This window comes from Phyllostomus hastatus, unplaced genomic scaffold (assembly GCF_019186645.2).
Source record: "Phyllostomus hastatus isolate PE091 unplaced genomic scaffold, TTU_PhHast_1.1 phas_contig_58, whole genome shotgun sequence".
In the NCBI taxonomy this organism is placed as follows: Eukaryota; Metazoa; Chordata; class Mammalia; order Chiroptera; family Phyllostomidae; genus Phyllostomus; species Phyllostomus hastatus.
Window position 1 is genome coordinate 55,841,791 of NW_025333916.1, and position 144,179 is coordinate 55,985,969.

The window sequence follows — 144,179 nt, forward strand, 5'->3', positions numbered from 1 at the left end:
CTCGATCTAAATGAAAAGTCACACTTCAAAGAGTAATGTGTAAACGTTACCTTTCCACAGCTGCACTGGTTACATTGTTTTCTTTGGCCACAATCGTCCTAAAATAACTTTTAACTTTGAAGTAGGTGCTGTTGCTTCTTCAGCAGATGTGTCTCTGCTTTTTGCATGTTTAGGATACCACTAAAACCCTGGATGCCAACAAACATTTGTGCAAGTTTTGTACTTGCAATCAACTATCTTGAGGAAGGAAGGTTCAGGACATTATTTGTCATGAAATACGCTCTTTCAGGTCTTTGGTTCTACTTTGCTGTTGCAGCTTTTGCTTTTGAGCTTGTTCATGCTAAAAGTACTCATTGCACATTTTGAAGTGGCATTTCCTTTATGGCATTTCCTTTATGACAGGAGAGCTCGTATTATTTTCTGTATATCGATCTGTCTCAGGACTGTTCAGCCCTTATATCCAACACATATTGTGTATATGCCTAACCTGTAATTTCCTATGTTTCCCACTAACGGACAGTCTCATGGCTTCGTGAATCTCTCTGGCCCTGGCCCATGCCTGGGTGGAACTGGCTGGTTGGCCACGTGGCCAGCAGAGGCATCCACTTGTCAAAGAGCAGAAGGAGTTAGCTCAAGTGGGGACACATCTCCTTTTCACCGCTAACCCTCTGCATGCTGTTCTTGACCGGAGGTGAATTGCAACCCACCTGGAAACAGCTGGGAAAAGAGCTTTCAGTTATCCTTCAGCCTCTTTCAGACTCACCCTCATGTCATGTAAAAACTGTTTGCTACGCATGTGTCTTACAACGTGACACGGCAGAAGCTAAAAGCACAAGGCGAAGGGCTACTCTCTTTGATATCTGTGCTGCATAACACATTTTCATCATCCGTGGAATGGGAGTAATAATAGGTCTACTCATGGGAGTGTTGTAAGGAATAAAAGTTAGTACATGTAAATATGCCTGGGGCAAAGATAGTGTTTTATCAGAATTAGGTATTATTATTTTATCATTATTATTGCTTTCTAGGAAAAAGAAAAAAAAACACTACGATTCCTTCAACAATTCCTCATTGTTGAAATGGTTAGAAACCAGCACAGTTTCCAGACCCCTCACTGCCATGAATGCTCCCTTAGTGTTCTCTGGGCCAATCCCTGTCCTCTTACAGCTGTATTTCTGCAGATATTACTCCTGTTGCTGCAACCACAGGAATCAGCTTTCACGGGGAGCCCTGGTACATATTTGCTGGCTCATATGAAACCTAAATTTTTTTTTAAAGTAAGTGTATTTCACATAAACTATTGTTAGCCATGGTTTCTCCATTTCAAACTCAAACAGCTAGCTTTATGAAGGTACACTCAGGATTTTCTATCTATCCCTGAATTTTCCATTTTATCTCATCTTCTTAGTTTCGGCCCATAGCTCTTATTTCTTTCTAGATCTTTGTGATCATCCAATTATTAACTTTGGATTCTTTGTCCCCAAGAACATAGGTTTTGATCCAAATAGTTGTAGGCTTAAAAACCAGCTCTACCTTTCATTAACTAAGTGGACTTGGGACTTTCAACCTCGGTCTCAGTTTTCTCAACTGTCAAATAGGAATATTTTTGCATCACAGGATTCTTGGGATGACTAAATGTCAAAATAGCTGGTATATATCTTGATATCTTACCATAGAAATAAAGCACCACTATAAATACATTGACTACAGTAACATAACATTAAATGTTTCATTTAGTACTTACTATAATAATTAATCAAATATTACGATGGGGCTCTGTTCACCAGGCTAACAGTGATCCCTGTGATGTTCTAATAGAGACTGTCAGCCAGGGAGGCAGGTGACAGCTGAACAGCTACACGTGGACCTGTCGACCAATTTCAAAACCCTACCGGGAGGAAATAAGATCACTCTGTTGTAAGAATCAACACAAATTTTAGTTGGCGTTCATGCTCAGCTCTTCCATTTTTGATGTGTTATTTTTGCATGCCTTATTCCTATTTTATTCTTCAACTCCTTGTGTCCAAATCAGTGTATCCACCCCAGAAAGCAAGTTCCTGGACAGAAAACCTGTCTTCAGTCCAGCACCATAAATAAGAGCAGAACGGGTGTTCAGGAAGTATGTGATACGATGATTTCCCTGACAGCAGTGAACATTTATTGAACCCCGTCTAAGAACCAGATGCACAGTAATAATGTTGGCACTCACACGGTTCTCGCCCGCCCCGTGCCAGGCAGATGCCTCAGTGCTCCACATAAACCTGTCTGATCCTCTAACAGCCCTACAGCCAACACTCCTCTTATCCCATTTTACAAATGAGGAAGCTACGTTCCAGGAAAGTTAAGTTTTTGTCCGAGTGGCAGAGCTGGGTCGCAACTAGAGACTGTGGCTCCAGAGTCCATGGTTTTACGCGTCTAACTAGGCCGCCCCCCCCTGCAGGCACGGACACAGCGCCTCGCCCAGCCAGCTCGCCAGGCACGGACGATGCACTGGAGGGAGAGCACATGGGATGGAAACCTGCGGTGTGGACAGCACGCACCGTAAACACAGTGCAAGAAACACATTGCAAACGCTGCAAATACTATCCCAGTCACACACACAAAAAAAGCCCCCTATTTCAGCTGCACACACAGAGCAGGCATTCCATGCACTCGGAGAGAACACTCACTGCCCTGCTGGGCTGGCAGATTTCCTCCCCTGGTCTGGAGGCCCGTGCAAGTACCCTAGATACCACACGCGCGTTCCAACTCTCTGAGCCCACGTTCTCCCTCTCGCTACACTGTTTCCAAAGCACCCTACACAAGCGAATCGTTGCTCCCAATGTCTGGGGGGCTTTGGGAGTGGCGGGAAGGAGGGGTGGTGGGGAAGATCACACTGGATCTTGTGATCTTGTACATGATGTCTGAACGTACAAAGCACAGTGCTTCTCGGGGCATTCCTCCCTCACTGCACAGGCCAAAGCACGCACCGCAGTTGTCCTGTTCACTGCTGTCCTGGCAACCCCTGCTTGGTTTATCTTTCCCTTGCCCTACTTTTTTTTGTAATTTCCCCAAACCCTTTCAACACAGCTTCTCCCACTGCAATATAACGAGGAGGGACAGAGGTAGAGGAGAGGTGACTGCGCCTTGTCACATTCTCCATGGTGCTAGGTGACCTGCACCTCATGAGCAGCCACCCCTATCCCCAGACCCCATGCTGCCCAAGAACCCTCCCCCGCTGGCACTGGGCCTGTCAGACTGCAGTGTGGTCAGCTGACACTGTCCCCCTTCCCCTTGCTCCATTTCCCTTTCCTCTGAGTGCTCTCGCCACTGCTTCCACAGCTTTAGGCCGTGTTCCAGCAACTGCTGTGGACAGTACCCTTCTGCCAACGAGCCAGAATGCCCGGGGAATGCCAGAATCTTCCTTAAATAACCAACTGGGAAAGTCCGTTCTTTCGGATCCCAACTCATACCTCCTCCCAGCAGAACCACAGCAATGCTCTGGCAGTGCCAGTACTCCATGCTTATGACTGCATCTGCGCCCCTTCAAGGAGAAACACAGTACAGTTCAGACCTTGGAGTGTGTAACCTGAGACTGAAAGATCAGTACCTGGAGGGAGGGAGAAAGGACCATCTTCTTCAGTCTCTCACAGATACTCCAGCTCTCCCTGCGTTATCTCCCAGGTAGCGCTGCACGGTTGTTCCCTGAAGCCCACAGCTATGACCCTGGTCCCTCCAACTCCAAACCCAGCATTCCTTCCACCGAGCCAGAAAGAGCACTTTCCCAGATCTCTCAGGAAGAAAATCGATTCCTCCTCAACTCTCCCACAGCACATTGTGGAAACACTCCCACCCCCCACAGCCTCAGTTACTGTCGTAGCTGCCTTTCTGCATTGCTCTCTGGGAGGGTGAGGCCAATGTCTTGTTCATCTTTACAGACAACCCCTCTCCCCCACCCTGGAGGTCCTCAACAGTATTTGCTGTATGGGTATATAGGAAGACAGACAAGAAAGCTTCCACTAATATTCAGGACCAGGCTCAGACATAAAGGGGGTTGGGGACAGCTTGCCTTTTCCCAGGGAAGGTGATCTGGTACTAGTATGACCCACCCACCCAGCAGCACTGAAAACGTAACAGGTTTCTCCTCCATCTGTCCTACCGTGGGATTTAGTAACAGCCTCTATTATAGTACTTCTCACAATATGTCAATACATTTTTGTCCTATTTCTGTACTGGACTGTGACTTCATCAAGGATAGGAGAGCATGTGAGTCCTGTGTGATAAGTGAATAATAGTGTTGGATCAATGCTTCTTGAATGAATGAATGAATAAACTGAAGACTGCATAAATGAGATCCCCCACTTTCAATAGGAAGTAGGGCGTGTGGATATTGGAGGTTGTCAGAGACGTAGATCTGTAGAATGCTGGCGCTTAAAGGCACTTGAGAAGTGAAGTCCAGCTCCCCATTTAACTCAGGGGGAAGCCCAGGGAAATTGAGCAATTTGCCCGAAGTCACACAGTTAGTCATGAGAAAGGGACCACGGGCCTTCCCAGTTCAGTGAGTCCCTTTGAGAATTTGAGACAAAAAAGAGGGAGGACTTAGGAAGCTCCCAAAGGGACCTCCTTTCTCTAACAGCCCAGGCTTCCCTAGAAGCCAGCCCTAACCTGCGGCCCTTTCCCAGAGACCAGGCAGGGGAGGTGGCCCCAGGAGGCAGGAAGGGTCTGGGCTGAGATGGAAGACGAAAACGACCCCCATTGTTGGGGAAAAGGTCCTCTTCCTTTTCCCCAACAATTCCTTCCACTCTCAGCATTCTTCCTGCATGTGAAAGGTGGACAAAGATTTTTAGTCAAGGAAGTCTCATCACAAAATTATTTATAATAGTGAAAAATTTACCTAATATAAATGTCCAAAATAAGGGAACAGTTAAATAAATCATGATACATTGTACAATGACATATTATTTCCTTATTGAAATATCATACTTGGGTAATATAATCCTGAATTCATGCCTGACATGAAAAATATTAACATTAGCTAACATTTAATGAGTGATAAGTCTATGCCAGACACAAACTAAGATATATCTATATCCAATCTTATAGGTATATATGTTATATAGAGATATACACAATCTTATCTAGCCCTGACAGAAATCTTGTGAAGGAGACACTGTTATTATCTCCATTTTATAGATGCAAACACTGAGGTTTACTTACCCAAGCTAATATAACAAGTAAAAGCAGATTTTTTCTAAAATCTCTAAGAGCAAGTGATTTTAGAAAATGTTTTTATTATAACATTAGGTTTTTAAAATCAGATGCACAACTTTATGTATTATATTATTCCAGCCACCTATGTTATTAAAAGGAAATACCACCAAAGGTAAAATTGTCTGTGGCTAGTGGCAGTTTACGTGGCTTTTGTTTTCTAAGGGCGCTCAATGTGTTTCAAGTATTCTACAATGAATACATGTCTTCTATTACTGCTTATCTTGTTTATTTATTTAAAGACACAAAAACACTTTTGTAAAAGTATTACTCCTAGGCAAAAGGCAGGTGCACCACCAGAATTTGAGAAAGAAGAAAAAGGGGAATACCTCCAAGAAAGCACATGGGAAAGTGAGGGGCTGGGCCACTCTGGCTGCCTGTGCCCCACTCTCACCTCTGCCCCAAGATCAAGTTCAGGCCCTGCCCTCACTAGTAAGAACTATCCCAACTTGGGATCTGGAGGAGGCAGACAGAAAACCTACACAAGATAATCACTATCGTAAGTGGTAAATATGGAGATAAATATAAAAGCCATTTCTTAATATTTTAAGTCTTTAAATAATAATTGACTTCTAAAACAAACCAAAAAAAAAAGTACTCTGGGGTTTATACCATATGGAGAAGTAAAATCCATCGCAATAATAGAACAAAGAAGGACAGGGGAAAGAGGAAGTAGTATATTACTGTAAAGTTTTTAAATTTTATGGGAAGTAGTATAAAATCAGCTTCTTACCTAACCCCTCTAACCTCTGCACTTTCTTATTCCTTAAGTCCCAGCGAACTCAGTCTTTGTCTTCATTGTCACGTCCATTCCCTGGGCTTCAACTCTGCTAGAATTAATGCCAATTCACAGGACCCCGTGACCATAACATAGAACCACAGATGCCGCAGTGTGAAGAGCTGGACTTAATCCACTGCAAAACCTCACCTTATAGATACAGAAAGAGAATTCAGACCTTCAGCTCCTTTCCCTGCAATGATGCACTTCCCGTGATCCTTTGCCTCCATGACCAAGGCTCCGCTTGCCTTGCCAATCCCTGTGTGAGCGTCTCCATTCACTTTCCCCAACTTCATCTTTTTATCCTCACTGCTGCCATTACCTACTTAAGACATTCACTAAAAACACCAAGAACCTCTATTGATATTTTCTGCATCTAACCTCAGCCAAGTTTTCGAGCATTGCTTCGCATTCCTTTCGCTCACCTCTACTCAACTTCTTCGTGGAATTTGTAACTTCGGTCTCAGATGTTTACTTTTCGGTTTTCCTGTATCTTCTCTTATTCTCTTTCCTCCTGTGGCAGACTTTTGTAAAGATTTTGTTTCCTGACATTGGAATCTTCCATACACCCTTCTGTGTTGGGGGTTTTCCCATTGTGGTAGGCGGACTTCTAAAATAGCCTCCAAGATTCCTAGCCCCCGATGCGCACACACCTTCTCTCTCCCAGTTGTTCAGACACAGAAGCTGTGAGCTCCCAGTTCTTCCAACACCAATTTCAGATGTCATTAAGTCTCCACGTCAATTGACTTTAACATAGGGGCTCACCCAGGTCAGCCTGACCTAATCACAGTAACCCTTTAAACCTGGGTCTAGAGATCAGCGAGAAAGGGAAATTTAAATCACTGAGAGGGATTCAATGCTAGAGATACTCTCCACTGCTGGCCTGGATGGTGCCGGTGGCCTCTGCTCTCAGGGTGGTCACTAGCTGACAGCCAGCAAGAAAATGGAGACCTCACTATTACAGCCACAATGAACTGGACATTTTCCACAACCTTGTGACTTTGGAAGAGGACCCCAAGCTCTAGATGGGAAATCAGTCTGACCGATACCTAGGTTTGAGTCTTTAAAACCCTAAGCAGAGAACCCAAGGATTCTGACCTACAGAACTGTGTTGTTCTCAGCCACTACGTTTGTGGTAGTTGGTTACACAGCAGAAAAAAACTACACCCACCTATTTCCTTCAGGTGAAAGCAGAAACCAGTCCTCTGTAGGATGTAGGCAAGTGGTTCAGGTTCTGTTAAAAACAAAAGAAGCCCAAAGTAGAGTCCCTTATGCTAAGCCTCATGTCACCAAACTAAGACTTAATTAGTTTCGTGTCTCCCAGAAATGGAATCTTAAATCAGTCCATCAGAAATTGCCTGATCAACACTAGTTAAGGTCCCCTACCTGATAGGCCCCCACCATCCCCTAAAAAGAAAGTAAATTTGCAATAACCAACCTGCTTTTTTGCCTCATTCAACTTTCTTGTTCCCACTCTCTTCTGCCTGTCTTTTGTCCAGCCCCTCGGAGCACCTTTCTGTCTGCTAGATAGGATACTACCAGATGCAAATTGATTTTTACTCAAATAAACTCTTTAATTTTAAAATAGGCCTCCGTTTGTCTTTCAACAATTCCAGCGTCAGAAGAGGGCACTGAAGGAGACTCCCGTGGCCCCGAGGACCCATGAGCAACCAGGCAGAGATACCTGTGGAGCCGCTTCCGCTCGCTGCTTTCTCCCTCTGCATCTGCAGCCAGTGGGGAAGTCCCTCTCGGACCTTAGCTCTGTGGCTTTTGCATTAGGAAATGTCAGGCTTTATTTGAGCATTTCTTCTCTGCGCCCCTCCCACCCCCTCCCGACTGGTTCCGGAAACGGGCTGGAGTCAGATTGGGTCCGTCTTAGAAACCGGTCCGGGTAGGACTAGGTTCTATTTAGAAACCAAACTAGGTCCGGTGTGAGGCCTCAGGTGAGCAAAATTTTAAGGCTGAACAGTAGGTTAATCTTACCAAAAATAATCTGGAATTTCACAGGCCACAGTAGAGAACTTGTAACCTAGACCAGCTTATTCATTTTGCCCTAGAGAAAGGGTGCTCTCAGCCAGGCATTCCCTAGGAAGGGTAGAGGGGAAATTATTTTTACTTCTCTACAGTTTTGTTGACCAGCAGGAGACCCAGTGAGACACCCCACTCCCTCCCGATCCTGCAGACGGCAACCTGGGAAAACTGGCAGGAGCCGGCAAAGGGTGAAAATTCTCCAAGTCAGCTCTCCTGGCCATAGCCTCGCGTGCACTCACTCCTAACTGGTCAGCACGAATCTGCCAGAGGAGGCTAATTTTGAATTGTGCAATGCCTCCTGGTAATTCCTGTTTGAGTCTCTGGCTCAGGCCTGGAAAGGGGACAGCCATGGAAGTCAATTAAATGTAAGGGTCTGTAGACCTCACTACTTCAGTTACCCTTGCCTTGTGTCCCTTTCTCTGTACAGGGCCTAGATGCAAGCTTCTGCACGTTTGGATTTGTGAGGCTGTAATCAGGAATCTCTGCTGCTAAAGCAATAATAGCTGCCCAGGAAAAATCTCTAGACGCTCTGGCTGAAGTTGCACTTGATACCAGCATAGCCCTTGATTGCCTTTTACCTGGACAGGGATGTGTTCATGCTACGGCCAGCACCACTGGCTGCACTGGGATTGGCATTTCTGGGGAAACTAGGCTCAGCATTACAAGACCATTGAACAGACCACATGGCTTAAGAAAGTGACTACTTCAACTGGAGTCTTTCTTTGACATGCTGAATTCTGATTGGTTTAGGTCTTGGATGCCATGGCTCCAAAATTCATTCCAGACATTGAGAATAATCCTGCTTACAATAATCATAGTAGTCTTCCTGGTGCATTGTCAAAAGTTTAAATGCTTGTTCATGGCCACTAACCACCAAGCAAATGATCTCCCTAAGAATAGAACATCAGAAAAGCAACAAAGAAGAACCGACTTAAAGAATGCGATGACCTGTGAATATCACACAGGAATTCAGCAAAAACAGAAGAACTACAGAGCAGTAACTGAAAGTAGCATTTACTCCTTAAATGTATACATTATCTCTCAGTTATACTGAGAGTCTGTGCAAAAGCAGGTAATTGTTAAAGACAAAACCAGAGGCCCAAAATAGAGTCACGTATGCTAAGCCCCACGTCACCAAACTGAGACTTAATTAAAGTTTCTGCTCTGCATGACATGGAAACTTAAGCCGGTCAACCCGGAATCACCTGATCAACACTAGTGAGGTGACCTGCCTGACAGACCTTTGCTGTTCCTTAAAAGAAGGAAACTTTGCAATAACCAACCTGCTCTTTTTGCCTCATATAACTTCCCTGTTTCTGCTCTCTTCTGCCTCTAAAAGTTGCTTATTTTGTACAGCTCCTTGGAGCTCCTTTCCATCTGCTAGATTGGATGCTGCCCAATTCGAATCAGTGTTTGCTCAGATGAACGCTTTCAATTTTTGATATACCTCAGTTTATCTTTTCACACCTCTCGGGTCCTCTTACGCCATATTCAGGAGCCAATGGCCTGATAACAAGGGACTGTGGTGTTCTCCCTCTCCCAGGGGTGCCGGTGGCAGCTGCTGGAAGTCGAGCTCCAGGTGTAGAAGTGAGAACCATACAGGTGGTCGGCTAGTGGTAAACGGTGAGCGCCGACGTTCCCTAATCCTTATCCTGAATAATCTGTGACACTGAAACATGTTGGGTTCCCTCTCTATTCACTTGTTCTATCAGACATGTGGGTTTTTGAGATGATTCCAGTTCTACTCTTTGTCTGACTATAATTGAATGAGACATCCTGAGTGATGATCACCTCACTTAACTCAGTCAGCCCTATGACCCATGACAAATAGCAGTAATAAATGATTCTTTTGGTCTGTTTTATGCCACAAAGTTCGAGATGGCTTGTCATGCAGCAGATGAGTTTGTAGTCTAGCGGAGGAGCGCAGCCATTGAACAATTATCAAAAAAATTCAATTATAAGGGCACCAGGAAAGTCTCTCATCCCCTGGCTCACAAGACACTTCCTCATCCTGGCTCTTCTCTTCCTTTGCCAGCTTCCCTGTCCTTATTAAAGGTGCCACTGTCCTGACAAAAGCTGAGGCTGATACATTCGAGTCGTTCCTGACCCATTTTCTTCATACCCACACTCAGTCAGTTATCATATGCTGTCGATTCTGTTTCCACACCTGGCTGTCTCTTACTGACAGCACCACCACCGAGGCCCAGTTCAAGCCCTCCAAATCCCATCCTGGGTTTACTGAAAACGACTTCCCCAATTGGCCATTCACCTCCTTGCCTATTCACTGCAGTCAGACATCCCCTATTTTTCTCTCCCCTGCTAAAAAAACAAAACGACTCTTATCTCTTCACTGCCTGCAAAATACAGTGCAAATATCTCAGGCCCTTCGTGATCCGCTGCTGACCGATGCTCCGGCTTTGCTTCCTGCACAGTTCTATTGCCTGCTGCGCTCGGATCATTGGGACTTCTCGCTCTGCTGCGAGCTCACCCCTCTTTGATGCCTCCGAGCTCTCTTTCTCTCTGTGTAAGATGTCTTTTTTCCCACCCCATGCTTCCAGGAGTCTACCCCCTGTGATCTTCCAAGGCTCCTACGGCAGAGATTGCCGCTAGGCCTGTGGCTAGGTAACAAGGATGGTTATGGCTGAGGTGGCTGGTGGCCCACTGTTTCACACAACAGATGGTAGGGTTAGAGCTGAGGTCATGGCCAGCTAGACGCTACAGTTCTGACCCTTCCAGTACAGCTTGACACAAACATATGACTAACTTCTGGAAAAAGGAATATAGCCAAAAGTGGAGTGTACCCCTTAAAAGGAATAAGCATACCCTCTCCTGGCCTTTTTCCTTTTTTTTTTTTTTTTTGGCTGGGATGTGGTGAGGACTGGATCAACTATCCTGATTTTAGGGACGAAGCTACATGTTGAAAAGGAAAGAGTTACAGTCTGACCTCCTACCTCTGGACAGACGAAATAAGCTTCTACTATGCTATGCTACTGGATTTGGGGTCGCTTTGCTACAGCGGTTTAGTCTATATCCCAGCTAATACCATGGCTAATCTCTATATCGAGAGTTCGTTGTGTGGAAGACATTGTATGTCACATCCTTTAATCCTCACAACAGTATTATGAGGAAGATAATATTAGAGGTGAGGAAACTGAAGCTCAGAAAGGGTTTGCAACTTGCCTCAGGCCACACAGCTAGGAGGTAGTGAAATTAGAACTCAGGCATAGGCCAGTGGATTTTGGAAACTGTATGTTTAATAAGTACTTGTTCCTTTGCTCTGATCCACAGCCATGAAGGCATAGACAGACCTCACTGTGGTCAGCCAAGTGTCCTCATAAAGACTTAGGAACATGCATTGTATATAATGGATGCTTGATATATGTTTGTTGGATGTGTGATTGATCGGTTTTAGAGCAACGGTCTTTTTAAGAGTTTCTAACTATAATATGATACTGTTGTTTCTGGCTAGCCAGCAGCCCTGAATCCCTATGCTATACAACACTCTCAGAAAGAAAGTTTTCTCTCTGGAGAATGCCATTTTTGCATCACCTTCAGTCCATGTCTTTATCCACTCGATACACAGTTAATAGAGAACCTATGTGATTATAGCAGGCAGTCGGGGGAAGCATTCCGCCTGTTGCAGCCGTCCGTGTTTATTTACACAGCTGTTCTTCCCCTGGTTCAAGCAGAAGACTCTGGCTCAGAAATCAGAGATGGAAATAAAACTAGGGGGCTTTTTGAAGACTGCTGTGCAGGATCCTACATCCTGGGCTCTCAGCAGGGATGTGGGGGTCAGGGGCGTTCAGAGTCTTCCTTTGTGCTGTGTTAAGGGTACCAGTACAAAGTGAATAGTGCTGAGAGCTTGGGGCTGTGGGAGAGGTTATTATGAAGTACTGGTGTCCCGCTGAGAGGGCTGAATGTCTTCCCTTCTTCTGGGCTCCTATCTGGAGCCCTCCGACAGACAGAAAGGGAACGGCTGAGAATGCCTGAACTGTCCTAGCATTGCCTTCAGGCCTCTCCTGGGAAAACTTGTAGCAATAAACACAAATCAAGAGGAAAGTAAAGAACGGGTTTTTTTTTTTTAAAGGTCTTCAAACAGCCAGGCTTTATTTTTTGAAGTGGGGGCACTGAAAGAAGAATTTAGAGCCAACTTTCTTTCTAATTAAGTTCCACGGACCTCCCAAAATACAACACAGATGCCGCGATGAACGTGAACAAGGTCTTCAGTGGAGTGCGCTTGAACGCCCTAGCACTGAGAGAAGGGTTTTTAAAACTAAAAACAAAAACAAAAACAAAAAAAAAACACATAAAAACCAGCACACACTCAGAGTGAGAGGAGGACCGTAAAAGCTTGTTGTAATCACGACTTGTATTAGTTCTCTGGGAAGTTATGCAATAAAGCTGACCTGCTTTTCATCGGTACATTCAAAGATAAATTCCCTCTTCTCTTTTGATTCTAATGCTGTATATTTAAGATTATTCTTTCTTTTCTAGGAGCACCTGCTGTATTAAGATACCAGTTTGCCCTGGCTGGCGTAGCTCAGTGGATGGAGCGCGGGCTGGGAACCAAAGTGTCCCAGGTTCGATTCCCAGCCAGGGTGCATGCCTGGGTTGCAGGCCATAACCCCCAGCAACCGCACATTGATGTTTCTCTCTCTCTCTCTCTCTCTCTCTCCCTCCCTTCCCTCTCTAAAAATAAATAAATAAAATCTTTAAAAAAAAAAAGATGAATGGCAAAGACGTAAGGGGAAGAAATAATACATAGCCTTTAAAAAAAAAAGATACCAGTTTAAAAGCAAGCATTATTTTGTTTCAGAACATATGTTTGAGAATAAGGCCCCTGCCCTGGAATTCCATAGGCCGGGAGCCTCAGGGCTGAGGAGCACAGTTTGCAGGGGTAAAAGGAGGAACATGGCGCTTAGGAGGAGCTGGATGATGATTGAAGAGCCATGTTTGACCGACTGGTGGGCAGTTTTAGTGCAGCCAGATCTCATGGGCTGGGAGTAGAATGGATAGAGGGTAGATGACTGGCCCTGGCTTCAAGTTCAAAGTGTCAGAGAGGACGCTGGGTCTCTCTCCCTACCAGTGTTAGGGTCCACAGCCATAATCCCACAGATACCATCGAGGACATGAAAAACACACTGCGTAGAGGGATCCATGCATGCAAGTTGGTATCATTTGGGGGTTAATTGATCTGACCTCAGAGGGCCGGAAGAATCGAGCTGTATGATAGATGCCAAGAAAGGTAGATGCTGCTGTCTTGCAATTAGCACCGCTGGGAAGAGTTGAACTCGATATCCAAATTCTAACGGGAAGCAGCTGAAGTTTGGATTGAGGATTATTTGCCTGTGAGATTGTATTCAGGCATTTGTAAATCATTTCAAGGAAGAAAAGAAGTCAGTGGAGAAATGTATCATTATGAATTCTCTCAAGTTTACATTGGGCTGAGAGAATATACTGCCATACTCAATGCAGAAATTTGTTGAAGGCAACCACAGGCTTTGCATGTGGAATGAACTGAGGTAGAAGATGTCTCTTCTTAATATCTCTGGGCATTATGTCTCTCATCTTAAAAAATAAAATAATTTATTCCTATCAGCATTAAATTGTCAGAAGGGAAAAATTGTTTCCTTTCCTATGAAAAATAACTTTCAAGGGCTCTTTCCAACCCCTCACTCACTCCTCCTCCTCCTTCCTGGGCAAATTTGGGAAACATAAAGTAGACCTTACTGACTCCACTTTCCCTTGTTCTTGGACGTGAGTGGGCCAAGAGGAGCCCTGATTCCAGAAGTCTTCCTTGACAGCTCCCACATCAAGAGGCTGTCCCCAGGCCAAGGTTGTATGTGACTCAGGCAGGGGGCAGGGGGCTCAGGGTGTCTGCTGAAATCTGAGTGTCAGATTTAAAAATCTGGGTGTCAGCTCACAAGCCCGTTTGAAGGGCATTCTTAGCTATCCAACTCAACCTTGTCCTCTACCAAAGGTTATATTTGGATTTCTCATATGCCTAATTCTTTAGATTTTTTTTCTTCATTTGTTCAGAACCTGGACACAGAAAAGAAGTGATACACTGTATATTGGAAAAATCCCAATAAAATATCGGGATTTAATGAGATATTGTAATGTGTAAGTTGATTTGGTATAAGTACATGTGGAAAAATAGTCAAGCAAGAATAGCCAAGACAATCGAAAAAAATAAGAGTAATTAAAGAAAGTCTTTAAAAATAAAGGGTGTCATGTTCTCTGCCATTAGGTGTGGCAATCATGGTTTCATGTTGGTTTCCACTATAATTGCAAATAATCATGTCCTCATTTTTTAAAAAGATTCTATTTCTTTTTTTGGGGGGTGTGGTGGGAAGGGAGAGAGGAAGAGAAACAATTGATGAGTGAGAGAAACATCAATCAGTTACCTCTCTCATGCTCCCACCTGGGAACCTGGCCTGCAACCCAGGCATGCGTTCTGATCGGGAATTGAACCGGTGACCTTTTGGTTTAAAAACCAGCACTCAACCCACTAAGCCAAACCAGACAGGACCATGTCCTCATTTTAAATTGCTCTGTAATTGACCACTTTGATTCATTATAATAAAACTAAAAAAAAAAGGTCTTTATATTATAAAGCTGCAATAATTTAAATTATGATATTGGCATATTCAATATGTGGCTAGATCAGTAGATGAGAGTGGAAAGTCAAGAAATAGACCTAAATATATGTGGAAATTGGGTAGTTATAAAAAGTGGCATTTAAATTAAATTTAGAAAAGAAAGGTCATTTAACAAGTTTTACTGGAGCAGCTGAGGGGAAAATTTAAGCTGGGCCCTTCTTTATGGACAGATAACCCCAGATAGATTAAATGTTTAAATTCAAGGAGTAAAATAATAAAACTTCAAGAAGTCATTGTAGTTGTTTTATTATCCTGCAGCAGAAAATTTTTCTAAATACCTAGAATTTCCCAGAAAGCACAAAAATATTGCTCATTTCAATTAAATAAAAATAAAAATTTATATGTAGCAAAATCCTTCATAACCAAAACCAAAAGAGAAATGACAAAGTGGTGGAAATATTAGACATTTCAATCACAAAATAAAGGCCAAAATTCTCTAATACATCCATTCTATAAAACAGTGTGGGGGCTAAAATAATATTAGTTCTTTTCCCCCCACATTCTGAGTTCTTCTGACTGGGCGAATCATCAAATTGACAGAGACAGATTAACAAGATAAAATTAAGGTTTTAATACATGCACACGGGGAGTTCACATAAGCATGAAAATTCCAAAGACAGTGAGGCAACACTGGGTATATAAGGCATTTTGGTCAGAGGAGAAAAGGTGGGAAGGACGAGGTATTCGATTTCAGAAGTGAGAACGGGTGATTTACAGGTAGTTGAGGAAGAGGGGACCGTGCATGGCAGGAAAATTCTTGCTGGGCGACTCGGAGACAGTGGGGCTGGGGTGCCTAGCCAACAGGCCCCGGCCTGCAACCTTCTACTTACCATATGTAATTCAGGTGAGGGGAAGGCAGGCAGCGTCCTAAGTTCTCCCTCCTGAAGCAGGTTTCTTTTTTTTTTTTTATCATTTTTTAAACTAATGTTAGAATACAACTGCCTCCATTCTCCCACCACCACTTTCCCCTGCCCCACACACCCTCACCTCCCACCCTCAACCCCACCCCCCCATTGGTGAAGCAGGTTTCTCTGTCTAAACCTCTTGGGCAGGAAATGGGGGAGGGTCAAATTTTCTTCCTGAGTTTTGTGTCTTAACAAACAACTTAAAATCAATATCCCAAAAAGGCAGCTTCAGGGTGGCAAAATTTTAATTCCATTCAACATAAACAACAACAACAACAACAATAACAACAAAACCTAACAAGTCAGTAGGTAAACAATCAAATGATATGAAATACAAATGGCTCTTAACAATAGGAAAAGATGCCCAGTATCATTCATCAGAAGAAACATATAAATAACTCTACAGTGGCTTGAATTTTGTTTTGTCTATTAACTTGGCAAAAATTAAAAACCTGCATAGAACAGTGTGTGGAGGAACCAGCATTACTCACGTGCCACGGGCCGGAGCATAAATGGACACATTCTCTACGAGAATAATCGGACCATATCGGTTATAAATGTGAGTGTCCTTTGACCCAGAAACTTCTCTTCCGGATCGCATTCTACCAATGTATTTGGTTGTGTGCAAAACACATAAGGTATTCACTACAGCACTATTATAAGAGCAAAGGATTCAAAGCTATCGAAATATTCATTATTAGGGACCTGATTAAATAAATTATGATACATCTCAATAAAACATAAACTCTGTGTGGGAAGGAATTTTTGTTTGTTTTGTTCACTGATGTATCAGAGCTTAGAAAAGTGCTTCACACATGGTATTTCAATAAATATTTGTTGACTCTATCCATACAATAGAATTCTAAACAGGAATAAAAGAGAACAAGGAACCTTCTAAATACAGATATGAAATGATGTCAAAAATATATTAGGGAAGGACAGGAAGGTGAAAAACAATATGTATTATATACTACTTTGTATGTGTGTCTGTATAGTACATATATTTGCTTATATATACATAAATATTTCTATTTTTGAATACTAAACCTTTTATTTACCATATTTTAGCAGGTTTGTCTTTAAAATTATTTTTTTCCTCATCAGAGGACATGCTTATTTTTTTTAAAGATTTTATTTATTTTTATTTTTAGAGAGGGAAGGGAGGGAGATAGAGAGAGAGAGACATCAATGTGTGGTTGCTGGGGGCTGTGGCCTGCAACCCAGGCATGTGCCCTGACTGGGAATCGAACCTGTGACACTTTGGTTCACAGCCTGCGCTCAATCCACTGAGCTACGCCAGCCAGGGCTAGGACATGCTTATTGATTTTAGAGAGGGGAGGAAGGGAGAGAGAGACAAGAGAAACATCACCAGAGAGAGAAACATCCATCAGTTGCCTCTCCTACAAGCCCTGATGGGGGCTGAGCTCACAACCCAGGGGTGTGTGGCAACCAGGAATGAAACCTGCAGCCTTTTGGTTTACAAGACCATGCTTTCACCAACCAAGCCACACCATCCAGGGCTGTGCCTTTACACTGTGAACCACGTGAGCGTATTCACTATTCCAAAGATAAATACAGTTTAAGCTGTTAAAAAAATAAAAAATAGTTCACCATCTTGATTGTGGTCATGGTTCCATGGGCGTGTACACGCATCAAAACTTATCAGATTGTACGATTTCAATATGAAGTTTGTGTATCCATTATATTTCAGTAGAGCTGCTTTGAAAAGATGGTAAATGAGGAAAACATTGACCATTCAATAAGTGGTGTTGGAATACTTGGCTACCATTTTAGGAGGTCAATTAAAAGTTAGATCCTTACATCACAGCGGTCATGAAAACAAATTCCAATTGGATTAAAGTGCTGGATGAAGAACAAAAACAAAACACTCTTAAGAAATGTTGGAAGATGTCAATGTAAGAAACCTCCAAACACGTAAGAATTTTTATGGGTTTACTTGAACCCAATTGACGATTGCCGGGAAGCAAGATCTCAAAGGATTGAGAGCAGGCTCCAGAGAATGGCAGTTTTGCATCTTGTTTTATACATTGAAGTCACAGGAGGGGGTGTAAGGGGATTACATGAAGTTCATTAGTGACAATTAGGGAGGTGGGAGAATAAAAAAAAAGGAAAATTTCTGGGAGTGGGTAAAAAGTAAAACAAATAGATACATACTTCTCTTACAAAGGTGGGCACAGTACAGTTAACAGTTAACAACTAACATGATAACAATAACAATGAAGGGCTTGGTGGTCTCCTGTTCTGGTGGGAAACTGTGCTCTGAGGGGTCTGGAAAAAGGAAATTACCCTGACATTCCAAAGCTATGATATCATAGATGCAAAAAGACAATAGACAGGCTCAGTTCAAGTACAGATTGGCCTTTGTCAAGAAACTACCGGCCCAGGGCAGGACTACCCGCCATGATGTGTTGCATTATGTTGCCAGTGGACACGATGTCCTTCCACAGAGTCACAAGAAAAGCATTTCCAGAGACCTGCACATGGGAGGATGAAGGGTGGTCGCAAGGTTCACTGAAGCTGCAGCAGACACAAGGGACTGCCCTCAGGTGCCTGGGGTCTGCGTCTCAGACCTCCGCGGCCAGGTGATGCAGCGCTGTCCTGCTGTGGAGTAAGTCCAGCCTTGTCTTCCCCGCGCCCTGAAGGGCCAGGGTCCAGAGATTCTGTGCCCCCAGCTCGGTCCATGCCAAAGCTTAGTGCAGCTCAGTCTCAGCTGCGAGCACTGCTCTTCCATGCCCAGGCCCCGCTCGGAGCCCAGGCTTGGGCCCCTACTGGTGCTAGGGCCACGTGTCTGCTGCGGAGGGAGATCACGTGAATGAACGGCGAACGAACACGTGTTACCGAGAGAGGGGGCTTGGTTAAGCTTTGATTGTATTACTTCAGGCTTGCTTACCAACCGCTCTCTTTTCCAGTCCTTTGCAGGCTTGGGCTGGGCCCTCCCCCAACCAATCCAGTCTTTGCCCCAGACTAGACACCTCCCCCTTATGGCTGCCATCTTGGCTCCTACTGCACAGGCCTCGGAGTAGAAGGACCTCCAACTAAGGTGTCTTGGCTTTTACTGGGCATGTGCCTAGTAAAGGGGCCGCTTCCTCATTCCCCCCATAGTCTGGGCAGGTGAACCAGTTATGCCCCGGGGAGATTGGAAAGCTGATCCTTCTTCCCTATGGAAAGGGGGACGCCCGAGGGATGTTAATCCCCTTGGCAGGACAAGACTGCTATCCTCTGAATGGTATGAAGCCGTAGCTTCCAACCTAATTAAACTTATGCAGCGTTGTGCTCTTCTCTTCTAGTAATATGTAGCTACCTATGGTAACAGAAAGTGTTCAGACCGTCCTGTGCAGTTACATTCGGTTCCTGAGTTTGTAAGGCCTCCATTCAGCCCTCCTCTGAGCTGGTCAGGGTTAGTTTGTGGTCCTGTTCATCCACCAAGAAAGCATTGGAGAATATAGTACTTTTATACCTTTAAATAGGGGAAGGTCTTCTCAAGAAAGACTCAAAACACAGAAGCCATGGAGAAAAAGGTAACAATAGCAGACTTCACTACCTATGATTTAAACTCTCAGCTGAAAAAAGACACCACGAACAAAGACTGTGTCATTGACCAAAGCATCAAGGTACCCAGTAGAATATCGTTGCCCTGCCTGGGAGAGTTAGGTGGTGCCAAGAAGGGAAGTATATGGGAAGAAACCACGAGATGGCAGGGGTTCTCCACCTTTCTGGACCATTTTTCCTTCTGGCAGTCTAATGAGGTCTCATTTCAGAATAAAATTAAAAATGTAAGTACCTAAAAGAAAACACAGTGGATAACAAAGGGAACCAATTATATTGAAATACGATTACATATGTGCTGCTTTACTAGCACAATAAAAAGATACAGTGTCAGGTCTAATAATTACCACGATTTTACAGTAACAAGGGGCATAGATAACATGTGGAGATATCTGAAACAATTGGAAGGTGTTTTTTACTGTCTGTGTTTTTTATTGGTGGCAAGGTCCACAAACTGCAAATACTAATGTGGTTTGTGGCCTATGTTCATAATTGAAGAAATTACTGAATTTCGATTAAAAGTTAATGAAAACAGCGCTGTGATGTTTGGTCCCACCCAAGTTCACAGACCCCTGGGTGCTCTCCCCAGAAGCCCCTTTAGAGGGCTTCTCCGACCCGAGCTTCAGAATTCCGAGGAAATATCTTGACAGAACCTCAAAAGAAAAAAGTCACGCAAAGTCCAATCAAATGCTGTAGCTGCCCTGTGGTTGCTTAAGAGTCCAACCTGATTTGAATGTTAGGTTTAAAACAAACAGACAAACAACCCAACCCTGGCTGGTGTGGCTCAATGGGTTGAGCGCTGGCCTGTGAACCAGAGTGGTCGCTGGTTCGATTCCCAGGCAGGACACATGCCTGCGTTGCAGGCCAGGTCCCCAGTAGAGGGCATGTGAGAGGCAACCACATATTGATGTTTCTCTCCCTCTTTTTCTCCCTCCCTTCCCAACTCTCTAAATATAAATAAATAAAATCTTTTAAAAAAAAACACACAAAACTCAACTTCTGGAAGTCAAGTTATATGACTGCCCTGCCTTCTAGTTTTCAAATTCAAGACTCAGAGACTCTAAGGAGCATCTCAGTGTGGCAGTCGGGGGCTGAGGAGCCACGCCTCGATGTCTGTAACTTCCATGTCACATGCAGCCCAAATCTCTGGTCCATGTGCAGCACTGATTAGCCAGAAATGTAGAGCTGGAAACATGACTCCAAAATATTCCTTTGGGAAAGCATCCCCCACGTTATCTGGATGACGCATTGATTTTCTCAGTAGACAAGGATACATGGTCCTGGGGATGTTTAGAATTAAAGTCAGAGATGATATAAATTAAACCTATAGAACTTTACCTTTGTGCTAAGTCTAAAAAGAATCTGTGACGGCTTGATATTTGAAGTCCTTGCCGTGTTTAAGATAATTTGACATGCGAGGCAACACTTCCGCTTTTTCCTCCCTAACCTCGCTGCCTCCCCCCAGTTCCTTCTCATCCTCTCTGCCTGGAGGCCTTGGAGAGCTCCCAGGCCCAGTCCTAGCCGTCTGTCCATCCTTAATTATCTGCTCTCCGGCCACACTCACGCCCTGTTAAGACGACATCCCTGTCATTAATATTAAACTTTACAACAGCTTTAAACACTATCTAGATGTTGGTAACACTAAATCTGATCTCAACCCAGACCTCTATCCTGAAGGTCTTCTCTTCTGTCTAACAGGCTATTTAATAGCTTTACTTGATTATCTCAAGTCTTGACTTTCTGCCCTGACCACACCCTACGCAAATCTGTTTCTGGTCTTCCCCAATCAGTACATTACAAGTACAGTCCTACAATTTATTGGGCAAAAAGACCTTGCTGTCCTTTTTGAGCCAATAAACAGCTATAAAAATGTGGCTAAAGTATGGGGCAGAATAATAGAGATTCCACTAAATTTCATTCCAGTTTTGTAATCATGTCAGAACCCTCTGCAACAGTGTACTAGCACGTACAGTGTTCAACAAAACAACTGGTGACTCTAAATTTTAGTTGTTCCATTCCATTTCCATGATGAATCTTCTTTGTCTTTATTTTATGCACTCTCACAAAGTTCCCTCGGCGCATACATGCAAAGCTGTAGCTTTCAATTTCATGCGTGTGAAAAGTCCCAAAATATGGGGTTGCAGAGTTCTCTTGTTACAAAACAGACATGGGGGAGGGTGAATGATATATTATTACCAAAAGAACCCCCCCCTTTTTCCTCGGGGGTTCCTTCCCCCGTACTAGGTTCGTTTTGCCCACTGCCAGAGGAAAGATGTCTCTCAATGCCAGAGATTGGTGAAAAGGAAAAGAATGATTTATTTAAAAGTTATACAGATTTAGAGTAATGACTTAATGTCTTCATTAAAATACTAAAGTTCTTTAGAATACCCGCAAACACACACAGTCCTTCCTTCTCTCCTTTGCCCAGTCCGGGGTACCGTATCTCAAGAAAAGAAGTATAAGTCCGTGATTCAGGCTCCCAGCACCATCAGCTGTGTCGCCATGATCTCCAGTTAATCCAAAGCCATGTGGCACCTTCTCATGACCCACCAGCAAGAATCCTTTCACCCCTTTAATCCAAGGCCATGTCTCTCCTGCTGCCTAAGCCACATGGCAAAAGGGAGCACCCCAGAGCTGCATGGTCCCAACTTTCTCCCAAGCCGCATAGTCCTGACTGGTATGGCTGCCGTGCCTGGGTTTAAACCCCCGCGCCAATCTTCCTCTGCAGCCCCATTTCCAACTCCTCCCACAATCAGTTACACCTGCCAGCACTCCCCTATCCTTCCAGCTTTACTGGGCTGCCATCGTGAGTCTGGGCAGGTGCGGCTCTGTGGTGTGGAGCCAATCATCTCCAAGCTCTCATGCAAGCACTGTAACTAGGGGAAGTTGCTTCCCAGTTACATCTTGGGTGGAAGTCCCTTCCATCCCCCTGGCTCAAAGCTTGGCCACAGCTATTTAACATATCTATGAAACCAGTTAAAGGCTATAGATATGTTAAATGACCACGCCAGAGGTTAGCTGCAAAGCTGTTGCTATGCAAAACAGCTCTCAGTAGCCCTGCTCCATGTGTCCCATCCCCCAGCTCAGACTGGTGGGGGTGAGGACATCCAATACATATTTTCCTCTAACATTTCCTGGACACCCTGAGTTCATTACAAATCCCCTTTTGGGGGCCCCCTCTTGGCTGCACCCTGTTACACTCTCCTTGAATGCCCCTGCCACCTCCATTTGGCGACCTGAGAAGGTCCAAAACAGAACTCCTCATTCACCAACCTCTACCCTGAACCTTTGGCTCTGCACCCCATTTCAGTTAAAACCTTAATTTTATCTTTTACAACTTTCTTTCTTCCCTACTCTTTCTCCAATTTGTAATAAAATCCTGACAGTTGCCTTTCAAACTCTATCCCACCTCTTACCACTCCTCTGGTTAGTCACCTTAACCCAGGCCACTGTTGTCTTTCATTGCTGCTTTTTCAGGAACCTCCTAATCTTTCACCCTACGAACACCCTTCATGCAGCAGCCAGAGTTACCCTTTTATTTTACTTACTCATTATTATTTTGTGTTGTTGTTCCATTTATTTGTGCATTTGTTAGTTGACTCTTGCATGTGCACTGACTGGGGATCAAACCCACTCCCTCGGTGCATCAGGATGTGCTCTAACCAACTGAGCCACCCAGCCAGACCTGATCATCCAGCCGATTATCTGAGGAAAGTATTCACTCCCACCCTAGCTGGCGTGGCTCAGTGGATTGAGCACTGTCCTGCAAATCGAAAGGTTGCAGGTTTGATTCCCAGTCAGGGCACGTGCCAGGGTTGTAGGCCAAGTTCCCAGTCTGGGGTGTGCGAGAAGCAACCCGTCAATGCATCTCTCACACATTGATGTTTCCCTCCCTCTCTTTCTTCCTCCCTTCTCCTCTCTCTAAAAGTATATACATAAATGTTTTTAAAGTATTCACTCTCTCTTATACCCGGTGAAAGCTGCATTTCCTAATCTTTTCTACCTGCCACATAAACGTTGGCACTTGTTATTGTTACTGGAGCTCTGTTCTCACTGATGCAGTCAGGAATTACAGATCGACATAAAAGCGCGTAAGAATTTTACTGGCGTGTCCTCATGGGAGAGGACGGGTCGGCTGAGAATGGCAAGAAAGGCTCAGCATAGAAGAAGCAACAGGAGCGCCTAGCCCTGGCTGCCTTAGCTCCCTGGGAAGTCAGAGGAAAGGGGCCTCCGGGACAGGTTCAGAGAAGAAGCTTGGGATGAGTTGCCAGCTGCCCATGGCCTTAGAGTTTAGGAGATGTGTGCCCATGAAGAAGGGGACCATGGTGGGGGTGGGGAGGAACAGGGAGAAGAAAGGAAAGGGGGTGGTGCCGGCTGCTCCCCAGAGGGAGAGCACACTTGCAAGGTTCCTTTCTCGAGGGGCTCCTATCTCTTTCTTAGGGGCGGGAATCTTTGGAGAGGTCCCAGGGGAGGGTTTCAGGGGGACACTCTTCAGTTCTCCAGGGTGGCCCTTTCAGAGTCGTGGTCTCCACTGATTGGGCAGTGACAGGGCAGAGAGACTTTAGTTATTGCAATTGGTTCTGGGGACCCTCCCCTCCCCCCGCCCCTGCCTGGTTTTGCTGCTTTTCTGGGCCTGGAGCTGAGATACAACTGAGGCCTGGATGTTCTCTGTAGGGAAGAAAGGCCAGGGGAGGAAAGATTACCCTGGGGGTGAGGTCCTTGTTTTCCCAGTTTGGCCCCCTGCCAGGCACTGGGGGCCTTCAGCACCGGTAACAATCTGCACCTGGCTATATACTGTTCGGCCATTGTGTTCAGCTGCCTGTTGAGTTCCCCTATTCCACTTGCAAAGGAATTTCCCTAGCTTTTTATCATCCTGTCTCTCCCTCAGTGAGTCTGAAACCAGAAAAGTCTGCCTTCATGCTGCCTGTCACTACCAGAATTAACAAGCAGAGACAAGGACAGAATCTTCATGGGTGCTTTATTCAGATGCCAGCGATCTAAGAAGATGGTGGTTACGTACCTTCAAAAACCAGTGTAACATCTAATTTCACACTGAAGAAAGGGTAGGTAAGAGGTTTGGAAAAAAGTTTAATTGGATAAGAGTTGCTATCCAGGCAGTGGTATTCCTAATATTCCTAGTATTTATCTATTGACCGACAGTTCTTTATCTGTGTTGAGAAGTTCCCTTCCTGGACACAACGGCTCAGATATGGCTTTATCACTTGCAGACACCCCGGGGCACGAAGGTTGAATTTCTGGTTGACCTCCTGGAGGTGCGTGAGTCATGCACTCCAATTCCCGGAATGCAGGCTTTCTGCATACATTAATCACTTAAGCCTATCCACCGAGGCTAACAGCTTTAACTCTTGAGTTCTGCTATCCCATCTATTGCCCATGAAACAGATCTTCCTCTAGTGGAAGAGAGGGAAACTAGGTTTTTTGACCAGCGTGTGGATTGAGGTGGGGGTGGGAAGGGTAAGAAGGCATTCTGTTTGTGTCTGCTAATACAGGTGCTGGAGTGTGAAAGAATGAGGCCACCAGGGGACTGCTCCCCTGATGTCTTTGTGACATTTGGATGTATCCCTTTTGGTCCATGAAAATTGGGTAGCCCTTGGAAGGTTTCAGGGGCTGATTTTATTGTGGTCGGTGTAGTGCTTGTTCTCACCGATTCTAGAAAACAGATTGAGTGTTCCACAACAAACATTAAGACAAGGCCTCTGTTCACATTGCAAAGTCCCACCTAAAGACTTTTTCCAACCTAAGACATGCTGTTTCCAACTTCTCTGCTTGTCCCCAACATCGTATGCCGTATCCCTTTGGTCTTGTCTTCCACCTTTGCCAAGTGCTCACGGCCACCCTGGAGTCCCTGCTGGTCCCTCACACACCTCTGCGTCTGGGCTCCCGCTGGCGACTCCGCCTGCGGTGACTCTCCCTCATTTCCAAAGCTTCTTCTGAAATGCTGCCTCTTCCGTGAAACCCTACGTTTCCCCGAACAACTGCAATGAATCTTTCTCCTTCCTGTCTAGAGAGTTTCTTTTTTTAATCTCTCATCAGGTTTTATGTTGTCGTATATTTCACATATGTTCTCCCTACTGTATTGTCAGATCCTTAAAGACTGCCCCCATTTACCCCCCTCTGTGGATCCTACCTGCCCTCCGGTGCCTTCAGACCTGTGGGAGTTTGTAGAATTCTGAAGGTGGTGTTTCACCGGGCGTGTGACTCCCAGCTAAGCAGGACCATGTGGCACTCAAGTGCCTGAGCCTTCCATGCCAGTGGCCTGAAATGGAATCCTGGTCCAACCACTTAACCAGCTTGTGACCTTGGCTGGTTGCTCGGAACCTCAGTTCCTTCGCTGGTAAAGTGGGAATAATAAAACTTAGGAACGACGGGGTTGTTGTGACAAGTAAATGAGGCAAATGTAACACACTTGGCACAGTGCCCGGCATGGAGAAAAGACCTCGTAAGTGGTAGCCATTTTTATTATTATTATTGTCACTATTAGCATTCAGCCTCCAAAATATTCTCACCACATATTAATCTATTTAACTAAACCAGGAGAGAATTAGCTGGAGAGGGGATTTCCCTAGCTCTGCCAGTTCCAAGCATTCACCTAGAAAGAGCCAAGACCTCTGGAAAGAGGAATCACTATGAAGGCTATCCAATAGAAACATGAGTCACCTACATAACTTAACATTTTCTATTAGCCCCATTAAAAGAAGTAAAAAGAACAGACGGAGTCGATTTTATTATATTTTAGTAGTACATTTTATTTAACCCAATACCTGAAATATTATCATTATAACATATAATCAATATAAATAATTGTTAATGAGATGCTTTACACTTTTTTGAATTAAGTTTTCAAAATCCTGCGTACTTGACACTTACGGCACATCTTTGTTTGCACTAGCCATGTTCAGGTGCTCAATAGCTGCATGTGGCCAGCGGCTACCAGATTGGACAACACAGCTTTACGACCCTGAAACATCGGTCTCGTCAGTGAATCCAGTCATACCAGGCTTTCACTGGACATTACTGGTGTTATAGGGCTATATGTTTCTCCCAAAATGATTGGGGCTGGAGTGAACACTGGGCTCTGGTCTTGACTTTAACATTCACTTCTTTGACTTTGGGCAAACCGCTAAGTGGGCCTGTTCATGGCCCATACCTCTCATGAGGCTTAACTGGGTCACAAGGTCATATATAAAATACGACTGGTCCCTCAGTCCTGTCTCTTTTATCACCACCGCCATCCCCACACCCCAGGCCTGGGGCTGAGACCTGCAGCGCAGATGACCTGTGGTTGAATTCTCTAAAAGAAGCGACACTTCTGTAAGACTTATTGAGGCATCCCCTGTACTGTGTGGGGTTCTTAGAGTTTACTTTATGCCCTTTGTCTTTTCCTTAGAGGTTATTCTAGCTTATGAGAATGTGATCCTTAGAATCTGAGCACTTTCGAGTTATCTGATCTAGTTGTTTCCCTATCTTGCCCTGGGACCCGGCTCCAAATGGAGGTCCAGATGCGAGCAGTGGGACCGAGGGAGAGGGACAGGGAAGGGACAGGGAAGGGGCGCCAGAGGAAGGGCGAGTCTGGTGGCTCAGGCCTCCCTGGCCCGGGCTTATCCCTGATGTGCCACTGCTGCTCGTTTCATCATGAGATTTTATTTGAACAAAGGGCTAAAACCAGTTCGAAACCCAGTTTTTCTTTCACCTTTCATTTAGAGGGGAGGACCACAATATTTGCCCAAACTTGACACAACCCAGTCTCAGAGTATTTTTCTGCAATGCCCTATTACCTCCCCTACTTTCACCTGTTGATGTTAAGCGATTTTTTTTTTGAAGAACTTACCGGACTTACTAATAGAAACATCCCTTTTCACCTGAGTCCTGTTGGCAGGAAAGAACTGGCCGCCCTGAGCAGGGCGCCACTTGAGCAGGTGTGATCTGGTGCGTGCAGGCAGGTGCGTGAGGAAGGAGGCTCACCTCTGCCTCCTCTGCGGCCCAGATGCGACCTGTCTCGCCCCCTGACAGCAGCTCTTCCGCCTGGCCAAGGAAAAGGGGATCAGTAGGGTTCTGGAGGCTTTCTTCCCTGGTCTTTCTACTTACAATCAATCCATAAATACATTAGCAGAAGATAAACGGTAGCGCAGTGGCACAACACAAATCGTGAACGTATGTTTTAAAGCACAAAATAACTTCATTCTGACCTTCCCCTAGGTGACTGTAATAGCATCCAATGACCAAAACTTATTTCAGCCATGAAGGCTGATTTGTGTTCAACGCCTAGACAGCTTCTGCCATTCACCCTGTTTTCTTAACTCAAAGCTGCATTTTCTCTTGCTTAAAAATTTGCATATTTTCTCAGTGCCTGTTTCTGACTCACAATAAACAATGCCTAGACCTCCTGCCAAAAAAATGTCCAAATGTGAAATAGTTGCTATAATAGTCGTGTTTGTGATGGCAACTTTGAGCTGTGTGCTTTTAAATTATAATTACTTTTTTCCTTACAAAAGATGTGTATCTGTCTTGATTGCTGTAATTATGATTCTATACGAGCAAATGCTGACAAAAGATTCATGCCATCGCTGTGCTTCATAAAACCCGTGCCCTTCAATAAGCTTCCTCTGGCGACTGTTTATATGTTTGTGTTTAATTTGTGGCAGAGAAATTTAATGAGAAGCTGTTCATCATTGAGTGCATATAAAAATTTGCGTCTTTAACTGCATAGACCAAAGTGAATAGGGCAAGCCCATTATTGGCAGGACGTGATTTAGAATCATAGCATGTTAATAAGAAAAGCGGCTTGAGAGAAATCATCTAATCTAACCTCGTTTCACAGATACCATTCTAAATGGAGAGGGAGGGATATGTGGTTTTAGTGACAGAAAACCCAAGCTCTCAACCCTGGCCCTGGCCCTGAGGAATCAGCACAAGAGGACCTGACTTCCTCAGTCACCCTTGTTTGCAAGGACGGCGAGTTGAATCCACGAGCTGATGGAGCCCCAGGGGCCTCACCTGTGGCTGTGATCACCCCTTTCCTCCCATTGCATTAGAGCAGCCTCACTTGTATCTATTCGACATTGTAATGGTTGAAAAGGGAATCCCTTGGCTTCCTCCCCCACCTTTTAAAAGTCCCATGTTATTGAGATCCTTTCTCCAAGCCCTAGGATTGGAGAGGGATTGATGAACTCTCATAGCTGTGGCTGTGTTGTGTTCATTTATTCGTGCAGCGACTCTTTACCGAGTACTGGTCACTGAGTTTGCGCTAGTTACAAACATAGGCTCCGCTCTCAGAGACCCCACAGCCTGGGAAGGGAGCGTTTCAGAGCAGGGCGGGAGCTCTGGAAATGTAAGTCCAGGGAGCCTTGGGGGCCCACAGGAGGGGCGATCGACCTGTCACAGGTTTGAGGAGGAGGAGTTTAGAGCTGACTTCCCAGAAGAAATAACTGATGGGAGACCTTCCTTTTAATGTTCTTTTCTTTCTTTTCTATGTGTCTTCAATAAAAGCTACAGGGACTTCTTTTGGAAAATGATGAGAAACCAAAATTCCAAAAAGTGTAAAGAACGCTTGCGACTCGCTGCCTGGAATCCTGGCAAATGGCTGAATCTCCGGAAAGCTCCATGCACCTCAAAGCATGTCACAAAGTTGAAATTAGGTAATATGTGTAAAGTGGCTTATAAAACTATCAAGCCTTACAAAAATGTTGACTGTTACTGTTGCTAGCACTCTGCCGAAGGCTTTAACTCTGATTAACCTACACGATCTTTCCCAATTAACCCAAAATTCGGCTCCTTCAGAGTGTTGGCTCATGTTGAGTAACTGGGGAAAATGCCATTTCCCAATGTGGCTCGTAATTAATACCAATAACGTCTTCGTTAAAAAAGAGACCCTTTTAGTTTTAAAATAGAGAAAATGTGTTTCAATTTCTTTAACTCCCCATTAAGTCCAGCTCTTAGCTAACGTGATAAAATGGTTAGCACAACTTCTCACCGTCTGCAGATCTATTTAGGGGTTCCTCATCTTCTTCCCCTTTATGTTGGGGTTTCCCAGGTCCCTGCCCTTGCTCAGACTGCCTCTTAAATTTCACCAGCAGCCACACACTAGAAGGTGCTAGGGGAACAGACTGGTCACTACAATGAATGAGCTGGGCCGGCCAAGTGCCCTGGTGAGCACACAGTGCATGTAATGGAAGCAGTCTTGACTTCACGCCAGCCTACCCCTTGAAGGGCCTCAACATTGTGAGATTGTCTGCATTCCCCAATGGAATTCATTTTTTTTTTTTTAACAAATAAACTGTCCCAGTGTGCAAATGCTCCTCCTCTCCCTTGGCTTCCTAACTCAAGTCTTATTCACTTAAAGAGTTTGCATCAACCTACAAGTAAAATGACTTCTGTGCTTAAATCCTGTGGCTCTCTCCTGCCTAGGAACAGAGTCCAAGCTCTTCACTTTGGTGTTGGGGGTCTTCTGTGCACACAGTGCTGAGCCAGGCACAGGCCCCTCAGGAGCTCTCGGTCTCGAAGGGGACCTGGTACACAGGCCTCAGCACAGAATGCCGCAGCTTTCCGTGGGCCCTCCCACAGCACACTGCATAGCACTGTGTTCGTGGGCTCCTTGAGCAAAGGGACTGATACTCGGTACATGGAGCACAGTACTTGCTTATGGTTTGTTGAGTGAATGAATGAATAAATGAAATAAAGGTTAATTATAGTTCACTTCTATTTGGGTTTTTCAGGCCTCACACAGGCTTAAAATAAACCCAGTCAGTTAAAAATCCAACTAATCAGGGTTCACTACAGATTTTTTTTAAATATTCAAACCCAAGAAGGAAAGAATTTTAAGACAAAGTAAAAAAAACTAATTTTTCACAAGCACTACTTCTAGTCTCACTATTTCTAGTACTTCCACTGAGGTTAAACCTGGTCCCATCCTCTGTGGTAACATTCTACAATTTCCAACTTCTGGAAGGAGAATTGACATTCTTTATAATGATTCTAAAGTGCAAGATGATTCAAGAAATGACAAGAGCCCTCATGAAATTAAAAATAAAAGTGGCAACTATTCAATAAACGTTAAAAGGTGTGCTAATCCATTTACTTCCTCAAATTCCAGAATTCCTTTACTTTGAATGCTGAAGTTGGACTGTTCTGTGCTATATTACAGCACCTACTTGTTAATCACCATCCTTCACACTTCAAACTAATGAATGGGAGAGTCCATTTAAGGATAGATTGGATCTGGTTATGTGTTGTTAGAGTAACATTTTTTTCTCAAAAAAAAAATTTACCTACATCATACTTTATAATACTATTGATATAGTCAAAGAAATTTCTTGAAAGATTTTTCAAAAGGGGCAGTATTTGCCAACATATTTTTTTTTGACTCCGAAATACCAAAACTGATCCCCTGGCTCTGTCTCCTACCCAGAGTAGCTTTAAATGAAATGAAGCATACAGAGGCTTGTTCACCATTTCTTGATCTTTTACTCCTTTAGTATTTCTGTGAAGGAAAAAATGTCTCAGCGCTCAAGGATTTTATTTAAAAGTAGGGCGGAGGTAGAAACATGTGTTGAGAAAGCCCAGGTTGCCCCGAGGGCATTATTGTTAGTGCTTTCCAAAAGAGAAAGTACAACTTAAAAAAAAAAGTAATTCCCAATATTTCTCCCAGACTAAAACCTTGTAATTCAGATGAACTCTGATCGGAGACTCTTTGCATCTCATTTTCTCATTAGGTTTTATTACAGCCAACAAAACTTTCAGTGGTGAATTACTTCCCTTCTCAAGGGTACACCAGACCCCCCTAATGTCTGTGCAAACTATCATAAAGAAATGGCTTTTAACCGAACTTTAGGGATTAGAAAAAAGGAGCAAAAGGGGGTGGTGCTAGAGCCTTCTCGTCTCTGTGCTAATCAGTGTGTGCTTTTACTAGTCCCTTTTCTGCCCTATGAAAAAAAAAACGGGCTTAAAAAGCAGAAAGGCCACTTGGCTTGTAACTCCATTTAAGATCAACTAAAGATTTCTCTTTTAAGTCCCCTTGAAATACAGGTCATGTCCACAAGAAAGGTGGACAAATTAACCTGAAACCCATGGCCCAGAAGGGACTTTGTATAGTGAATAAATGCTTTAAAGTGCAGTCACTGTGTTGAGAAACAACCTCCACGCCACACACCTAGGCCAGAAGGGCTAGCGTAAAACCCAGTAGTTCCGTTTTAACACAGAAGGTTGAAAAGCGTTTTCTTTCACACCCGTATATTATGCCATCCATTTAAGAGTTACTTACTGTTTACTGTATCAGGCATAAGACTGGCTCTTGTCCTCAAAGAACTTGCAATCTAGTCGAGGAGGCAAAATTTAACAGGACTTTGTAAAGAAAGGAGCAGTAGAAGACAGTATAATTAAGCGCTGAACAACGTGGTACAGATGCTAAGTGACCTAGGATGTCAGTGGAAGAGAAAGATTGTTGAAGGCCGAGGCTATCAAGAGCATGTATTCTCAATAAACTCTTAAAATTATGCCACGTTTAAAAGTTGTTATACTTGCTGCTAATTTGTCGTTTTAAAGCACTTCTGTGATTCACCATTGCTTTCCAACCAGCAGCTGTCTTCAAAAGGGACATGGAGCAGTGGGGGCAGGCAGGAGACATATCTTTAGACTCTCCCTCGGATTTACTAAGGAAGGAAAAAGCCATACTTTCTTCTTGGGTAACAGACACAAAACTTAAGTAGATCTTGCCGGGGGAATATGGGACTTAATGAACAGGAATACAGACCTCTGGTTGTAAGTTTTGGTATGGGTTTTTATTCCCATTACACTTTTTTCTTCATGTTAAAGTTTTACAGCTGAGGCAGGATCAAAAAAAAAAGTTTCCATCTATTTTCCTTGTGAAGAAAAGTACACTAGAAGTGCAAGATATATTCTCAAGGCAATGAGAAGTTTCTAGTTCCTACACGTGATGGGAGGGGATACACCGAGCATCCTTCAAAACTGAGGCGTCCGTCTGCACAGCCACGTATCTTGAAATCACGAAGCTTCAAATGTGGATTTACACTCTTGCTCACAAAATAATTTTGACTGTAGTTTAGCAAAGACCCTGGTCTCTGTGCGTCTAACCGTTTTAGTCTTTGCAAACGAGATACTTTGAACTACATTAGACTTGTTATAATAGAGTTTAAACTGCTTAAAGAGGGGCATGTCTCGTCTTGTGTTTTGAGTAACTTTAGGCAACTTGAGAGAATTGTAGTAGGCATTTTTTTCCCCTCCATACTTGATTGCGCTCCGAGTCCTCCCAAAAAATGCCACTTATTTCCCCAATTCTAAAGGGGGACTCTTTCGTAACAGCTGTACAACCAGGCAAAAGAGCACACTCTCGTGTTTCCTTAAAGGGAGGAAACCCGCAATAATGTGGCATAATTAAATTTAGCCTCAGAAAAGTCTCCTTTGAAACGTTCTAATCAAGACTTGCAGCTTTCTGAGTGTGTGTGTTCGCTTCATTCTCCCATTCTTCCTGGTGCCCGGTTTTGCATTTCTAATGAAAGCGAACTGGCAAGGCGTGAAAGTGGTCCAAGGAGCACAACAAAGCCAGCAAGCATGCTTCTGGTGCGCCAAGATTCATCAATATTCCAGAAACCTCGGGCTTCCCGGCTCCGTCCCCGGCGGTGTTTTCATTTTTTCCCCACTCCCGCTGCCCGGGCGCAGACTCCGCCCCTTTCCTTAAGTTGCCCTGATAGTAACTAGCAGTCGCAGAGCACATGCACGCCTGGCTCGCTGCGTTTTGCTACCCCGCTCTTACCTGCTCGGGAATTCGCCGTGTCATTGCCTGGGGTACCTCTCCCACCCTTCACGACACCACGAAAGGTGAGTCTGACGCCCTGTATTCCTGCTGGGTTGAATTTCTCGTTCCACGTCTCTGCCCGTGGATTTGGTTTCCCAAGCAGGGGAGCTGCGAGAGTAAAAGCTAGCCATTTTGGTAGAGCAAGTCCGCGTTGGCAATTTAATACCACGAGCGTGTGGGGTCTCTGTGTGCCGTGTCTTGGGTTAATTTGGAGTTGAGTCGCTCAGGGCGATGAGGGGCAGGCAGTGGCTCGAGATCTAGAAAATAATAAGACTGAGCTGGTCTGTTTAAAAGCGACGGACCGGTGAGGGGAATCCGAGATTAAGGGGGAAACTCGGGTCTCTGGCGTCTTCTGGTCATCACTTCTCCCTAAACTTTTAACCTGCTGTGAGGTGTTAAAAAAGATTGTAGGTCTTATTATTCGCTGACTTCACCTTACAACTTTATTTGAAAGTCAAATCTGTTCAGCAAAGTCTTTTTCCCGAGGAGTGTGCTTTGCAATCACCTCCCCAACCGTTGCACACTGCCCACGCTGGTCGCTAGCGCTGCCAGATAACGCGTCGCGGGCACGACTGGCTTTTTTTCTCGGCTTGATCCGTGGTAGAGATTAAGACTTAGAAATCTTGTAAAGCCGCGGGAGGTATCCCTTGATTTTTCAGAACAGGATTTCCACCTCTGGAAAGAATTACTTGGATATATTTTAATAACCTAGGAACACTGTAAAGAAATGAGAAACTACACACTGTAATGTTTGGCATGAAAACCGGCTTCACCTCCTCTGCTCCAGAAATCCTAAAGATTCAAATACAAGTTGGTGATAGTTTCCTCAGAAGACTTCAGTATGTTTGCCACAAAGACCAGAGACTACTTGGTCCTTCTGCTTGTAACAAAAATGAAAATTAATTATGGTTTCAGATAACTTATAAATGTGCCCAGAGTACTTTCCTTATTTCACATAAATAAGTAAGTAAATAAATAAATAAATAGTTACTCTGTGAAATAGTCAAATGTGTTTCCCAAGTCCTGTGGTTCCTTGTGACCTTTTCATGGCCTTATTTATTAGTTGATAGTATCATGATTATTTTAATGGGGAAAATAGTTGTCTTATTGTACATAACAGAAAGCTCCAACCGAGAGCTACCAATACTCATTTCCACTGGCCTGATGGTGCCTCCCCCATGCATACAACATAAGCCATCAAGTAATCACTGAGCGTTTCCTGTGCATTCAGTTCAATTGGGTGTTTACTGAGGGTGAATATTGTGCAAAGCATCCAGCTAGGTTCTGGGGGAGGGGACACTCAGTCCACCCAGCTCTGATGACCCCTTTATAGCCTCCCTGGAGGGGGAAAGACAATTTTTTAAAAATAGGGCACAGGTTTCTGCTCACATATTCTGAATCTGCGCACATTTCTCACACGTGATCTGTAAAATATGCGCATTCTAGGCATTGTGACTCCAGCCCTTGATGCCTACTGAGATTATGCAGTCTGCCAATAGCTTCTCCTAGTGTGGAGCTCACTGACTTCTCACCCCCAGAGGGCTGACTAACCCTTGCCTCTTTCTCTCCCCTCCAGCTGTGTTCTCCAACGTCAAAGAGGCCTGGCGTTTCTGGGGGGTGATTCCTAGACATTGAAGTGCAAAGAAGAGAGACCCCTAGAGAGGCCAAGTATGACTAAAAGCAATGGGGAAGAGCCCAGGGTGGGAGGCAGGATGGAGAGATTCCAGCAAGGCGTCCGAAAACGCACACTCTTGGCCAAGAAGAAAGTGCAGAACATCACAAAGGAGGATGTTAAAAGTTACCTGCTCCGGAATGCTTTTGTGCTGCTCACTGTCACTGCGGTCATTGTGGGTAAGTCCCGGGATGACAACCGAAAAAACTGGATCTTGTTGCTCTGGGGCATCTGGCTGCCTAGGAATGTTATCAGATAGACCGATGGTGGTATTCAAACTGGTGGCCCAGCCCCGGCTTTTCTCTGCCTTTGAAGATTTTGTTTCCCATTAAATGACAGCTTGTTGGCCTGTTTGGACCAATAAACTCCTGGGAATCTGAAAGAGGCATCGTTAGGCATCATGCAAATCAATTGATTGTGTGGAAAGGGAAGTAAACAAAATGTTTTTCTATCTCATATAGGAACAAAGGAGTAATCATGTCATCATTAGGCCTCAGCAGTTAAATAACAATGAAAAAAAAAAGCAAGCTACATTTGGCCAAAATGTAATTATTATACAATGTCACTTTCAGTTAAAACTAATTTATACAATGAGTACACCCAAAATGGGATGCAGGTCCCTGACAGTTATTATAGTCTAACTGGTGCTGACTTGAAGCTGAGTATCCAACGTTTAGTCGTGAAGGCTGAATCTTCTAATGTGCTTTCACTCTCTCAGAAAGTGACTGGGAAAGGGAAAGTGGGGGAAATGTTAACACAGATCTCTTTCATTCGTTGCCTTGAAGTGCCTGCCATAAATAGCTATACCTTTTTGGAAACATTTTATCCTCACAAATTTAGTGTGGTTGACAGCAATCTGTACTAATAAAACATTATTGCTTTGTTTGATGTATTGGTATCTGAAATAATAGTTTATTACTTATGGGTGGCATTGGTCCTCCATTATAATAGAACTTAAAAAACTACTTACATACTTGGAACTTTTGACTGAACCCACATAGAAATCCTTTGGCTGATAAACATGTTAGGCAATGCCATGATATTACAAAAAAAATGCTTTAACTTAAATTTCTAATAATCTGTCAGCAAAAATGGCATTTGTGTAGTTTCAATCTCGACCTTGGTGTTTGCCAAGATCTCCAGCAAATATAAAGAGGAAATGACAATAAAAACTAAGAAAATTCTGTAGCACATAAATGCATTTATAACTTTAACCCCCCCCCCCAATAGAATTCTTAAATTGCAGTTAAGTCAGAATACAGCAGAAGAGTAGCCTGTCACAGGACTTTAGATATATTCTATTTTAACATCTTTGGCTCCTTTTTTAAAAAATTCTTTTTCTAAAGATCTTATTTATTTATTTTTAACATTGATGTGTGAGAGAAAGATCAATCAGTTGCCTCTCACACACCCCCAACTGGGGACCTGGCCCATAACCCAGGCATGTGCTCTGACTGGGAATCAAACCGGTGACCTTTCAGTTCACAGACTGGTGCTCAATTCACTGAGCTATACCAGCCAGAGCTTGGCTCTTTTTAGTACTGGTTGCTGATGAATGACTTTAGTTCATTTTAGAGATGTCCAAAGACAAAGTGTCCTGACTGAGTGAGGGAAGTAATGACTTTCCCTACTTTAGTAGGTTCCCAGGTTCAAGTACATTCCTGGAAGAAGTATTGCAGGACTGAGTCATTGCCTTGAAAGTTGATGTAAAATGTTGTACGCTCACCTCATTTTTTGCTTTGAATTATAGTCCTTGTCAAGACAAGAAACAGCTGTATAATAATGGTGCACAGTTATCATATAGTACTCTTCCAGCTACTTTCTAGGGGTTCGGGACAGATTAGCTTGCTTAATCCCTAAACAAGTCTATGACATGAGTGGGTGGGGGTGATGACTGCGCTCTTCATTGTATAGATGAGGAGACTGAACAAGGAGAGACCGAGCAACTTGACCTAGGACATGCAGCTAGTAAATTCTGGAGTCCAACTCAGGCTGTCTCGTGCCAGAGGTGACTCGCTTGACCACTCTGCCTTCCCACCGCTCTGCTCTGCTGACTAGCTGATATCTGGTTAGAGGTGCCAGGCCAGGAAACGTCCTGCTTCTTGGTGGAAGCCGACAAGCAAGCAGTGCTAGATGTACTCGTATAGCGCCATCCTCTTACTATATGATTTATCTGTTTAAACTCAGCAGAAAACGTTTAAATCTCCTACCGATGATTAAACCGCATCCCTCTCATTCATTAACCAAAAATACCCACTTATTTTGTGATTCTATATGTGTAATAATAGAGCTCAGTGGTGCCGGAGTATGTCTGGAAAAGGCACAGAAACGCTGACTCAAAATGGTATTCTAAGCGCCAGAAGAGCTCAGTCTCCAGGACAGACATGTTTCAGTTAAAGAGCAGAGGAACGGAAAGTGATAAAAACCTGAGCATAGAAAGCAGACCGGTGGAGAAGGAAGTGACTGATTATGAAGAAATAACGGCCCGAATAGAAGGGAGATGATGCCAGGACTAGAGAATCCATTTTCCCTGGGAGTCCTGGGATGGTCTCCTAGCCCGGTGAGGACGTTCCTGGGATCTGTGAGAACCGCAGCGAGCTGGCCGGGCTGGAGCAGATAGCTTTGGCAGGATGCCCTGTGGTTGGCTTTTCTGATGGAAACTGAGGAGGGAGAAGTAACAAGAAGAAGGCACTAACAAAGAGACCAATAGAAAGAGCTCATTGACAGTCAGAGAGACCCCTGAGCCTACACCGAAGACTTGGAGTCACAAACAGACAACTTGGTAGCGAACAGATTTCGGAGAGAAGGAAGAACCCTTCAGTTATCTCTCGGCGCATCTTCCGCTGAGGGCCCCGGGGAAAAACAAAGGCTCCATTTAGTTAGTCCCTGACTCCATGTCTACATCAGCCCTAAAAGAAATAACAGGGAAAGAACATGTCCAAACAAACATTGACCCTCAAAATGATATTGAAGCAATGAAACATGAAATAAATTTAAAAATAAAAATAAATTGACCTCACCTCCCTCATTTATTTGCTGCATCAGTGTAAGAATAAACTGATTGAGTGCTGGCTGTGAACCAAGTGTCGCAGGTTCGATTCCCAGTCAGGGTACATGCCTGGGTTGCAGGCCATGACCCCCAGCAACGCACATTGATGTTTCTCTCTCTCTCTCTTTCTCCCTCCCTCCCCTCTCTAAAAATAAATAAATAAAATATTTTTTAAAAAGAATAAACTGAAAAGAGGCCAGCAAGGAAGAATAAAATAATTATTTTCCCCAAAGATATGACAAGAAGAACTAGAGTAGTTTTTTTTAGTTTCAAATTATTATGTTTTAATCACTTAAAAGTAAAAATAGATTGGGAAAACCTATATATTGGGGTAAATGTTTGTTCAGTCTGTTTTGTTTTGTCTTTTAGAAATAAAGCGAACGTGCCTTTAGTATGTAGAAATGGAAACTAGAAAGTGTTAGGGAGGAGTACAGACATGGGAATCTGCATGTTCAGAACAAAGTGGAGAACTGTCCGTGTTTTATACCAACTAACTCCTCTGCCAGCACAGGCTGGAATCCACTCGTGCAACTTGATGTCACCTCTAAGTGAGATCCAAGCCTGCGTGGGCCACGCCTGTGTAACACAGCCCGTGTAGCAGGAGCGGGTTAGCGGCCCAAGAGAAGGCCACGCTAAGTGCCGCGTCCCTTTAAGCGGTTTCATTATTAGAGCAGTAAAGGGCCTTTTGGGGCTGGTGCAGACACCTGCCCAACAGCCACACCGAGGAGAGCGGTTGCTGCCTTGCTGCCTCCAAGAAGCACATTTGTATTTCAGATCGTGGTCAGTTATGTATCAGCATGACCTCAGACCCCAGGAAGAGGTGGCAAGTCCTTTGTCATGTCCCTGTCTCAGGAGGCCTCCTCTTCCCACATCCAGGGAATCAATCGCACAAGAAGGAGGAAATCTCAGGCCACAGAAATGGCTAATAAGCTCAGCAGCAAGGGGAGGGAGTCTGTGAATAGAATCGCATGGAACTGGATGGGGGTCTTACCCGCAGGAGTTCACTAACACGGCAGCTGGCTGGCACCTTCCTCGGTGGTCGGTATACGTGTGTGCACACCTGCACACACACAGAGGTTGTGTTCGGGTTGTCCTTGAGTGGAGTCGAGAGAAACTGGTGAATTTTCAGAAAAGAAAACTTACTGCCTAAATGTGCATAAAGCACCCTTGGCGAACTAATCTTTGGTTTCAATGGCACTGAAATCCAATGCAGTTTCATCATGTCTCCGAAGGACACATAGGAAACTAGTCACCGTGGCCGCCTCTTGAGACAGGAGTTGGGTGCTTGGGGAACGGGATGAAAGAACTAGTACTTTCCTCCAAATAATTTTTTTACATAGCTTGACTTCATTAACCACATTCATGTGTTATCTTCTATTATCTATTATCTGTTAAATAAGTAAGTTTTTTTTAAAAAAAAGATTCAAATGCTATTCAGCAATTAACAAATATTAAATGCGGTGTGTCTGGCCCCATGCTGCTAGGCAACGGGGAATCTACCCTCAGGTAGTTTAGTGGGAGAGATGGATGCAAATGAGGCGACAAAGGCATATACAGGTTTGCAGGTAGTAATCGGAGAGTCTGTAATTCACTCGAAACGTCTTTTTTCGATGAGATCATATTATACGTACTGTTCTATATATGGCTTTCTCTACTGACACTTCAGAGGTTCCACTTTCTCATTAACAACCTAAGTGTGCCATGTGGAAGAAAACAAAAAGATAGTGCTTTAGGCCTGGACTCATGAGCCAGCTGTATTATTTAGCAGCTGTGTGCTCCTAAAGAAGGTGTTTCACCCCTCCTAGCCTTGGTTTCCTCATCTATGTCACATGTATAACATACACTGCCAACTTACACTGCAAAGCCACACCCTGTCATATGTGTTGTTGGTGCATTAGTTTATTTAGTCCTCACCACAAGCCAGGGAGGAAGGTTCTTTCATTCCCATCTTACAGATGAGCAGACTGAGGCTCAGATTCTTATCCCGCAGTCGCTGCGTACTGACTGGGATTCAAAGCCACCACACTGGCTGCACGTTCACACTGTTACCCACCACACGGTCCTGGGTGCTGGTCGCCGTCCTCAGGGAACACCCAGTCTTGTGTTATTGAAGCAGGTCATTAAGGGTATACACCGACCTACCAGCAGGAGAAGGGAAAGGAGGAATTGAAAGGGTTAAAGACCCTCTTTACCGGGGTCTTCCTGAATCCTGGTGATGGATCGCATGTGAGCGTTGATAGAACAGGTGTCCTGCCAGGCAGTGGTCCGATTTCTGGCTGAGGTGACCAAGGGGTGATGGTGCCTCCAGTAGAACTAGAATACAGGAAGAAATGGGAGGAGGGATAATAAGTTCGGTTTGGGACATGCTGAGTTTGCGACGTGGGCTTGAGCACTGGGGATACAGTGCAAGAAGCTCACCGTAAAGATCTGTGAGGTATTCCCACTGTCTCTAGACTGAGCCAGGACAGGTAATCTCTCTGAACATTCACTGAATGATGGCCAATGAACAGGGATCTCCTACTGCACTACCTCGTGAGTCTGTCTGCACGCAGGACGGTATGAACTCCAGGGCCCTCAATGACTAAGAGCGGCCGTCTCCCAGGAATGCCTCCACATTATCTTGTTTCTCCGACACATGTGCAACATGTCAGGGCCACAGATGTGGGTCACTATCAGCTGCTACTCGGAAGGGACTGGCACTGGGACCAGACTAGCCAAGTACTTGAGTTAGTGGTATGGGTGCAGACTGGTGCCCTTGCTGACATCCTCTCAGCTTGCCCACAAAAGGCATCTCTGCACAGGCTGGACAACAGGAATCCAGAGAATGGTGAATGGGTGTCTGGGCTCGGATGTATGGTTTCCTCAACACTTCCTGCAGATGAGAAGGGGCAGAGGGAGCTTCAGGACCAGGGCCGGGGAGGGGCGTGGCTCCCCGGCAGAAGGCTGGGAGAGAAGGGTTAGGCCCTCAGCGCTGAGAAGTGGTGGGTGCGCTCTGCCCTGCTCTGGAGGGATGAGTCAGGAACAGGGGTAAGGACTAGAGTCTGACCTCTCTCTCTCTCTCTGATGTTAAAGCTCCCACTTTTCTCTCCTTCCCCACCTCCCCCAGCCCCACCCTCTCCCCTCCCTCAGCCAATCCCCACATTGTCGCCTGTGTGCATGGGCGTGTGCAAACAGAGCCTGATGTCTCTCTGCTTGGTCTTCTCCCCTAGGGAGCAGAAACACAGGAAAATTGTCAGGGACGGCAATAGCTGCTGTGCGCTCCTGGCACACTCGGACCCCAGCCCCTCTCCCTCCTTCTCCAAAAGCATTCTGGGGGGCTGCCCCCTGTTGTGGGGGTGTGGTCCAGTACAGCTTTGCGGGGTGGGTCAGAGCATGGATCCTGGAGTCAGACACTGAGGGTTATGTCCCAGCTCTAGAACTGAGCCTCTGTGTCTTCGCGTGTAAAAGAGAGTAATTGTAGCACCTCTCTGCCAAGAGGTGTATCCCAGTTCTGCCGCTTACAACCGTGGAACCTTAAATAATCTCCTAAATGCCTGGCAGGCAAAATGTCCATAGAAACTGTAAAGCCCTTGTGCTCTGCTTCTGTCTCTGCTCTGGTGTGGTGTGAAAATACACACTAATCAGAAGCTGCCGGTTTGCCAGGGAAGTGGGACCCGGGGGCGCGGGGAGAAGAGGGGGCAGGAAGGAGAGAGGACAGTCACCTGGTTTAGGTCTAGAAGCGGCTCCTGTTTCCTCTGCTAGAGAAGAAGCCAAGAGGGTTGTAGGCAGAGCCTTAATAAGTTGTAAAGAGCTTTGAGAAGCGGAGATGAAAGCCGCAGAGTAAGTGATCCTGTCGTTATCTCTCCCTTCCCTACCTGGCCTCCTGGGCCAGAGCAGAAAGTAATCCCCAGGCAGCTGCTATCACAGCACGGATGGCTCCGTGGCTGTGGCGGGAGCCCCTGACTGACGGCAGACTCCTCTCTCAGCGACAGGGGACGTGGCTGAAAAAAATGTTCTCGATACATGTTTTTAGCATATTCAGTAGTGCATTTTCGTTCATGCCGCTGGGGACGAAGGCGAGAGTCACCTCCTCCCTGGTTTCTCCTTTTCTCCAGTGTGTTGGTGTCTGCTGCTCCATCAGACGGGATGGAGGGGTTTGGGAAATTTGGGAGAAGTGTTCCTGGCTTCTAGCAGAATTGGTAAAGGTTACTTTGAAGGCTTAATGTTCTGAGATGATCTCTGGATTTTTTTTTTTTTGCTCTATTTCTTCCTGCTAATTCAAATAATGAGAAAACAGAGCAGTCGATTTTAAATTTGTTTCTTTGTCAAGTAGATAATCAAATAAGCAGGTGCGCCCAGCACAATTACCTGCAGTGATAATACTGTGCATTGTCATGGTGATGCAGTTGACAAAGCACTGCCCCCTAGAGCGAGGCAGACCCTTGGCCAGCGGTCCCCCTCCTGATTCAAGTCTGCAAGTGTCGAGTGTCCGGGATGCAGCTGAGAAAATGCGGAGACTCTGGAGTCCTGGTTACCCATCCAGCTCTGCTGCCCACTGACTCGCTTTATGACTTCAGGCAAATCTCTGGGCCTCATATTTTTTCAACAGCAAAGTACACTTGGACTCATGTCTGCTTCCAACTGCAAAATTCTCTCAGTAAAAGTCAAACTTGCCTTGCTCAAAAGTAGAATGTGTGGGGTTAGATTGACAAGTGTTTTCCAGTCCATGGACTGTGCCATCAGAAGGACCTTTTCCCTCTGCCCACGACCTCCCAACCCATCCTGTCCAATCTAACAAGCAGCCTTTTCCTCCTGCGTTGAATTCTTGAGGACCATCAAGTGCGTGACTCTGGAGGGGATGACCACGGTTTGAGGACACACATGAGGGAGGCACACCTCTCCAAAAGCCACTGCTGCCTGCCAGTCTTCTGCCTGACCCTGTGAATCAGAGGAGGGACATCATGGGCCTTTGTTTTGCCATCGAGTCAACAAGGTTGGGCAGAGCCCATGCCGCCGTTTGGAAGAGGCTACTGGAATGTAAGCACTGCCTTTTCCAAGTTGTACGTTCCAGGTCTTGGAGCGCTCGCTATTTGTGGCACACGGGGATGCTATCAGTCATCACGTGTCTGGCCTGGCAGCGAGGTGAGCCTGTCGGTGCTGAGAGATGAGGAAACACGTGGAGCGCTTCGGGACACAAAGTTCAGCCCTGGTGCTCACCGAGGATAAAAATCATGTCTCATGTCAAGCGTCAGTGCTATTAAAGTTGCCCAGAGCTTATCCCCCAGACCAAGAAGATTCCTACCACTGTGCCCAATCCAGAGATACACTCAAGCCCTTGCCAGGTAGCTCAGTTGGTTGGAGCGTCATCCCGATACGCCAAGGTTGCAGGTTTGATCCCAGGTCAGGGCACATACGAGAATCAGCCAATGAATACACAAATAACTGAAACAACGAATTGATGTTTCTCTCCCTGCCTCTCTTTTCCCCCTTCCTCTCTCTCTAAAGTCAATAAATTTAAATTTTAAAAAAAAGAACAACAACAACAAAGAGAGATATACCCAAGCGGTTTTGAAACGAGAGAAGAGTCAGCAATGCCAGAACTCGATAAAGGAAGCGGTACCCTGGGTGAATTAAGGGAAGGTGGGGAAAGGCACTCCTTGTTTTCTCCGTGCGCTGTATCAAAGATTCGAAGGTAAATTTAGGAGCAGCGCGTTGAAAGGCACACTGGAGTTTTGAATTTCAAGACTGGGTTTCTGTCTCCAGAGGAGGCCGCTCCATTCTTCTCGTCCCCAAAGAGACTTCTCCGGTTCTCCGGCAGCGCTTCCAGCCCGCACGCTGCCGCGGCTTCCCGGGGGGAGCACAGTGGGCCGTCAGTGAGCCACTTTGTGCTCAGCTTTGGGTAAGACGAAGCTCATTTGTCCCTAATGAGAGTGGAGATGGGCGGTCGCTGCCCTTCTCACCCGGCTTCGTCGACCCACATCGCATCACTTGACATTCCGTCTTTAAAGCGAGGAAGGCAAAACCCCGGGGATATCTATGCTTGCTGGTGTCTTCAGCTCCTTGATGAATGTGAGGGTAAAGGAGGGAGGTCTTTTAAGAAACTGCCCCTGACCAAGGTTGTCTTCTTTATTTTTTCGGTTTTGTGTTCTTGGATTCGCTTTCTTTTTTTTTAAGATTTTATTTTATTTTTTTAGAGAGGGAAGGGAGGGAGAAAGAGAGAGAGAGAGAGAAACATCAGTATGCGGTTGCTGGGGGCCATGGCCTGCAACCCAGGCATGCACCCTGACTGGGAATCGAACCTGCGACACTTTGGTTCGCAGCCTGCACTCAGTCCACTGTGCTACGCCAGCCAGGGCTGGATTCACTTTCTTAAGGCAAACGAAGTAGTCATGCAAGCAAAGCCAAGGTTCAGTACGCTTCCCAGGGCATTGCGATGCGCCGTACAAGGTGACGAGTGGGGAATGAGCGTGGTACCTCTGCCCGGTGGCTCACGGCATGCGTTCTCAGCGCCGTGTTCTTGCAACTGCAACAGCACACTGGTGGAAGCAGCACGTGAGCCTGTAGGGATTGAGTTCAAAGTTTTTTTAGATTCACTTCCTTGTCTCCAGAAAAAAAAAAAAGCTGTTTCGTCAGAAAGCGACCTGCTCACCATAAATTGGAGCACCTGTGGCCTTCCTCTTCATGGCCCAAATTAAGTCAACTCATTGTTACAGCGAAATAAAGCAGGGTTGGAAGAAACCAAGCCAGACCCAAAGTGACTTTTTACAAAGATCAAAGTGTCTAGCAGAAGAGATGTAGAATACAATTCAGTTAGATTTATTTTTTAGTCGTGGCCCACTTCTTTTTACTTATTTATTGTGTTGTTTTACTTATGAAATAAATGCATTTATACTGCCCCAAATCAAAAAGCACAAAATGGCACAGAACAAAAGAGTAGAAGTGTTCCACCCACCCCTTCCCAGGTATTTGGTTCACCCAGTGACAAGTGTCTTGTGTGCCTTGAGAGGTATTTTATGAGCACAGAAGTAAATACTTTTTTTTTTGCCTTTTGTATACAAATGGTGGCATATTGCAGATAGCCCACTTCACACCTCATTTTTTCACTTTACCGTAGTTCCTGGGTATTACTTCCCATTAGCACACAGAAAGCCTCCTCATTCTCCCCCGGGGCTACATTTATGGGTGTACCACCCTATATTTCAGCAATTCCCCGTTCGTGGACACTTAGGTTGTTCCCAACCCTTAGGTATTATTTTTAAAAACAATTTTCTGTGGCAATTACTCATCCAGGTAACTGTGAGATGCATTCCTAGAAGTGAAATTGCTGAGACTAAGGGTATACACATTTGTGATTCGGATAAGTATTGCTAATGTACACCCCATAGAGGTTGTAATTTACTCTCCCAAACTGGGATTTAAAAAAACAGGTTGGGCTCCTGCTGCCGCTGCCACAGGTGAGGATGAGTGGACTTTGTCATTTGTGGGGGCTGCAGCCAAACGACACACAGGAAAAGTGCATAAGGGGAACTTAGCAATATTACTTATATTTCACTTCCAGTTTCTACTCACTCAGAACAATACTTTTCACCAGAAAGAAAGGTAACAAGGTTCTGATGATTTTATTTCTGATAGTTTTTGTTTCTCAAATAGATTTTTTTCAAAGATTTTGTTTATTTACTTTTAGAGGAGAAAGGAGAGGGAAAGAGAGGGAGAGAAACAGAAATGTGAGAGAGATACAGTACATCAATCAGTTGCCTCTCGCATACCCCTTACTGGGAACCTGGCCTGCAACCCAGGCAGGTGCCCTGACTGGGAATCGAACCCACAACCTTTCAGTTCGCAGGCCAGCACTCAATCCACTGAGCCACACCAGCCAGGGCTAGAAGATTCTTTTTTATTTTCTATTTTTATTTTTTTTTCTGTCAGCAATTTGAGTTTCAGCATCATGCAGAAGATTTTTTTAAATGACAATGTCTTGGGCCTTGACAAGAACTGCAGGATTCTTTGTAAACGGAATTACCATTGCACACAGCCTACGTTAGTGCAGTTTTAGGAAGAGAACCCCAGGCCTTTCATTTCCCCTGGTAGAGATGTCTCTCAGGTGGCATGCCCCGTGCACTGGCGCCTGCAGCTGTGCCCTGCTTGGTCATCAGTCACTCCGGGCTGGTTCTTCTGGCCACCATGGGTGGAACAAGGCTGCAGCAGGTGGGAACACCTCCAGCAACAGGAAATACCAAAGGACAAAAGAGTGAGCCAAGCCAGGGCCCAAATCTCTGAAGGACGTGGGAACTGGGTGGGGGTGGGGGGGTTGAAAGGTTACCTCGAACACTAGCTTCTCACCAGAAAATGCCTGGAAGTCTGGGCTGAAACAAAAGACCAGGGGCCGGCAGACTCCTTTTGCAGGTAAATTCATTATTACACCCTTGACCTCTTTGTGAAAACAATGTAATGGAACTGTACGTCCACCAGCTTCATCAGGCTGGCATGAGACAGGCTTAGGACTTCTGCAAATTGGGCTACAGTCTAGTTCTGATGAAACAACGCTTTTATTCACTCTCTCAAGTAGTTATTTATTGCATGCCTGTCTTAATAACTGTAATGGCAAATTTGACAGCATTTTTTACTTTGCATTTTTTACTTTACGTTTTTCATATGCATTATCAGAGACTTTAGAACTCATTAGAAGAAACAAGATGAATTCTTATAAAGAAGCTAAGCTTTATAATGCCTTTTATGGTTTATATGGTTCTTTTTGGTTCTTTTCAACTTCAAACATTTAGCTGAGAATATTGAAGTTCAAGAGGATCTTAGACACTGCCTATTGCTATCAATCCCTCCCATTTTTTCAGATTTTTTTTAAGAGGCTCAAAATGCTGCCCTGGCTGGCGTAGCTCAGTGGATTGAGCACGGGCTGCGAACCAAAGTGTCGCAGGTTCAATTCCCAGTCAGGGCACATGCCTGGGTTGCAGGCCACAGCCCCCAGCAACTGCACATTGATGTTTCTCTCTCTTTCTCCCTCCCTTCCCTCTCTAAAAATAAATAAAATCTAAAAAAAAAAAGTAGAGAAAAAAAAGAGGCTCAAAATGCTTCTGTGATTGGAAGGTGAGGGCCATGGCCACAGGCACATCAAAGTTTGGGACTGCGTTCTGCCAACATCGCTTAGTGGCCGTGTAACCTCGGAGAAGTAGCTTATTCCTTCTGGGGCTCGGTCTCCTCATCTACCCGATGCTGGTATTAAGTCTTGCAGGTTAGATATGAAGGCTAAGTCATTTCAGTAAAGTATTTACCAGCATCATTTACTGGCAGTATCAGGTCCAGAAACCTCGTCTCTGACTCTCAGTCCGTGACTTTTCTACAGCATCAGTCACACAGGCTGGCCGTCACGTTCAGAAAACCCACCTTGTGAGAGAGTTAGGGATCGGGAGCTTCCACTCCTCGTTTGTGAACCCGGAAATCTAAGCATAAGAGAAATCATAGTTCTCTCAAGAACCAGTTTCATGGATCAGGAGAGAGAAATCACGCCGTGGAAAAGAGGGATGCCCTAGGAGCAGACTCCCAGGCTCACGGCGGGCAGTGGGGAATGGGATTGACTGCGGAATAAAGCGCCCCCTCCATCCAGGACACTTCGACAGCAGCTGGGGGGCAGGCACTCGTGGATACTGGTCGCCCCAAAGGGAACAGTCCACCTGTCTGTTCGTTCAACAGTGTATTAGCACCTACTGTGCCAGGAGCTGTTTCGAGGGCTCAGTACACAGTGAATGAAATGGAAAAAACAAACAATCAAAACCTCTGATCTTGAGCGTATATTTTAGCAGACAGAGTTAATAATAAATAGTAAGTGTGATAAATTAGAAAATTATATTGTATTTTGCAAGGTGGTAAGAACTACTGAAACAAAGCCAGATGAGGAAGAAGAAAGTTCAAAGTAGGCCTTATGAACAAAGATAACATTTGAATTTTTTTTAATTATATTTAAGTGATTGTTCTAGTACTGTTGTCCCAATTTTTCCCCCTTTGCCCTGCTCCACGAGCACCTCCCACTCCCTCAGGCAATTCCCACACCTTTGTCCATGTCCATGGGTCGTGCATATAAATTCTTTGGCTACTCCATTCCCTATACTGTACTTTGTGTCCTCATTCTGTAACTACCTATTTGTATTAACCCCCTCACCTCTTCACCCATTCCCCCACACCCCTCCATCTGGCAACCATCAAAATGCTCTCTGTATCTATGATTCTGTCTCTGTTCTTCTTATTTGCTTAGTTTGTTTTTTAGATTCAATTGTTGGTAGATATGTATTTATTGACATTTTATTGTTCACATCTTTGATTTTCTTTTTCTTTAATAAGTTCATTTAATATTTCATATAATAATAGTTTGGAGAATGATGAATTCCTTTAGGTTTTTCTTGTCTGGGAAGCTCTTTATCTGCCCTTCGATTCTACACGATAGCTTTGCTGGGTAGAGCAATCTTGGCTGTAGGTCCCTGCTTTCCATGACTTGGAATATTTCTTGCCAGTCCCTTCTAGCATGCAAAGTTTCTTTTGAGAAGTCAGCTGACAGTCTTATGGAAACTCCCCTGTAGGTAACTAACCCCTTTTCTCTTGCTGCTTTTAAGATTTTCTCTTGTTTCTTTTAAGATTCTCTCTTTATCTTTAACCTTTGGCATTTTCATTATAATGTGTCTTAGAGTGGGCCTCTTTGCCTCTATCTTGTTTGGGACTCTCTGTGCTTCCTGGACTTGCATGTCTATATTCTTCACCAAAGTCGGGAAGAACAAGAAATTGGAAATCTATTTGAAAAAAAAAAATAAAAGAAAACTTCCCTAGTTTGGTGAAGGAATTTGAACTAAGTCTTAAAGGAAGTACACCTTGTGACTATATGGGAAGAATGTTCTGGGCAGAGAGAAGAGCCAGCACAGGGCCCTCAAGAGGGGTCACATCAACAAGGAAGCAGAAATTGGAACAGAGGTGAAGGGGAGGGGAGAAGGAGATGAGTTCTGGGTATCGTGGAGCTAGGGAAGCAGGCCAGGTGCAGAAATTTTGCACAGCCTGAGGCTTTCACTCCACGTGAGATGGGGAGCCACTGAAGGGAGCAGAGAGGAGTGACATTCTGACCTAGGGGTTGTTTTTTTTTAAGATGAATGACAGCTTTTAAAAAAGATTTTTATTTATTTATTTTTAGAGAGGGAAGGGAGGGAGGAAGAGAGAAAGAGAGAGAGAGAGACATCAATGTGTGGTTGCTGGGGGCCGTGGCCTGCAACCCAGGCATGTGCCCTGACTGGGAATCGAACCTGTGATGCTTTGGTTCACAGCCTGCTCTCAGTCCACTGAGCTACACCGGCCAGGTCTGACCTATGTTTTAAAAGGGGCCCTCTGGATGTTATGTTGGGAGCAGACTCTAGGGTGACCAAAGTGGGAGTAGGGAAACCAGTTAGAAGGCTACTGCAGTGGTCCAGGCAAAAAAGAGAGTGAGGTTCAAACCTTGGAGCCTTCTTTGTGTATAAATTGGGGGAGGGAGAGCTGAGGCGTGCTGAAGGTCACATCGAGGGGAAAAGCCAGGGCTAGAACTAGAATCCAGACTTCACTCACTCACCGGACATCTGGAGAGCATCTTCACTAGGAGTTTGTCTGTCCCACAGAAGCAGCAGCTTGGTCAGGAGGCCTAGAGACTTTGCAGGTTAGACAGACCCCTGTCCTCTCTCTGCGGCTCACCTGTGAGTGCAGGTAGGACCTGTGACTTTGCTTCTAACCAAAGGAATGTGGCAAGGGTGATGGATGTCACTCTGGCGATTCTGCTACATCACATGTCATATCTAACACATGACATCTCATGATAGTTGTAACCGTGAGACAAATTAGTGCTAGGTGTGTGGTGTTGTTACAAAAATGAAAAAAATTCCTAGCTGGGAAGTCATAGTATTTTTTTGTATAAAACCAGTGGTCCATTGTCAACAAAAATATTTGATACTGTCATTTCCTTGAGCCGTCTTGCATACTAGTGGCAGCATGGTGCCATTTCTGGCTAGAGATCAATAGGCCAAGTTTTTTGTGAGTATCAGACTGAGTGCCTGTTGACTGGTTTGCGGTGTAAGGCTGGCAGATGAGTGGGCCCATCTTGGTGGGCGTTTGGTAGTTTTCCTATGGCCAGCCTCAGAGTGTGAAGTCTTTCAAGATCAATGCATGATTACTTTAGATTCTCTTCTGGCGTATGACCTCTTTGGGAGCATCATCTCTTTTTCTGGAGAATTTTGCATTTTGAGTAACAATTCGAGAAGGCACTGGTCTGCCAATCTGTGTATGATCCAGTTTGGAGATGAGGTAGGAACTTCAGTAATATTTCACTACTTCAAACTCCAACATTTACTGAAAGATCAATTGGGTGGTTTGGTCCAAATTTTACTTCAAACTGTGATGCATTCTTTTACTTTTAAATATTTTCTGACCTTTTAATATTCTCAGTATTTTTTTTTTCAGATGAAATGTGGACCCCATTCTTAAAATAAGTCTAAACTTTCAACTTGTGTGTGTGTGTTTGGCTTCCAACAGCAAGCCCACGAGGCCTCCTCGCTGCGGCTCCGGTGCACATGTTGTGTCCTGGTTCAGAGAGTGAAGTGATATTTAATCTCCCAAAGAAGCGTTTGTTGTATAGACTCCCCAGGGGAAACAGCAAACCCCTGAAGGACTCTCTTCTCGAGCTTTGTACATGAGAAGAGAAAAATAAAAATACATCCTTTTTTTCATAGCATTCAACCAGCAGGATTAATTTTGAGCACCTTAAACGTTCCAGTTAAGATATCTCCTAGAGTCTAGAAATCTGGTTAAAATGCTAAAACGGGAACCAGGGAAGACCATGGACCGAGAGGGCGCCCTGTGGGCAGTGCCGGTGCATCTGTGTATGGCAGGATGCCACCGAGATGGCAGCTTAGCAAAGTGTGCTTCGGCCCTACCAAGTCCTGTTGCGAAGTCACTCTGACTATTATGGGTAGTTAACTTTCCAGAATAATCCACTCTTTTTTGCACGGAAGAGCTGGTGGCCGTAAAGGGTTTTATTAGCTCTGGCAACAGCAATCGTTGTGCTTCAAAGACACGCCCACTAGTGCAGCTCGGCTCTGCCGAGGCAGTGAGCCGCAGTGCGAGGCGAAGCAGGCCTCCCTCCCTGCGCGCCGCCTCCAATCGCCCAGGAGGGCAGGGCGGAGGCGACTCGGAGAAGCCTGCACGTCGGGCTGGGAGAACGTGTCAGGGAAAGTTTTTGTCATGGCTGACATAGAACGGAATCAGAAACCCGAGCGGCTTACCCCAAAACAGCAGCCTTCGCGTGCCGAGCCCTTCCTCTTGATCTGACGCCCATAGCTGGCTGACCTCATCGCACCGCTCACGGTGCCCGTCGGAGCAGGGAGCTGGAAAGAAAAAAAAAAAAAAGACTTTTGTGTATTCATGGCACAGATGGATTGAAAAACGCTAGGTGTTGACTTCCTTAAATAAAATCAACAAAACCGTTTTCCACTTGAAGCTCTACATTTAGTGAACCTAATTCAAAACAGGGGAAAAAAACAGGCTTTCGCTTGGGCGCTTGAGATGAGTGCCATGACCGTGGAGAGGCGGTGAGCCCAGCTCGGTGAGGGCGAGCGTGGGGCCTGGCGCTGGACAGCGCGGGCGGAGGTGAAGACTACCTCGGCCGGCCCTGGCCCAGGGGGAGCAGCCCGCCCCCCTCTGTGCGGTTTGGGCAGTGCGCCTGGCCTTGCAAGTGACTCCGGTTTTTCCTCTGGGAGTTCTGGCCTCGGTGGGGTCTGGGAGGCAGCGTGCTGGTGAGCCTCCTGACTGTGCTGAGGACCGTTAGCTGTGGTCATTACGCATGCGAAGCACGTTTTTGGTAATATCCCTTTCACCTTTGCTGCTGACGGTTTCCAAGAATTAAAGCGTGTGCCCTGGAGGGAAAAGGCGGGCCAGTTTAATTAACATATTTTATATAAATTTATTTAATCCCATTAAAAGGGATTTAGTGTAACCCTTTTTTTTTCCAACAGTGACCTCGGACAGGTAACCGTACGCTGAAGTCCGTGTGTGTAGGAGCTGTGATGGGTCCCAGGTTGTGCTGGGTGCCTCCGGGTCGCCTCCAGCAGAGATGAGATCATTCCTCCAATGCTTCCACAGTTTAGGGGTCAGAGATGCTGGGGACCCAGGAGTCAGGCTCGTTTGAGAATTGTTCTGGGGCCCAGGCTACGAGGATATGTTTGTGTCTGAGAGGCACTGAAGTGGAGTAGAAGGCTTTGTTTAGAATCCCCACTTAGGAGCTCCGTACCCTTGAGCAAGTTAACTAATGTCTGAGCATCAGTGCCCTCATGTTGCAAACGGATGCAACAATATCTACCTGCTAAAGGGGCGAGGAGGATCAGGCCACCACTAACCCATAGTAAGGCCTCAATAAGGCCTTATTTTCCCTCCCCAACATGATCTCTTCCCCTGGAGTGGACAGGGCTCACCTGGTAAACCCAGAGATAGTAAACAGGCCAAAAGCACAGTCAGGGAAAAAGCTCCTTTAAAGTATTAACATTGTTTACTACTCTCTAAACAGCTCCTGTCTTCAAAGCATTTGACTGGAACTATCCCTTATAAATAAGTGATGTCTCCTCTGCCACTGCTACTACGAATAGGAGCTTTTAGAAAATGAGGGTTCCACATTGGAGAATGTAAAGAAACGAAGACATTCTAGAGTCAGCGGTGTCAGGGCTGTGCTCCCAAGCAAGACCAGCTTGTCTCCTTGGAAGGAGACAGAAGGAAAATATCACCACCCCTTGAGCCTTTGGCTCCCTGACCGGCTTGCTGTTGCTCTGTTAGATATTTAAGAGACGTCGTCACTCCCACGTTGCCCAGCACCGTTCACGGAGCTGGCCGCCTTTTGCTCTAAGACTGGGATGAAAAGTCGTTGCCCTGAGCCAACATGGGGTTTGCTGAAGGGCGAGGAGAGGAGGTGCATGGAGCACCCAAGGAAGGAAGGAGGTGCACACACAGCCGGTGCTGTTGAGAGAGGAGAGTAGGGTCAGTGTGGGCAAAGGCGAGACTTGGGGGACGGGATCAGGTGCCCCTAGTGTGACAAAGAATAATCCCCCCCTCCATCCACACTGACTTAGCTCTTGCTCCTAGACTCTGAATGACTAATAGAGCAGCTATTCTATCCATTTTTTTCTAAGTTATAACTTAAATAGTTTTACTGAACTAGCCTGGATCCTATCCACCCCTGGAAATGTTGCATACAAATCAATACATTTCTAGAAATAGCCAACATAGAGATGAATTTATAAAACCAAACCTGTCTTAAATTGTTACTTGGAGGATATCGAAAATTCCTAATAGCTTGAATAGCTCAGATTCCAACTGGCCAAAATGAGCTTCTTGTGTTTCCTGTGCATATTTTTTTTTTGTTATGATTGAATGACGGAAGTTTAAATGCTTTTAAATAAAGGTCAGAAAACAATCAACTCCAGTGAAATTACATTTGACTAGAAGTAAAGTAAAATTTATACACCTTTATTGATTTACTTGCTATAAGGTGAAGCACTTATCTCACTGTGACTTGGCCTTGTATGAACAAGCAGGGAAGACCCAGGTATAAGCAGAGCCTCATATAATTTCCGTGGTGCCATGTTGAATACGCTCACTGTAACTCAGACTTCAATGCCGTACCTAGACCAAGTTCAGGAAGATTACAAGTTAAGTATGTTAAAGCAAGCAGACCATCAAAAAGGGAAAATTAGTTAAAGATTTATTAAATTTGGGAGGGGGGAGACACTAAAATTTATAACTCTTTTCCGCCTGGGGATCAAACTGCCAACCTAGGTATGTGCCCTGACCATGAATTGAACCTGTAGCCTTTTGCTACCCAGTCAGGCATTTATAGCTCTCTCTCTTTTTTAAAAGATTTTGTTTATTTTTTAGAGGGAGGGGAAGGGAAGGAGAAAGACAGGGAGAGAAACATCAATGTGTGGTTGCCCCTTACATGCCCACAACTGGGCACCTGGCCCGTAACCTAGGCATGTGCCCCAACTGGGAATTGAACAGGCGACCCTTTGGTTTGCAGGCCTGTGCTCAATCCACTGAGCTACACCAGCCAGGGCCATTTATAGCTCTTGAAGAAATCATCTAATAAAAAAGGTACACTGATATTATTTAATGAAAGTGAAAAAATACCTGTATATTTTAAAATAGTAATATATAGCAGGCAAGTTAGGATAATAGTTTTAGCAAATATTTTATACATAGGCAAAGGGTAATTATCTTGATTATATAAAGAACCTATACCAAATACATATATACACATATAAACAAATTATTTGGGTTTAGAAAACATTTGGGGAAGATAGAATTAGGAGAAATGGTCAACATTGTTAGACAGCAAGTGAATTCAAAGGAAAACAAAAATGCATTCTGTTTACTCATCACACTTATAAATTTTGCTTGTTTTAACAATTTTTTGTGATAATACACCTAGCTTCTGAGGTATAGGAAATAAAGTCTTCTCATTCACTAATGGAGCCCTAAACGGCTGTGGCAACCTACTGGGAAAGCAACTGGATAACATGAACTGGGGAGGCCATATTCGTTAATTCGCTGGTTCCCTTTCTCTAAACTACACTAAAAATATATATTCCTAGATATAAAACAGCCTATATGTATTCATCATGGTGTTCTTTACAAAGATGAAAAATGGCCCTGGATTGAGCGCAGGCTGTGAACCAGGTATTGCAGGTTCGATTCCCAGCCAGGGTACATGCCTGGGTTGCAGGCCACGGCCCCCAGCAACCGCACATTGATGTTTCTCTCTCTCTCTCTCTCTCCCTCCCTTCCCTCTCTAAAAATAAATAAATAAAATCTGGAAAAAAAAAAGAAAAGAAAAATGCCTAACAGCCTAACTGTTCAACAACAAAGTATCAAGTAAATTTTAATACAATCATTGGGCCTGATGTCATGAGGTTGAAGTTGATCATGACCATACATGGAAAAGTGTATTGCACATGATTCCCATGGAACATTCTGGAAAGAAACTCACAGAGGCACTAACAGTGGTTGTCTTTCCCCTGCTTGGAGAGGTAGGAAGTGTGTGAGGTGGTCCAGAATGTGAGACCTGAGTCCAAACGCCCTGGGTTTGAATCCCAGCTCTGCCACTTGAGTAGCTACTTGACTTTGATATTGAGTAGCGATTGGAACTGGGCAAGTTTCAAGTTCACTGTGATGAGATTTCTCCACCATTAAGTTGGTGATTACACAGTACTTACCTCCAGGATTTTTTGTGAGGATTAAATTTTCTAACACAAGTAAAGTACTGCCAACAGTGTTTGGAATATACTTAGAGCTCAGTGAAACATTAGGTATTTGCTGTTTAAGTGGTAGAACCAATACGGGCAGACTTTTGCGACACTTTTCTACATTTTCCAAATGAACTTTGCTCTCTTGAATGTAGTACTGTTACATTGGGGGGCAGGGAGCAGAATTTTCCTAAAGGTCCTGAAAACTGGGTCAACTAGATTTTCTAGTCACATAGATCAGACCCTTAACTGGAGTGTCACAGTATGTAATCAAAACATAGATACTTCATGGTTGCTGTGGCCCAAGAACTGACATTGGAGTTGCAGTGACAATTGAAATGAACTTGTGTCCCATTTCATAAGAAGTTGGGATTGTTCAGTTTCCTTAAAGGACAGTTTGCATTCTTTGGAATAGCTTTGTGTTTACCCAGTATTCTCTCTCCATCCCCTAACCAGTACCTTCTAGACAACTCAATACTTCTCTATAACACACATTTTAGTAACAGCTGTGCCAAAAAAAATTTGAATATATTTACAATAAGGGAATAACTAAATTTTCTAGGGCAAGGAAAGCAAATCAGGGAAATAGGAGAAGGAGTACACGTATTCAATACCTTTGTTAATTTCCAAACATTTCCAAAGATAGCTTGCATAATTTGATTTACATATAAAGTTATTATTTTAAAAATATTTTTTAAATTTCCAAGAGCAGAAGGATAATTAAAGAGAAAATTGCTTTTTCTTTCCCCTAATTTCCCCTAAGTTTTTAGAGAAAATTTTTGGGGAAAAGTCTCTGCCCATTTTGCAGTCTTCTCTTGCCAGCAGCTAACAAGTCTGTACAATACAGTTGCCAAGGCAACACTGAGACCATGAAGACAGAAAATGGGGTGTGCAGGGAGGGAAATGATGAAGATGGATTAGCAGTGTGAATAAGAAGAGTTTTTTTTAATTGGAAAAAAAATAAAATGATACTACCCTTTAGAAGTGTTCATGCCAGCTGTTCTAACACCCACTGGTATGAAGGATCTTCATTATAACAAGGCCTTGATTGCTGTGTATTGCCTTGTTCAGAGATACATCATTCTCTGTAGTGATGTCCCGATCTTGGGAACTCTGTACTGAGCTATGTCAAAATTGATTCCACTGCATTCAAGTTAGGCAAAGAAGTTTTTCATTTGCTAAAACCAGGAAAAGTAGGGGTTTTTTTCCCCTCTAAGTTCTACTTGAGCCCTGGACTCAGCCAGACCCCTCCAGTCTGACTGATAACGAAGGCAACCCCTTCCTCTGCAAACAGCACAGATATCTGTTGCTTAAATAAATCGACTCTTTTGTCGGACAGGCACGGTCCCCGGGCAAGCATTGTGCTCATTCTTCTAGGACTGTCACTTCAGTTTCAAAAAAGACTCAACTTTTCTTCTTTTCCCCCCTCAGGTACGATCCTTGGATTTGCGCTCCGACCATACAGAATGAGCTACCGGGAGGTGAAGTACTTCTCCTTCCCCGGGGAGCTCCTGATGCGCATGCTGCAGATGCTGGTGCTGCCTCTCATCGTCTCCAGTCTCGTCACAGGTACCAGGCAGTTCTGTTATAAGTGTGCTCGAAGATTGCTTAGGAAAACGAGAGCTTTAGGTTTCTGCTGGATGCATGCTCTGTTCTAGAAAAAAAAAGTCCCTTCAAAATGATGGAAAGGCAGCTTTAGTAATGCATGAATGATAATAACTTGTATTTTACCAATCACAAGAGGAAGCATTTAAACAAATATGTAATCTGGTCTGCCTCCGTACGAAAGAGGCACCCTGCTAAACACCACACTACCCGCCTTCTCTGACCACAGCGATCCGGTTGACAACAGCGTACAACAGGTCTGTTTTCTCACCCTCTCATCCCACCCAGATAGCATCTGGTTGGACAGCCTATTAGCTATTGATGCAAGAATGCTTGTTCTCAGAGCCACCAGGACTTGAGCGGGAGCCTTCTTGGAAGCCTCATCCAGAGGTAATGCTCACAACACACTCACCAACTCTGCTGCCACCAACACTGCCTTTTCCTGGTGAACCCGCATGATTTCATGTCCTTCTCCAGTTGTCCCCCCCACCCCCACCCCCATTACCTTTTACGCCTGTGGGAGAAGGGGGAGGGGGTGGGAGATTTTCCCATCCTGATGCTTTGTCAGCTGACACTCGGATTTTCAACGAGGGCAAACTTGGCAGGATAGGATTCTGTTTTCTATGACAACAAGATAACAGTTTATGCCTGCGTGGGACATGGTTAGTCGTGTGTGTGTGTGTGATCGCTGAACACAAACGGAGCCGAGAAGTTGCAGGAAAATGTACCTGTATGCTCCTTTCTGCCCACTCTTCTCCTTCCCCACAGCCCACCTCCGGGTTAGAGGAGGAATGCCAGCAGGCTGGTTTCTGCATCTGGAGCCAGAGCCCAGACCTCAGGGACTACCGACCCTGCTCTATCCCCCACCTTTGGCTCACTGTCCCCGCCTTAGGCAAGCCGCTCCACCTCTGTGAGCCGGCTCTGCACATCTCCTCCCCTCGCAGGGAGTCCTCAAGGATATGTATGCCCTCCTTTCAAGACCTGTGCACAGTAAGAACTCCATAGTACCACTCGAAAGTCATGGAGCAAAAGTCTAGGTATGCTTCATGCCTTAGGGGACTGGCTATTACTTGGACAGAAACTATGTCAGATTTTTCCTTAATGCCTGGCTGCTGGCTTCCACTTGCCCAGGTCTTTAAACAAGTGATTGCATGTACAGGAAGCTCGCACGAGGGGAAGAACTGACCATGAAACAATTGTGCAGACAGGAGGTGGGTGTGGGGGGACACTGGTGTTTGAAACTGGCCTGGCCCATTGCAGCCTCAGTTCTTATCTTATCACAGGGGCTAGATTAATGCTGATGTGAGGGCACAACCTCATTTTATTAGCCATATGCTGCCATTTTACTGGGAAACAAGTTCTTTGTGGGAAGCAATTAGAGGACAGAACTCACAGCACCATTCTTTGTGGAGTAGGAAGTCCCGCTTCACCATCCCACGGCTGGCACCTAAATGGAGTCCCTGCACTTCTCCGGAATGCAAACAGAGGGGGTCCTGGATTCTTTATCCTATCTCTTCAAGGGTGAGGGTCTGTGTTTAGAGGTTTCCACTCTCTGGTAATTGTGCTAAAAACCCCATGTTACCCCCTATAAGAGGAAAGGTCTCATTAGGTATCATTTGAGGAAATGTCATTAACACTTCCCTTTAGTAGCAATCCTGGTTAATGGTTACCTTGCAGTGGGATTTCCTGGTGCTTTCTAAAACTTAACACACTATGTTTTTTGAAGGAATAAGAGAGTTCACTGAGTAACTTTTGCAGGAAAAACTACTGTGATGCAATCCCTTTCACGTGGTTAAAAGAAAATTTGTGGGCAAACCTCAGAGAAGTCATCAATGTTTATAGCATTGTTGTTAAAGAAAAAGGAATTATAAGCTGCAAACAACCACTATGAAATGAGCTTCTAAAAAGTAACCTAATCCCAAGTTGGGAATGCTGTCGCTTGGGACCATTAAGAGAGTATCAGCTCCTTTCCAGGACTGTGTTAAGACAAGGGGCGTAATTATTTTGTTTGCCAAAGGTCTTTTTAAGGTGTTGGTCTCAAAGGAGTAATTTCCAAGCTACACAGCAATTTAGACACTTATGATTGATTGGGATGCATGGTTGATTCAATCAGAATTCCCTTCAAAGTTGTAAGTTCAGTGATTCTAAACCAAAGTGGGGTGTGACCCAGGCAGAATGAGAAGGAAGGGTATTTCTGCAAATTACACAGATCCTGGAGGATCCCTGGGTATGTTGGGAGATGTCACTAGCAAATGCGTTGCCCCAGAGAGGGTCAAAGTCGGGGTTCACTATTGTAGAGTGGAAAAGCAAACTCAGATGCCTCCAGTGGCCAAGCAGGTGACCTCTATATATGAAACTGTCATTTCAGGCCACTGTTTGTTTTCCTCCTTTGCTAGAGTCATGGGTACAGGGGAATATTTCTCTTCAGCAGGAAAAGTGACATGGACAAGTGTGATGATAAGTGAAAGGTGACCCAGCTTGCAGAACAGAGTAGACACAGGGAGGCAAGGAGACTCTTGTGACCTGAAAATGATCAGCTCCGGCCAAATGTTTCCATGCGCCAACAAGGACCGAGTCTTCTCATTTTTTCAAGAGGATCCAGAAACCCAGAACTTTGAAAGAACCTCTAGATGTTCACATGCTGATACAGTGAACAGAACACGGCACTGCAGACCACGTCTGCGAAACAGAGCACGTCTGCAGACCTAGTGCATCCCTCAGGCTGCCAATGTCAGGGCGCGGGTTGGAGTGTCAGGGCTGAGGAACCGAGAAACGTGTGCCCCCGCCAGGCTCGTGCGGGGTTTCGTATGTCGCCTTTCCCACTGTTGACAGGTCCGTGTCAGAGCTTAACTCAACACAGAACAGCTATCGGACACCACGCTTATTGCTCTCAAAACAAACAGCCATTGGAAGACCTCTCCCCTCCGCCCTCTGGGTTTCACCACGCTGCATCATAGCTAAGCTGGTCTTTTTTGGCACCGGACAGGAACGCCAGAGTAAGAACTCAGAGGTCACACCTTCACAGAATGTATTTCCCAGTAGGACAGTGCTCGACAGGCATGGTGCACTGAAGTTCCAAAGCCCCAGGGTGCGTGCTGACAGACACAGACATGAATGAAACCCTTATCGCATTTCTTGGATTAGGCATTTGGTCTTAGAAGATTCTGTCCATTTCATGGTACTAAAGTCACATTTAAGCTCTGAGACACCTGAGCTAGGTGTCTGTACCTGAAACACCGTGTTCGAGCTGTGGCTCTGAAGCCCCTGCCAGCCATGTTCCCTTCTTCCTGGACCTGAGAGTCGAGAAAGCATCGGTGGTGCGTGTGAGCCTTCCAGAAGCTGCCAGAGAGGCCTGGGAGAAAGCCCCATGGCTGCATTTGTAACTTTTTGTTAAACAAGAAGAGTACGTCTGTGCCAATCCACCACAATAAAATAGGAGTTTGGCACACATTCCTATTGATTTGGTCAGGATAGACAGCCCAACGAGATATTTCATGCCAGCAACATGAGTTGGTTTGGCTGGCCGTGTCTGATTAAATTCCCTAGATAATAATTAAATCTCGTTTCAGGCCATGCTGGGCTGTCATAGTTACCACCTCCCCTAGACTCCCAAATCTTCTCAGAAAACTAGTGCCTTCTCCTTTTCTCATTCTAACTGAGCATTCCTCCCGACCACTCACCAAAAGGGAAGTCCTTTGCGTCTCCAGCTTTCTGGAAGGGGCGGAGGGTCTTCACTTTTGACAAGCAATCACCGTGGGGTTGGGCAAATTGTAAGTAAGAGGTTGGTGGGGGGCCGTCAGCAGCAGCAGTGGAAGGAATGGCCGTGTCCGGGTAAGGCGCACTGGAGGCAGGGTTACGACATGCGTGACGTTTATCTTCCAACATTCACTCCTTCATGCCAGACACCCAGCTGGGCACCGGGATACGCAAACAGAAAGGTATCGTCTCCAAGAAGATGTATGTTTGGATGTTGGGCAGGGAGGGGGAAGCTTCCCTGCACCGCTTAAATCACGCGATATAAGTAAATGCCAATTTCAACTCGAAGGGAGGGAGTCTGGCGGGTCCTCTGTCCTCCCAGCAGAAAAGAGACAGTTTGATTGATTTTAAGAACATGATCCCAAATCTGATTTTTTTGAGTCATGGCATCTCCATCACTTACTGAAAATATTCTTTACATCAACATACACTTCTTCTAGTGCCTCAGGTTGTTATGGGAAATGGATGCCCCCTGTTCCTTGTCTTGCGACGGAGATGATAACAGGAGATAATAAACCGCGGTGGAAGTCTAGAGGATACTGTTGGCTGGGACCTGAGCGGGGCTGCAGGTGTTGTTGAGGTGTTAATGCCCGCGAGCACCAACAAGACTCTGTTTTACCTGCAACCCAAAGGCCTGAAAGAGAATCGGGAAGGACGACTGGGACTGTGTGATTTAGGATCAAGGAGGGGTCTCTGCACCCCCAGAACAAATAAATACCATTGTATTCACTCCGGGTTGGGAAACAGGGATCTAGTCCAGCCTCGCTTCCCAGTCATTGTTCGGCTTCTGCCTAAACATTTCCAGGGATAAGAGGTCTTGGGAACTCGTTTGTCCCCAGAACCCTCTCACGGTTCTGTTTTGCATCCAAAATGAAACAAACACATTTTTAAAAAATCCAACAAAATGAAACACCTGCCCGCCTGGAATCCCTGCTCCGTGGGTCTGGCTCCGAGATGTGTCACCCATTCCTCAGGCAGCCTCCTGTGACGGAGACTTGACTCGACTTGAGGCCGACAAGCTGTGGTCACCGGCCAAGGGCTCCCCTACCCGAGAAGGTGAAAGTAGAGACGATAGGTGGACCTCCAAGGAGGACCCTCGGCTTCCGAAAAAATGACAGTCGCAGTAACAGTGCCATTTTTCTCACTTCATTTAACACAAGACGGCAAAAAAATGAGCTCGACAATTCTTAATTTGTGGACATGTGAAGGGTTTGTTTAGGACTTGCCAAAACTTAAGAAAAACTTGATTTACTAAACTATTCCGTGCCTGGCTCCAGTTTACAGCGGAGGCCTGTGTGAAATGCTCCAGGCACTTCTGTACAAGAAAAGGGACTGTCAACTGTCGATGTAGCCCCTCTTCCCCACCCGTAGATTTTATTGGAGGAAGAAAAAAAAACTGGAAAGTATCTGTCCTGGGTGGGGAGGAGGTTCTTTGTGCCTCTCTGTCATTCTCTGTGAAATGAAGGTGAGTGCAGTACCTACGCCATGGGGGTGTTGTGAGGATTTGCACCTGGAACATAGTACCTGCTCGGTTAGTGGTAGCTACTGGCAGCAAGAGCCGCTGCAGTAAGACCTGTCCTGGCAGTCCACATCGCATACACGAAAATTCTGGGGCAGGTAGAGAGAACTCCGTTCAGGGGTCTGTCCCTAAGCCTCCTATTCCCATGCATCTCATTTGTCTGTGGTCCTTGAGGCGATGACATCCCTATTAAGGAAACCAGAAGTTCATCAAGTAACCACATGGGAGCCAGAGAATTGCTTCCTCACCACTGGAGGGGACCGGTCTCTGCCCTGCAGTATGGGGTGTGATGACCTTACCACCGCTGCATAAGTCTAAGTGTTATCTTTTCTTATCCAGCTTCCCCACCTTCCCTGAGAACGGCAGCCCCAGTGTGCATTGTAGCACCTGGAGTCGGGGAGGCAGCAGATTCCACGCACTGCTCCCCCGCCGGGGGCTGAGCCCTTCTCGCTCACTGCAACCTCAGACAAACTGAGTCTGTGTCTCAGCCCGTGAACGCTGATCCTGGCAGCCTGGGAATGCGCCAGAGGGAAGCTCTAGCCCGGCCCGTTTGAAGCCAACTGGCTGGTCCTTCTCTGTCTTCTCTCTAGTGCTACTCAGGATCCTGGGAGGGGAGGCCCAGCGATGCCCATGCGGAGAGGGAGGTTGTAGGGTAAGACGGTGAGACCCGTCTGCGGGGTGAGGAGGCCACCTGGCTTTTTCACATCATACAAGAAAGGAAATCTGGGGAATTAAATGCTTTTTTAAAATTTTTCTTCTTTTTTTAAGTGGATTTGGCTTTGGTAAGGTGTAGGCAGAGTCATTTAATTCTAGCTGTCCTGGGAAGTATCTGCCTTTCCATTGTAGACACTCTAATTCAATGAGCATCCCCAAGGTTTCTGTGGACCGGCCACTTTTCTGGGACCCGAGGGTCCCAAAAGGAAGAAGTGAAGGTCACTGACCTCATGGAGTTCAAGGTCTGGTGGGGACATAGATTTGGGATTGCAGCAGCACAGGGTCAGGGTGACCCGGGCAGGATGGGCGCCAGGGGGGCCCGAAGCAGGACACAGGCCACGCCACCACCCCTCTCCCTGACTCTGGTTTCCCACCTCCCTAGTGAGGGGCCGCTCTGTCAGCAAAGGAGGGGGTTTTGTTTGGTTTCGGTTTTCCGTCTTGACTTGCTTCCCTCACACCTGCCTTTTTCACCATTAAATGCAGTAAGAGCTGGGGTGGGACCCTGTGAAGTGCCCAGCAAAAGTCACCTGCGGCCGTGAGGCCTCCCAGGTGGGGAAGTCAGAGAGAAGAGGCTCCTGACGGGGTTTCAGCCCCAGAAACGTGCCCTTTTGGACAGGAGCCACTCAGCTTTTAGGGGGCGAGCCAGGCGGCGGGAGGCTGCCTGGGCAGAACTGGAGCCTGGCTCCCGGCACCCAGAGTGGGGGTCCCCATTCCAGCACGCCAGAAGGTGGCCGTCAGCTGCCACCTGCACGTTCCATCCTCAGTTAGTCTGCGCCCTCTAAGGCCCGCCAGGGGTCCCCCTTGCCCCTATGGAGCAATAGAGAACTACGGCTCTTCAGATGCTTCAGGAGGGCACCTGAGCACAGCCCAGGTGTGCCCATTCTGGTCACGTGCCCAACTCCCCTAGGCCCTTCGCCGCCCTGGTTGCGCTCCCCTGCGCCCCTTTGCATTCCCAGAATTGAACCCAATGTCCCAGATGTCACATGACTGCGTAGGGATGGGGGGCCTGGACCCAGCCCTCTGCGAATACCAGCAGGGATTGGGCCAGCCATTGTCTAAACTGCCGCAAACCATTGGCTCAGAGGATTTCAGCCCATGGTCACCTAATCCCTCAGAATGGAACATTTATGGGGGAAGAAATTTTTCTGGTAGAAATGGCATTGCTCTTGAGTTGAAAGATCAGAAGGCCCAGGCTCAAGGGTCCGTGTGAGATGAGACTTTGCAGAAGGCTGGGGCCCGCGTCACTTGGGATTTTCTTATCTGCAAATTGTGGCCGCTTCGAGTTTGCCTGTGGTTTTGATCTGCTCTGGTTTGAAAGCAATTTCTGAAATTTTCTTCAAAAAGGAAAAAGCCAAAACGGAAATGTTAAAGCTTCCTTTAAAATTAGATTATTCCCTAAGAAAGATAAGATTTTACCAACTTGGTGATTTCCTTCAAGTCGCTGTTGGAACCGCAGTGTTGGGAAGAGGTGCTTTCCTTCCGTGGATGCGGTGGCGGTGGCCCAGAGACCCAGTTGCCTGATGGATTCTGACGAGCCATTTGTGCATAAGGACTAGAAGCGGTGGGTGGCGGCTGCGGGCAGGGGGTGCTCCTGCAGGAGCCACCAATGTATGCATGTCTAGCTTCTGGCAAATTCTCACGTGAGAATTTTTTACGGCCTGATTCAGATCAGTTACACTGTGTGGGACACAGCCCTCGGGGTCCGCTACACACCCACCCCAGAATTCTTCGATTGGCCTGAAGCAACACTTGGGAATTGGTGTTTCTTTATAGTCCTCCAGATAACGTTACTGTGCACCCAGGGTTGAGAGCCACCACTTGACAGCTTTTCTGTCGCTGTTGTTCTTTGGGGTGTCACCACTTTGTTCAGGTCCTTATTAATTCAGATACCCTCTCTCCCAGGAAGCCTTCCCTGGCTTGCTTCTGGCCCCTACTAATACATGCTTCCAAAGGAGTAGCTTCATTCTTCCATACAGTTTTCTTTAAAGTCATTTAAATAAAAAGAGTGCTTACCATTTGTGTAAGTAAAACAACATAGAGAACACCAAGCAAACCACGAAGCTACTCCCACACACACAGAGATACCAATCTAGTGACTCAGATTCAATGGACTCCCGCTAGGGGACCTGCTGATCTCAGAAATTACTGGGAACCTGCACTCACTGTAAAAGACTTCTCTGTGTCTCATAAAGTCGAAGAAAAAGCTGCTGGAGTTTCTACCAGCAGCAAAGAGACAGGGACAGACAGACACACAGAGAGAAGGTTCCACAGCCGGACAAGGCTTTCTGTGACAAGGTCATGGGTCGTATGTTTCCAGGGGACAGCGCCCCGCCTTCCCTGTGTTCCAGGTGTAGTGGGCGCTTCAATAAGCAGAAAGGGGGTTTGGGGGTGGTGGTCTCTGCTGGGGGATTCATCTGCCGGGATGATCCAGCCAGTTGTGCGTCTGGGTAGAATCTAGGTTTCTGCAGATTCCTTTCTCCAGGCAAGATAAACCTCTTGGTAGCTTCCTCGTGGAGAAGGTCTTCGCAATGATCTCAGGGCCCCAGGCTGCACGCGGGTGCCCTGCGCACGTCTGAGCTCGTTTTCTTCGCTGACAACCTCGCCTCAGTGGGACTCTGCTTTCCAATGTTCATTTCCTGCGCTTCCGCATACGGGAGAGAGGTTTTGCCACCTGTGTATTTACTTTTTTAAACAAATATATGAGTTTCCATCTGAGTGTTCTTTGGAGGGAATACACTTCCCCTAATTTACTAAGGGGACTTCCTCTCACAGGGCATTGGATTAAGAGTGGCCAGTCCCCGCACTCTGTCTGGGGGCAAGTGAGACAGTCAGAAGGGGCTGCTGGCTGATCTTTTGGGGTGAGTTCTACAAGAAGAGCAGGACGGTGGAGGGCTTCCTAGATCCAGCCTGTAGAAGTGACTTCCACATCACCAGGACTTGTCAGTATCGCATTACTGCGTGTGTGTGCATACACACACACACACGCACACGCACACATGTGCACATATACATACACAATCTTGTTTGACCTGTGATATCCCTGGGCCCCTGCCACACATACGCCCCCTCCAACAACTGGATTATTTTAAAGCAAACACCAACTGTTTCATTACATTTCTAAAAGCAAAGGCAACATAAGAGAGGTGTGATATGTTAAATGATTTTAATATGTTTTATGTTTTCTTTAATGTCCTCACATACACACACACACACACACACACACACACACTTCAACAGCTGTCAGTCACTTGAAGAAGGTCTTGCCTAGCGAGTTCTGTACTCTCCATTTCTGGCGCCCACGTCCCCCCACCACTGCATCCTCTCGACTATCAACACTCCCCTGCAGCCCGAGCATGACAGGGCTTTAGTAGGAAACAATGCAACAAAGTGTGTATGCTGTGACATTTGGGGACACAACGTGCCATTATGACACAATCTGAGTGTGTGTTTGTGCACACATAGCTGTATGTGTTTGTTCTTTTTTCCAAAGTCCTGCCAACTCTAAAAAGTACTGTGGTCTGACCGTGCCTCTGCTGTTGGTGATTCTTCTCGAACACACAACTGTTCTAGAATTGGTTCCTGTACTTTATAAGGTTTCACAACTCGATGGTTTCTAGTTAAGCTGTAATTTGAGTGCATTGTTCTCAGAGGTGTTTGTGCTGAGAGCTCAAGTTTTATTATTTTGAAACTATCTTCCTGGAAATTTATTGCAAAAATTTCCCCAAATTGTAATATAGTGATACATACAAACCATTCGTACTATCAGCATACCTAACCTACGCACACTGAGTATTTAAGAAAAAAATGGAAATGTGAGGAGTTTTTACACTGGAATCTTGGAATCTACACTTGACGACATCCCTGGGAGCGTTCCTTTGGTGTGCACCCCAAAGACAGCCTTAGGGACAGACATCAGTGCTGTAGTTCTTACACATATTTAGGAATAAAACCAAAAACCTATAGCACTGCTCTAGGTGCATTAACAGTGCCTGCGTGTTGGACTCTATGTGCCATAGAGACACATTTACTGTGAGGTGATGTGGCTCATGCACAATGTAGGAGCAGAACGACAGGCGCACTTCCGTGAACCGCGCACACTGTGACATCCAAGCATGGTGGACAGTTTCAAGGTCTCTGATGTCAGTGAGGTGTCCTATTTTGTAGTTTTCAAGTCTTTATCCTACCATTCAGGTCAGCAGAAGGCAGGAGAGGTTTTAAAAACTTATCGTAAAAAACGTATGAATTATGAGAATTCGTTCTGCTGACTTTCATCTATTCCCGTTTTCCCTCTGAACGGGACACACAGTGTCATTTTTTGTTTTAGTAGGAAGTGTTTGGGTTGAACTTGCAGAACACAGATGTTCTGTGGGAACATGGCTTGAAGTCACTGTGTAATTTCCGTTAATTAAACCTCTGAACACGAACTTAACAGCTACCAGCGAGGTCAAGTGCCTGGAAAGTGCCGTGCACGTCACAGAAGCACGTGTTCCTTCTGTGAAAGGCGAGGACGGAGCGATGCGTGTCAGACTCTCAGCGTCAGAGGCACTTCTTACCCCATCTCGCCATTCGCTGCTAAGCTCCTCTTGTTCCTTGGGATGGTAGAAACCTATCTGATAGTAGAAGGAGAGGCTCTCTCGTTTATGCAAGGGCCCGAAAGCTTTTTCTTGGAACTGGTGGACAGGTTTATCTTATTTCAAGATTGCGCTTATTTTTTCACAGCTTTATGGAGATATAATTCACATGCATACAATATAGTCCTATTAAGTGTATAATTCAATGGCTTTATTTGAAGTTGTGCATCCATCACCACAATCAATTCAAAACAAACAATCTTAGCTGTAAACCCTGAAGGACCCCATTCCCCCAGCACAAGGCAAATGCCAGTTTTCTTTCTCTATAGATCTGTCTATTCAGGACACTTCATAGAAATAGAATGATACAGTATGTGGTTCTTTGTGACAGCTTCTTTCAGAAGTTAGCATAATGTCTTCCGGGATCATCCATACTTTTGCATGTATTAGTATTTCATTTGTTTTTTATGGCCAGTTGTGTTCCATTGTGTGTGCATACCACCTTTTATTTATCCATCCATCAGTTGGTGGACATTTGGGTTGTTCCACTTCTTTTTGGCTGTTATGAGGAATGTTTTCTATGAACCTGCGGGACATGTGTTTTTATTTCTCTTGGGTATATACTTTGGAGTAAAATCGCTGCATCCTATTGTTTAACCTTCGAAGAACTGCCACACTGGTTTCCAAAGTGTGTGCAGCATTTCCCTTCCCATCAGCAGTGTCGGAGGGCCCTAATTTCTCCCCGCTCTTAGCAACACTTGTTTTTAGTCTGTCTTTTTGGTTATAGCCATCCTACTGGTTATCTAGGAGACGCCATCTTAGTGGTACCTCACTGGGGTTTTGTTTTGCATCTCCCTGATGGCCAGTGATGCTGAGCCTCTTTTCAAGTGCTCATTGAGCGTTTGTGTGTCTTCTTTGGAGAAACGTCTGTTCCAGGGGTGTCCAGCCTTTTAGCATCTCTAGGCCACCCTGGGAGAAGAAGCGTTATGTTGAGCCACACATTAAATACACACACAATAACAAAAACTGATGAGCAGAAATAAGGTTTTAAGTAAAGGTACGATGTTACATCAGACTGCATTCTTGGCCCGTGGGCCGCAGGTTGGACCCTATTCGGATCTTTTGCTCATTTTTTAATTGGGTTGTCTTTATTATTGAGCATTATATGTTAAAATTAGCTTCTTAAATGCTCTAAATATTAGACTATAACAGTGATGACTATAAGCTTGTCGTAAATCAGAGTTAGGGTCACTCTTGAGAAAGATCGTTTACTGGGATTATGTCCTATTATAAATAAGCACTCTTAAGTTCTTGTTTCAAAGTATAAAGCAAATGATACAACAATGGTAAAAATGACTACTTCTATAATATTATATTCTTTCGAAATAAAACTTCTCCCTCCCTGCCAAAAAGGAAATAGTTGGATGTCATTTTCTAATACAGTGGCATTTTGTTTGTCTTTGTTGTAGCTTTTACCTGTAAAGACCTGTGTCTTAGCTAAACTTTTAAAGTTATAAGATGTGTACTTATATTTGTACTGGGTATTGGGTACTGGGTATTTCTACTTACTGTTGTACTGGGTATTATAATTATGCATGTTACATTTCTAAATGGTAAAATTCAAATATTAAGTCTTTGGCTATACTAAAATAATTGTTGTAATCCTTTAAAATGTAGATATAAACACATCAATTTTAAGTTTTTGGTTCATTAAAATACAATGTGTTCACTTCTTTAGTTATAGTCAATAAAAATAAACATAAGGCAGATGACACAACAATATGCATGCACTTAACGTTTCCGAACTATACATTTAAAAATGATTAAGATGGTAAATGTTATGTTTTTTTACCACAATTAAAAATTTCTTTCAATGAGCTAGATGCAATATTTTCAGGTCAAGTCTCTTGAAAGGGGCATTCCAAGGGGTGGTTTGCTCATCGATGTCACCTCCCGTGGTTAGCATTTTTACACAAAGCTGTGTGAGGACAATCATCATACACTGCTCAAGGCCCCTGGCTTCCTCCCGATTTTCCCCCTCGCTTTCCCTTTCAGAAATGTGGCATGCAGATACTTGGGTTATCCCGAGTGTTCATTCCTGAGGACGGTGATCAGATCGTCTCTCTCAGCAGAGACCTTCCTCAGGTACCCCTGTGGTTTGCCCTGAGGAGGTGGTTGGGGTAGGGGTGGGGGGAGTGACAGGAGGAAGCTGAAGCTCATCCCAGGTCGCAGATGCTAAAACTGGAGTGCCCCTACAAACCCCACTGCTGGGAGGTGCATTTCAGGGGCTCTGCAGTGGCCGGGTGCATCTCAAGGTACAGAAAGGTCCCGTGACTGAAAGCGGGGCTTTCCCAGTGCTGATGAACTAGACAGATGTATTATGTCCTTTCACTGCGAGCTCTGCTTCCAGGTCAGTTATTTCCAACTCAGAAAGAAAGTAAATGTTTGCTCTCCTTAGGTGTCTGCACCTGAGTGACTGTAAGAACAGCCCCTCAAGTTGCATTCTTTTAGGACACCCCCTTGTTAAAGCACTAGCTAGACCTCAGATTCCGTTCTTGAACGCTGCACCATCGAGGAAAGACTTCCACTGCTTTCTGACCCTTAGTTAGAGCCAAAGTGAAGCTTGCAGACCGACCATTCTCAGTAATTTGGGGGGTTTTTCATTCTGCTTCTATGTCATGTCTGGAAACCCCAGCAGTGAGTTTTACTTGACGGGCTATTTTATCGTGGTACTGATTATTGCTAATTTTTATGCCTGAATATGGCTAGAGTCCAAGCAACTTCTTGCGTTGATTGTTGACATTATCTTACAGGTATCTAAGTAATGCACAGACTAACTACAAGTCATTTCTTTGTGTAAGTTAGAGAAAGCCCCCGAAGACTTTCTGGTGTAAGCTAAATGTAAGCCACTGAAGTGTCTTTAAAGAAATGGGACTGTATTGGTAGGGAAACCGAAGACAGCTGGGTCTTCTGAGGTTGATGCCAAGGAGGGCAACACTGGTGCTGGTGCCAGAGGCAGGATGGATCATTGTCTGACAAAGGAAACTCTGGGATTTTAAAGAACCCTGATAAAGTACCACACAGACTGTCCTCAATAACAAGGGCTGGCTTTTTTTCACTAACAATTGGTTTCCTCTGTTTATTTTGCTGTTTCAGATTATCCTTTCTGTGTTGAAATCCACACAAGGGTCATAACATTAAAATCCTCAAAAAAAAAATAACAAACTATCCCAAGCTTTTTGGAAAACTGACTATTGCAGATTGCTCAGTAATGTCTGCCCCTTCCTCTGTGATTGGACAAAACCGCACTCTGGTATGTGTGTTGGCCTTACTCTTCGGCCCTGTGACTTGCCTTTGGGCGCTCAGGGCCAGCCAGTCCGCTTCAAGTGCAAGCCTCATGAGGGCAGACAGTGCGTCTCCGCTCTGATCAAGCTTTGTAGTCGAGCTCCTCAATAGGTTAGAGTGCCACCTGGTGCAATGCAGCTGTTTGCGCGTGTTAACAGCGACAATTTAACCTCCCTCCTGGGCAGTGGGGTTTGGATGTGAGAAGGAAAGCGATTTTCAGCATCATATTTGTGGTTTCTTTAAAGGAGAAAGTTCTAACAAGTGGTTTCTAAATCTTTGAAAACGTCTTATTTCAACATTTCTAGTTCAAGAGTACTCACAAATAATGCTCAATGGGGTATTTTTGAGGGGGAAAAAAGATTCCTTGAAACTTTGCGGGTACAAGTCATTCCTGCCTCTGTGGCACTGGCGGGATTTTACAAGTACACTGTTCCTCCTCGTGCTATTAGGATGTCAAGTTCAAGTCAGAGGTAGAATTGGCCCCATGGTAGGTTTCTCATGGAAATTGTCTCTGTCCACAGCCCTGTTGTCACTAGCCACAATGTATGTATTCTAGTGAAATGAGATCCCATATGACACCACTTTATAAAACACATACTTGTGAGAGTTGTAATGGAATTAGACTCCACCCACCTCATGCTAACACATGAGAGATGCAGAGAATACTTCGTGATTCTGCACAATTAAGTTTTAGGTTTTCACTGCTTTTTTAAAAAATTACCCTACTGGAAATGTGTAGGGTTTTTTTGTTTGCTTGTTTTGGTTTGGTTTTTTGCAGTTTCAAGTAAGAGTCTAATGTGATCATTTTCCTCTTGAAATACTCGAGGAGGCCTGTGAATATTCAACAAACACTCTCTGTTAACCAATTTCTGTTTTCAGCTACATGCCAGTCATAATGCAACTTATTAAGAGGACTGAATGAAATCATTTAATCATTTTCAATGTACAAAAGGCAAAATTCGCTGCCATGAACTTCTCAGGAGCAAAGCATATCTGATCTTTCCAAATAAATATTTTCATTTTTGACATTCAATCAGGATACGCTCAAATTCAAATATATCTTTTGTTAAGTAGGATGTTTCTTTTGGCATTCAGAATGATTCCAAACTTTGTTCAGAAAAGAGAGAAGGAGAGATCAAGTGTATTAAAGCAAATTTTATCCATTTTACTTCGGCACGTTACTCCTGCCAGCCTGCCCACCGGTCTGCTCACACCGAAGAGTACAGTACATGTAAAAACCAAGAGAGAATCAGTGATCCTTTCATGGAAAGAGGTTTTTGTCAGCACCAGGAAAAGGCAGATTTTGGTCAAATTTGACTGGAAGACTATTTTTCTTAACAAATATGCAGACTCCAGTCCTTCTTTGTACTTTCTTTTTACAACTGAAGTCAGTTTTTGAGAAAAGGCAGCAGTTATAATCACGATACTTTAAAGAGAGCAGGTTTGTTTATTGCAACTTATCACATTAACTTCAAGGCTTGTTCTGTTTCTTGTTTTTAATGTATCCCAACCACTATGCGGAGGAAGCTGAAGGAGGCTATGGTTGCTGGGAGTTTGTAGTGAGTGTTGTAGGGTTCTGTTATTGGACCACCCATTATTTCCTGTAGCATTATAAAGTGGGGGCTAACATAAGCTGTTCTGCACTTCCATGTAATCACTTAGAATTTTCTTTTAATTAAGGCATTAATTAGCATTAAATTTACCACTGGTTTGTATTTATCCTTTGGGGCGGGGCAAACACATAAATATGCAAGAAAGAGTATTTTATCCTTCTGAGCACTTCTGTTATTATTTTAAAAAATAATTGTACTGTCTCAATGTTGAAAGGAAGTAAAAAGGAGTTGTATGTTCCATTATTTTATCTACAGGCAAGACTATGCCACTCTGATCAACAAACTTTAAGTTTAAAAACTTTAACTTAGGAACTCTTCAAGGAAAGTTGAGATTTGTGTCCATGAGCCTCTCTTACTGATGACTAGTATTATTTGGAACACAAACTAATTTGAGCCTGAGAAATATACCATTTTTGCTCCCGTAATTAGTCCGACCTTTGGACGAGCTCTGAATGCATTCCGTACCACACCCCACACGGCCTTCTCTGCAGAGTGCAGGAGTCTGGCTCCTACACGCTTTGTTTGCCCCTGGGAGGTATGTAAGGCTCCGGTGGGCTTTGTTTACACAGTGCGCTTGTAGGATAAACCCTCCGGCCTTCTTGTGACACGGAGCTACTGACGCCAACTTCCCACATGCACAGACAGTCAACATCCACACTCAAGACGTGCAGCCTCCTTAGCAGAGGCCTGAAAAGGATTTGTTGAGGCTCGAAGCAGGCCCAGCGTGTGACTGGCCATGACAGACAGCGGATCCTCACTCCATTTTTTCCTTCAACCGCACACATTGTGAAAAGACTCAGCTGAGGAGTGTGTGTACGGCTTGACGTCTCATGGCTGTACCTGCATTAATGACCTGGGTGGTTCGAGGGTTATTAAGATGTCAATGAAAGAAAACAAACAAACAAACAAAAAAACATGCAAAGAAAAAGAGCACAAATATACTTTTTTTTGTACTCCATATAATGAACAGCCCTACTTGTATAGTTTGGCTATGTTCTTTCTGTGTGTTTGATTATGAAAGTCACAAGTCTAGCCTAGCTGAATGAATTTATCTGATTGGCTCTTGGGTAAAAGACTCTCTGAAAAGTTAATTATGTCTAGCACAAAAGTGGATAATAGATTAAATTCCTGTTTTTAGTCTTCCCAAAGGAAAACACAATCTTATCTTCCTTTGGTTGACAAGATCAGAATTGGAAAGTGAGCAGGGCTCTAGCCTTTCTCCAGCTTGTTTGTCTGTTAAAAACAAAGATTTTTCTATCTCTTTCAGGAAATTTTTTCCCAACAAATTTCTTCTAAAACAGTTCTTGACCGTGTTGAAAGACAAGGTACAATATATACAGTTCGCGTTGAGAAAATACCCAAAAGAGAAGTCTAAATCAAGGCTTCTCAAAATTTTTCTAGTCCCACCACACTTGAGTGATAAAAAGCACTCTTTTTAGCAAGTAACAGTAGCTACCTTAATCTCTCACTTTTGTTCTTACTGATGTGGGGAAGACAGAATGTGTATAGTTTAAAAGGACTCTAAAGATTTTTCTGAGACCCTGAGGCTGATGTGCCCCACTCCCCAGCCCTGGAAGGAAAGGTACCTTTCCAGTTGAGAATAGTTGTGTGAGTTTTCTGAAAATAAAGAATTATAAAATACTCCACATGGATTACATCAGTGCATTTAAAATTTGATTCAGACTCTTAGGAACATTGATTTACTTACGGTTCACTTTCAGGAATAAATTCCTGGACAGATGTGAAAGTCAAGTTTGGGACTGTCGGTCTACCTCACTGTTTGTATCAGGCGTGTTCAACTGTTAGTGTAGAGGCGGGTGGGGAAACTAGATTAAACGTTGAGTGGACTTGTCCACCGTCTCTACCTTGACCTCCAGCTCCAGGATGAGAGTGAAAGCCTTCTGTCGTAGACACGGGATAGGGAGTTCCTACAGTCTGGGGAGGAGACTGGTTTGTGTTGCAGTCATTTATGTCTAAAAAGATAAGGATTCTTTTCCCTAAATATGATCATAATCTCTATTATCACTTGTTTAAAAATGAACAATAATCCCTTCATAATATTATCCAGGCAGTTTTCAAAAATCCCCATTTCTTTTTACCTCTCTCTTTTTAGTTTGTTGGTTTGAATGAAACCACAGGTGGATGGCTTTACTCATCCTTTCAGTCTCTTCATCCACAGGCTCTTTCTCTTCCTCCTCTCTCTCTTTCTCTGTGTCTTCCCCACCCTTTTCTCCTGCAGTTTGCTCCCCACGACCTGGGTTTTGCTCATTACAGCTCCCTACTATAGCTTAGCATCTTTCTCTGTCCCTAGGATCAACTTCTTTACACCCACAGAAATTCTTTTGTTTCAAAAGGGGAGGAAGCCGCCGGACGAGTCACTAGGTGTATGCTTACCTGGAGCTGTCTGCAAAGCATGCTTAGAGACCCACTTCCCGCTTCATGGTCCTAAACCCTTCTCCTTCCTAGAAAGGACCTGCCGGCCTCTTTCAAGGTGTGAAGATTTTTACAGAGCCGGCTCATTTTGATGAAGATGATGAGTGCATGTGGAACAAAAGTAAATTCAGCTATTTAGATTCAGAAAGAGTAGGAAAACGATTGAAAAGTTGTTTTATACATTAAAGGACATGTAGAAACTAGGGGCTAAGCCAGGAGCTTAGCCCCCTGCTCTGACTCCTCCCCTATCCCCAGGCTGGTTGACTTGACCTCCTCAGCCCTGACCTCTGACTATGGCCGCTGCCTCGCCCTCGGTCCACACAGCAGCATCTCAATTCAATTCTGCAGCAGCAACTCCCTTGCCAGTCCCCACGCCAGCCCCCATGCCCACCCCCTCTCCCCGCAGGGACTTGCCCTTTTCCAACCTGCTTTTTCACGTGAAGGCTGCATGAACTTCCTCAAACTCAACTCGGAGCTTACCCCACATTGCTTTTGCACTCAAGGTCATGTCTCGTATGGCTCCTGCTTCTCCCTTTCCATCTCACTTCTCCCCACACCCACTCATGTCTGCCTGGACTCTTCTCCAGCCTCTGCCCCTGAAGCCCCTCCCCTTTACCCTCAGGTCTTACTCTGGATGTCACTTCTGTCAGGCAACCTTTTGACCCAGGAGGTGTCCCCACTGTGCTCCTCCATCTCCTCCAGCCAACTACAAGTTTCGTGAAAGCAAGGGACCATTTTGCTTGGCGCTTCATCCTCGGGGGCTGAAACAATCATTTTCTGAGATCCCAGAGAGTCTTCAGTTATTTTAGAAAGCGTCACGAAAGTCTCCACTTTCATGGACAATCATATGATAGGCTGCCTAACATTTTTCAGAGAGGCTAACAAAGGTCCGGCTTCTCCTGAAACTGTTACACTGCTTCCCAGTGCACCACCAGACCAGAGGAGCCGCTATCTGGACCCTTGACTTAGAGAAATATCGCACCCTACTGCCAATTTATGCAGTTGGCTTATTTTTTTTCTTCTTTTTAAACAGGCAAAGAGCTTTGCCATGCTTTTTCTGGAAAGATCACTGATTCAATCTTTCCGTTAATATTTGGTGGAGTGCCTGCTAAATCCACGGCATGCAGTTCTGCCCTGGGACATGTGTGCCTTGAACACAGTGAGCATTCCAGGGGCGTTCTCTGACTGCTGGCCAGTCCGCCTCCCTGATCGGCATTTCTGGATATGAGGGAAGATTTATCTTGGCACCCCTAGCTCCAACTGGTATGCACGTGCACGCACACGCACTCACACTCACTCCGTATTTTCTCCCTCGGGGCCTAAGATCGTCTGTTCAGAGTTCGGAGAGTGAGTTTCTACTGCAGCAGAGAAGCTGGCTCTTGGTAACTTTCAAGGGGAGAAAGGGCATCTTTCCCTTCCCTGGAACTGAGTACAACAGCTTAAAAATAGAACAATGTGTGTTTGGTGTTTTCCTTTTCCCCTCCGCATCAATAACAGGTGTAGAGTTACAGACACAAAGAGGTAGATTCACGTCTTCTGCGCGCCTCGGGAGAATTCCCAGAGTTACCCAGGAGCGCGATCTGGGCCTAAAACGTTTCATAAAAAGAAAGTAACCCAATATAGCTCTGTGTTACTAACACTGCTGGGTCACATGGCTTCATTATCCTCCCTGTACAGTGACCCTAGGGTCCAGATGCACAGTGGGAGAAAATGTCACCCAGACTGATTCCTAGGCACCAGAAAACAAAGGACAGTTAAAACCCCTAAAAGTTGAATTAGAGAAACTAACATGTGAATTGCAGGCTTCGGACTGGCTAGGGCAGGGGTCTGTGGGCGGGCACGCTTCCACTGGAGAGCGTAGGTACAGCTTCCGTAAACCGAAGGTGAGAGGTCAGATTGATTTGCTAGCTTGCTTTCTAATGCCTTTTTTCCTTCTGAAGTTGTAATGTGACCTCTTAGAAGCATTGACCTCACAAACACTTTGTGATTCAATTCCTAGCTTGTCTGCTTTGTGGACTTTGGGGCATGTCCGTGATTAGTGATTAGTAACTGGTGTTAATGAAGAAGTTCACACTTACTGTCAGTTTGCAGAGTGGAAGGAAGTGGCATCCCCTGCCGGCACACTTCTAGGCAGCTGCTTGCAATTCTTTCTCATTCGCTCCCTGAGAAAACGGCTCCTAATAAATTTGAACAGATGCTAGGCGTTTGGCAGTGTTGCAAAGGGTACTAGTGTTCAAATGTGGGGCTCCTTCATGTCTCATAATGAAAATTCAACAGCTTCTATGCCTTCGATGTGTTCCAGTGTTCGCATAAATAGCTAACGCATGACTCCACACTTACCCCTCAGGAGTTCTCCTAACCTATTTATTGGTTCTGACGCCACCGCTACTAAATCCTTGGCTCTCAAAGTCCAGCTGGTAAACATGCACAGGCAGATCCAATTTGGCACTAAGTGGGACTCCTTTCTAAGTGAGCTTTTCCAGTTGCCCCTGACAGCCAAGTCAAGCGTGGCCGGAACTGGAGCTTATCGGTTATTACAGTTCCCCGAGCCCCCCCTCCAGGGCTCCTCTCTTCTCCCCCCGCCCCCATATGTGTCCCCCATCCCAGCCCCACAACGTGGCTCACCCAGCCCCGCTGTGCCTGCGGAATGCTGCACTCCCCAGGGGCTGAGCCCAGAGAGCAAGCCCTGGGTTGTAGTTCCGTCTACAGCCCTGGGCCTGGCACACATAGTAAGTGCTCAATAAATCGGTCTCAAATGAGCCAGAAATGATTATCAATGAAAAAACCAAAAGTGGTCACGTGTTCTTATTAATCAGCTTTAACTCCAGAAGACAGGACCCACTTCTGAGGGGGTTCTTACACCCCTCCAGGGCTGTTAGGGAAAAGAGAGAAAACTGGGCACCTTGGAATCCGCAGTGAGTTGACTAGACCGGTGGACATGTCCTCAGGCCTCAGACACTCCGTGGTAGGGGAAGGGCTGGGTTTGTATATCCGGCAGCCCAGTTCCCTGTGAAGGGCGATGCCATTCATCTCGCTTCCTTACACCCCTTATCTCCCTACTTGAAATACTTGACATTTCTGCGGGTTGGAGAGTCAGTCCACCAGCATTCCTGCGGCATTTACAGGGACTGTGGGTTCACTTCTCAGGGCTCCCCTGCCCCGCTCCCTCTACCTTCCCCGTCAAGCCCTGCGGCAGCCCTGTGCTTCCCCTGCACACGCAGGAAACAGGCCCGCAGCATCTGCCCTCTGTCTCCACACTCCACTCCCTTCCTTGTCCCCCCTGCGCTGTGCTCTGGGGCGTGCACGGCAGCTGCGGTTATTCATTCATTCATTCCACGTTGGGCTCCTCCAGGCGGCTGGGCTAGGTGCTGAGGAAGGAAGTCACAGAGCAGTTAAACCACACAGACTCCAGGCCCTGGATCTCCCCACCCCGCCCCCTGCAGAGAAATGAGGTGCTCACATCTGCAAAGTAGAAGAGGGGCCAGCAGGGAGGGCAGAGCTAACGATCAAAAAAGGGGAGGCTCGCTCTGGCTGCTTTTCCTTGTGGTAATCCCTGTTTGGATCTTAAGAACACAAACTTTGGAGCTATGAGACTCATTTCTTTCTTTTTTAAAAAATACATAATCTTTATTAAATTTTTTCCATTACCATTTAGTCCCCTTATGTCCCCCTCCCCACAGCAGTCACCACACTGTTGTCCATGTCCATGAGTCCTCTTTCCTTTTTGCTCAGTCCCTCCACCCTCCATCCCCACTAGCTGTCATCTGCTCTCCATCCTCCCAGACTCATTTCTGTGCCAGTCTCAGCACTGACTGGCTGTGGGGGAAATCGCTTCGGCATTCAAGGTTCATTTTATGGAGTGGACTTAATATTGGTGATAGTAATAGAACATTTGTCATCCATGCCACATGAGGACCCCAAAGGGAGCTCAGCGGCAGTCATGGCTGCAAGCATGGTTATGAGAACCATAGGCGCTGCACTGATGTTAGTGATAATGGCCACTCTTATACTCCACTTCAGTGCTGTAAACGTCAAGTTCAAAGGCCCTTTTGGCCTCCTTGCTGGAGAGTGTCAAGGGTCAGGCCTGTCCTTGCTTGTGCACCTGGGGTCTGCCTAGAGAGGATCCTTTCCTCAGTCCTGGCCCAGGCCACGTGAAGGCGCTCTCCTTGACCAGGCCTTGGCCTTGTCACCAGTTGGAAGCCTGTTTCTCAGACCGTGTTGCTTGTTACTTCGCCTCCTTTCGGCTGACTTGCTACTTCCTAAGTCACGCTCGCAGCAGCTTGTCGGTATTTCTAGACAAGAAAGCCACTTGGGGATGGCCCTGAGTAAACAGTTGGAGTCACTCTATTTTTCTCTTTTTCTTTTTTTTTTTAAAGATTTTATTTATTCATTTTTAGAGAGGGAAGGGAAGGAGAAAGAGAGAGAGAAACACCAATGTGCGGTTGCTGGGGCCCGTGGCCTGCAACCCAGGCATGTGCCCTGACTGGGAATTGAACCTGCAATGCTTTGGTTCGAAGCCTGCGCTCAATCCACTGAGCTACGCCAGCCAGGGCTTCTATTTTTCTATGTTAGAATAAAAAACCCACTTGCCAAGAAAGCTCGTGACCTCCCGAGCCAGGGAAAACTGCATCTGTGGTAAACCAGTTCCAAATTGGTGTGCTGAAGCGAAGCTGGAAACTGCTTTGCAAAAGGCCGCGGTGAAGCTTCCGTTCTATCCAAGCCTCACCACTAACTGCTGGTGCCATTCTGTACATCATTGAACCTCTTGATTTCTGGGCCTCACTCTCCAAAGCCTGGACGTCCTCAGCCATGAGAGCCCCAGTTTTAGGCATTGAATTTTGGCTTTTTGATAACAGACTTGGTTTCCAAGGGTGTTTGCAGATTCCCTGTGGGATTGTGTTCTCTGCAATCAAGGTTCCGTAGCTACAGGGTTCCCTGAGCCTGGGACAGAGCCCGGCTCACGGTTACTCCTCAATAATGAGCCGTGAGTGTAGAACATTGGCATTGCCATTCAGACTGCGTTTACTCTCTTCCACCTGGAAGGAGTAAACATGATCATCTTGATTGCAGATTTATTCTTTGACCGATCAGTGACTTTTTCACATGCATGGCAATTGCTAGCAGTTATCAAGTATAAAAGGCATGTCTGGCATTGAACACACTTACTTGTTATCCCTTCTGCAACGTCATTATTATCTCTGTTTTACAGATGAGGAGACTTCCCAAGGTCTCCCTGCTAGCAAGTGGCTGAGCCTGAATTCACACTCAGAGCCATTTGTCACTAAAGCCCCCCTCTCCGTAATGCCGGGCAACCCCTCATGCGGCGTGGCCTCTGGATTTACACTGGATCCGTTGCCTTAATTTATGCCCATGATAAAAACTCTATTCTCCATGTGAGTTAAACATGTTCCACAATTTTCTCATACTTGTAACTTATGTCACGTGTAGTTGAACATTGGGTTATTTGGTGAGAATATGACTTAATCTACTCAACAAAAGAATTTTTTGAGAGTAGGAACTACTGGTGGTATATTTCCATCCCAGCACTAGTTGCAATAACGAGCTCTTGTTGCAGTGGATGTTACTGAAATAACGCATGGGTTCGTGGGTTGGGTGCCGTTGCTTCATTGTGCTCATCCTCTGAACTTGCAGTTTGCCGCCATCCTCCATTGGTCGTGTATCTATTGAGTCACTGCTGTGATGGCCCCTGGCCTAGAGAAATAAATAGAGACCATCGTGTACATTTATCATTGAAGAACTGTAATCTGGAACACCACAGCTGATTTGTTATTGTGGAAGGATTAAAGATAAATGAAAGGCATTACTTCTTTTTTCAGAGTTCAGCTTTTTATTGCATGGGTTGCAGGGGAGGTTTGGTCAAAAAGACCAAAGCCTGTGTGCTCATCGGACTCCTCAGATTCTTCCTTCTTTGCTTCCACTTTCTCCACCTCAGCGGGGGCAGCAGTGGTGGAAGGGACAGGACTTCCTGCTGGTGCGGCACCAGCTGCTGGGGCAGGTCTGCCAGCCCCTCCATTGCAGATGGGGCTCCCAGTGTTGACACTGGCCAGAGCCTTGGCAAACAAGCCTGGCCAGAAAGCCTCGACATTCACACCGGCTGCTTTAATGAGGGCATTGCCCTTCTGCTCCCCGACCCTCACCTCATCACCCTGAAGGATGAGCGCTGAGTAGATGCAGGTGAGCTCCGAAACCATGCGCTACAAGGAACCTCTGTACAGTATAAAAAAACTTCCTATAATAACATTCTGCCGAAAAGTTCCTGACACATTTTGTTTTGATTATTCCAAACATTTTTGAGTCTTCAATAATACCTTGACAATAAAATAGAACCTAATAAAACAGTGAAGTAGGTTTTCAACTAGCTGAACGTTTGGATCTGCTGAGTGTATAAGCCTCCACGTCAGCCTGGAAAGACACCTGGTGAAGTACCTGGTGTATTTGTTAAAACCCTGCTCTGTTCCATACCTTTATCAACAACGTAAAGACCTGGAAGACACATACATTGTGTTTTCAGATGGCATAAGTAAGCCCTGCCACCGTAGTTTCTACCACATATGTCTATGGTCATGGTTCAGAATGACTTCAGTGGGCTGCACTGCCGGATGGAAATGGACAAGATGAAATGGAGCAGGGAATAAATGTACATTTTTGCTTTTAGACTCAAGGTAATTGTATGATTGCAAGATGGGGAGCGGCTGAGCTTGGCAGCAGTTCATGCGACTAAACGCTCAGTATGAACTCATAGTGGGACCTGGTGGCTAAAAAGAATGAATGTAGTCATGGGCTTCCTCGGTAGAATTAATAGTTCACCGTACTCCACACGGGTCACACTGCATTGGGATAATTTATTTAGTTCCGAGAACATTCAGGAACGAATTTGACAAAGCAGAGTGGCTGCTAAGAGGGTGTTGAAACCAATCCAGGACACATTTATTTACTGGGCTCCTGTTTTGGGCAGGCCATGTGCTAACCGGTGTGGAAAAGAAAGATGGGAAGATAAGCCAGTCTCTAGCCTCGAGGAGTCGGGAATTTAAATACAAAGCCCGACAGGTACATGCATGACAGTGAAATGCAGCAGGTTATGGAAGCCAAGAGACACAGAGAAAGTGCTGTGGGAATTCAGGAGCTGGGCTAGTGGTAGGCTTTCCACGGGAAATGAGGACGAGAACAAAGGAAGCCTTCACAGCAAAGACGCAGAGACAGGAAAACTCCACACGTCTAGGGAACTCTGAGTGGTCTAGGCTGCCTGGAAGAATAGGGTCGACTGTAGTAGGAGATGAAGCTGAGGGAAGAGGGTGTGGACCAGAGTGTGAGGTCCTGACTGCTAGGCAAGGGGAGGGATTGTAGGTTGGCGAGCATCTGGAAATAACGGTGCATGAGGATGCTTTGCAGAAACGATGTGTGTTTAGTCTGGAAACAAGAAGACCAAGGCCCCTCTGGGAAATGTGGACCAGACTTACTCTGCATTCCTCCAAAACCAAAAATGTATCACAGGAGAAAAGTGTTATAAAGAGCCAGATTTCAGTTTTTGCTAAGCATCATTTAAAAAAAAAAAAAAGAAGCTGCCCGTCAACGGAGAGCTCGCCTGGGTGATGGCGTCCTCACGGCTGGGCTGAGGGGAAGCCCAAGACTGACACTCTCAAGGGCATGCGGCGAGGCGACGCTGCAGCTGCACCCAGGGACCTGGGCATTCTGGGAAGTGCCCAAGGCCTTCCAATGCGTAACTGTCCATTGTGGGGTTTCCCCTTCTTCTTTGTTAGGTTGTCAATTAGTACATCAGCTTCTGAAGCTGGCACGTTATGACCCCCCAGTTCAATGAGACGTCAGACTGACTCCAGGGCAGGTGTCCAGTGCTTTGACCGTAGCCACTCATCACCACTGCTTGACTTACCAACACAGGCACCATCCTTTTTTACTATGAAGTATGGCATCCTTCGCATGTGAATACAGATCTTTGGGAGAGTTCTCCACTAGGCGAATCAAATGCAAATCAACCATTGATAAAGTCCAGTGCGGAGAAGCCTTAATTGACAAAGAATCCCCATGGCTGTAGGTGCAGGGATTGCGCAGTGGGTTCCGGAGGTGGAAAGGCTTGAGTTTCAGGGCCAGCAATCCCAGTGGCTAGCCGTGCGATCCTGAGCACGTGATGTGACCTCCCTGTTTCCTAATCCGTAAGTGGGGATGGGCCCTTGCTAGCCCTGACCTTGCAGGCTGTTTGGGAGGATTACTCGGGATAACGCATGTAGCCTGCGCCTGGCAGCACAGGGTCCAGTTTTACGAACCCAGTTCTCCCATTGTACAGTGGCGTTCCCAGGAGCTCTTCCAAGCTAAAGGTATTTTTGCGAACGGAAACATTGCTCTCCTGACGTGGCTAATTTATATGTGCCAGATATTGTTCTGAGGCTTCACACGATGAACTCCTTTAGTCCTCAGAACAGCCCCATAAAGTAAACTCTGCCAAAATCCCTCATGATGGAGAAACTGAGAGGTTACCTGTCGTGACCAGTCCAAGCTAGTCAATGAGGGAGCCAGGGTCCAGACCAAGCCAACTACAGAGGTTATTACCACCATTTCCTCGCAATTTCAAATGTGGGAAACAAACCAGTTTTCCGACTTTCTTCCCAAGTTCATTTCAAATACTCTGCCATATAATTTCATGCCATTTTATCTGGTCAGGACTATCTCACATTAATATAGTTTCAAGTCATACTTACTACATTAAAACACAAGGGCCTTAATGATCATGTCCCCTTTAGCCAGAGCATTGAGGGGGTCCTTAATAAAAGTCAAATGATGCAGGAATAAGTGAAAAAATTTAAATTGTAGAAGTCGTTCATATAGCCACTTGTAAAGGAAGCAAGTTATCCTTAATATAACTTTTCTACTTTACCATTGTGGGGGCTCAAAAAAACAAAGAAATAATAATAAAAACAATATTTTTCCTTCCACCTTCTAAGTTCTTCTAGCTGAGCTAGTAATCAAGTTGACAGAGATAGATGGACAGGAGAAAAATCAAATTTTAATACATGTTTACAAGGAGTTCACATAAGCATGACAGTTCCAAAGACAGCAAGGCAACACTGGGTATATAAGGCGTTTTGGTCAGAGGAGGAAAGGGGGAAGGACAAGGTATTCAATTTCAGAAGTGAGAACGGGCGATTTACGGGTAGTTGAGGAAGAGGGGACCGTGCATGGCAGGAAAATTCTTGCTGGGCGACTCAGAGACAGTGGGACTGGGGGGACCTAGCCAACAGGCCCCAGCCTGCCACCCTCCCCTCTGCCCTTCTAAATTCAAATTAGACTAAGGTAGATATGTAAAGATTTCTTTTGTGGAGCAGGTTTTTCCATTTGAAATTCTTAGGCAGGATATGGAGAAGGACCAGAGGGTCTTTCTGCATCTCATTTCTTAACAACCCACTAAAACTCAACGTCCCAAAAGGCAACTGGAGGTTCCCAGGACTGGGGTTTCTTTCACCACCTCCTTCCATTATTTGGAGCAGTCATAGCCTTTTGTGTCACTCATTTGAAATCAATGTCTTGCACCCTTTACCTTGTTTATAACCCCCACATCCCTTTTTAGCAATGATGTCCTCTCTGTCTCTGTCTCTCTCCCTCATCATGTAGTGTTACCAGATATTACTCAGAAGTACCCGCCTACTCGTCGTGTATTTCTCAGACACTGGTGGCTGCATCGTTACCCACGCTATCCATAAATTCCAAGTTAAAGAATAATTTCACCAATCCAATCCACGCCACATCAATCTCAGGTCAACCAGACACCATTTCTACACCCCTTCCTTGACACCCTCCTAGATCCCTGAGGTCTATCCAGACTTAGCGAAGTTTGATGTAAGGGGCTGCCCATAATTTTCTTTGGAGTGATTTTGGGAATTCCTAAATACCCCTCGAGAAAAACATCAAGAGACAAAACTGAGTCACACAGAAACTATGTACCTAAATGTTACCAAACTAAAGCAGAATATGCGGAAACAACCCCTTTCCGCAGAAGGAAAAGAGCCCGGAGCGTTCGGCCACTGCTGGTGGAATATATCAGCGATCATTCCATTCTATTGTCGGGGCCAAAAATGCAGCTTTTCCTGTTCCAAGGGGAGCGAGTTCTCCTGCTACAAGTGAGGCAGAGATGAGGGAAGCCAACCATTTCCAGATTTTTCCACCGTCTTTGCTACCCTGGGAAGGGGTACGGCGGCATTGTGTGGGCCAGGTAGCTGGGAGCGTAATCTCCCACTCTGTGGGTGCGACTATTCCTTTATAGATTAGATAAGAACAACTGATGAACTTTTAAATACTGAGAAAACTAATCAGAACTGGAGGGGGGTGGGGGTGTTGGCCACAGCCCAGAACTATGCGGACTGAGATAAAAGCACCCACGGAACTTTTTCTCCATCCCCCGCCTCTCGGCTTCTCTTTCCTCTCCTCCTGTCCGTCACTCTCTCCACTCTCTTGTCACCACGGTCTTCTCTTCCTCCTCTTGCCCACCCCAACTCTATCCCCCAGGACTTCATTTTGCACCCTTTCTTAACTAGCCAAAAATCGTAGACTTAAATTTTTTTTTAATTTATTCTTTTAGATAATAAAGATTCTACATTCTGGACTTAATTTGGAAAACAGCTGAGGTGAACACATTTTATTCTCAATCATTTCTTTTTTATATATAAGAAACATATCGTTGTAAAAATATCTTCATTTCAGTCTCAAGCAACGGCCTTGACCTCACTCGGTCCGTTGCAGAGCTGGCAGATTGGGGTCAGGGCTCTGGAATCAAGGCATTGTGGGTGGAGGCGGACTTCGGGTCACAGGGCGTGCGTGCGTCCTCTGGCCCCAGGGATCTGTGCTGCTTCCCCGCCTCATTTTAAGGCTTGGAGTCGCGCTCCGGCTTCAGCCGGTCTTCTGGGAATCCGAACCAGGCTGCGCTGGTTTTCAATGTCCACTTGTTGCTTTCGACTTCTATGAGCCTTTCAATTCCTTTTCCTCCGTGAGGGACAGACCCTCTGTGGAAAGAAAGGGCACCCCTCGAGGCTGCCATGTTCTGCAGTCAACTTGAGATGCCTTTTGATGGGCTTCAAACAAGCCTGGCCCGGCGGTAGCATTGGGTCCCACTCAGCATTCTGCTTGCTAGGACACATGCTGTCTTCACCACCGTCTTCCTGGGAAGGTCTCTCAGGGCCCAGCCCGGGAAGGGCTTGTCCACAGCAAGTCAGAGGGGCCCTTTTGAAAACTGCAACCTACTCATCTAGTGGTTGGTTGTCAATCATGATTCTTCGTGGGGGGAAAAGGCAGAGGAGGTTGGAGCTCTGGCCCTCAAAGAATTTCCCCTCATTAAATCAGCGCACTTTGCTGTTCTCCACCCTCTCTTCTTACCGTGAATGAAGTCGCCTTACTTGTCCCCGTTGAGGTCACTGCTCCCCAGGTGGGTGCTGGTGGGTGCGGTGTCCCACCGCATGTTGGCGTGTCTTTCCACATGGCAGAGGTTCCTTTTCCCAGCCGGGCTTCACAGGTGTCACCAGGAGTTGGTCGGATCGGCCCTTTGCCCCCACTGCTCAAGCCACACTTGTTGCTGCTATTTTCCCTGGTCCTGAGTGCCTCAGCCTTGGCGAGAGGACAGTGATGGCTTTGTGCGCGGCTGTTACAATGCGGTAACCGAAGAAAGGGTCCCGGTCTGGGGCTGTCAGCTGTTACTAATCACACTCCCCAGCTCCTCCCGGGTCCCGCTCGCCTCTGCCTCCTGCTCCGCTGAGCACACATAAAGAAGATGAATGACTCCCTGGTTCCTCTTCAGAAAAGCATATTGTGCAGCGCATTCCAACACCGTGAGCGAAGGGCGGGCTAGTGGGAGGGGTGAATGGGTGTCTAAACCACACTCAGCGGGCCTTGCGCCGGCTGCTGCGGGCCAGGGAGAAGGGAATTTCGGAGCTGGCCCTTGGGAGAGTGTCCTGAGACCTTGCTGAGCGGAAGAGGAAGTCCCTGCGGTGGGCTGCCTGGCAGATGGCCATTCTGGACCCACTGCAGGGCTGTGTTGGGCTGTAACGAGGTCTGATGGGTGGGTGGGACTAGCGTAGAGAACAGCAGAGCCCGACCACCCGGGACCTCGGCAGCTGGTTACCTAGGAGCGGCAGCCTGCACCGCAGAGTGAAGGAGAAGGGCCTTGGAAGCTCTTTGTTATTAGAGGCACCAGCACTTGACGTTGAACTTGAGTCTGCCCACTCGGCCTCCCTGTATGAAAGTTCATTTTCAAAGGACAACTAGAGCCAGGGAAAAAAGGATTGGCTGGTCTGCTAGTCCTACCAGACGGAGGAGGATGAAAGGTGATTTATGTGATTTTTCTGCTTCAAATACTATTGTCTGCTCCGCTGGTGTTTTTATTTAACCGTTTTTTCAAAAGAGAACGGTTCCCCTTCACCTTCCCACCCTTCTTTTTAATAGTGAACCCTCCAGCTGGAGGAAAGACTTTTGTTGACAAGTTTTCAGGGCCGGATGAAAAAATCAGTTCACCTGACAAATAACGTGCCATCATCGCAAGCAGTGAGTTTGTGAGGAGACTTCCCGGTCCCCACGCACTGCAACCCCATCAAACGAAGCGGTGTTGCAGGAGAATGAAATGTCAGCTTCTGGGATTCTGGGCACAGCCACGAGGGGCAGGAAACTGTGGCCAGGGTGAAAATATGGGATTTAATTGACTGTGAATTCCGCAAACTCGTTCTCTGCTCTCTGTGGAGATGGTTTAACTCTCTTCACTAAGAATCACTGATTACAGTAAAAGCCGCCTTTGCTCAAAATTCCAGGAAGCAAGCGTTTTCTGCAACTTTTTCCCTCGTTACAATGCATGAAAATATTGGTGAAGCCCACTTACTTGATTTATGATCTGCATCACAGGTGCTCGGTAGACCACACCCTTCCCTTCCATTCCGTTCTCTGTGCTTATTTTTTAATGTATTCACTCATCCTTCTGTTAACATGTGGACAGATGGGACTACAGCAATTACTCATAGAGGCTCATCTGCCAGAGTAAACCAGGTTAGCAAAAGAGGGAAAATGATACAGGGGTGGGAGAGGGAGAAGGCAGGGAGGGAGGGGGCAGAGGTGCCCCTGGTGGTGGGAGCAGAGGTCTGCCAGTCCCCCGCCCTCCTGACCAGCCTGGAGGCACCTGCTGAGAGTGACCACCCAGCTCTGCAAATGAGCTTCCAGTGATACTGGGTCACTGTCTCCACAGTGTCTGTCTCTCATTCTTCAAGACTGCATGAACCTCACTATTTTGGATTAATTGGGGGAAGAGCAATCAAAATTGATGAGTCAGAATGTCGGAGTATTTCGTAAAAGCAACACTAGAACTTGTAATTTATACCCTACTCTAAATGTTTTTATTCTTTTAAGTGTGTGGCCTCTACCCAGCATAGCAGCAATAACGGGGATAAGGATGACTGTCAACACGTATCTCAGGATGCCTAGCCATGCAGGCACTTTCCCCAGGCACAAGGCTGCGCCAATAAATCAAACAGCTGGTTCTACTCTCTTGGCATTCATTCTAGTAAAGACAGGCATGCAACAGTCATAGCTAGCATTTATCTGGGGCCAACTTTGTGCTGATTCCTGTAAGTTTTCCTAGGCGTACAATGTAGGTCTGATCAGCTTCTTGTTTGGGGGAAACAGAGGCTTAGAGAGTCAAATAACTCTTAGTAAGCAGCTTGTTGATTATTTACCTGTGTAATTAATAATAACAGCTGAGATTTGCTGAATGCTCACTCTGTGCCCAACTCTATGCTAAGTGCTTTCTGTATGGACTTTTTAAAAAAAGATTTTATTTATTTATTTTTAGAGAGGGAAGGGAAAGAGAGAGAGAGAAACATCAATGTGTGGTTGCTGGGGGCCGTGGCCTGCAACCCAGGCATGTGCCCTGACTGGGAATCGAACCTGCGACACTTTGGTTCGCAGCCCGCGAGCAATCCACTGATCTACACCAGCCAGGCTGTATGGAAATTTTTTATTGCAAGGAAAGCCCTGTGAGGAGCTTTCATCATTCTCCTTCTGCAGATGGGGAAACTGAGACTCGCAGAGCTCATACGAGACCAGAGACAGTAGCAGGGTCCGAGTACTCTGTCCTCAGAGCCTGCACTCGCAGTCACTGTGCTGTAATTTTTTTTTTAAGTGTGCTTCTAAAAGTGCATGAGGTTGGCCATGAGTAGTTTGAAACATTGCCTTTTAGGTTAAGTTCAGAGGCTATCACCTGCTTAATTAATTGTGATTCAAAACTGAGATGAGGTACAATCACTTCTTAGCAACAATTTCTAACCTAACTTTTAAAGCTTTGCCTTCTGCTCCAGAACCCAGAGAGGCAAAGTGCTTTGCTTTTTACAGTCTAGTCTTCAGGAGTTTAGAAGAAGAAGATATGTTAGTGAAAAGAACAACACGATGTAGCTATAGACAGAGATTCTATGTGACTTGCCTGTTTCATGCTCTCTGCCAGCCCCCCGCTCCCTGTCCCCTGAGCTTTCTGGCCCTCCTGCCCACCCTCCTTCCTGAGGGCCCAGTGCACACCTGCTCCAGCACTGCACAGCTGCTTTAGTATGTTTTTCAATCCATAAATATGAAGCATATTGTAGTTTTAGAGTGTAACTTTCTTTTAGGAAAAAAAAAACCATCCCCTTATATTCAAATGAATACGGTACGTGTTAGAGCTCACACTTGATTTCCTTGTAAGCTTGCCTGTCCTGAAACACCAGGAGGGTCGCTCTCATCAGAGGAGTGTTTGGGAAGCCCATTGTGGAGAAGGAATACATCTAAAATAAGGTAAAAACTGAAACCAAGCAATAGCTTTGAACCAGCAGTTGCCGTCGTCCCTGTTCTGTTTTTCCTGGTGCTGATCCAGTGGTCCTGGACGAGCAATGGAACACCATGAGGATGAGTAGAAAGACAATTCATAACACACGACTTCCTCTTTAGAGTTCATGTTGCAAAACCAGAGACAGGACGTACTGGAGGAAATGACACATTAATGTGTAGGACATAGGTTTTTAGCAGGGTGAGAATAAAATCCATGCAAGTGATAGAGCCTTGGGAACTTGACATTTTTTGTATACTCTTCTTTAATACTTGGCTGCATACATATTTCATTTACCCAGGAAGCCATGCAAAAGATCATGCCAAAAGAAATCTGATTTAAAATAGAGACTTACAGAATTACACATATATGTTTGTAAAAAACTTTGTCCCCACCCCCACCCCTCAAAAACACCGTGAATTTGGTGTATATTTGTTGTGCTAAACTGATTGCCAAAAGACTTCATAAATAATGAGGTAAGTGAATATTTACCGGTTTGCATCAAGAAACTCTCTTCCTCTCTTTGTAAAGTGACTGTTGCCTAAAATACCCAGATATTTGAAGCAAGTCTTAATCTTTTATATTCTGGAGAACATCTTGTTTGATCTCTTTTAGATGCTTAACTCATTGATGAACATGTACAAGGTTTGCAGAAATGATTGACTGATTGCTTTCTTGATGACTGGTTATTGCTGGGCTGGTTTTTAGAAAGGAAAATAAGACTTGTGTGCCCATAGCCAGCAAGTATTCATGGCTCTCCACACTCCAAGCTCTGGGCTGTTTTCCTGGGAGGGGGAGGAACTTGATCTGATTGACCAGTTCTCCAGCTAGCCCTTCTGGTGACCAGCGTTATTCACTTCCCCTCAAGGTAGGGAATGCTGAGGAATGTGCCCGAGTTTTTCCACAGTTACCTCCTCCTGGAATTTTTCCTCCAGCCAGCTGGCTCATCTCAGCATTGAACTCAAATGCAAGAGAGTTAAGAAAGCTAGCATGGAAAACAAGCAAATGAAATGTGGGTAGCTTCTGGCTTGTCCATAAAAAGAGAGGTATAGTAGAGGTGTATAGAGAGGTATGGTAGAAAGTGGGTTCAAATCCTGCCATTGCCGTTTACTAGCCATGCAATACTGGGCTTCTCCAGCCTCTTGTATCTTCATCTTTAAAGTGGTATCGCCAGTATACAATATCCAGTTCTCATGAAATTAAATGAGTATGTGCCATTGGTTGGAGGTGGAATTTGGTGAGTGAGGTAGTGAACCAGCATTAAAAATTCAACTCAAGATATGCAAAGCAGCCCTGGCTGGTGTGGCTCAGTGGATTGAGCACTGGCCTGTGAACCAAAAGGTTGCTGATTCGATTCCAAGTCACAGCACATACCTGGGTTGCAGGCCAGGTCCCTAACAAGGGGCACATGAGAGGCAACTGCACATTGATGTTTCTCTCCCTCTCTTTCTCCCTCCCTTCCCCTTTCTAAAATAAATAAATAAAATCTTTTTTTAAAAAGATATGCAAAACAATGAAACATACAAACATATCACTGTAATTGGAAGACCAATCACAGCACTTGTAGCAATTGTACAAGATAGACTTTATTTGGGTTTCAAGCTGACAGATTATTTTCACGGTAAAGATGTTAGAATGTCTTCCATGGGTCTGGTTTAGCTAAGCCCAGATCAAAAGAAGCAAAAGAGACCCGTGAAGATCATTATCTGTACGCCTTGTTCTGGAATGCATTTCTCCGATCCACGTTTAGGTGAACACTAGCTGTGGTGACACACTCCGTAAACACCGACACGCCCCAGAAACCACCTATCTGGCCCTTGCCCCGTGCTCTTTTCTTCCCTGTATTCTCAAGTGACAAGGCGCAAAGCAAACTTTCCCCTTTCCAGGCATGTAGGACGCTTCCTGCAAAAGTTCCCTTTTCTGCAGAGTGACTGAGCACTTCTCTTTGTCCTCAGACACTCTGACCTCTGGTGTAGAGCTTCGTCTCCAGTCTCACAGGGCCCGGGAAAGGCGGTGGTCGTTAGTGGAAGGGAGAGGGGTAGTGACCCACTACTCACTTTGGGTTTTGTCTTCTAAGCTCTTCCTCCGTTTTCTCCTATCACGGCCATTCTGCCTCAGGCCTGGTGTGTGGACAGATTAGCTACATCTGCCCTGCTGTTGCCCTGAAGGCAGCGTGTGGCCTTGTTGCTGGTGGTCCCTTTGGTTTTACAAGCCTGTCTCAGAGAGAAGGGGAGTGGTTAGCATTGGAAGGAAGGAGGAGGAAGACGCTGGGGCACCAGGAACAGAGGTGGAGCAGCAGCCCCTGTCAGGGGAAGGACCTATATGGAGAATTGGTTAATGAAGATATCCTCCCCCCACACACCCCTTCCTTGAAACCATAGCAGCTGCTGCTTTATTCTCTCTCAAAGGGAAAAAGTGTGACGAGGTTGGTGAGGCATCTCATTTGACTATTGAGTCTCCTTCTGGGGTCACTGCTAAAAAAAAAAATGCCTCAATAGTTGTCTTCAGCTGTTTTGGAATTAGAAAGTAGGGACAAAAGACTTTCATGTTGGTTTTCATTTAAAATTTTAAACTAAACCCCTGTGGACTTGGTTTCCTAGAGCTGATCACCCTTTAGCTGTGGATTCTGGGATAACCTCCCCGACCCTCCACCCTTGGTGGGAGTGGGGTGCAGGGGGCGGGGTTGCAGCCTCCTCCTCCTTTCTGCCACATTGGTTCCAGTGCTCTGCATTGAGCACTCAGCGCTCTCTCTGAATAGCTGTGGTTAGGGAGCCGTGGGCAGGAGCGGCAGAGAAGAGCTGGAGTGAGGACGGAGCAGCCCACAGAATAGAAGCAAGAGGGAAGGAAAGCAATCGGAGGTAGAACATTCCGCTGCCTGTACCCCCTAGCAGAGCTACCCAGACCACTGCGTCCACACCGCTCCCCGCCGAAGAGGGGCAGGCATCAGTGGTGACAAGCTCGGGCAACGGTGGGGAAGAGAGGGCCTGTTCTGAAGGCAATTACGTCAGGCACAGGGAAACCAAGATATGTTTGAGATGGGATTCAGGCCTGAGGATGAAAGTGGGGGATGGGACACTCTGGAAACAGATTAGCTCGTTTTTAATGCTGACGTGTTGAAGCGGCACCATCCCCACAAATGGATGCTTATTCCTCGGGTCCAGGAAGCCAAAAGCAAGGCTAAAGGAAGCTAAGTTCATACATTAAAGCCAGAGTTGGCCTCCTGGTTTGTGGGAGCTGCAATTGTTTTTCTGGAGGGAAGGAGGTGCAGAAAGTACACTATGTTCCTGGCTGGCGTAGCTCAGTGGATTGAGCACAGGCTGCGAACCAGGCATCGCAGGTTCGATTCCCAGTCAGGGCACATGCCTAGGTTGCAGGCCATGGCCCTCAGCAACCGCACATTGATGTTTCTCTCTCTCTTTCTCGCTCCCTTCCCTCTCTAAAATAATAATAATAATAAATTAATTAATTAAAAAAGAAAGTACACTAAGCTTAGTCACATAAGCTCTGGGTCCAAGCTTCCACTCCGTTTTCTCTGGTGTTAACTGTGGCCTTAGGCAGGGGTATCCAACAACCTTTGGCCCAATACAAAATCATAAATTTACTCAAAACATTATGAGATTTTTTTTTATAATCATGTGTTGCGATGTATTTAATGTGTGGCCCAAGACAACTCTTCTTCTTCCAGTGTGGCCCAGAGACATCAGAATGTTGGACACCCCTGCCTCAGAGAGCTACTTAGTTGTTTTTTAATCTGCCTTTTAGGCAGTTGTGGTTAAAAATAAGAATATATCAGGTACTAAGCAAGTGCTTAATATGAAAATCAAGACAATATGATTCGAATACAAATGAAATTATAAATGGAAGATCATGGCTTCAATGTCCACATAAGCTCATTGCTATTGTATTAAGATTTGGGGGGGCAAATCCAGCCAGTTGTCTGGCGATCACAGACACTGTTTTTTCAATACTTTACCTTAGTCTAAATATTTTGGCATGAACAAGGTCACAGCCTGAAGAGTAAACCATTATTAGAATCTGATACTGATCATTGAAATAAAATACAAACTTTTCACATATTTCTAGAAACACAATTTTGAATAGTAAAGAAAGTAGTAAAATTAACTATAATTAGATTTTCCTATGGTTGGATCTTACCATTTTAGAGGGAAGAGAAAGAAGGAAGAAAAAGCTAATGAAACAGAAGAGCCCATAATCTTATCTTTTGAGATGTTTGTGCCCTTTACCTTTTTTCCATCACAGCGGCATTGAGATAAGTTTTGTTTGCTAGAACAGTTAGGAAAATCTTAAAAGTCATGCCTCCTAAGATAACACCTTGCTTGAGGTAAACTTTGAAAATGTCCTGAAAATGAGGAGGAGAAGAATCTTTAACACAAGAGGAAGTACTCCAGGACTGGGTGACAAGGTGCTGGAAGGCAGGTACAAAAAGGAGAAGCCCCCCATCCCAGTAATTCTTTAGAAAACGCTTTGATTAAGTGAGATTAAATGAAACAGCAGAGAAGCTATTTGAGAACTTTGGCCTTGTCACCCAATATCTACCTAAAATACAAAATGAAGATCAATCAGTAGGTAATGGGAATAATGGCTTAAATTTTATAAGATCAAAAAAAAAAAAAGGACTCTCCAGTATATTTATAAAATCCTAACTCTTTTAAAAGAATTTAATGGCAGTTCCTCTGTGTGAGTCACCACAGGGCTTGGACTTGAGCAATGCTTAGAGTACCCTGCCAGAGAGTGTTTTAAGTGCCTCTCTCTTTGTCCACAGACACACACTCAACACACTACTATTCACACTCGTAGCTCCCCCAGCTAGTAGCAACCTGGGAAAGAACTTGATGGCCCTTTCAGATCATTAGGGAGACACGTGAAATCCATTCTGACGGCAGAACACAGGTGCTGTGTGTCTGCAAACACCGTCGGTGCAGGGCCTTCCTGTGGCTTTTCCCTTTCACCTTGAGTGATGCTCGGACTACATTTGCTACCCAGTTCTCATAACGTGTGTAAAATCCTGTGGCCGGGTGGGCTGCGGGTAGGGAAGTGTAGAAGGAAATACGGTTCCCATCACCTTCCACTGGAGAATTCCCTGGACTGACTTCCTGAAAATGTCCTTCTGTTTGCCTTCCCCAGGAATGGCGGCCCTAGATAGTAAGGCATCAGGGAAGATGGGAATGCGAGCTGTAGTCTATTACATGACTACGACCATCATTGCCGTGGTGATCGGCATAATCATTGTCATCATCATCCATCCCGGGAAGGGCACAAAGGAAAACATGCACAGAGAAGGCAAAATTGTACAAGTGACAGCTGCAGATGCCTTCCTGGACTTGATCAGGTATGTCCTTGCAAGCCCATCCCTTCGGGTATATTTTGACCACCCAACCCCTCTGATCTGGGGGAGCTAATCAAATCCTGAAGATGGTGTCCAATCTGAACCAGCTTGGCTGGGCTTGAAATGAGGGTCACAACTTTCCTTCATTCTAACAGAATTTGAAGTAAGGATCCATTATTTGCTCTTATGTGAAAGTGATAAGAAGAGTGAGGAGTGGATATGAATGAGTTTTGAGAGCTCTGCTTTTAGGATTCAGCATCCGATCACTCAGTTCTCCTCTCAGCTGTGCAACTCACCTTGGAACAGTTATAATTCTTCACTCACTTTTCTCAGGTCTTGCTCTTTAAGGCTACTTTTCATTCCAGGGCAAGCTGTTTGTGAGACTCCTCTAATTTAGAACTCGTGATCTGAATGATCATCTATTGTAAACAACAATTTCTTTCCAAAGGGGACTTTACAATCATCTGTTCATACCTGTTTTAAGGTCTTTTTCTTTTGTACTATTTATGAAGATAGAAGTTGGCAGATCAGTACTAAAAGAATAAAGAATGGCTTCTTTAGCATTGTTTTATGTACAAATCACACGCTGATTATAACTGAGTCTTATCTAATATTGAAACAGGCTTTACAATAGAGTTAATCTTACACAGAACTATGACATAAGCCAAATGTGATCTGGAACCTTCCTGCTCACTCCACGCTTGCATCAGTCAGGTCCTGGCAGGAAGCATATTGCATTTTTGAAAAGATCATTGAAAAGGGCTTGCAACAGTGCAAGCAGCATTAAGGGGACCTACAAGGGCCAGTGACGTACCAGATCACTAGCAGGGATGGGAAGCTGTTTCATTACCACCCCTAGCTCTGAGGGGTGAAAGCATGAGCTGCCACTGGAACTCAGGAAGAGCTGTGACCTTGGGAGAAGGCCCTGAGGAGAGAGGCTAGGGCTCTCGTTTGGAGCAGGGGAGCTGCTGCTCAACCTGTCAAAGAGAGAGCTGGGAGGGTATGAACATCACTTCTCTCTTTCCCACCCTGTAATTATTCAGAGCATCCCACTGGACAAACCCAACAGGAAGCCATATGGCAAGAGCACCCACAGGCTGCAGGCCAAGGGCTCAGCCCCCCCAGGGCACAGAAAGAGTAGAGAGTGGATCTAGAAGGGTGAATGGAAGATATCCCAGCACAGGCTCTAGATCCCCCACCTGCTTAGCATCCCCCACCCACCGTGTAGCCCCACCCATCCTGTCGTCCCCAAACCTAGCCCTTTCCTAGAATCCTTACAACAACATACTTGCAAAGTGACTGGTTTGCCAATCCTGCACACCAACCCTAAAGGGATGCCCATGGATCACCTGAAAGAAACTCCTCCCAGGGGCTTGATTTCACATAGACTCAGGAGAGGTTTGGGGAACAAGGGTTTCTGTGACCACACCTCTCAGTTCCTCCCACGGGTGACTTGGTACCACCTGTGTGTGAGCTCGACCCAGCCCCACAGAGCCTCCTCTTGAAAGCCTTGTTCAGGGAGTCAATCACAATGATCTGAAGGTAACAAGCTACCCTATAAAATTCCATATCAAGTTTTCACCCAATAACTATGTTTTTATTTAGTTCGTACACTTTATTAAGGCTTTTCACCATTTTTTTCATCACTTTATTTATCCTCAGGTAGTTTGAATTAGAAGGAATTTTTTTTTCCTTCTGATTGAATTTATTGGGGGCTGCCACTGGTTTACAAAAGTATTCAGGCTTCAGGTGCAGAGTTCCCTGGCACATTATCCGTATACTGTATTGTGTGTCCACCAAACTGAGTCAGGCCTCCTTCTAGAAGTTTTTCTTATTATATTCTCTTTCTGTATCATTTCTATTCCTTGTGTGAAGAATTGAGATCTTGTCATTCACGTCTAGATGATGCTTCTGCCCTTCCTTGTCCCAGCGGCGACTGTATGACCGACCTGTCCCCACCCAATCACTTGGCTTAAGCATCTGCCCTGAGATCTCCAGAACTCACATTTGTGTCAAGGTTTATGGAAACAGATCCACAGAGCGTGGATGGGAAGGAAAAGGAAACAAGATGGTCTAGGCAGTAGGAAGAAAGGGACAAGAATTGACAGCCTTCAAGTGTGACTTTGACAGCATTGCGACTGCCAGTTTCAGGCTCTGCAACTGCCAGGGTCCTGTCTCCGTGTCCCACAGTCTTTCAATCCTGGAGCGCTTGTGCAAGTTTAATGCAATTTCCTCTTTAGCGGATGAGTCAGCTGAGACCTAAATGGGTCCCACGACTTGGTCAAGGTTGTATGTCTGGTTAGAGACTCCCCAGCTAGACTCTTGCTCCTTATCCTCTCCCCACCATAAACTCAAACACTGCTCCGAGGAAGTCACAGATCTAGCTACACAGGACGCAAGGTCAAATTTTGTGGTCCTTCTTCCCAGTAGTCAACAGAAGAGCCCCATCCCCCAGGGGACCTTGAGGAGGACTTTTCAGGGAATGAAATTCCACAGTGTAACCATGACTTTTAATTCAGAATGCTGTATTTGGTCCCTAGACATACGGCGCAATACCAAAGTGACCATTATGCAATAATACTGCAATTAACCAGAGGGCTTTTGGCAAAAGACATTTCCATCCTCACTTTGATTTTTCTAAGGAGCAAGGTTTTAATGGCAATGTCTGGTCAAAGAATCCCATTGTCTGATGAGAAAACAGATGTATTGAATTTGGGATTTTCCTGAAAAATATGAATTACACGGGCCACAGGTAGGGGTGGCCATGTGTCCCATTTTAAGTTATAAAATCCACAAAAAATCTTTCTCATTTTCCATTTGCTGCCCAGTTCAATGCAGTCTTTACGATAAGCACAATGAAACAGTGTTTAAGGAGGTAACTCATTGGTTGGGAGATTGCATAAGTCACTGTCACTTTCTTTGCAGGAATATGTTCCCCCCAAACCTGGTGGAAGCCTGCTTCAAACAGGTAAACACTCTGCGGCGACCAATATACCTTAGTAATTCCTCTTGGGCGTCCGACAGGAGGTCCAACTGAGTAGGACCTCTTTTTTATTTTATTTTATTTTATTTTATTTTTTTACATTTCTCTCTAACAAGAAGCACTTTCCAACCAGATGGGAAAGTACTACGTTTTCTAATGAATTTAGAAGGCAGGGGTGGGTCTTGCCTTATCCTGAAGGCCTGGTAGTTGCCAAACACTGCCTGTCTTACATACAAATAGCTTCTTGAAATCTTTGTTGATTTGTGAGAAGGCTGACCAGGAGACTTCCTCTCTCTCCCCGCCCCCAAACCCCACAAACAAAGCCCCAGCAAGCAGGCAAACTCCAATATGAATACATCTACAAGCTATTTTAAAGATGAAGGAGATGAGTCAAGTTTCTGGGTTTGATTTTTTTTTTTAAACCAATGGGCCATTATTTAAAAGTGCATTCTGAAAGGGTAACTATACCAAAAGACAAAGGCATCTTCACGTGTTGAATGCCCGCAGTGTGCCAAGCACTGATGTCATATTCAGTCCTCACCTGAGGGCGGTGGGTGTCACTGTCTTGCCTTCACGGAGGAGGCCACTCACAGTGATACCACAGAGGGATTGTACGTATGACGGGCACGAGACCTCCCGAGGAGTCACTGGCAGACCCAGATTCAAATCCATTCCTGCCTCTAGGTTCTGTCATCTTCCTGCTCCAGCAGTCTGCTTCCAGAAGGGGCTACCCACGGTGATGAGACCCCTGCCTAGAGACGATAGTGAGATCCAGGTCCTCTGAGCCCCCGATGTCCGAGCAACTCACAACTCTCTTGTGTTTTGGATGCAAATATATTTTGCTATTAGGGGATAACATTGGTAAAGTCCATTCTAACGTCACTTGAATAAAAAAAGCTTTGTTGCCCAGATAGTAAAGGAAAATAATTAGACTTTCTGAGTTCAATAGTAGCTCCCCATCATTTTTCCAGATGGTGCTATTTCACCCTCCTTGTAATTCCCTAACCTTCCTGCTTAGGATGCGTGAAGCAAACAAAACAACCCCGGACCTTGTGGAGGACCAGGTGTTACACATATAAGCCACCCTTTGTTTATTCCCACTTTTTAAATATTTTGTTGACCACTTTTAATAGGTAATACATACACTCACTGCAAAATTCTCACACAGCGGACCCCAACCATTTTGGCACCAGGGACCAGTTTCTTGAAAGACAATTTTTCCTCGGAGGGGGTGGGGGAGGAGGATAGTTTGGGGATGATTCAAGGGCATTATATTCAAGCTCATCCTCCGCTGTGCAGCCAGGCTCCTGACAGGCCCAGACCGGTACAGATCCAAGGCCCAGAGTTTGGAGACTCCTGTTCTAACAGAATCCTTTCTTTATTTATTTAAAAAAAAACTAAGAGGCCGAAACCTAACTTTTTTATTCAAAAACAACTGTAACCACAAATAATAAACCCTTTTCAATCTGACCAGCCAACCCCAGCACCGTGGGGCTGGCTGTTCCAGTTAGCCAGCTGGCTCTGGGAAACCCGAAAGTGCTGATCTCCAGCAGCGCTGGGGGAAGTACAGGCTCACGCAGATTCCTCGTGTTTGGTTTTGGATGGCATTTGCAGGGTTTGGGAGGGGAAGCCAATGTACCTTCCCAGATCTATTTGTCTTAGATCAGAAATCACAAGCAGCTGCAATTTCTGTGGAGGCTGTAAACTGTGTCTAAGGAGAAACTGTTGGAGGCAGAGGAAAGGCTCATCAAGATTGAAAATTGACCCAAGACAATCCGTAAATACATAAACACTTTAATGGAAGAGAGATTTGAGAGTTGACCAGAATAGTAAACAACAAGGGGCCAGTTTCTTTGTTACTTGAAATTACCAGCAGTGCCGCTGACCGTTCAGGGCTATGTCCTTGCTATTGACAGCTGGCCGTGTCTGTTTGGGAATAATCTGTTTCCCATTGGACAAGAAAGTCTCCCATTTATTCTTGGTGAAGAAGTGGCCCAGCCCTTCATGCACAGCTGTGCTTTCGTCCCCTACTCTCTAGGTCCAGTCAGTGTCTGTATATTACTCTCTCTGAGGCTGTACAATCAGCATGAAGGCCAGGCGTTCTGCTTGCGTTAAAATCATAGCGGGATGGGTTTAATTGTTTTATTTGGCCTCAGTCATATACTCCTGTCTGGGACATCTACATAGAATCTATGGGAAAAGACCGTCTCTTGAATAAGAACAGAAAGACTGCTATGGACTTGAGGAGTGGGCTGTCATCTGTTGACCAACTATTAATCAAGCACCTCTTCTTAAGAACTGATACTCTTGGGAATGCCTTAAAGACTGTTCTCCAGAAAATTAACGTTTTTAAAATCCACTGAAATTTCCAGCTCAGTCTAGTCCCTGAAGGGCTTTATGACTGAGCACCACTAGCCAACATCAGTGTAGTACTTGAACATTTGCAAGGTGTTCTTATATACTCTTCAATTTGATCATCACAATAACCCTGAGAGGCGGAACCAGCACAGTCACCCCTATTCCACAGCTGTGGAACGTGAGCAAAAGGATGTTAGGTGATTTGCCCATAATCCCATACATAGCATGATCCCACTGAGAATAAGGGACTCTGGTGGATATTTGGATTTGTAGTTTTTTTAAAGCCCATTGTACTCATTTTGTTTGGGTTCCAGAGCAAAGCAAAAGCACCTGTATATGTGCAGGCAGGCATCTTCAACCAGATTCGGCGTTCCTATTGTGATTCGTTGTATATATATGAGTGTGTATGAGTGCACGCATGCGCTTAGGAAGTAGTGGGGTTTGTCACAGATTGGATGGTAGATAGATAATAGATAGATGATACTTTTATAACACTATCATTTGAATGAAGAGTAATGTAGATCACAGAAAATTTGGACAACAGAAAAGTACAAAGAAGGAACAAACCTCACTTGTAATCCATGTTGTGCCTTTTCCTTTTAAGTTTAAAACCAACTATGAGAAGAGAAGCATTAAGGTCCCCGCCCAGCCCAACGACACGCTCGTGGGTGCTGTGATAAACAACGTGTCCGAGGCCATGCAGACGCTCTCGCGGATCACGGAGGAGATGGTCCCCGTTCCGGGGTCAGTGAATGGGGTCAATGCCCTGGGCCTCGTCGTCTTCTCCATGTGCTTCGGCCTGGTGATCGGAAACATGAAGGAGCAGGGGCAGGCCCTGAAAGAGTTCTTTGACTCTCTTAACGAAGCCATCATGAGACTGGTAGCGGTGATAATGTGGTACGTATGTGTTTCCGTTTGCCATATGTGCCGTATGCCAGGTGCTTGTTACCATCGACCTGGCTTCTGTTCTGAGGAAGGTGCCCCAGGCGGCGTGGCCTGTTGCAGGGATCTCTTTCCGGTAAGCCCAGGAAAACCAACGACTTTCTGGGGCTGGCAGCGGTCTTGAACCTGTCTGCAAGCCTCTCTCAGTAAATGTGCTTCCTGGTTTTGGAAAGGTGTCGATTCTTTTACCTCTGTGCTGATGGGACCCTATTCCTCAGTCCTCTGTTTTATATCTGCTTAGTTTTTCATTTAAGGCACATTCCTCGAGTGTCTACTATATACCCAGTATCTGTTGCATACCTATGCAATGCCAGGCTCTGTGGGTATAGCAATGAAGACAACATAGAAGAATGCCCTGGACCTTACATCCTTTTAAGGGAGACAACATAAACAAACAAACAAAAAAATCCACCATGTGCTTTAGTCTTGGGTGCTATGGGAAAAATAAAACAGCAGGTTTTATTTGATGTGATGTGATAAAAAGTGGGGGGGGGGGAGGGACACAAAATCTGCCTTGAAAGCCTCTGAGGAGGTGACCTTTTCTGCTAAGACCCGAAGACCAGGAGCAGCCAGCCACCCGATGTGCAGGAGAAGAGCACTCTGAGCAGCAGGAGAAACCAACGCGATGGCCCCCAGGCCACCGGAAAGACTGAGCCGCCCCAAGAAAGAAGCCCAATGTGGTTCTTCGGCAAGCCGGAAGCCCTCACGGGAAGCGGTAGACAATGCCAGGCCACAGCTTGTGATAAACTCCCTTCAAATAAAGTCAAGAGCAGGAGACAAAGGGAAGACTCAATCCAAAGAGGGACATTGACCTTGGAGAGTACATTCTCTCCAGCAGAGAAAGAGCCCTTTCGCTGGGTTCACCTGCATTTCCAATCCAGGCCCGTTCCAGGCACCTGGGGCAGGAAGTCATCCATTTCTAAGAAAAATGCTCACCAACATGATTAAAAATATTCTTTGTCTTCATTGCCACCAAAGCCCAGAGAAGTTCATTTTTCAGACGTCTGTACAAGACGGATATGAAAAGTTGGGCACGAAGACGGATCAGAATACAGTCTCCACAGGAGCCCCCAAACGAAATCCTGGGGGCCCTCCTTTGAATTCTTGGCAGGGCTGAAAGTGGACATTTATCTTCATAGTATTAAAATGCCTGCACCTTTCACCTCTTCTATGAAAGAGGCCCATTCAAGGCTGCTGAATGAACCTCACATGTAGCGTTTCTAGCTGTGCTTTTTGCCTGCACATGCAACATTGAATTATTACATTTCTGCAAACAGGTATTCTTATAATTTCCTGGCCCTTGTTTTTAAAGGACTTTTTAAAAGCAACACTGTATTTTTCTATTTGAAATAAGTCCTCCACAGTCTCCGGCAGGCCAGGGCGACGGCCTCTCTGGTTCTGGGAATGTGAGTTTGGCTGTCATTTGCTGCACTCGCCAGACAGGGAAGTGAATGCCGGGCAGTGGGGCCTTTAAGCGACAGGGTTGTCTCAGCCCACGCAAGTCATCTGTGTCTCAGTCCTTCATTTGTGCCGGGTCTGCAGGGGAAAGCTCCCCAATGGCAGTAGCAGCCCGTGGGTAGTAATGACTTAATTAGAACACCTGTCACCTGACTGCATTAGGACATACATACACGTTGTTAATTTTAATGGCTCTGAGTTTATTTTATGGTTGTCTTCTATTTATGGCAAATGGTACTCGTTTTCCATTTGCACTATAACAAAATTTCCTCTTCAGAGAAATGTACTTAAATAAAAGAGTTGATTTGAAGACTGCTATTAGGTACGTCGTATTGTAAGTCACGTGTGACATGGGGAAACAAATAAAAGTGGTCCTCAAAGTGGTCCTCGAACAAGAGAGAGCTGACTGCAAATCTAAAACACTGACGTCGCATTAACTTGGGCATCGGGCTCTGATGCGGGAAAGATCATTTGGGTGGATTCCGGTGGCTCAGAGCCCGTAGCAGCACAGCGGGAGCAGGGCCGTGGGTGGCATCTGAAGTCCACAAACGGGACCCAGGTGTAGCAGGAACCGTCTAGAAAAACAGGGGCACCTGTCTTTTCTCACAAGTTTAGGGGGAAACACATGTGACCTAGACAAAGACTGAGTGAGAAGAAAACCTCATTCTGCAGTATTTATATTTACGTTTCTATTTAAAAAAAAAAAAGAAAAGAAAAGAAGTTCCCAAGTCCTAACGGTACCCTGGGCAGAAATGTTTGGAAATCCACTCTTTCCCTTGTCCTCACCACTTGGTAACTTCTGCGGGTAGAAGGGCTTGCTGGCGAGCAGACTTCCGACTGTACCTGTGCTGCTCCCACACAGGTACGCCCCACTGGGCATCCTCTTCCTGATCGCAGGGAAGATTGTCGAGATGGAAGACATGGGCGTGATCGGGGGCCAGCTGGCCATGTACACCTTGACGGTCATCGTGGGCTTGCTCATTCACGCCGTCATCGTCCTGCCCCTCCTGTACTTCTTCGTGACTCGGAAAAACCCCTGGGTGTTTATCGGAGGGCTGCTGCAAGCGCTCATCACAGCTCTGGGAACCTCCTCCAGGTACGTGACTGTGTGGCTCACTCCGACCAGAAGACGTGACTCAAACATTGCTTTGCACCAGAGCCCTCAGGTTCAGAGTAACGGGACACGTTGGTGGGGGGGGGGGGCGGAAATGTGAACTTCCAGGTGTGCAAATCGCCTTTGGCACTTCCAACGCTCATCAGACTTGTCTGAGAGTCGAGGAGTACCTGGTTATACGCAAAGTGGAAATCAACCCTCCTTCCCCGCACACGGTCCTCTCCCTCTTCCAGCTGGCACTTGCCTGAGGGACAGAGGGCAGCCACTGGGCACTGGCTGTTGTGATGGGGAAAGAAGGACGAGGGATGCTTCACAGAGGAACCCAGAAGCAGGAGCGTCGCCAAATGGCCCAGGGTGGGGCCCACACGCTTCCCCACTCCATGAGTGCTGACTCAGTTCCCTCTAACAGGAAGGGACTCTCTGTCCAAACGACCACACACGCAGGCGCGGTCCGAACTGTCCGGGGGGGTCAGCTGACATGCCCTGTGTTCCTGTCCTCAGTTCTGCCACCCTGCCCATCACCTTCAAGTGCCTGGAAGAGAACAATGGCGTGGACAAACGGGTCACCAGATTCGTGCTCCCGGTAGGGGCCACCATTAACATGGATGGGACCGCCCTCTATGAGGCTTTGGCTGCCATTTTCATCGCTCAGGTCAACAACTTCGAGCTGAACTTTGGACAGATTATTACAATCAGGTACCAGGAAAGTTCTGCACAGTATTTCCTTAAGAATCGCTGCAAATGTTGAGATGGTGATCAGGGATTAGGGGAAGAAAGTGACGAGGAAGGGCTGACACATAAATAGGAGGTTGGGGTTGGTGGGAATGGTTTGATTTTTTGATATTTAGATACTTTTATTTATTTTTTAAGTTACAGACATGCACATTAATTAATAATGAAATTCTAAGAATATGGAAATCATAAGGTAAAAAGTGAAACTTGCCTGCCACCATCTCTCCCCATCTTTCTCCAGGTGATCCCTGTTGATGTTTGGGGTACAAAGACTTTGTCTTGTGCATAAACACACACACACCTTTACTTGGGATTATTGGAATCACACCATCCATAGTGCTTGCCACTTGGTTATTTACTTAGCAATATATCATCCATAAATACATCCAGCTCTGTCTCTTTGAAGAAATACAGAGAAATAGAAAAATACATCTCTGTGCAGAATATATAGCATGGCTATTTCTCTTTTTAAAAAAATCCTAGATTATCCTTGAATTTTAAAAGGCATTAAAATATGTTAGCTTTTATTGACAGTATTAGACAAGAAAACTATACTTGAAAAACTGGATTGATGTGTTCTCCCAGGTTCATTTTCAGGCAGTATAAAGTGGATGACAGGCCATCCTGACAAAGAGGTTGAGAATTTTATTTCTGGGGGGGGGACTGTTTTTTTTTAGCTATTATATTTGCAGTGTATAGTGAAAGGTGGTTCCCCCCATTCCTTCCCTTAATCGCCCAGTTTAACCCCTCAGAGGCAGCCACCGTTGCCTAATAGTTTCCCTAGAATTCTCCTGCAGAGTCCACGCATCTCCGTGTTCTCGGGTGGGCACCGTCCCTCTGAGAGTCGGCCTGCACGCAGACCAAGGAGTAATTGCAGAGGAGAGCTGCAGCCTCCATCCACATCAGACCCCTGCTCATCACTCTGTGTGTGTGTGTGTGTGTGTGTGTGTGTGTATGTGTGTGTGTTCGCACTTTATTTTTGAGGTCAAAATAAGTCAGATTCTTTTCCACAACTTTTTAGTATAACAATTGTCTCATATAAGAAAGTGGACTGGGGTGGTGGGGAGGGGTGAGGGGGAAAGGCAGAAAACTGTACATGAACAACAATAAAAAAAGGAAGTTGAAAGAATATTACAACAAATATCTTCTACCCAGGTCCAACAACTGTTAACATTTTGCCACTTTCGTGTCTTCTCTGTCCTCTCTCCTCTCTCCCCTCTCCCTCTCTCTCTCTCTCTCTCTCTCTCTCTCTCACTCTCACTGTCTCCCTTTCCCATCATGACATTCCACTTGTACACAGTTCAGCGTGCATCTGCTAAGAATAAGGTAGTCTTCTACATAAACACAAGAGTAAGAATCTTAAAAATACTTCCAGAATATCTATCTAGTCTAGACATTTAAATTTCCCCAAAGTATCTTTTATAGCTTTTTCCCCTAGACCAAGATCAAATTCAGATTTATGGCTTGCATTTGGTTTTTATGTCACTTTAATCTTTTTTAATCTTTCCTAGCTCCCACGTGTGTGTGTGTGTGTGTGTGTGTGTGTGTGTATGCACACCATCAATTATTTTAAAATGTGGTGTTAGAAAGCGATCATGGCCGAGGAGGAGATGGGCGTGGGAGCTCCTGGAGCCCCAGGCCCAGCCTGGCCACACCAGGGCTGGGAGATCAGTGGCTCAGCTCTCTGTAAGCTGCTCTCGGGCATGCCCTGGCGCTCAGGTCGAAAAGCCCCAAGTTGCAGTTGCATGTGACGGAGTGAAAAAATAATACCAACAACCACAGCGACTTCAGTCAGACCGAACTGTGTCTCACTCATGTGGAACAGCTGCCAAGTTCATTGTTCCGTCGCCCCTGGGGTGCTGCTCCCCTCACCCAGATGGTCCAGCAGAGCTGGTCACCATCTCCAAATTTTAGCCCCAGGGAAGAGGAGGAGTTGCACAGCCTGCAAATTGCTGAATCACTTTCATTCCTGCCTCGCTGGCCAGCACTTTGTCTAAAGGGGTTCCAAGGGAGGCTGGAAAAAGTAGCCTTTATTCCAGGCAGCCATACCCCAGCTACAAATTCCATTACCGTGGAAGGGGGCAGTGTGAGGGAACCACAAACAGTCTCTTCCACAGACATGTTACTTTATTACTGCTTTATATCTAGGTAATACTTTGCTATTTTTGAAACATTCTCACATTCCCACATCAGCCTATCAAATAGGTATTTAACAAATTGAATCCCAGACGGGGTATGCGCCTTACAAAGCAGGTCCGTGTTATCTCCATAAAAAATATTTATAGTGCTACAGAAATTTGTTCATGATCCTTTTGCTTTTTAGTTGATAAATCTGATTTTTTTTCTGACCCCATTAACCATACAGTCCTGTACTTGGACATAGGAGCTACTAGAAGCAAGTTGTCATTGAACTAAATAGTGTTTTAGACCTTACAACATGCAGGGTCCGGCAGAAGGAAGGCCTGCTTGAGTGGGGTTGGTGGGGCACGTGAATGTCTCACACGAGATGGACAGCAATTTGAACATTTCACCTAAAATGTCATAGGATGTGCTTCGGTAGGATATTGTTATGTTACAAAATGACATGCGTGTGATTTTAGAATAGAAGATTTTGTAATAAGAAAGGGGCGTTATTTGTGCCGGACCCTGAATTTTCAGGTACACGGAAAGTGCGTAGCCACCAGTCTCTTCATTTGGAAAGGGCCGTCATAGTAGAACCTTCTTCCCAAGGGGTGTTGTGAGGCGCAAATGAGACGAGCCATGTTTAGCATGTCAGATGGCACTTACTAAGCAGTTAATCGATACTAGGTGGTGTGATTATTAGTTCGGTGGGGCTTTCGTACAATCCCACTTACATTTTTCCAAAGCACAGCCTCTTCCGTTAACCTGGTAAGACACTGCACTGTGCGTGTTTGCAGGGTGTACTTTCTGTCTGGGGAGCTTTGTACAAATGTTTTCTGTTTGGGGATTCCTTTGAACAGCATCACAGCGACGGCCGCCAGCATCGGGGCAGCTGGGATTCCTCAGGCGGGTCTGGTCACCATGGTCATCGTGCTGACGTCTGTGGGCCTGCCCACTGACGACATCACACTCATCATCGCGGTGGACTGGTTCCTGTGAGTATGCGAGAATGCTCGGACTGTGCCTGGGCCCGCGGTCGTGGGGCACCCCTCTGCCGTTCTAGGGCACCACGCAGCCTGGCGTGCCTGCCAAAAAGGCCCCCCAAAGAGGGGCAGCTGAGCCAGAAATGAAATGGTCTCTGTTGCTTGATCCCGCCCTCCTCTGGAGACCAAGCCCCAGGCGCCATGTGCGTTCACTCCCTTATCAGCCTGTGGGGCACACGCATCTGGCTGCTACACCTCTCACTCCATAAAGCCATTCAGGGATTGGGAAACCCGGTCTGCAAAGCCAACAGCTATCAGCAAGGCCAGTCTGAATTGCACAACGACCCCAGAGCGTCTGGGACAGAACTGCAGGCCTCACGTGCTGGCTCTAGCCCTGCCTCCTTGTGCTTCCCATTCCAAAGGCACCACGTAGCACAGATGTTCCCATCTGAGCCCAGCAAGGAGCCCCTGCGGACAGTGGGAAGAGAGAGAGCCTCCTGAGTGGGCTGAGTTTGGGCTCTGGGGAAGGTTCCCTAAAAGTACCCTCTAGGGCCCATCCCCCGCCCTTTTCCCCCTCACTCTTCCAGCTGACATTCTCTGCCTCTTGGCCCTCATGAGTTCCCACCCACTTGCAAAAATAAATAAATCTCTACCCAGGATTTCCAAAGCCAATGCCTAGAAGGACACAGTAGATGCCGGAGCCGACATATGTTGACTTCACTACATCTGATGACCACGAGGAAGAGCCCGAGAGTGTGCCCAAGGCAGAAGGGCCAGGGGTGGGGGGTAATCGGAGAGCAGGAGTTCCAGAGCCACTTGGGCATGCGTTTGCATCGCAGCCCTGTGTGACGTGGGCAGGTTATCCAGCCACCCTAAGTCTTCTCCCCTGTAAAATCAACTGCTTCTGTATTCACTCAGTTGTCGGACTTTCTGAGTTGTGCTGTAGTCTTTGCAGAACTCTGCTAGACATTCTGAGGAACTGAGAGCAAAAAGGGCAGATAACATCCCAGCATTACTATGAAAATAATTTTGACCTCAGGGATCCCCAGGGGTCTCTGGACCACACTTTGAAAACTGCTGCTGTAACAGGTGAGTTGAGGAGAGAGAGTCAAAGAGAAATTTTAAATAAAAGGAGAAAGGGAGAGCCATTCCCCCAACGAGTGGTAATCTAACTAGTAACTGGAAATTAATCATCTATATGTCCTTAGCCCTTCAATAATTGCTGATAGAGGTTACGTGTCTGTTCTTTCATGATGCATTTGGAGGGCACACCAAGTAGAATTTCAGGAGGTGCTTCCGAATACTTCCCCGGGGGTTCAGAAGGTGAGCTGGCGTCCCAGGATGTTGTTCACAGGAGCCTCACTGTCCTTTCTTCCGCCCTTCCCCAGGGACCGCCTCCGCACCACCACCAACGTGCTGGGAGACTCCCTGGGGGCCGGCATTGTTGAGCATTTGTCTCGACATGAACTGAAGAACCAAGACGCTGAGATGGGTAACTCAGTGATCGAAGAGAATGAGATGAAGAAACCCTATCAGCTGATTGCCCAGGAAAGCGAAACTGAGAAACCCCTCGACAGTGAAACCAAGATGTAGGCTAACAGCAAGAACGGCTCTCTTGGGCAGCAGGCATTTGAAAGCCACGACAAAATGCTTCCATCTCATTACAACTCCTTCTCGTCAGTAAGCCCCTCACCTCCCTTCTCCTCCCAACTGTCGTAGGATTTGAAAGTCTGCATCCAAAAAAACAAGGGAGGATTTTGCAGCGGCCAAAATGTATAGTTTTCATCCCACATTTGAAAGTTTGAAGTCATTTCATGTTAGTCTTATCTACAATAAGGTACTGAGATCAAAAGTAGTCTTGGTCGGATCTTGCAAGTTCATGTGACACAGTCCTGTAAATGTGATATTTTTTATAAGTTAAGGAGTCAAACCAATAGTAGGCTAAAAATAGGCATTTAAATCGACATTCGGAACTTAGAAATCCTTCAGATTTCTTTAGAACACACTTCAGTGTTAGCATCAAAACAACACGACTCGGTAGACTGCCATCGGTTCACCGTTGGACAGAAGGGTGTCTTCCGCTTCCTGTCCTGATTTGTGTTCTTGTTTCACTAGCAGCAGGACAATATGAATTCACACCTAGCGCAGCTGTGAGCAGGTGCACAAAGTGAAATTTCCACGTGGCCACGGGCAAGCTAGGTCTTATCTCTGGGCCTCAGTGTCCTCAACTGTCAAATGGGTGAGCTCCCTAAATGTCCCTGTGGTCTCTTGTAGCCCAGTATCCTGTGGCGTCATTGCAAGAGCCTGTCCTCCATTTCTCCTGGGAACATCCTAAAGCAAGTGTCACCCTATGGAGGATGGGACCTTCAGAAAGGGCTTTATTGGAAATGAACACTTCTAAGTCAGGGGGGGATGGCGGTATGGTTTACTAGCTCCGGTGTCCAAAATGTCAGGTGTGCAAGTCACCAGGCCAGAGGCATTCTAGGAGTGGAAAGATTCACAATCTCTTCACTCACTTCTTCCCAACAGGGAAGTTTTCCCTTCTTCCTGCCTTCCACTGGACTGCTCTGGGAAGGATGTCTCCCACCACTCCTCAACTGACAATAGACTTTTAGAAACTAAAATGTAAGACTAGCAACTAGCAAGGGTGCTCGTGGTCTTACTACGGAACACTACAGAGCCAGCTAGGAAAGAATGAAACGCAGTTGACATGATAAAGAGAGGATTTTAAACCACCAAGGTTATATGTAGGTCATCTTTAAGGAAGAATTTTTTAATAAAAGAGGTTTATTTTTTTAAGCTGGAAACACGTTTTTCTCTTCGATTCAAAAACATCCCCCAAGGAAGTCTGCATATCAAAATACAAGGTTACTCCTTATATATTTTCAACAAGCCGAATGAATGAGCTCTCTCTAGTAGAGGTCTGTGAGCTGGGTGGGTGGTCTCTTATTCGAAGAGGTTTTTGACTATCGTCAAAAGCTCTTAGAATGAGGGAAACAAGATACTTCTTTGTGTTGGAATTCCACTTACCAAATCATTCAAAACCTTCAGCTGAAGTGGGGTTCGGTTTTGTTTTCTCTGGGTCCCTGAAAGACACGGTGGAAGATGAATCAGCACGAAGACATTGCCAGTGCGGTTCCAACAAAAAAAAAACAACCCGCAGGCACACTGGTTCCAGGCGAGGCAGCTCCCAGGTTCAGAGATTAATTTTGTACCGCCCAAAGGACACATCCACTCAAAGACATGGAGTGGGAGCTGTCAGACAACACCATCTGTGTTTGAGTTTCTGATTGCAAATGGTGATGAATGGACTTAATTATGCTAACAGACTGAAAATCTAGACGCATCCCCTCTGATACACAATTAGAGAGATTTTTATATAGATCCCGAGCATTCTGTGTGCACAGAAGTTAGGTTGCCGTGGAGTAGCCTTGTCGAGGCTGGGTTTGGGAAATACACTACAAAAGTCACTGTACATGGATGTCCTCTTTTGACGCCGGTAGGGCAAAAATTAATCATGTCAATTAATTCTGTTACGCGGTGTGATCTTTTTTTATACTAACCATTTCTTACGGAAAGCAAGTCCTTTAGGATGACCCTCTCGCCAGCCCATCACAGGCTCCGTGTATACATGCACCCGTGTGGACGGAGAAGCATTACCTTGTAGATGTATTTTCAATAAAGGAAAAAAAGATAGTTTTACATTATACCTTTGCATGTTGTGGTTATTCTTCTCCTGGAAGGAAAGTAAATTTTCCTCTCATGAAAGCATTGCAATGAGCTCAGGGGTGATGCTGGGAAAGGATACCAGGCAGGTTTGTTTTGGTTTTACTGGGTAACGTCTCAGAAGGACCCGATGGGAGGGCAGCCTCAAGAAAATAAGTGAGACCACACTTTCCCCGCCCAACTCCTAGAGCCGGACTGGAAACAGGAGTGGGTGAGAGAAGCCCTTGGCTGTCGCAAGCAGCTGCCCATGCTTGTCCCCATCAGATTCCCATTTCTCAAACTGAACCCTTCCTAGGCTGGCATCAAAAAAGTGAAATGCTGCCATGGGCTCTTCCAAAAAAAAAAGTAATTTCCCATCTGACTTTAAATTATGTAGATTTATCTATGGGATGATTACTGCCATTTGTGAAGAGTTAGACAAGATCTCAAGGATGCAGCAGAAACAGCCGTCGTGCTGGCGAACTGCTCCAGTCAAAACGGATGACTTGGGGATGACAGCCCTTTTCCGTCGCGCTTTTTAGTCAGTAATTGGCAGCCAATGTCACGGGCTGCCCCAGCTGAGGTCTCTGGAGACCCTTTCATCGGACCCTTTCCTGGCCTGGGGCAGCCTCTGCTAGGACACAACCCACAGGACATCCACGCGAGGACGTCAATGAATCCTATAGCCCTTGGAAAGCATGGGAACGTTTTGTGCATTTGCCTTTTTCTGCGGTAGAAATCTTTCATTTCCATCGGTTTCTCTAAAGGATCTTCTGACCAATACATGTACAACTCAGCACGATCAGTGCGTCCCCTCGTTTCCCCAGGCATCGGTGACGCCTGGTTGGCAGACGGGGCCACCGAGGGAAGCTGCTCACGGCCCGAGGGAACCGAACGGGCTCACACCACCCTGCAGGGATCCACAGGGCACACGGGTGCACACGGGTGCACACCTGGGGCATCCGGGACACCCGCCTTCGGGGAGGTGCCCCGGAGAGAGAAATGCGCTGCCGCGGCACGCTTTCTGCTGGTCACCCCTTTCCTCGCCGCCCACAGAGGCTGCGAAGCCCGCACCCGCCTGTGGAACATCCACGGAGACGTCGCTGCTGGAAGGGACAGGGTGGCCGTCCGTCAGTGTGTGGCTTGGAGGCCACGGAGGGGAACAAGCACAGATCCGCGTGTGGGAGTCACAGATCTGCTCCCAAGTGGACTCGGACATTTTTCAGGTTAGCATTTCTTAAATGTTTCTATTAAGTAAATGCCTACCTGACGAGTGTTTTAAGCCCTACATTCGGAGAAGTTGGGGTCTCTGTGCTCCCCCGCCCATATTTATCCATGCAGCACCCCTTTTCCACCCCAAGCAGGAGTCCCTCTCCCAAGCGGAGAAGTCCCGCTTTGCCAGTGAAATCCTCTTCTGCGAAGTTTTCGTTCCCGTGCACCACGTGGAAAACAGGGATTTTAACGCCAGTGATTGCACGGGTCTGAAGAGCGCTGGGAGGAAGGGCTCATTTCCGAAGGCTGGGGGCCGGATCAAGGAGGGTACTCCTGGGGGAGCTGGGGTGGCGCCGAAGAGCGCGCGCGCGCCCCCTTTCCGGACGCCTGCTGGGCACTTGACCCGGGATGGCTGGCAGTCGTCTGGCCTCGGCCGCAGCGCGGGGGAGCCCCTTCTCCACCAGGGTGGTCCCAGATCTGGGGCAACAACGACCAACTCTGTGTGGCCTGTTCCGGTGGGGGTCGGGGAAGGGGGCGCAGCCAGAGCAGTCGGGAGGTGGCAACCCCGAAGTCAGGCTGGGCATGAATGAGCCGGCAGGAAGACAGCAAGGAAGGAAGAACGAAGGAAACGGGTGGGTAGTGCTCTAAGAGGGAGAGTGGGAGAGGAGAAATCTCAGGGGTAAAGGAGGTCAGTTGTGGGGGGGCGATACCTATAGTAGCCACTAGGGGGAGCTCCAAGCTCTTCCAGAGGCAGGACTATTTCCTCTTAAACAGAATTCGCTTTAAGCGCCTATGGAATTCCAAGTCTGCAGTGCAGAGGGATAATCAGTATGTGAAAGCCGTCCAGGGGTTTCAAATTCTTCACTGTCCCCATTTCCCTTCTCCTTCTGGTCACCCCGCTTCTGCAGCGGTCTCTCCCAGGAGCCCCCTCCTTTCTGTTTCCCAGACACAGGCAGGTACTACGAGAACAGCATGGAAACATTTTCAGAGGGACTTGCTCACCATCTCCATGAGGCTGCTGTCTCACCTTGAATGTGGGAACAGTCGCATTTTACTGAACTTGCACACACACGGAAGAGTAGTAAGACACCCCTATATAAGATACAAGACACCCAGTTACACCTGAATTTCAGATAAGCAACAAAAAATGTTTCAGCATAAGGATCAAATAACCATTGTTTTCATGTATTTCCCCTGACATTGCATGGGGCAACCTGTATTTTTCCTTGCAACCCTTCCTAAAGTGAAATGAAGATTCAGTGACGTGGCTATTATTATAGGTGAAAGAGTTTGTGGCATTATTAAAAATGACTATTCAATGCTTAATTCCTCTCTGCAGGCAAAAAATAAGCTTTCAAAGGCAGCCCAGATCTGGGACACTTCCTACTATTTATTTGTTCTGGAGACATTCCCCTTCCTTATGCGCTTATACGCCCCGCGGCTGCACTCCAAAAGCCTGCTCAACCACCTTTAAGACTTCACAGAATGATCTTAAATAAATGGAACACGGTTCAGTTACCCATGCGTGAAATATTCTAAGACTCCCATCTGTCTTCCCCTTTGTTCCCTTTTCCTTTCCTTCTCTTGCTCCTTCCCCCTGTCCTCCCTTTCCACCTCAAACATAAAACACTCCCTGCAATCCATCAGGCGGCTGGGAGACTTGGCACCCACACCCTGTTTTCCAATGGGGAACACATTGCTTTTGCATTTGGGGTTCTCCTTTTACACAGGCTCCCATATTTCTTTCATATTGCACTAGTCGGAGACCGTGACTTTCCCGTCGTTGTAAAGGTGGGAATGAGGCATTTTTCAGACTCTTCAGGGAACTCCGGCATCCACGGATGGACACTGTCCCTTAAAAGACCCCTCTCGTTAAGCCCAAGCTGAAGAATATGAACTGGTGCTACAGGAGAGGGGCAAAACAAGCCCCTTATCATCGTAAACACTTTCCCAAGTATTTTCGTGCTAAAGGGAGCGGTGAATCTCCTAGAAGATGGCATCGGATGACAACTGTTGAATTTCTTTTCCAACTCAGTGGATTCGGGGGATCAGACCACGTCCTGAAGGCAGCCAGCCAGGAGCGTGAAGGCATGGCAGGAGAAAACGAAAACCATCCAGGAGTCCCGACAGCCCCCGAAGGAACTGACGGTGGCGCTGCCCCAGGGAGAACTCGGCACTCGAAGACTCTGTGAGCAGCCCACGTCCGCAAACGGTCACCAGATTCCACTGCTGCGGCACTACAGTGTCTCTGGGAGGTAGTTTCACCAAAGCCGAGGACGAGCTGTTAGCCAAGGAAGGAGGAAAATCAAGGAAGTCTGCATGTGTGTTAGAAAATGAACACAGCTAGACTGAATGTCAGCCTCCTGCTCCCTCAAACCTGAAGGCCCTCAGCTGCAGGGTGGAGGTTGGACCCACACCCACGCACGGCGGTGGGGGGAACCCACACCTGCTACCCACCGAATCCTCGAGGAGTTTCATCAGGGTCCCCGCCCAGAGCGTCTTGGCGAACCTTAGGACATCTTTTGACATCGTGGTAATGGTAGCTTTCATGGGGCTTCTTCTTCGCCGGGCAGACGGAGTGGGAAGCAGACCTGGAGGAGGGAAGGTGGGTCCTAGACTCTGACTTGCCGTGAGCCCACGTTGGTAGCCTGACCTCATCAGTCCGCGTCCCTGGGCCGCAGCAGCAGCAGCAGCAGCAGCAGCAGCATCTGTGCGTGTGGGGTTGGACGAGAACTGCAATCTCCGACCCAGCCTTGGAGATCAGGTCCCCCGCATCCTGGGGGACCAGGGGGCTGTGTGAAAAGAAAGCGGGGGTCCATGGCCGGCTAAGCATGGCAAGTGCTAGAGTGAATCCAATTCCTCAGCATGAATGGGTATAGTAATACCTTCTCAAGAGGATGTAGTGAGAACTAAACAGACGATAATATACAATTCTCGGCACAGTTCCTGTCACTTGGGAAGAGTCTTAAGATGTTTAGCACAAAACAGGCTCCGGGAAGGAGGAAGAGGCGTGGAGGTGACACTGGGGGCGGAGAGGTGGTCCGGGCTCCCTCCGGGTGCACCGTGCGCAGGACGGAACTCCCTGAGGGGGCTGCAGGCCTTCACCTCCTGAGAGGGAGGCTCTGCAGGGGCCGGTTGCCCCTGGAAACCGGCACCGAGAGGAACTGCCAGGCCTCTGGCCCAGGACAGGCGGCCAGCCCCTGCCAGACTTGTCCGAGGCCTTTGTTGGGCCCGCTCGCCCGGCAGCCCCGCGCTGCATGGAGGTTTTGTGAAGGAGACCACCCAGCTTCCTCCAAGTGTCCCAGAGAACAAAACTGCCCCTCTGTGTGCCAATGACCTCCCCTCAGCCAGGCCCCCGCCTGCCCTCCCTGTCAAGCAGAAATGGAGAGGCAGTCAGGCCCGCTCTGTGGGAACCCAGGGCCTGTGTGCTAATGAGCTGTCCCCACCTCCGGTCCAGCCACCCAATACCTGGGACGCTGCTGCCACCGTGTGGCAAAGGTCTTCCTCTAGGCTCCTGAGGGCCGTGCCAGAACAGACTTGGGAAGCACAGAGCATCCACAAGCTCATTACTGTGGACTCAAGCAAAGGCTATAGAGACAGAAAATAGTTCAGAAGTCTGAAGAGAAGAAAGGAACTCGAAGCCATCTGTGTCCACAGCAGCAATTCTCACAGTGTGGTCTGCCTGCAGAATGCACATTCTCAGCTCCCACCCAGACCTACCGAACCCCGAACGTGGAGGCAGCACCCAGCGGACCCGCCTTCACAAGCCCTGCAGGTGGCTCTGGCCCCCAGTGAAGTTGGAGACCGCTGGTCAGGAGCGGTCTTGCAGACCAGGGTGAGGGCTCCGGGTTTTATTCCAAGTGTGTTGGGACGTCACCGGCAGTTTGAGTGGCAGGGCATCCTTTATTTTATCTCTGACTTACCTGTTCGTGCTGCAGGCGGGCAATCCCAGTCTTCCCCCCACCCCATGTCACCTTTGGGTAACTTTCTATTTAAAGTTGGGGTAACTCTCTACTTAAATGCTTAGCATCTCTCCGTGCCATCCCCAAGACTTTCTGCTCCCTGCCCTGTTCTCCGAGTGCTTCCTCCAGCCCCGAAACTTGCTCCCACCGAGGCAGGGCTCCTGTCAAGCCTGCTGGCTGGACGTCAAGCCCGACGTCCCTGCAGCTCAGGAAATGACAGAGGTCTCGGACAGGCACGCCACCTCTCTGTGGGCACAGGCAGCCGGCACAGCGAAGATGTGGGTCCGAGCTCTGTGCCCACGGGGCTCTGGGCCCCTCCGCCTCTGTGACACCTGCATTCTTGGACACAGATCTTCCCTTCTTGGGCCTTCTTGTCACAGCCGCCCCCACAGCCGGGAGGGATGTGTGTCTGCTTCCCACTCCTCTTCCTGCATGAATTCCCCAGAGAAGACCCTGTGGTCTGCTTCACCAGGCCTGGGTCTTCCAGAGCAAAGGAAGACAATGGTGGCATTTAGAAAATCTTCTCCGCACAATGCCTGCTCTCAAGTCTATTGCCTTGAAATAGGATCCCGTTCTGAGAAGCAGAACCTGAACACGACCGGTTTCTTTCTCCTGTAGTCATCCTCATTTCTTGAGGCAGACACGTGTGCCCGTGGCTGACTCGGCAGAAAGTACAGGGTGGGCAAAAGTAGGTTTACCCTTGTGAGTGTGCAAAACACAGGGTTCATTCTTGTATTACTTATTATTTATTAATGATTGTATTATTTTCCATATGAACAACTGTAGACCTACTTTTGCCCCATCCTGTATATTCAGAAAAAGCAAACGAGAAAATCATGTCAACTTTTCCCACTAAAATATTCTATGCTTTATTATTATTATTATTATTATTATTACTATTATTATTGAAAACTGAGGCCTAGTGGGAGGGAAATTTTATCGGGTTCTATTTCACTCAATGGATTTTCCCAGTGTCTTTTCATAAACTGATGTTTTTACTTCTGCTTGAGAAATCCTTACTTCTCCCTTTGAGATTCGTCTGTGAAATTCAAACTACTGTGGGCGTATATGTCAAGACGAGGTGTTTTCACCCCTCAATTTCTTCCATTTACCTTTCAGTGAGGCTGTGACTTGACCCAGGTCACGCCGCCAAGTCACCCGGGACCTCCTGGCTGCACTTAGGGGTCCAGGAGAGAACAGACTAAGGGCCCGCGTGGGAGGAAGAGCGGAGCAGCGGGAGAGCGCGGACCCTGTGAAGGAACCCAGGCTGGGGCTGCCGGCCCCTGCAGGGTCGCGCCCGAATCAAGTCCGGCCGTTTTCTTTGGATTAGAGCCCTTCTGAAGTAGGCAGAAGGCTGGAAGTAACAATAATGGAAATGGTTTTCAAACCCACCCCCCAAAAGTGCAAGGAAAACCTGGACATAGGAAGAAGGTCCCCATTCGTTTCCTGCCCAAACAGGAATCCGTGACCAGGACGTCAATGACCTCTCTCGGGGGCTCTTGTTGGAAGAAATCTAAGGATCTAAGCAGAATGGAAAAGATCCCCTCACTCCCGTGTCTCAAACTCCCAGACTCCCAGCAGACGCTTCCTGTCGTGGCCTGGTCCCAGCTCTGCGCTCCCGACAGCGAAGTCGCCCCAGAGTGAGTGGGCCCGAGCTCGAGTTGCACAGCGAGGAGCTCCCAGTTTGAACCGCTCCCCCCACTTAGGCGCGCTCGTCCTGCTGCGCCCAGGAAGTTCGCTGCTCCGACCCGAACGTCCCCTCCTCCGGTGAAGTGCCCCTGGGATCATCATGTTTTCTGGGGATGTCATTAGGCGACCCTCAGCTCGGGCGGGCACTCTACACGCTGTAGCTGTCCCCGGGGCTGAAATGCAGCCACGAATCAGTGCGTGGATACAGCCTCGCCAGCAGCTCAGCATCCACGCGTCAGCAATTGTAAAAGATTTTTACTACCACCTCTGGCTGTTGTTAGTACTGATGTTGTTGTTACTTTTGTTTTCACACTGTGGGTGCAGGCGTGGCTTTATCTGAAGAGACAGAGGAGGGGAGGGGGAGGGGGCCGGGGAGAGAGAGGATGGATTCTGCCACAAGATGGCAGCAAATAATCTCCGAAGTCTTTCCGAGCTTTAAAGTTTCTCGAGTTCAAGAAAATGGTCTATAGCTGGAATGCCGTTCAGGCCAGAGGACGGAGGTGTAAAACCAGCCGGTTGTGGGAGCTGGAGGAGCGTCCTGCTCCGCGTCCTTTGGGAGAGTCCGGGGTGCTCCTGGGGCTCAGAGCGTTTCTCCACCTCCCTGCCTGTGTCCCCTGGAATCCTCTGCACCCCCTGGAGTGTGTGCGACTGCGCTTCCTCTCCCCTTCTCCACCACCGTCTCCCTCTCCTCAGCTCTCATCCCGAGGACCCAAAGCCTAGCGGTTCTCCATTTCTCTTCCCGCTGTGGCATCCTCCCTCACATCGCCAGTTCCTGGCTTTGTGCTCTGAAGCAGTGACCCCCACCCCCACCCCCTCGCTGCTCCCCATCAGGCCCAGGACCCTGGAACAGCAATTCCAGCCTGGGCTGGACGATTCAGGGCCCTCCTTGCATGTAGAGAAGAGCCCTGGGTCTGTCAGCCAACCACCCGCAGGTGTCTGTTGGGCGTTGCCCACATGCTGGCTCTGGGTTCGAGGCTGGCAAACACCGAGAGGAAGGGAGGTGACGTGAGGTCTGTGGGTGCATACCCCAGTGCTGGCCTTAGAGCAGCACGTTTGAATCCTGGCTCCGCTGTTTGCTCTGTGACCTCGGGGAAGTTTCCTAGCCTCTCTGGGCCTTGGCTGCCTCCTCTGTAAGATGGAGCTGTAACAACACCCACCTTGCTAGGGCAGCTGAGAGGGAAGGTGTTCAGGCACACCTAGGGCAGGTAATCCCCAAACCACTGGAGTGTATCTTAAAACGGGCTCAAGGGATTTGCAGTCTAATGAGGATGAGAGATATAAACACATCACGAGGAAACAGCTCCAAGGACGGTTCGAATTCTTAGTCATGCCAAGGGTTCAGGGGAGCTGAAATTCTAGGGAATCCGTCTCTTCCTCAGGTGGCAACTGTGAGGCTCTGCAGATGGAAAACACCTGCATAAGCTGCTCCTTGATAAGACAAGTCCGAGCACCTGTGATTAGTGTTTTGTTTTTTTTTTTTTTTTACCTTGGACCTTAAAAGGTCGGTCTTCCAAGCTCCTCCCTCAGCACCTCACAGAGCCTCTCGGCCAGAATTGTCCAGGTGGGGGGGTCTCTGGTCCACAGTCCCACGCTCATTCATAATTATGCATTAATCCAGCAATATTGTGAGCACTTACTGTTTACCAGCGAAGCACAGATTTTCGCAGGGAAAATCATTAAGTGTTATCCATGCGGTAAGTACCAGGACAGCGGCAGGTAGGGGAATTCCAGTAAAAGGCGTCACCGTAGTCTGGACAGACCTCCCTCCGCCCACACCTCTGCGGGCGTGATTCCAGCCCGCTGCCTCTGAGGGTTCTTACGCCGGAACCGCACCCGCAGGCTTGCTCTGTGCTAAGGATTTAGTGGTAACTCCCCGTAACCCTAAAGGACCCTCCTTCACCCTAAAGGATCACAGGTTTTAGTGTTGGACCCCCTCCTCCTACATCAGAACGCCTTCATCCAGTTACCCTGTAAAGTCCTCTAACCACAGGCCACGTTCAGCCAGCCCTTCAAGGACAGATGGGGGGCGTGTGCCGGAAACCTGCGAGGCCGCAGACAGCCGGCAGCAGTCCCGTGAGGAGGCACTGCTGTACCCATTTTACGCACCAGACAGCGGCGCTTCGGAGAATAAATAACTTACTTGAGGGAACGTTGCGATGTGATTCCAGGTCCCCTTCCAAAGCAGGAGTTTTGTCCCTTAGACTACTCCCATCCTGGCACCTGGCCGCGGTCAAGCACTGCAAGCCCAGGGCTCCTAAACCATGCTGCGACGCACTCTCTTAGGTCGCCATTCTCCACACTGGGGGTCACCAGTCAGTGGGTCTCAGCTAGTCTCTTTTTATGGAGAGAACAGAACAGAATAGAGTAGAGAAAATAACAGAGTGCCTCTCCCATGTTGTAAAAGCATTGTTACAGGAAATGTTTATTTTTTTTATTTATTTTTAGGGAGGGAAGGGAAGGAGAGAGAGAGAGAGAGAGAGAAACATCAATGTGCGGTTGCTGGGAGTTATGGCCTGCAACCCAGGAATGTACCCTGGCTGGGAATCGAACCTGGGACACTTTGGTTCCCAGCCCGCGCTCAATCCACTGAGCTACGCCAGCCAGGGCCGGAAATTTTTATTTTAATTGTGTATCTGTACGTGTAGTTTGGCATTGTGAGTAAATTACATTTTATGAGTTAACGATCTTTAAAGCTACAGTTCCAAGCCTCTGCTGATTAACGACCAATGACCCATCAACAACTTTTTCACTTAGTGAATCCACGGGTTCGGGTGACTTTCAGTTTCCACGGCTGACCTCCCTCAAGGAACTTCCATCCTCCAAACACAAATGGTTCCTTGGGGAGGGATGGGCCTTGGTCTTAAAGAGCCAGGTACCCCACTGCCACACCTCCTCTGAGTTCAGTCCAGGCTCCGCCAGCAGAAGTTCTTCCGGCCCAGCCTCCAGCACCAGCCCACACTTGGTGCATTTGAAGACGGGCACCACGGCCGGGTTCCACTTCCCTGAGATGGGTATGCTGGCACTGCTTGTCCAGTGAAGAAGCTAGTGCACCCTGGTACCCAGCCCTGGAAATAGGCACAAGGGGAGGAACTGGTTGTTAGCGCTGACCCCTGATGGCCGTCATGAGGCCAGCACCCCAGTTTCTTGAACTTGAAGGAGAGCATCCACCTGGCACCCAGGTCGCAACCTTGACTGCAGATGAACTAATTCCTCATCTCCCCACACCCTCCCGGGTCACATCCCTTCTCCTTGTAGCTGGACACAGCAAGGGGGAGGGGAAGGACCGGTCCATCACCTATCACGTGATCCTGGGTAAACTACTTAAACTCCATAAGGCCCAGCTGTAACATTGGGATGAGAGAATGACCTACATTGCACAAGGGGGTATCTGACTTTATTGGACCCTCAAAACATCTCCTTTGATATTGAGTTCCAAATACTTATTAAGCACTCAAAAAACACTGGTTCTCTATCAATGGTTGCCAGAGGGGAGGAGGGTTAGGGGCTGGGTGAAACCGGTAAAGGGACTAAGAAGTACAAACTGGCAGTTATAAAACAGTGATGAGATGTAGCGGACAGCACAGGGAATATAGCCAACAGTATTGTGATTACTGTGTGTGGTGTCAGATGAGCACTAGACTCACAGAGCAGGTCACTTTGTAAGCTAAACAAGTGTCTAATCCCTGGGTTGTGTGTCTGGAATTAACAGACTGTTATATGTCACCTGTAGTTGACAAATATATCATATAAATGATAAAAAGCACATATTGGTTCTCTTCCCCCTCCCGTCACTTTATGTGTGACACTCACTGGTCGTCCCTCCGAGTCCAGCTTCCCCCCCACGTTGCTTTTCTGGCCGACTCTATTAAAACAACAATGAAGGTTTATAGATGCCTCACTGTGGGCCAGGAGCTTTCTAAGAGAAATCTAAGTGTGTTCTCAGAGGGTTACATGGTTCAAATCAAGTCACGTCAGCCCTCTGAAATAGACACTATTATCATTACCCCTTTTCCAGAAAACTTGAAAATGAGGTGCAGTGGGCTCGGGCAGGGCGCCCAAGGCCCCACACGAGGGGACTAAAGTTTAAACTCCACAGTGTGGCTCTGACGGGCACCCCTTTCCTCTCCGAGCTAAACAGGGCTCTTCGCCTCCCATAACAGTAGCAGCGAGAACTTACTGAGCACTCATTAAGCGCGGAACTCTTTATGTAGTCGTATCCGATCTTTATGAGAACCTGTAAAGTAGCTGTGGTCATTATTCCCGTTCTGCAGATGAGGAAACCGAGGTTAAATGAAGAGCCGGAGGTCACAGAACTGCCAACCGGTGAAGTTGGAATTCCGAGTCAGAGAGTTTGGTCGTAACCACTCTTATCCCTAGACCTTAGGGCCAGCCTCCCAAACCAGCCTGTGATCTGTGACCGCAAAGGCGGCATGGCCTGCCCGCAGAAGGTGCTCCTTCCCAGGTGGGCGCGAGAGGCCAGTCCCATCTTTGTGACTGCAAGTCATGCAGCCACAAGCAGAGAGCGAGAAAGCCCGGGAGGCTCCATGGATTTCCCATCCAGTGTCCCAAGGCCGGCAACGCAGAACTGACACCGACACAGTTCTCAGTTCAGTGATGCCATCTCCAACTTGGGTTCCTGTCATCCCCTGTTTGAAACTCCCCAGGGGCTTCTCGTGGCCCCCGGATAAAGCCCAAGCTCCCGACCAGCACCCCAGGGCCCTGTGTCCTCACACCCGGCTTCCCTCCCCAGACTCAGTCCTGAAGCCGCTCCCAGGTCAGAATCCCTGCCCCCCACCTCCTGGCACTGTGCCCTTTGACACTAGGCCTTTGCCTCCCGCCTGGAACCTGCGCTCCCACCCCCACTGCCCTGCACACGGCTGTGCCCACCGTCTCCCTGCTGACTCCAACGCTGAGGTCAGGGGGGGACCCATGTCCCACAGGAAGCCTTCCACACCCTCCTCTGCTCTCCTTGCCCCTGGGTTAGGCTGTCATCACGGAACTGGCCTGTCTCCCACCAAACTGCACACAGCTTGCAGGGGGCAAAAGGGTTTCCTGTTACCATGTACCCTACTTCCTGCACAGAGTAAACTATACATGAAGTACAGTATATATTATATGTGTAAAACACACGTAAAGAATGAATTCCAAATAGCCTTTGTCGCCATCTATTGGAACTCTCTATCCAAGTGTCCCTAACATCCAGCGCCTCTCAGTGGCGATGTTATTGTCGTTTCAGGTGAGACAGTTCCTGAGCCAGGACTGTCCTGAGAACCACAGGCACTGGGCTGTCCCGACCCCGGACACTAAATCCTGTCTTCCCCACTCTTTCCCCTTCCCATCACCTGTCCTCATTTTCCACCCTCGCATCCCTGTTGCTATAGCAACCAAGTCCCCCACCCCCGCTCCCTCCACCCCATGCATTTCTAAACGTTCCCTGGAAAGTACCTTTCCCTAATGGAGAACCGGTGTAGCTGAAAGGTGTTTTTGCTCTAGACGGACTATATTTTTTTTCTAAATCAAGCATTCACCATGTGTGCTGAATTAGGGTATTCCATCTCTAACACCTTTGCTTGTCAGTTACCTGCCCCTGAAGGCTCCTCCCAGCCTGGCTGGCGCCCTGTTCTGTTCGAGGAGATACATGGTGTTATGCAAGATCTCATTTTCATTTATTAAATCACAGAAAACAAGTTCTCTTAATTCTGTGCTTCCTTCTGAGTCTTTCAGCAGTGCAGCTGATACCATGTGTGTATATATATTTATATATGCATATTATACATTTATATACAAATATACGTATATATAATACCAACAAATAGATTTAACATAAGAACAATTCAACGTTTCAAAAATCGAGGGCTTCATGGCATTTGTGACATGAGAGGCCCCCCGAGGGGTCGTGAGAAGAGAGGGGGCAGGAGGAATCGTCACGGGGGGGCAGTGAGTGAGGACAGCAGGAGGCCCACCCAACCACCGGGTGGCTGTTTCCCTTGTGTTAATAAGCTGTATCATTTTCCTACGGCTGCTGCAACAAATTACCACAGACCTAGTGACTTAACACACCACAAATTGATTCTCTTACGGGACTATAAGTCTAAAATCAAGGTGGGTGTTGGCCGGGTGGCATTCCTTCTGGGACTTCCAGAGAAAACCTACTTTCTTGCCTTTTGTGGTTTCTAGACTCCCTGCCTGATGCCACCCTCCCTCACCTCCTCCACCCTCTTGCTCCTGCTGCCACTGCCACTCACAGTGACTGTCCTGCCTCCCTCTTAGAAGAACACTGGGTTACACTGGGTCCCAGCATAATTTCCCCACCTCAAGATCATTAAAATGTCCCTTTTACATGCCAGGTAACATATCCCCAGGTTCCAGGGTTTGGACATGGACATGGTTGGGTGACCGTGAGCCAGCCCACCACGGAAGCCAAGGTGAGGTCTAACAGGATGGTACCAGAAGCTCCGGGAAGCCCCGCCTCCACATCCACCAGGTGAACCTTCAGTCTCCCCAGTGAAGCTGCAGGGTGTGGCACTTTGAAATCAAGGTTCAGCTCCGAGTTCAGGTCTTGTCACCTTTTACCAGCTGGGTCACAGGGAACTCACTGCACCTCGCTTAGCCTCAGGTTCCTTGTCTGTGAAGTGGAAATGCCACCAACACTCAGGGGTGACATGAGGATGGAAGACCAGCTGTGGAAAGGGCCTGATGCACTGTAGGATCTCCAGGAGACCCTCTTGGATGACAGTGAACTTGATCTTCCCAGTAGTAGCATTGTCAAGATGAGCCTGCCCGTGACAGGGGTGAAGGGTGAGAAGACGAGCAGGAATCCAGAGAAGAGAAGCTGTTGGTCACACCGCCCGGGCAAGAATGAGGTGGTGTTCTCCTTTTTCCACCCCACCTACCTTGTGAAGACAATGAAAATCTCCCTGTGCTTTCTCATGATCCGCTGTTCACATCAAACATACAAGCAGTAGACATCAGGTCTGTGTCAGAGCGAATGGCTAAGCCTGGAGAGATGCTGTGTGTGCTTTGAAGATGGTACTGGGATTTAGGAAGCTTAAAAGTTATGCTGAATATTCAATATTGCTGATGCTCATTTGGACTGGGAAATGCTTTAAGATTGGTGGTCTTAGTTTCCTTCTTTGCAAATGAGAATTTTTAAAAAAATGCCTCTCTTTCTAACTGGGTAGAACTCAGAGGAACCTCAAAAAATTTAATTAGCAAATGTGCCAGTCACCTCTCTGTTTTGATGGGTAATCATTGCTGATGTCAGGACTGGCATCTCAGTTTTCCATGTCGGCCTGAGAAAGGGTGAAGTATGGGGCCTGTTACGAAGAAGGCCCCATAGGCCTCATGAAACTCGACTCTGCCTTCTCTTATACACTAGGCACCGATCACTTTCGTCAAAGATAAGACACCTTGCTTAAAACAATTAGCTTTGACAATGCATGTGTAAGTATTACGTTAAATTGTGCATTTGTTTTCTTCTCCCCTGCCACACATTTTAGATAATAGAGACAAGAAAAGTAGGTGGAAGACAATTCCAAGTCATTTCAGAGCATTATGACAAAGTGGGGCTGCTGGGATTTTTTGTTTTGTGTGTGTGTGTGTGTGTGTGTATGTTTTGACAACTTGGAGGAAGCGGCCGAACAAACCTTGTTTCGGGAGCGCCTCTTCACTGAGCTGTCCTCTAACTGGGACGCATTGCCCCCGGAAAGGAAAATCAAAGTTCTTCAACCACCAAAGGTGAAATGACAAATCGGACTCCCAGCAATACATTCTGGACAGCTACTAGAGCTCTGGGAAAAGAAAACAAGAAAATAAATTTGACAGACATGGAGAGGAGGAAAAAAGGAAGAATGTTTCTCCAGTTAGCACCTCAATGCCTGTGAAGGGATTTGGGGGCAATTCAATAGCAGGCCATTTAGAAGTCGCCCCCAATTTCATGCCATAGGCACGAATGTCATTTTAATGGTGCTGCCCCCACGAGGCCACAGTGGCGTCTCTGTGTTCAGTCCATGGACTGGCCGCATGCTGACGTGCTGAAGACGACCCGAGAACAAATGTGAGTGACAGCCCGCCTGGGAGTGAAGTGCACGGCTTTGCGCCAGCCGCGTTTCTGTCCTTCAGAACGCACTTCTGCAGAATTCTCGCAGACACCTGCTCTTCGGTCAAACTTCAGGCCGGGGAGCTGGTTTGTTCCCCGTTTGAGGAGCTGTGCTATCCAAGACAGTAGTGCTTCTCTCAACTTAAAGGTCATTCGTGCCAGCCACATTCCAAGGGCTCCATAGCCACAGGTGGCTGGTGGCTACCACACTGGACAGCACACACAGCGGACAGGAGTCACCTCTGAGCTCTCGGCGCTGGAGGTTGATAGTGAGGGGCGGGAGCTGGGCGAGGGTACAGAAGGGATGTGGTTGCAGGGTCAGGCATTACAGTGGACTTTTATGAGCAACCAGAGGGGAATTCAAGTCAAAAGTGACTGCTATTTACCTACTGCATGAACACCAAACCCAAGAGAAACATGAATAAATGAGATGCACTTCCTATCCTCGGGAAGTTCAGAGTAGGACAAAAGAGGCACAACCTCATCACAAAACCACTTTAATCCAAATTATCGTGCCAAAAGGGACATAGGATAAGAAAATTATATATAGGGGCACTCAGGGGTCATGAGTGGAAGTTAAAGGTGAGGATATTTAAGAGTGGCATTGCTGATGAACACAGCCCAGTACGGAGCCAGGCTAAGCGGAGGGTGCAGATTCCCGGCATCACTAGCCACCATGCCCTGAAAGATGACCGTCATGATTACCTGAAATGAGAGGTGCGGGCTTGTGCATTGCAGTCGGAGGACTTGGGTTTCAATCTGTGGTCCACTGCTTACCAGCTGCGTGACCTTAAGCAATTGACCTAACCTCTCTGAGTCTCTGTTTTCCTCCTCATCTACAGAACTGGGGATGATAACAGCTATTTCTAAGTACTATGATGAGGAATAAATGAAGTAGCATATGTGCAAGTTGCTCACAGAGTTCCTGGCACACAGTAGATCCTCAGCAGGGGTTCGTTTCCCACCCTTTCCTGAAGGCAGTGGCTAAGCCTACCGGCTTCCGGGGCAGACCGAGTGGTTCAACTCCGGACTCTGCCTCCCACTGGCTGTGTGATACCGAGCACACCGCGTTCCAAGAGAGGCGTTCCCAAACGACAGGTGAGTGTGCGCTTACTCCAGCCTGAGCCCGGGCATGCCACTTTTTGTAGCAGAAATGAGAACTATTGGCAACATCACTTGGTAAGGACTCCATTCACACTTCTTATGTTCAAGCTAAACACTTGCCAGTTAATCTCACAGTAACAATTTGAGAAAGGTGGTAACAATTAGGAGGGGGAAAGAGTTGAATAGGGTTCTCTTTTAGTCACACTTATATGGTCAGCTCTGTTTTCATCTCCATAAACAGTGATACCTCATGACATTTCCTTTGGGCTTACACCTTTAGAGCTTTATTACATATCAGTTGGGCATATGGTGTTATCTCTGCTATAACGGATCATCTGCTTCCTTTTGATTTATCTTATCTCCTACGTCAGTCTGTTTCTTAAAAGCAGGAGCTGAATATATGTTCTTTATATCCCGTGCGATACCTACAACGGTCCTTCACTTGTTATCAAAGGCAGGGAGGGAGGGAGGAAAGAAGGCAGAAGCTCGTGTTAGTGTTAAAAATCTGAAATAAACACATATTGGACAATAAAATGGCCGTGTCGGGTAAGAACCACATGGCCCGTGACAGCCTACTATTTGGGGCCCGACCCCAGCATCACGACATCAAGTGCTCTGTCGTGGAAGACTGCTCCTTCTCCACATCAGTCTCAAGTAATCAAGGCTGCATCCTAGAAACACGCTAGGAAAACCCTCTTCAGGTTCTGCAGCCATAGCTTGTGCTAAGTTATTTTCAAGAGATATATACTAAAGTGTTTTGCTTACACTTTATATTTTTTTTAATAGAGCATGATGAGCTCATTCTCTCGTGAAAGATTTGAATGACAGGGTGACAGGGAAAGAGAGTAAGCCCTAGAAGTCGCCTTTGCCTCCATCTCTCTCTCCCCACCCCATGGCCCAGCACTGAGAACTATTCCTGCATTTCCCTGGAGCAATTTAAACACTGTTCCTGCAGCATGGTTCGGGCTGCTGAATTCTTTCTGGGTCAAAGATTTTATGATTTTGTGATTAAGAAGGGGCCACTAGATATAGTCACTCATGTAATAAATATCTACCAGGCTAGGGGAATACCTTAGTGGACTAAGCATACAGTGCTGCCTTCTCTTGCTGTTGACCTAGAGGTCCCAAGAACCCTCCCTGAAGGGGCATTTGGGAGGGGGTATGGAATGGATGCTGGAAGGCAGGAAGTGGGGGAGGCTGGGAAGGAGGGCTGAAACCCATTCTGTTGTGGTTTTGTGGAATTTTGCTCCAAAAGAAAAGCTTGTGATGAGACAGCAGCTCGTGGAAGTAGCAGGGGCAAAGAGAGATTTGTTGCAACGTGGGAAGAGCCTGTAAATTCATGTAAGAGACATTCTGTGAACACCTATCAGAGCCGGGCACCAGGCTTACATTCCACAAAGGCACGTGTCACTTATGCTCACTCAACAAATGCCAATGTGCCTTTCACACTTGGCTGGACACCACGAAGAGTACAAATGTGCATGAAATAACCACCATCTGCTTATGAGCACCTCCAGCGTGTCTGAGGGCAAAAGTGAGGGGAAAATCAAGCCTAGAGTGAGAGGGGCCAATTCCAGGGAGAGGCTGGGAGGTGCCTGAGGTGCCCAGGTGGGAAGATTTGTTTTGGACCAATGAGAGGACATCTTTTCTTCTCATAGGAGGGAATGGCCCCACTGGTACAACGGGCCATCCATTTAATTCAGAATGAATTTTCTAAAGTCATTCAGGAAAATATATCAAAAGCCTTAAAAATGTCCATACCCAGTAATTCCTCTTCTAAAAATCTTATCTAAAAAAATCATCAGTACACGGTCAAAGATAAGAAGTATATAGTGGTGGTAATTGTATATGCACCATAGGTTCAAATCCTAGCCACTCCACTTACCAATTATGTTACCTTGTGCAAGTTCTTTAACTTTACTTCCATTGATTTAAAATAGAGAAGATACTATGTATCCACAAGATTATTGTGAGGATTAAATGAAATAATATGTAAAATATTTGATACTTGGTAAGCACAAAATGTTAAAGGTTGATCATTAAAGCAGAAGAAAACGGAGGTATCAAAAATCTCTAGCGACAGTATGTGGTTTATGTAAGTGGAGGACAGCCATACAAGGTGTGACAGAGATTGCTGGTTGACCTTGAACCTCCGTCTTCTTCTTCTAAAGTAATATAAAGTCTGGCTTTGAGCTGGGTGTGTAATCACCTAGGATAAATACTACATTTCCCACCTTTCCTTGCAGCTGGTAATGGCCTTCTGACTCTGTCTGGCCAACAGACTGTGAGCAGAAGTGACAGGTGTACCTTCCAGGTCGTGTCCTTAAAGACTAGGGGTGCAGTTTTCCCAGCTTCTTTTGCCCCTTTCTGATTTTCACATAGAAGGGGGCTGGGACTCCTTGGACCAGGTGGATGAGGCCACACCTGGGGAGGGCAGAGCAGCACCATGAAGGGGCCTGAGCCTCCGACAGCGACAGCGACAGTGCACGGGGCAGAGCGGCTGCGCGGCTCGGACTGCTGCAACAGGGATGCAGAGTCCATGTGGTTTACGCCACTGATTTTGTGTCTGTTTCACAGCAGCCACCGATCCTATTAACACAGGAAATACTATGCAGTTATTTTAAATGATTCTTCAAGAAGCAGTTTGAATGTCATGAAAGAATGTTTATGCTACATTCAGTGCGAAAAAACTGGACACTATATTTTATGTATATTATCATCTCAGTAAATTTTTTAATTCACAGTAAAAAAAATACTAGAAGGAATTATGCCAAAGTATAAATATGCTTAAATGTTCTCCTCCTACTTGTCTGTACTTTTCCAAATTGTCTACAGTGTGCATCCAATATGTTGATAATCAAGAGAAGATAAAGAATAAGAATTCTAGCTACCTGCCTTTCAGGACGAAGCTGCCTCAGCTGCCAGGAATCTCCCTTCACCTTCTGCAGTCATAGGTTTTAGTTCCTGCCCATGTGGGCGGTAAGCAGGCACTGTGTCTTGTGAAACTGTGTGTCATATAAAACTTCACCTCTAGTAGGCACTAAATAAGTCTCTGATGGATAACTCATCACAGTTAGAAAGGCAGAGATGCTTATAAATCCAACGAATTTAAAGCAATAATTTGGCTGCTTTACTTGCACAAATCAGTTTGTCTTCCAATATTAAATTGAAGAACAACACAAAATTTGTTATAACTGTATTTGAATTATACGCATACTTCCTTTCTTAATTTTCCCCACCTCCTTATTAAGCGTGTATTATTATCCCCATTTTATAGATGTCACTTCTGAGGCTCAGAGGGGTTATGTGGCCCAGATGACAGAGCTAGCAAGTGGTAAGCCTGAAGCTGTAATCCAGATCCTTCTGACTTCACCACGTTACCCCATCTACCATCTGTTACCAACACATTTATTTTAGCATAGGCTTTTATCCTTTTTAAAGATTATTTATTTATTTATTTGTTTTAGAGAGGGAAGGGAGGGATAGAGAGAGAGAGAGAGAGAAACATCAATGTGCGGTTGCTGGGAGCCGTGGCCTGCAACCCAGGCATGTGCCCTGACTGGGAATCGAACCTGTGATGCTTTGGTTCACAGCCTGCACTCAATCCACTGAGCTATGCCACCCAGGGCTTTTTTTTTTAACCTTTTAACCTCATAATAGCAGAAGCAATAATAGATAAAACTTATGCAGTATGTACTAAATAGTGAACAATGTCCTAAATTATGTATATACTATATGTAGTGTATACATATATATGTATACACACACATTTTTGAATCCTCACAATGATCTACACAAGTATTTTTGGTGTACTAACAGTGTATTTCCTTTTTATTAACTAGTTTTTTTAATTTAAAAAATACACGACTCATTCTACTTGTGAGAAAAGCAGGAGACAAATCCCAGTTAAGAGAGATCCTACGGACTAGTAGGCAGTACTGAGCAGTGCTCCGCAGAACCGCCAAGGTCATCAAGAACAAGGAGGGTCTGAGAAACAGTCACAGCCACGAGGAGCCAAAGGAGACCTGAGACCTACATGGGACGGGGTGTCCTGGGAGGGACCTGGGGACAGAAAAGTGACAGCAGGTAAAAACTGAGGACATTCAAATGAAGTATGAACTCTCGTTGACAATAATGTATCGACACGGGTTCATTCTGACAAGTTGTGACAAATGCACCACACTAATGTAAGACGCGAATAAAAGGGGAGTTTGGTTATAGGTGTGTCAGAGCTCGCTGCACTCTCTCTGCAGTTTTTCTGTAAATCTGAAGCCCTTCTAAAATTAAAAGTTTACTTTTTAAAAAGATTTTATTTTATTTATTTTTAGGGAGGGAGAAAGAGAGAGAGAGAAACATCAATGTGGGTTTGCTGGGGGTCATGGCCTGCAACCCAAACATGTATGCCCTGACTGGGAATCGAACCTGCGACACTTTGGTTCGCAGCCCGCACTCAATCCACTGAGCTACGCCAGCCAGGGCAAAAGTTTACTTTTTTAAAAAAACAAATGCATGCATTTGAAAATACTTCAAACAGAATCAGTGTATAAAATTAAGAGTACCTCTGCCTTTTACTTTAAACTCTTCTTCTCTTGGTTCCCCTACCCAGGGACAACCGTGGCTTTTCCTGTGTGCCTTTTTCTACAAACACAGGTGGGTACTGACCTATTTGTCAGTAGAGAGACCTGTACTGATGACTTAAGAGTCTAACTTAAGTAGGTTCAAGTTAGGCAAGTGGACTAGAGTCCTATGACTCCTGTAACGTATTACCACAAACTTCCTTGCTTATAGCAACAAACTGTGTTCTCTCACAGTTCTGGTGGCCAGAAGTCTCAAATCAGTAGCACTGGGTCAAAATCAAGGTGTTAGCAGGACCATGCTCCCTCCACAGGCTTGAGGGGAGATGCCCTTCCCTGCCTCCTCCAACTTCCGGTGGCGGCCAGTATGCCTTGGCTTGTGGCTGCATCCCTCAGTCTCCGCCTCTGTGGTCACATCGCCTTCTCCTCTTCTTCTGTGTATGTCAAACCATTTTCTGTGTCCCTCCTAAAAAGGAGTACACTGTGATTTTGTAGTGCCTACTGGATTCTGTAGGATAATCTTTCCATCTCAAGGCCCTTAACTCAATCACACACCAGCAAAGACAATTTTTTCAAAATAAGAAAACATTCCCAGGCTCCAGGGATTGGGATCTGACATTTGGGGGGACCATTCCTCAGCCCACTCCCGTGAATTGTGTTTCATGTGTTCTTTTTAACATCAAGGTGTTTACTCACCAACGAGTAACAAGAACCAAACTGCGGTTCAGACCTTATTCATGTTCCTGACGCTCAGAAAGGCTAATACTCTAAGGCATTTCTAACATCCCCCATAACCTGCCCCCTGAGTGACTTAATTATACTCCCTTTCAGGTCACCTTAAAAGACGTGGGATAATCTCAGGTCACGTGCAGCTGGTAATTGGCCTTTAGTGCCTCAAGATATTATTTTCAATTTCCCTTTCTGTCTCCCCTTTCGCAAGGGCAGCTTTACTCTCAGGCTGCCAACCCTTCTGCCCTATTGCATCAGTTTTCAACTGTGGTTGTTCGAGCCTCATTGTCAGAGCAACGTGATGAAAGCTCTCCGGCATCTGATGCAAGACGGCGCTCCCTCGGTGCCTTGTGCCCCACGAGTTGGCCCTGTGCCCCCTGTGTGAGAACCAGCTGCCTGGCTTGGGAACACTGCCGGTCCCCAGAGCCCCAGATTCTGGCTTTGAACGCAACCTGTAGGGCTTTACCCATGAAGCAGAAGAACTCTGGAGATCTCCTCACACAGGTGGCTTCCCTGGGACAGAGAGGAAGGTAGGAACACGATGTACACTCCAAGAGGAAGTAAAAGCAAAAACAAAAACCCCAGCCTCCCCTGACCTGCCGTCTTCTCCTGATGCGTTTGCTCCAACCCCAAAGGTCAGACCTCGCAGAGACAGCCCAGAACGTCCTGCCTGCAGGATATACAGAGGTCCGACACTTTCGTTTTCTCATACGAAGGAGCACTACAAATAATAGTTCACCTTCAGCCTATCAGGAGAAGAAGTCGAATTCAAAATTTACCCCTTTCTCACGTCTTGGGCCCTCATCTTTGCTCAATCTCACCAGTTTTTGTTTCATTGCAGGGAAGGAAGCAGTTAAGTTTCAACGTGAAGCAACAGATCCCAGAACTTTCATTCGCCACCCGTAATTACCGCTCAGGGAAAGGATTAAAAAATATATAAGGCATTAACTCCAATTCCCCACAGTCTGCCCTCCACTTCCTTTCTGCAGCCAGCATCCTATTTACCAACATAGTTCAGGCCAAGCATGAAAAAGTCGAGAATACCAGTGACTTTGTTATTTGAGTGCTGACAAAGGGCACCGCGCAGCTATTAAACACGGGTCTGCCCCGGCTCATTACACAGCATATGCCCGTCCTCCTGGAGGGCCCCTGGGAGGAAGGGGTGAGGTAATGGATCCAGGGCGCTTCGCACACTCTGGCAAGTGGTAACGGCTTGACAAGTAGCAGCCATCGCTATTATTAGCACAACAGTGGGGCCCGAGTGGAAACTCCGTCCAGTGTGGGGAGGAATGCACAGCACGAGGTGGGGAGGGCGAGAAAGAGGAGAGAAAGAAAGGAGAGGCCGGCAATCAGACGAGTTTTACAACTTTTCCTCGGGCCATTGTCTCCCTCAGGTGCACCATCCGACGTGGCCTTTTTGATCTGAGTGTTAGAGACTGCCAAGTGAGATACAACTGGGTACTTTTTATTTATGTCAGAAAAAAATTGTGCAAGCGTGGGGATTCAGCTAGCGATATTTCATTTATTTTTTCATGTTTTACCCAAATGAAAGAGCCAGGTGACCATTTTTAACACAGACTCGGTTCTGAGATTAAATCCTGGTGTGTGGTGGATTCATGGACCATGTGCCTATCTGGGATATTCGGAAAACACACCTGATTGGGTAAAGCTCCCTTCTTCTGGCCCAGGCAGCAAGATCTCCCTTGATTGACAGGGTGAAATAGGTGACCTTCGCCCCAGTCCCCTGGCCCTCCACACCGATGGAGTGAAGTCCTCGGCCCACAGTCACCACCGGTCTCTCCATGGGGAGGGGGACATCAGTGTCACTATTCTATGTATTTGTGTCCTGCATTAGTCCTTGGAGGACTTCAAGAGCTTTTCAACAAGAACTCCTATAATAATGTGATGACACAATGTAAATTAGAACAAAGGCTCAGCAGCAGGGACCGTATAAATAAAAATAGAAAGCCAAGGCTGGGGAAAGCTCCTGACAAAGCTTGTAGAGAGCCTATAATTGTGCCCCAAATTTAGCTAAGGACAGAAGTTTCCAGGCAGCCAGGGCAGCCGCCTAGGAGCCAGGACCCATGAGGCCAACCTCAGGCCCGGAGAGGAGGGAATGGCAGAAGCCACTGGAACCACAAGGAGGATTGTGAGGCAAGAGTACCCCAAAGGGCAAGGCTGAAAGACCTGCCTGTGCATATTGTCTGGGGGCGGCCAGGGAGCCAGATAGCAAACTTTGTTCCAATGATTATACCCTAACTTCACTCCAGGCCCACTCCCTAAGTGTGGCCCCAGGGAAATACAGACCACTAGTTTCCAGTGGAGGACCCCATGTGTGTAGGGAGTACAAGATGCTGGTTAAGGATGGATCCAGGTGCCTTTGAGATCAGAGGAGCAAGTTGTGAAGTGAGCGTCTGCAGGGTACCTGTGGACAAAGTTCACAGAAAGTTCCAGAAAGTTCCTTGCGATACAGGGTCTACTCTAACGTGGCAACAAATCAGTGCTAAAGTTGGGGCATTCTATACCATGAATCATGGCTCTGAGCCTCTTGGCATGGAACACGTGTGAAGCAGGTGCTAGCAATCATTTGGCAAGGTCAAAAAGCAATCTCAGAAATATCCTCATGAGCAACAGCTTCCCAATGAGCCTGTCTGGTTGAATTAGCTGCACAGCGTGCCCCTACTGGAACTAGATGAATTCGCCTGCAGCTCTGGTTACTAGACACAAAGCAATACATTTTGGAGCATATCTTTCAAAAGAATAATGTTTCATTTTAGAATGGTTAATGTTGAATGTCTCTTAAAAAAAGAAAAACAATTAGCTAGCAGGACCACCTTTTCATAGTAGTAGGCCCCCTCCTGGTTCCTAACAAGAGGCCACAGATCGGCAAACTGGAAGCTTTTCGTGTTTATTGTCTCCTGTTACCTGCAGCCAGGCATCCAGGTGATTGCAAAGAACTTTCAAATCACTGGAATATAATTTTGCAAAAGTGGCAAGACTAAGCAATCTCAAATTATTATCTAATGTCTTAGCAATCCATCCCAGCTAACCCTGCTTCATTGTACAGTGTGAAGGCTTCCCATCACATCTGAATTAACAGTCTAAGAGTTTTTGATACTGGTACCTCTTCAGATTCAAAAAGTGTGGGGAAAGAATCCACAGGGTGTTTCTTCCCCAGGGCCCTTGTCCCTTATTTCCTTATGATAAACAGAATAATGGCCCCCACGGATATCCACATCCTGACCCACACAACCTGTGACTGTGTTAGGTTACAGAGCAAGGAAGAGTTAAGGTTGAAGGTGAAATTAGGTTGCTGATCAACTGGCCTTGTGATGGGCAGATGAACCTCGATTATCCTGGCAGGTGCAGTGCTATCATAGGGTCTTAAACACGGCATCAGGAGAAAGACTCAATGAGCCTTTTCTGGCTTTGAAGATGGAAGGGGACCAAGAACCAAGGAAAGCAGGCTCCCTCTAGAACCTGGAAAAGGCAAAAAACCCACCAGATTCTCCCCTAGAGTTTCCAGAAAGAAACCCAGTCCTGTCAATGGACTGGGTTTAGCCCAGAGAGACCCACTTTGTATTTCTGACGGAGGTAGAAAATTTGCTTCTTTACTGGTACTTTCTTTCTCCCCAGCTGCAACTGATGCGTAACCTGAGAATTCACTTCTCTCCCTCTCTTCCCGTACTGCAGTGGCTATCCAACCTCAGACACACATTGGAACCACCTAGAAGATTCGGATTTCATTGGTCTGGGGACAGCCCAGGAATCAGGAACTTTTTAAACTCCCCACAAGTCTCATGTGCAGGTAAGTTTGAGAACTGCCACAGAGGATGTGAACTCCTCAATATCTCAACAGTTTTTGGTTCCTATTCTGCAAGACATAGCCATTTTCCATCAGAATCAAAAGCTGATGAAAGAGAAATAAAAGACATGAAGTGATAGGTCATTTTTGGCAGATTTTGCTCCAGAATAACACACAGCATGACAAGTGTCAGTGCAGAAGCCACACCTGAACCTTGCTTGTTCCTCATGTAACATATTGGCACAGGACACGGGCTCCTGGGTCCCTCTGGGGATCAGAGGCCCCTTGCAAAGGACAGAATCCATCCCAGCTAGTTCAAGTAGGAGAAATATGTACAACAGGCTCATGATAAAGGCTTACTGAATCATTGGGACCCCTGAAGAAATAGCCCCCAAGTCAATCTTTCAGGAACAAAAGGCCACAATGCAGAAATGGGTCACCAGAGGAGTTTCTGCCTGGTCTGTAATCAGGAAGCAGCTGGCTCCAGAATCACACTCCGCGGCTGTGATCAGGAAGCCGCAGCGATGAGAAAGCCACCACCCCAGGACTTTGCACCACGCCAGCCCTGACACGCACCACACACCAGCAGAAGGGAGGCCCAGGGCTCTGCCTCCTAGCACTCAAGCCAACTGAGTTACTAGACGCTGGTATACACATGAATGCCGCTGCAAGGGGGGGGGGAAGCAAATCGCTCTGTGACTGTGCTTTCCGAAAAGGAGTGAGCACAGCAGAAGCACGGCCTCCATGTCTCTTCTGCCTTCCAAATCTTGCTCAATCGTGTTTGACTGGCCTCAACTGCATTCAAAATTAGCTGCAAGAGAGTCTGGGTACAATCTTTTTTTTTTTTTTTTTTTTTTACTTTCTAACTTTTGCTGGTCAGGAAAATTCACAGAAGGAAATGTGAATGGATATTGAGCAACAATCTACCATAAATGCCACTGACGGTTCCTCTGGCTTTCCAACACCCATACTTGCCTTCTCTCCGTTTTTCAGTTTCCAAACAATAATATCATAACTGCCCTTTGTAAAAAAAAATGCACTCGCCTTTGCCAAAGTTCCACAAATCTGTGCATCTACCTTTGGGTAATATCCATTCCTTCTCTAGTTCACTTGCAATCCCACCATGATATTCTATAATAGATATATTAACTTTAAAAAGCAACCATTGCTGGTAGACCTTTTATAATATTGTGAGGAAAGGGAAAGGAGGAAGGAAAAGGGTTACTATACATAAAATATACATAACAGAACAAAGAAGAAATCATGGGTAGTTATGATAGCTCCACTTTTGGTCACAAGACTATCTATAGTTGGTATTTACAACTTTTTGCCCCCACAGCTCCATATAGGTCACTTTTGACCTCAGTCAGCACCACAGCCGGGCCAGGTTATTAACAAGTTGGTGGATTCCCCCAGATCATTATTGCTAGAGGATCTGAACCCTTGGTGATCCTGATTATACTAGATTTCTATATCCTTCCATTAAAGGTTAATATTAAATGTATAATTTAAATAAAAGTACACATTAAATATATATTTTGATATCAGATAACATTTACCCTGGGCATGGCACGACTATGCAATACCCTAGGGAGTCCTCTGGGTTCCCAAAATACCTGTCCCTGCTCGCACTGCACAACGACAATCTGTTTCCCCTTGATAACCGGGCGTGTTTCCCCAGCTGACATCGTACTGAGCCGTCTCTCGCTTGTTGGTTCATTTGCACAAGGTGCCCAACATGGTGAGTGGCAATCACAAATTCCAATTTAATGAGACATACTGATATCATGTGCCTCCTGATGTTTTGATTGAGAAGGACACAACACCAGTTATGTGGCATTCCTGCCAAAAAATGCATACCCTGCATCTAATCATGAGGAAACAATCTGTCAGACTGGGGAAAGAGGCTTACAGATATCCACAAAACAGGTCAGTGTGTCCAGTTCCTTTCCCAGCAAGCTCTTCTCAAAACATGCCCTATTCTGAGCAAATCCATGGGTCGTACATATGCTCATATTGTGTGCCCATCTGAAGAGTTCAATTCACATACCTCTTCCTAGTCCTTTTTGATGTAAGTCCTCCAATTTTTTTCCTTCCAAATCTCTGACCATCCATCCAGGTGACCCGGTGCCCATTGGCCATCACCAATGAATCTGTGTTGAGCTGAACCTTGGAACATCTTTATTTTCAGGCAGCATTGACACGTTCTTCCCAGTGAGAGGTTTTCTTTCCCAAATGTCCTTCAAGGTCACCACTGAGCAGGGCTGTAAGGCCAAAGAAGTTGACTTCCAGGTGATGCAAACATATTATACGGGACATAACAACAAAGCAGGCTTGCTTTTCTTTCTTTTCTCAGGTAACTTGTTTATTGGGCCTATCTTAAGGATCTATAGGTGTGGACTAGGAGAGAGTCAATGTAGCAGTAGGTGATACCCCCAGAGTATGAGTTCTCTGTTCATTCAATGTCCTTGTATCTTCAAGACCACTTGGAGATGAAGGGTTGAAGAATGAGAAGACCTACTCTGTTAGCTCGGTGAATGACACCCAGCCCATGATGGACAGCTCGGGTGACATGATCACTTGCTGTTCCAGAAGAAGTCAGGCCTATTTCTTAAAGGGGAAGCAATCCACTGACAAATGGCATGACTGTGTTCCAAAACCCCAGGGATCTGTACTATAATACTTCTATAGAGGCTTGCTGTGGGCTCCATGCACCACCTTCATCAGAGAAAGATGCTTCAGTCACCATTACATCAGCTGGGTTGTCAGGGCCAGCATGCTTTTTGCAATGCAGCCTGAACCACTGGAAAAACCACCCTACACCCCAGGCCCCACACAAAGCTGGCAGCTTTGCAGGTTACTCAGTAAATGGGTCTGAGCTGCACCCAAATGTGGTATAGGCTGTCTCCAAATGCCAAAAAATCACCTGCCAACCTGTGCCTCTTTCTTAGTGAAATGTAGAACAACTAGTCTTTCTCCTTGGAAGGGATACCTCAAAATGCTCCAGCTAATGGACTTCCACGAACCTAACCGAGGTGACAGAGCCTTATGGTTTTGTGCGAATTTTAAAAATATCTTCTGTCATGTATGCATCTTACCCAGAAAAGAGCATGTCACTTCTTGTTCACCAGGCACAACCTAATGTCATCATCAATATGGCAGACCAGTATGATGTTCTATAAAGTGGTGTGAGATCAACATCCCCGAAAACTAACACGTGACTGAGAATCGGAGAGTTGGCACAGCCCAGAGATAAGGGCAGGGAAAGAATACTACGACTTTTATGAAGCAAAAGACAACTGTTTCTCCGTTTCTGGTATTTTGTGCTAACATTTTTAAAAAGTATTTGTTCGATTTAGGGGGCGCTGAATTGGGAGTAAAAGGGAGAAAACTATACTTGAACAATGATTAAAATAAAATTTAAAAAAAAAGTATTTGTCCGATTTATAGGTCCGTACCAGGTGCTAGGAACTGTGTTAATCTGACATGTGAAACAGCAAATACAATTGGAGTTGCCATCTGATGAAATTTACAGTAAGCTACTGTCCTGCTTTAAGACCCATGTTTTTTCTGTCGAGGCCAAGTAGATGAATTGAATGTAAATACAAGAAGAACCATTACCACTGTCCTTCTATTTATGCCTTCTACGATGGCGGTCATCTTTGTGATTTCCTCGGGGTATTGTTTTGGTTTACTATTCCGACAGAGAGAGTTGCAGCTTCCACCTGATCCTTTGCAGTTAATAGCCCTTTCTCCACAGAGCCACGGCGGCAGTTCTGCAGGTGCTGAAACATCTACGCCAACTATTCATTTACAAGTAGGGGAATTATTACAAGAGGGCTGGCTTCACAAGCCCACTGGGGCCACTGACAGATAAACTCAGACCCAAATTCCATCTGTCGCCGTTAGAGAGCCACCATGGTGTTGTGCACCTTAGGGGATTTGTGCTATTGAAAGCTAGGGCCCGATAAGCCCTCAGAAGTCTTGGTGGTTTCTTTTCCCACTGCAGAGTTCAGTTATTAAAGAGTCACGGGTTTCTTTGAGGAAGGCTAGGAGCAAGGCTTACAGTACATTTTCTTGAGAGGATCCAGGGTTCTGGCGTCCTCTTCATTCAGTGCCCCTGGGTTGATGACTGGTCTGGAAATTGAATGAAGAAGGCCTTTGACCCCTCACCATTGGGACTCCAGTTGGATTTATGTCTTTCAGATCTACAGTATTTTTTATTATATATCTCCAGTGGGATTCTGATAGAATGGTCCTCTATTCATTCTTAGAAACATCATGATCATGATAAATTAACTGCCAGCAAATATCAGATACCACTCAGGCTCTGCTACTAGAAGTTCCTTCCGCCTTGCTTCCAGCATGTAAGTGTTGCTACTTGTCCACTGCCACTCCAGGATCCCAGCAGACCCACTGCAAGCAAAATAGACATTTCATTGGCAGCATCTCTCACCTGCACTCCTGACCGACTGAGAACTCCCCTGCCATACTTTTCAAGGATGCATATCTCCCAACTTTGTTTCCCAAGGCCTTGGTGAAAAGAGTATCCTCTAGGCCCCATTGGTGAGTTACTAGTCCATACGTGAAATACCTGCTCCAACAGTCCTTTCTCCTAAGTGCCAGGGTTCTCCCTCCTACACCATACCATGAATTTCCACACCTCACCTCCCTTCCACATAGGCTACCATTAAGGTCATTTCTACCCAATCAGCCAGGCCAGGAGTTACAACCTTTTCCAGCTGCACAAACTAGAACAATCAATCCAGAACATGTGGAAAGCACACTCACAGTAATAAATTAATCCAGACTTAAAATTATGCTTTTTTTCTTTTCTGGTCTAGGTTCTCATAACCCATCCCCACAACTATTTCCTAATGTCTTGCTGACATAAATGAGCAAAATCTTGCAACTCCTTGGGCATGTAAATCCTTGCCTCATAAGATAGACACTGTACTTGTCCTTCTGGAGACATGCTGGGTGTTTGACTCTAGTTACAGACCTAGAACAATGAGTCATGGGAAATGAAGAGAAGAAGTAAACGGGCATCTCCTTGCAAGGAGCAAAGTCATTACAGAGCCTCTAAACCAGGCTGGACCAGCCTCACTGGATGGAGTAGGAGGAGGTGCTTCTACTGTCAACAGAGGTTTAATGGCGTTTAGGAGACCTTGGTCCTCAGGCTGTCTTGAACCCACCCCGATGGCCTCAGTTCTCAGGATCCCAGTCTTACCCAGTTAATACCCAGACTTTTGCGTAAGAGGCCTGGTGACCCTGTGAGTTCAGATTATCTTAATCATCAACACGCAGGATCAGACGGCAGTGGATGTCAGACTGTATCAGCCCTGCAGTTGCATGAAATGAATGATTCTTCTAGAAAGTCATAGGATCTTGGCCCTCGGATCAGGCCTCATTCGGGGAACTTTAAAATCCTGAGCATGTAATTTTCTTTCTTTGAGTCCTCTGACATAGACAGAAACAGCTACCCTACCCCACATTGCCCGTGTTCCCTGTTCTCACCAGGATGGTCCACAGGCCCCCAGTCCAGCAAAGCCTTACGGGCACTGGGCACTGCGCTCCCAGGGACCGATATTTCAAGTAACTGTCCCGCCACTCCATGTCATGCACTGCCAATATTCCACGTGCCGATGCTGACATAACCATTGCTCCTTTCACACCCAGTCAAGTCGGAAAAAGGAAATCGAGTTTTCTAGTTTCTTTAGTCTGTTGCCTATGACCCTCCTAGTACCAAACACAGGCATGGACAGGGTTCAGCTGCAGGGAACATAAGCCGTTCTAGCAAGCTGAAGCATGACAGGATTTATTACAGGGTATTAAAAAGCTCACTGAGTCATTGGGAGAGGCGGGGAAACAGACTTAGGTTGTTGGCCCCTAAAGCCACTCCCAAGACCAGGAAGCTGCCACCTCCTAAACAAAATATGACTGCCAGAGTCAGAAAGCCACGCCAGCGTGATGGCCCGCGAGGACAGGACACCAGCCCCACGTGAAGCCAGACACGATTTAATCCTTACCTGCAGAATGGGCCCTCTGTGCCCTGCCTCTCGACACCCACAAAATTCTGTGAATGCTGCCACGAAAGATAGTAATTCCTCCACCACCAAACTTGTATGCTTTTTTAAAATCCTCATCCAAGGATATGTTTATTGATTTAAGAGAGAGAGAAGGAGAAAGAGAGAGAGAGATCAATGTGAGAAACACCGATCAGTTGCCTCCTATATGTGCCCTGACTACAGATCGTGCCCAGAACCTAGGCATGTGCCCCACTGGGGATTGAACCTGCAACCTTTTGGTGTATGGAATGACACTCCAGCCAACTGAGCTACCCAGCCAGGACCCACCGCCAAACTTTTAAAAGTAAAATCAGGAGAAATAAAAGCATGGCTTCTGCCTTATTTCCGCCTTCTGAACCTTGTACCAGAGCAACAGAGTGGCTGAACTTCGGTCACAGCCAGAGCCTTGAGGGGAGGGGAGTCTGGAGAATGTGGTGCGTGGCTCTCCAGGCACTGCCACGCGGGCAGGTGTACTAGAAGGGTGGTGGGTGGACACGAGGGGCAGAGGTACCACACCCATCACAAACCCCCAAGGCTGCGTTCTCCTCGCCAGCTCTGACAAAGAGCCTATGTAGATAATACTCGAATTACAACCAATGAGTTCACTGCCTACACTTTTCTTTACATTCCCCACATACCTGTCCAATCCCTTGGCAGTCATAGGTAAACTCCAAATTCTAATCGAGTGGGTGGTTGGTTTAGATTAGAAGAATATAACAGAAAGGGGCATTTATTCTTCTATTTCTGACTCATCGCTGGAAGTCGCTGGGAAATGGCCCCTCCACACAGCTGCAGTAGGAAATATTTGCTATTTGTCTTGATCCCAGAGGGTCTTCTGAATCATCCGAGTAACGGTAAGTTATAATTGGTAGCAGCGCAGATTGCAGTACATTGTACAATACACTCATTTCTGGAAACTGATATAGGGAACCAAAACACCCCTTTTCTCCACTCACCTGAAAAAAACAGAGTGTTTACCCTCAAGAAAAGGCACACTTTCATGGCCGCTTGCCTTGAAGTCAATAACGTGCCTCAGAGAGATGTCCCAGTGGGGTGAACGTCCATCTCCTCCAAGATATCCCCTTTCTTATCTTGCATTCGGTTGTCCTGAAACTCTGCAAGTCTCTGGAGTAATCATTTTGCCTGAAACAGAGAACATCTTTGTGAATGTTTTTCAGAGTAACAACTGACCCAGAGAACTACAGCCCCTCCTTCAAATTCTGCTCTCAGCACCAGGACCTGTGGATGTGGGGCGTATAAATACCTAACCCACACAGTATGCTAAGTGTTAGCCAGAACCCACACTGTGCCCAGACCACCAGCCTGCTCAGGATTTGGGAAAGCAACCACCATCGTGTCCACCCCCCTGCCTTGAGTCAGGACTGTGCAAAATCACTCCTGACCTCAAAGAAATTGAGTGTGACTTGAGAATAACACTAAATAGCCACATTCTTTTCAAGTCAAGTCTTCCCTGTTACTTCCTAAACCACTGAGTGAAAGAGAATCGTAGCTAATGAAAGGTGAAAGGTTGCATGTCGGAAGCCAAGGAGACCTTAACGAGACCCGTAAGTGCCCCCACAATGGTATTTCAAGGATTACTGGGCTTTTTCTCACAAAGTTGAAGATCACGAGGCAGCCCCCGCCGCCCAGCAATGTGGCACGCATTGACGCGTGCAGACCAGATTAGCACCCGCTGACAGAGAAAGGAAATGGAGATCGTTACTCCAGTGAATCAATAGCTCCCCTTCCTGCTGAATTGCTGGAATA

The 144,179-nt window shown here is 46.3% G+C and overlaps 2 protein-coding genes across 2 annotated transcripts; one reads left to right on the top strand and one right to left on the bottom strand.

The window, feature by feature from the left end:
* Positions 1-32,882: 32,882 nt before the first annotated feature.
* SLC1A3 (solute carrier family 1 member 3) lies at positions 32,883-111,173 on the top strand. Its single transcript, XM_045848202.1, has 10 exons — positions 32,883-33,041; positions 34,595-34,869; positions 56,453-56,590; positions 94,574-94,778; positions 97,701-97,743; positions 100,721-101,013; positions 103,379-103,612; positions 104,132-104,326; positions 107,344-107,478; positions 108,855-111,173. Exons 2-10 carry the CDS (start codon positions 34,689-34,691, stop codon positions 109,057-109,059), a joined length of 1,629 nt encoding a protein of 542 aa, XP_045704158.1. The 5' UTR covers positions 32,883-33,041; positions 34,595-34,688; the 3' UTR covers positions 109,060-111,173.
* LOC123824907 (60S acidic ribosomal protein P1-like) lies at positions 80,418-80,789 on the bottom strand. The gene has a single exon (XM_045848336.1). It carries the CDS (start codon positions 80,787-80,789, stop codon positions 80,418-80,420), a length of 372 nt encoding a protein of 123 aa, XP_045704292.1.
* Positions 111,174-144,179: the final 33,006 nt, after the last annotated feature.

Coding starts and splice junctions, on each gene's coding strand:
- SLC1A3 (XM_045848202.1), top strand. CDS start 34,689: ATGACTAAAAGCAATGGGGAAGAGCCCAGGGTGGGAGGCAGGATGGAG. Junction 94,779..97,700: donor GCCTTCCTGGACTTGATCAG/GTATGTCCTTGC, acceptor CTTTCTTTGCAG/GAATATGTTCCCCCCAAACC. Junction 104,327..107,343: donor GGACAGATTATTACAATCAG/GTACCAGGAAAG, acceptor TCCTTTGAACAG/CATCACAGCGACGGCCGCCA.
- LOC123824907 (XM_045848336.1), bottom strand. CDS start 80,789: ATGGTTTCGGAGCTCACCTGCATCTACTCAGCGCTCATCCTTCAGGGT.